The 144,179-nt window shown below is 44.8% G+C and overlaps 1 protein-coding gene across 1 annotated transcript; it reads right to left on the minus strand.

Moving 5' to 3' along the window:
* Positions 1 to 26,999: 26,999 nt before the first annotated feature.
* On the minus strand, positions 27,000 to 88,556 carry MCHR2 (melanin concentrating hormone receptor 2). The gene is made up of 6 exons (XM_090031412.1): positions 88,154 to 88,556; positions 65,753 to 65,960; positions 51,610 to 51,819; positions 33,501 to 33,695; positions 30,118 to 30,237; positions 27,000 to 27,866 (listed from the first exon to the last, which is right to left on the minus strand). The coding sequence occupies exons 2-6, from the start codon at positions 65,932 to 65,934 to the stop codon at positions 27,542 to 27,544; spliced, it is 1,032 nt and encodes a 343-aa protein (XP_089887538.1). The 5' UTR covers positions 65,935 to 65,960; positions 88,154 to 88,556; the 3' UTR covers positions 27,000 to 27,541.
* Positions 88,557 to 144,179: the final 55,623 nt, after the last annotated feature.

Genomic DNA, 144,179 nt, shown 5'->3' on the forward strand with positions numbered 1-144,179 from the left:
TTAAAAATCAGCGCTATACAAAGAATGCAATTATCCACCTGTACCAACCATGATATAAACAACTACAGGCATACCTCGGAGATATTGATGGTTCGGTTCCAGACCACCGCAATAAAGCGAATATCGCAATAAAGCGAGTCACACGAATTTTTTGGTTTCCCAGTGCATATAAAAGTTATGTTTACACTATACTGTAGTCTATTAAGTGTGCAATAGCATTATGTCTAAAAAAACAATGTACATACCTTAATTAAAAAATACTTTATTGCTAAAAAATGCGAAGTGAGCAAATGCTGTTGGAAAAATGGCACCGATACACTTGCTTGAGGCAGGGTTGCCACAAGCCTTCAATTCGTAAAAAAACCGCGATATCTGCGAAGCGCAATAAAGCGAAGCACAATAAAATGAGGTATGCCTGTACTATGAATTCAAAACCAGTAACTATACATATATTCAATAACAGAACCAAGCAATAGCAAGCTCTGTAACACAGTGGGAGCTGAGGAGCTGTGTCTCACACAAAGTAACCAACTGGTTGCCTGGCAACTCCAGTACTTGCTTACTGATTCAGACTCTCAAGCACAGACTCACACAAACACTCTCTTCTCCAAAACCTTTTCACTACCACAATTAGCACAATCAATAGGAACAAAAACACCAATACCAATATCACTAACCCCCACACTCCCAAACTAAATGTTACACATACATATATAGTAGAGCTGTGTGAAACTTTGGTAGCCCATTCAATTTGGATGAGATTCGGCCTGAATCGGGGATGAATCGCCGAATCTGAATCAAACCGGAAGACCAATTAAAAGCTCTGAATTGATTTGGAAAAAGATTCAGAAAAGATTCGGAGATTTGGCTATACATTAAACAGGCAGCTGTCAGCTGCCTCCAGCTGGTAAGTCTGTTGGGGTTGGACAAGGGGGGAGGGAGGGATTGGGGCTAGGACTGGGACAAGCTGCCCAGCTGGGGTGGGGTGGGGCAAGGACTTGGGGAGGGGGGCAGTGTGGCATGGGATGCAGGCACAGCAGTGCTCAGTTTGGGGGCAGTGCCCTGCTGCTGCTTGCCCAGCCAGGGTGGAGGGGGTGGCTTGCTCAGGGTGGAAGGGGGAAAGTGGCAGCAGGGCATAGCCCCTGTTCCCAACACTACCGTGCCCGCATCCCATGTTCCCCCACGCTGGCTGGGCAAGCGGCAGCAGTGTGCACCCTACCATGCTGGCTGGCAAGCAGCAGCAGTGCAGAGTCGCCGCTCCCAGCACTGATGGTACTGGCACTGATGCAGGTGGGCAGCACTGGGAGTGGGGGCTCTGCCCTGCTGCTGCTTGCCAGTTGGTGTGGAGGAGCGCAGGATGTGGGCACGGCAGCGCTGGCAGTGGAGACTCTGCCCTGCTGCCACTTGCTCCCCTTTGCCCAGAGTAAGCCATGCCTGCATCCTGCCCTCCCCACCTCTGCTGGGCAAACAGCAGGGCAGAGCTCCCACTCTGAACGCTGCCACTGCCACACCCGCATCCCACTCCCCTTCAACCCCCCTCCCCATGTAATGTGCTCCCCTGAACTGGTTGGGCAGCTTGTCCCAGCCCCAATTCTTCCCTTGCTAGGGCACTCAGATCCAGATCCAGCTCCAGCTCTTCCTGTCACACTGGAAGGCTCAGGATGGGAAGTGAAATGGTGGTGGAGAAGACTGTCATGCTGGTGCTGGTGCTGCTGCTTGTTGTCATGGTGGTGGTGGTGGGTTATGGCTCGTGCTCTTGGAGGGGATGCAGACTCAGGCACAGGCAGTGGCACTGGCACTGCTCCCCTCTCTTTGCTGCTTGTAGAACTGGAAGCCTTATCCTTGCTAGTTGTAGGAAAGAGGCCGTATCTCAGTTTTGGGAAGGGGGAACTTACACCTCTCCTTCTACTCCCTCTTCTGCACTCTCTGAAGGCTTGTCAGCTGCTTTTCCACCATGTTTCATGGTGTATTTCATAGTGTCTTGCCTTTATAAAAATATGTACATGTATATGTGCTTTCCTATATAAATTCTATATTACAATATGTTGCAAGATATAAATGTATAATATATATAAATGTATGTGCCTTCCTATATAAATTCTATGTTATAATATGCTGCAAAATATAAATGTATAAAAATAAAAATATATAAATGTATCTGCCTTCCTATATAAATTCTATAGTATAATATCCAATATAATTATGAAACTGAAAAGAATAACTGAATGAATATAATAATAAAATAAAAGGGTCTGGAAAGAAACCAAAAGGTATTGTGGAATCCCATTTGCTAGGCTAGGAAGTAGGAAATCAAATCAATGGTAGTAGTAGCCTTTGTTTTCTAATGCTCCTAAGCTGCTGGAAGATAGCTCAGTAACTGTCAGACCCCAAGGCAGAAAGCAGGCCAGTTCAAACAATGCTGCCTTCTATGCTGTTCTTCTATCTCTCCCCCAGAGCACTGGGATTGGAAGGGACCTCAGGAAAGGATCACAGTCACTTTCCAGCTACACAGTTAGTATGAGAGCAGTCCTTCCTGCCTCTCCCGGCCCCCCCCCCTTACTTTCTGTTTTCCTGCAGGCAAGCCCAGCTTCAGCTTTGAAACTCAGAATGTTTTGAAAGTTTTGAAATGTTTTGACTGCCCTCGTTTCGTTTTGAGGCTGTTTCCAAGCCCTTCATTTTGTTTTGATTTTGCTGTTTTGAGCTCGAAACAAGTCTAAATAGTGTCAAAATGAAACACCCAGTGAAATTTTGTACAGCCCTATAATCCATCTCCTTAAAGCTACCTTTTAATTCCAGAATTGTGCACCAGTAACAGCGAATTCTTTTGCACATTATTGATTTTTATAAAGTCTCATAGAGGTAAATGGTGCTGCCTCAGTCATGGAAGTCACTTGTGCACCCTGGTTGGAAGAACACGGAATTGAAATACAGAAGTTTTCAAGAAGAAGGGTACTGAATTCTTTATCAGGAAATATTTTTTTTTCTCCTTTTTATTTTTTGAACAAAAATGAAATTTGGTTTTTCATAAGAGTTTTTCTTTGAAATGTTTTGGCTCTTCACTGAAAACCAGCCAATCAACCCCCTCCCCCAAAAAATATTTTTCATATTTTGCCATGAAAAATATGTTTCTCATATTTTGATTTCTTAATGAAAATTTGAATGTTTTCCAAAAAACTGGGTGTGTTATGTGAAGATTCTCATTCTATTGAAGATTTTTCTTTGCAAAATACAAAACTACTTTCAACTGAGTATAGTTGTCAAAGACAGGCCCTTTGGAATTTTCTCACACAGTTAGGATGGGGTGAATGGTGTTTAATTATTTTTTTCCAGAGAGATGGTAGACTGACATTTTCTGTCATTTAGCTTGCTGACCAAGTCACAAAAAGCCACGGCATGTATGATCCTTTTATTGGGAAGAAATATTGTTTCCATGGTATCTTCACTTTGTACATTGGCCAGATGCTATGGGGAAGGATGTTTACCAAGGGTATTACATAATTATGATATCTTATTTAAAAAAAAATATTTTTCCTCTCATATTAACCTATAATGGAAGACTTTTGGGATGGAAAGCCTTATAAGGATCTTGTCAACATAGCTTCTCTCCATGTAAGTAGAACAAGGAAGCCAAGTAGAACTCTACTGAAGAGATAGCTCTCTTTGAAGACTTAAGTGGAGTTTGACCACCTCTAAACCCAGCGAGGTTGTGGAATCTCCATCTTTGGAGCTTTTTAATACCCAGCTAGACAAAGGCTTGGCTAGGATGATATATTTTGACTTGGTCCTGCTTTGAGCAGAGAGTTGGACTTTCCAACCCTGATTTGCTATGGTTCTATGATTGTTTGACTCTTTTGGGCCCATTTGAATTGCCCAATAGCTGTGGTGGAGTTTTTAGTGCCTGTTCCAGGTTGCTTCTTAACTGGTGCACAAGCTTAACTATCTCTGCTTAGCAGTTCTAAATTGAACTGTATTTATGTACATGGTGAATTTTTAGGATGCTGGGGCCAGAGCAATTATAGGAATTACATGTCCAGCTTTCCCTATGCCCCAGCTAAATGCCTATTGAAAGCATTTGAATCTAGTCCTATTATGTTATTAATGTTTTAAGTAAAGATAGGTGAACCATTCAGAAATCCTTTTCAATTCTCCACATAAAACCTTTTCTAGAGAGAATGAAAATTAATCAAAGAAACGGAGACAGGCACACATCCTTTTTTGTAAAACATTTGTTCAGCATAATTTTCTTCCAAAACAGAAAGAAAACATATTATGAAACCTTTTAAAGTTGCTGCAACCTAGTTGTCATCCTCAGAAAAGCTCTGTATTTTCCTTTAAAATGATGTAATTTAACATATGGGTCTGATAACATTTTAAAAGTACAGATAACATTTAAATGCATAAATGAATCACAGACAAACAAAATTTAATATGAAGCCAGAATGAAAACCGTGCGTCTTTTTTCACACTAATGAATGAGTCTATATTCCCCACTACTGTTTCTCTTTCCATGACCTTGATACAGTACCTGCCCTTCTAGTAGGGTTTCTATTGCATCAAATTGTTCTAATTTATTCCCTAACCCCAAAAGCAACCTTTTCCTCACAAAGTAGCCCTTTCTACTTAACAGTCATCCCCCTTCTGTTCACATGCTGTCTCATTTAATTATTTTGTCTTCAGTTGCTTTGTCTTCTCTCATTATCCTCCTGGTTTTTGAACATTGAAATCAAATAAGCTTGTAGAAAAAACATATCTCAAAAAACGAGTGTAGCTACTGACTTAGTTTCTATTTAGTGTGAAATAATTCAAGTTCCTTAAGCTAAACAAGGAACACAAGGAACAAGGAAGGCTAACACAAGCCTTGTTTGAGTGGTTTTCTCTCTCTGACTCTTTTCCTATGTCCTCTAATATTTTAGGTCAGTTCATTTGCCTGAAATCAAATATTTTTTTCAGCTGACAGATATTTAAGTCTTTGGAACTACACTAGTTTACGTCAGGAATGTAGTTTGGCCAAGGCATTGTTTAAATTTCTATGGGGTGCAACTTTTAAGGGATCTGAATACATAAATCCCACTGAAGTTTCTCTGGATTTGGGTGTCCAGTTTCCCTTTGTTTCTGTCATGGAAATTTTTTGAGTATGTGCTGCCAGTACAGAAGAGGTTAAACTGACATGCGCAGTTTGAAGCTGTGAGTGGAAATTTCCAAGGTTCACCCAGTCCTTGTCCCCTGGGTGACCTGCGGAGCTGTCAATCATTGTTGACCTACTTTCCCCACAGACGCATGCTCAGCTTGTGTCAGCTCCTGACTGAGAGCATGCTCAGTCAGAACCTGACATGAGGTAATCAGACTAGAAATTTCTCTGCGGAGAGCACGTTGATTGGCTACCAAATTGATATAAAAGTTCTGTGAGCCCCTCCCTCGGGGGGGAGATCGCGCGGACCAGAGACAGAGGCTGCTGCTGCAGGGACTGTTCTCTGAGTCAGGCTTCAAGGCCTATTGATCTCCTCCTTTGGCTCCGTGGCTTAGTTCTTCGTATTACTCATTGCATTACGGTTTTTGACTACGTTCATCTGGCTCCTGACTTACCTTTTGAACTGATTAACGGCTTACAATTTCGGATCACCCTCTGGACTTTGTTTAACCCGGTTCTGGATCATCGACCTTGGCTTCCTTCACCAACTACGACTCTGCTCATCCCTCCAACTGACGTCTCCACTGCTTCATCTTCTGGCTCCTGACCTCGGCTTTCGTATTCGACCACCCGATTGTCCATTGCTGTGGACTGGCGTCACGCGGTTCATCATCACCATGTTACAGTTCATTTTGTTGTTTGTGATCCCCATTTATGAGCTGTTGACCAGCCCTGGGACTAGGTCTTCGGACTGAACCTTGTGGGCCAACAGACCCCTTTGTTGTTAATTGTTTGTTTGTGTTCCAAACTGTAACTGAAGACCTTTCTGCCTACGCCTGAAGCGTAAGTCAAATAAATTCACCTGTTCTTTCTCAATCCGCTCCGAGTCCCTAACTCCAGACTCTACGCCGCTAATCCCACCTGTCCGTATCTAATTGCCACCCTGGCCCACCGTGACCTTGGGGCCCGATCCTTCGGTTTTCCCCGACAGTTTCTTTGAAAATCATAGCTGTAAAATTAGGTTTCTCTGGTCACTATTTATACTTTTTGGGTTATAGCATGAGGAAGCACCATTCAACACTAGTAACTCACCTGTATTTGTAATAGAAATGTAAATTCCCTTATGCTTTCACTTATAACCCAAATATTTTTTTTCTCATTACCAATGGCCATGAGAGAGATATGTAAGCAGCCTTTTTCCAGAGTCCTAGAAATGCTAACAAACTCACAGTTGTAGTGAGTATTGTGTCCATCTAATGGCTGATCGTAATGCATATGCAGTTCACTGCTGCATTAGGAGGAGGAGGGAGGGAGAAAGAGAAAGAGTACTGGTGGCTCAGGTCATGAAAATCTGTGCTTCTGATGTTGCAAGTCCTAGTTTTGGCCCTCACTGCAGGCCATACCATTACTTGGCCTATGCCCCAGTCATACTTGGTTCCCCACAGAGGCCAGGTAAATGTACGAGAGGAAAAATGCAGCTCCACTGTCCTAAGTGTGCATAATAGCTCTCCCTTACAGCTTTTGATGACTGGAGTATGAACTTTGTCATAAGTAAGAGAGCCTATGAACTCAAATGATGGAGATTTTGGTTTCTGGTGGTAAAGATCTTTCTCTACCCACAGTTCTAGTGTCATAGACAAGTTGAATCAGAGACTAGTCTGTCACACTACCCACTCTGCTCAGGAGTGTTGCTATAAATGAACACCGCCTACCCATTCCCACTCTGTGCACACTGGATTCTAAAACCATGTAAGATGTCTAATTTGACACACACAAGCAGTATCACTCCAGGGTCTCACTCTTGGGGGTGCTTATTAGCAGGTGTGTAGCACTGCTTTCCTGGTATTACATTTTTGAGGGGATTCCATACACATGGAAAGGGAGATGGGTGGGTTGTGTTTTCACAGAAGTGCTCTGTAGTACAGCTGGGAAGGGAGTGGATATACCTGTTATGTAACATGGACATTACATGGTTCTAGTTTCATTTCCAGCTTTATATCCACTAGCTTGCAATGACATGTCAGTAAATGTCCCCAGAATATGTTTAAAAACCATAGGCCATATTCTGGCATACATTATATTTGAACAAATCTGGAATGGCTTCACAAAAAAAATGAGTAGTTTTTGACCCCATAATTTCAGTTTTTAGAAATTTTCCTTTTTCATGATGTTACACTGACAAGTAGGTGTTCTTACTGCTAGCTTTTCCTCTTCCCTGCTTTCATGATGACTGATGAAAGCATATAACTGCATTTATCTCTAGAAGAGTGAACTTGCTATCCACTCCATATCCTCTGGGAGAAATGGCTCATTTATTTTTTGAAAACTCTTTCATTTTTTAAACATCTATTTCCATATCTGAGAGTGTATCGCTGTTACTGTTAATGCTTCTGGCACTGGGAATGGAACTATGAAATCAGCGCATTGCTTTGTTGCTGATGGTGTCTAATGCAGTCATTCTGGGTTAATTACTCATTATAGCACATGGCCAGAATAGTCAGGCCATGTGATGGTGAGATAAATAAGGAAAGGAATATTCTGTTCCCCCAGGAAATAACTCAGCAACCAGGGGAGCAATCTCTTCAAGGCTTGAACACTTACCTTGCCCAGCATAGGTGACTGGTCATGGTTTTTAATTTTGATTTGAAAATGTACTTTAAAAATGATAAAAAACTGTATTTTGTAGGGAAAAAACTATTGACATGTTTTCACCCAATCCTATACTGGGGGCTCCCTCTAGCTCAGAGTCCATGTTTAACTCCTCACGGCTTGTTTGCTAAATCTATACCACTGTGTAGATTTATACCACTGTGTAGATTACCTTTAGATCCTTTTTCTCCTCTTGGAGTTTTTAGAAATGTAGTCTCATCTCCTCTTTTAAAGTTAGTTACAGCTAATTAATTGTTATCAGGAACTGTTCAGATCTTTTCGTTTCCTCCCTTGATGCAGTAATGCTTGGTGACATCTGAGATGTTGCACTGCCATACAGAAAGTATGACAAAGGTCCCTGTTTGACCACAAGGATGAGCCTGGGAAGGAAGTGTTAGGTTTTCCTGCATACTAATCTCAGTTTATTTGATGGTTCTGGAAACATTTTAACAGGCAATTATGACTAAATGAATAGTCATTAATTAGTAACATACCCCAAAACAAAGGCTCCTTTCTTAACATTGGAAGATCGTGCTCTAGGGATGCTTGTGGCCAGGCTGCCTTCAGACTGAGGGAAGCTGGTTGCATCCATGACATTATTCTTCTACCAGTGTGGAGAGTTGTCCTGATAAATCATTAAATAATATAATTAACACCGAACAATATGGTTTTATGAGGAGTACCTCTGATCAATCCTGTTTGCTTTGATTTTTTTTCTGATATAGAGGTAATAAAACTGTAATTATTTTTTGTAAGGCATTTAACTTAGTACCACACAGCATTCAGATTAAAAAATGAGTGTGTGGTTTGTGGTGCCACAAACTGCATGTGCACACTCATCAGGATGTGCCCAAAAAGTTTACTGAAGTTTCATGGAAGGAACATAGAATCAGGACCTTAAATGGGGACCCTTATTTGATGTACATCCCCCTAGAAATGTATGGGTTTTTGTTTTATCTTGTTAAAGAGATGGGTGTGGAATAACTGTTCACATATCTAAACACTAAGGCCCATATCCTATTTCCCAGCTTAGTTTCCACTCATTGCAAATTGATGTGACTCGCCACAGATGGGTGATCCTATTTTGCTTTAGAGACTAATAGATCTCTTATTCTTTTAAAAGAATAGCCTTAGAATTATATAAAAGTAGGGAAGTAAGGCTGGAAGGAACCTCAGGAAGTCATTGGGTGCCTATACATGCTCATGTGTATTAAGTGTCCTGTGTTTCAAAATGGCTGTGGTTGCACTTTAACTAAACCTTGTCAAATACAAGGTTGTCACTGTCCAGGAGCCACTGTAATTAGAAAGCCCTAATTAGAATACCCCACTGTCCTCCCACTCTGGAGCACACATGTAGATTTAGTCCAATCCTCTGTTCTAGGCAGGATTGTCCCTGTCCACACCATCTCATCAAAGTATTTGTCTAACCTGCTTTTAAACTTCTACCTATGCAGACACCATTACCTTTGTAAGTAATTGGTTCCATTGTTAATCAACCGAATTGTCAGAATTTTCCTTGCTGCAGTTTAAGACCATTGCTACAGTGGTCACGGGGGATTGTAGATTGTCTAGCACCATCCTTTTTATAATCAGCCTTCAGGTATTTAAGACTGTTATCAAATTCCTCCCTTTTCCACTTTTTCCTTTTCCACACTAAATATTCCCAGTTTTTCCAGTCTTTCCTCGTAAATCATGTTTCCTATACCTCAAATCTTTCAGTTGCTCTCCACTAGACTCTTTTCAATTTGTCCACATCTTTATTGAAGAGCAGTGCCCTAAACTGGACATGGTATGCCCAGTGAGGCCTCAGCTGTGATGAACAGAAAAGAATAATTTCCCTTGATTTGCAAGCAGTGCTCCTGTTAACACAGCCTAGTATGTCACTGGCTTTTTTTTATTGCAACAAGAGCATGCTGTTGGTTCATATTCGGCTTGTAATCCACTGCAGTATTAAACTTCTGCAGTATTGCTGCCTAGCTAGTCATTCACCAGTCTGTATTTGTCCATGAGATTTTTATGTCCCAAGAGTAGGGCTTTGCACTTGTCCTTACTGAATTTTATTGATAGATTTCATAGATTTCATAGACACTTCAAGAGGGATGTTGACAGCATGGAGAGGGTCCAGAGGAGGGCCACTCGTATGATATGGGGACAACAGGGCAGGCCCTATGAGGAGAGGCTACGGGACCTGAACCTGTTCAGCCTCCAAAAGAGAAGGCTGAGGGGGGATCTAGTGGCCTGTTATAAACTAGTCAGGGGGGATCAGCAGGCATTGGGGGAGTCACTGTTCCCCCGAGCACCGCCAGGAATGACCAGGAATAATGGTCACAAGCTGGCAGAGGGTAGGTTTAGGTTAGATATCAGGAGACGCTACTTCACGGTCAGGGTGGCTAGGGTCTGGAAACAACTTCCAAGAGAAGTGGTGCAGGCTCCTACCCTGGGGGTTTTTAAGAGGAGGTTAGATGAACATCTTGCTGGGGTCGTTTGACCCCAGTATTCTTTCCTGCCATGGCAGGGGGTCGGACTAGATGATCTGCTCAGGTCCCTTCCAACCCTAGAAACTATGAAATTATGAAACATTAGGGCTGGAAGGGACCTTGGAAGATCACCGAGTCCAGCCCCCCGCCCAAAGGACAGGAAGTCAGCTGGGATCATAGGATCCCAGCAAGATAAGCATCCAGTTTGCTTTTGAAGGTGTTCAACGTAGGTGCTTGAACAACCTCCAATGGCAGGCTGTTCCATTGGAGACCTTGGGGGCTCGGACAGTAAAGAAATTCTTCCTTATGTCCTGCCTGAAATGGTCTTGCAGGAGTTTATGACCGTTAGACCTCATCATCCCTTGGGCGCTCTGGTGAACAAACATTCCCCCAGAAACTGGTGGTCATCCCTGATAAACTTATAGGTGGCCATCAGATCACCCCTGAGCCTATGCTTTTCCAGGCTAAAGAGCCCAATGGCTCTCAGCCTGTCGTTGTAAGGTCTGTTTTCCTGACCCCTGATCATGCGCGTGGCTCTTCTCTGGACTCTCAAGCTTCTCCACATCCTTTTTGAATTGTGGGGCCCAAAACTGGATGCAGTACTCAAGCTGCGGCCTCACCAAGGCCGAGTACAAGGGGAGAATGACGTCCCAGGATTTGCTTGAGAAGCATCTATGGATGCAAGCCAGGGTTTGGGTTGCTTTACTAGCTGCAGCATCACATTGCAGGCTCATGTTCATCTTGTGGTCAGTGATGACCCCCAAGTCTCTTTCTTTCATAGTGCTAGTCAGCGTAGCACTGCCGAGCCTATAAGAATGCTGCAAGGTGGAGAACCTTGCATTTTTCAGTGTTAAACACCATCAGGTTCTCATCCGCCCACTTGCTGAGCCTGTCCAGGTCAGCCTGAATTGCCCTTTTGTCTCCTGTTGTTGATGCTTTGCCCCAAAGTTTGGTATCATTGGCGAACTTGGCCAGTCCGCTCCTGACTCCAGTGTCCACATCATAATGAAGATGTTGAACAATATGGGTCCAAGGACAGAGCCTTGGGGGACCCCACTGGTCACAGGACACCATGATGATTGACTGCCATCAATTACTACCCTCTGGGTCCGACCACAGAGCCAATTTCCCAGCCAGCAGATCGTGGTGGACCCAAGGCCGCAATTGGCCAGCTTCATCAAGAGGTGATCATGGGATACGAGACCAAAGGCTTTTTTGAAGTCAAGATATATGACATCAATCTCTTAATATATTTATGACAAGGTTTATGGCTATCCAGGTCATTCTGAATTTTAGTTCCATTCTCTTTAGTGTTTGTAACTCTACTCAACTGGGTGCCAATTATAAATTTGCTCAGTGTGCATTCAATTGTGTCTTCCAAATCTTTGACATCATTAAGATGTTAAACAGTACTGGACCCAGGACAGAACCTCAGGGAACCCCACTTTATACCTCTTCCCTATCAGACATTGATTCATTGATGACTACTCTTGGAGCATGATCATCCAACAAGTTATGTATTATGTTACAGTGCTTTTAGACTCTTTTCTTAGCTTACTAATGAAAGTGTCATGTTCAAAGCCTGGCTAAAGTTAAGATATAAAAAAAAAATCCTGCTTCTCTCCATTTCCCATCTCTCTCTTTTACACATAAGCCATCTCCTTTCATGGAAGGCATCAGGTTGACCAGGGATGACTTGCTTTTGATGAATTAATATTGGCTGTTCCTGATCATTTTGATTCTATCTAGGAGTTTAAGAATAGATTTCTTGATGACATACTTCATAATCCATTCAAATTGACTAGCCTGTAATTCCTAGGAATTGCAACTCCTTCTTGCCTTTCTTAAAGATGTGCACTACTCCCCTTTTCCAGTTGTACAAGACCTCTTTCGACCTCCAAGAGTTTTCAGAGAGATTAGCCAAAATTATCTTCGCCAGTTTCTTGAGTACACTAGCATACATGTTGTCTAGTCCTGTTGACTTAGAAATTATTTAGAGAAGCTATTTTCAACATGTTCTTTCTCTATGCTAAGATGCTTATCTCTTCCCCTATCACTGGTGCCAAATGTGCTCATCATCTGATAGCTGACCTCATTTGTGAAGACTGAAGTAAAGAAACCAGTAAATGCTTTAGGTTTGTCTTCATCGTCCATTATCCTTGAATGCCTCTGGAGATGGATTCCGTTATGCCCATGGAGTTGCACCATTTTACCATTGTCTTCAATGGGTACCTCCAGGAACTGATTATATTTCATCAATGGATCTCCAGTCTCTTCATGAGGAGCCTTTTCTGCTCATGGACACCTCCATCCTCTTGTGATTCTGCTTGATTTTCATGGAATAAGATGCCCTAAGTGAGGAGAGATTTACCTAATAAGTGGAAAACATTGACTTCAACATAAAGTAAGCTTTCCTATTCCTCCATAGATATTCTAGTAGCTGGAGGACATGCTGGATACCTGCGTTTTAGACTCCCCTCAGCCTCAAGAGCATTTAACATACTTCTTCTAGGTCACCACAGAGTGCCCTAAAGAAAAAGTCATGGTCAAGGCTGAGAACATACTCTACCCTGTTGCACAACTTGTTGCACAGAAAATGGGATGCTTAGTGCTTAGACTGACATGACAATTCCATTGATAGTTAACAGAAAGGCGTTACTAATTAAATAATGAGTTCTTACAGGAAAATGAAAGGTAGGCTTATTGCAATCTACAAACAAAACAATCTATAATCAAGTCCAGTACTTATTAGCCATAATAGTGGTTTTCTCCCCAACATGGGCAAGGAAGCAGTTCTGGTCTTTGCAGTTTCTCATCAGGCATGGATCCGTTTCCAAGGGTGGTCAGCTGGCTGCAGTTATGGTGGGTCAATGTGTTTTTTCCCTTCTGGGATGAGCATGCTGTTTGCTGGTAGCTTCCTTCTTCTCTTATACACCTTCTTCAAAGCATATTTCTCGAAATGGGTTGATGATCAGGGTCCAGACCAAGCTGGTAGGGTGGAGGGGTATTGTTCTTTGGTTGTGATGTGAATATTAGCCTTTTAGATCCATCTCTGTTTGTTGTGGGTGAAACTGTCATGCATAAAACTCTTGATTGCTTTGGAGGTTTATCATTTGCTTGCCTAGAGTATGGTTTGATTGCTTTAGCCCAACACCCTAAACCAGAGGCATACTACCTGATTGAATTTCAGTAGGACTGGTTTCCTGAATTGAGCATCTTAGACCCTAAAGTGTAAGACCCAGTATAGGTTATTCGGATAGCAGGATGGAATCCCAAACATTTTCCAACTAGCAGAAACGCCTAGACTGGTGAGGAATGTGATAGCAAGGGAGATGTAATCACTCTGAAAGGGGAGCTTGTTTATAACCAAATCGGAGTAGTTGGTCATGGGTTTTACTTAATATTGCAGTTAATCTCATCTCTGACTCTATTGTTATGATTTAGGTGGTCCCAGTTATGGGTTTATATTCTTGTGCAAAAAGGCACTGATATTATAATTTAGTTATTTAAATTTCACATGTAGGTCTGGACAAGCTCTGTGTCCAGCAACCCTCTCTCAATTAAACTGGTCCATTGGGCAGCCAAGAGCGAGAGATTCTCGGAGACAGAGAGTGGCAAAATGGTGAGTCTAACTCTGTAGAATTCTTGCTCTTGCTTTCAATGTTTTATGGATTTTATCCAAAGTCTATTGAATGCATAATGCATAAACAATGTTCAGAGAAAAGGCTTCTTCCTGTTCCCCTGCCATCCCCCCTTAAGTATTCACCAAAAGACCCCAGGATTATGCTTCCTCCTTTGCTTGCTCTCCTTCTGGCCTTACAGTTCTTTCATTCTTGGCTATACAGTGGATTAAATCTCACAGGCAAGGTGGCAGGTAACCTGCCTTGCCTGTGGCTTTGTGGTTCAGCCACTGTCCTAATTTATGGGAAGTTTGAGTTTATGCTGTTTTTGGGTGGTAAGTACCTAGAATCTAAGTCTCCCGAGACTTGGGCAAATACCTTAACTCTAAATACATTGAGTAGAAGGTGGGCACGTCCACCACAATGTGAATGGTGCCAAACAGCAAATAGCTCCTACATCTCCTTTTACTACATTTTTGATGACTCAGATTTAGGTTCTAGGCCTATATAGTAATAATCATTGTAGTTATTATTATACTATCACATCCCTTTATCTTCCTATTTTGTTTACGAATGCTAGATCAGGCTTTTGAATCAGCACTTATTCTGACAACCTTCCTAAAAGCTGACACTACATATAGCTTGGGTAGCTGAAGGTCTGAATTGGTATTAAGATGTTGTTATCTTTCAGCTGCTTCCACTTTTCCACTGTTCTCATATATCAACAAAGTTTCCATGTTTAAATTCTCTTTCTTCAGGGAATTTGTGTTACATCATAAATCTTTAATACCAGAGCACACTTCCCCCATGTGCAAGCTACATAATTTCCTTAACAGAAAGTTACTCTGCCTGAGCAATATCATGATAAAAAGTTTACTTCAACTGACCTTGCTGAAGCATGTTGATTAACTCAATTCTTAGGTCAGCTCGCAGAGGCAGTGCGGGCTAAGGATGTGGTCATCATGGGGGACCTGAACTTCCCAGACATCTGCTGGGAAGAGCAGTCAGCCAAGTCTGATCGCTCACGTCGGTTCTTAGCCAGAGTGCAGGACCTCCATCTAACCCAGGAGGTGCACAGCCCCACCAGGGGAGACGCCTTGTTGGAGCTGGTGCTGGCCACGGGTGATGACCTGGTGAGGGGGCTGCGGGTGATGGGCCACCTGGGAGACAGTGATCATCGCTTGCTGGAATTCACCATCCAGCGTAAGGTGGCAAAGGGCTGCAGCAAGGCAACAGCCCTAGACTTCAGGAGGGCTGACTTCAACAAGCTAAGGAGGATCGTTGGGGAAGCGCTGAGGACCCAGAGGGGAAGGGAACCAGATGTCGAAGGTGAGTGGTTGCTCCTTAAGGAGACGATCCTCCATGCCCAAAGGGAGGTAATCCCAACAAGGGTCAAAGGGAGCAGGAGGGCACATAAACCCCCATGGCTCACTAGGAGCATCCGGGAATGTCTCCTTGCTAAAAGGGAGGCATACACCCAATGGAGGGATGGGGTCATCACCAAGAAGGACTATGTTATAGTTGCCCGAGGATGTAGGGGGGCAGTCAGGAAGACCAAGGCAGAGATGGAGATAGGACTAGCTTCCCGGATTAAGGACAATAAGAAGTCCTTCTTCAAATACATAGGGGGTAAAAAGAGGGTCCCGGGTAATGTGGGGCCCCTGCAGGACACGATGGGCAACTTAGTCGTCACGCCAGATGACAAAGCTAACATATTTAACGATTTCTTTGCCTCTGTCTTCCTAAGTAGGGACCAGTTCAGCCACCTCCCTGCTGGGCCCCCCTCGGGCCCCGGGAGAGACACGCCTGGGCCAGGGGTTAGCGAGGAGTTAGTTAGGGTACTTCTGGAGAGGCTGGACGTGTTCAAGTCTGCTGGTCCGGACGATCTTCACCCTAGGGTTCTACAGGAACTGGCCGAGGTCATTGCGGGACCCCTGGCGCGGCTCTATGAGCACTCGTGGTGCTCTGGTGAGGTGCCGCAGGACTGGAAGAGGGCTAATGTGGTCCCTATCTTCAAAAAGGGAAAAAAAGAGGACCCGGGAAATTACAGGCCAGTTAGTCTTACCTCAATCCCGGGTAAGCTCTTTGAAAAAATTATCCTGGCACACATCCAGGAGGGCCTTGCGGGGGAATGCATGCTCAGGGGCAACCAACATGGGTTCATCAGTGGCAGGTCTTGTCAGACCAACCTGGTGGCCTTTTACGATCAGGTCACCAAATCATTAGACGCAGGGGTTGCTGTGGATGTAGTCTTTCTGGACTTCCGGAAGGCTTTCGACACTGTCTCTCACCCTGGGAGACTGTGGTGTCGATGCCCACACGGTCAAATGGGTTGCCAACTGGTTGGAGGGCCACACCCAGAGGGTGGTAGTGGATGGGTTCTTCTCGACCTGGAAGGACGTGGGCAGTGGGGTTCCGCAGGGCTCGGTCCTCGGGCCCGCACTGTTCAACATCTTCATCAGTGACTTGGATGACGGGGTAGAAAGCACCCTGTTCAAGTTTGCTGGTGACACTAAGATGTGGGGGGATGTGGGTGCACTAGAAGGGTGCAATAGGCTACAAGCTGACCTTGACAGGTTGCAACGGTGGGCGGATGAGAATAGGATGGGGTTTAACACTGATAAGTGCAAGGTGTTGCACATGGGGAGGAAGAACCGGCACCACACTTACAGGTTGGGGAACTCCCCTCTTGCCAGCACGGAGACGGAAAAGGATCTTGGAGTCGTCATTGACTCCACGATGAACATGGGCCGGCAGTGTGGGGAGGCAGTCAAGAAGGCCAACCGTACCCTGTCATGCATCCACAGATGCATCTCGAGCAGGTCCAGGGAGGTGATCCTCCCCCTCTATGCGGCACTGGTCAGGCCGCAGCTGGAGTACTGCGTCCAGTTCTGGGCGCCACACTTCAAGAGGGACGTGGACGATATGGAAAGAGTTCAGAGGAGGGCCACTCGTATGATCAGGGGTCAGCAGGGCAGGCCTTATGAGGAGAGGCTACGGGACCTGAACCTGTTTAGCCTCCACAAGAGAAGGTTAAGGGGGGACCTTGTGGCCTGCTACAAACTGGTCAGGGGGGATCAGCAGGTATTGGGGGAGTCCCTGTTCTCCCATGCGCTCCCAGGAGTGACCAGGAATAACGGTCACAAGCTGGCGGAGGGTGAGTTTAGATTAGATATTAGGAGGCGCTACTTCACAGTCAGGGCGGCTAGGGGCTGGAACCGGCTTCCAAGGGAAGTGGTGCAGGCTCCTAGCCTGGGGATTTTTAAAAGGAAGTTAGATGAGCACCTTGCCGGGGTCATCTGACCCCGGTGCTCTTTCCTGCCAAGGCAGGGGGTCGGACTAGATGATCTACCTAGGTCCCTTCCGACTCTAGCTACTATGAAACTATGAAACTATGAAACTCCTTTGAAGTCATAAAGGGACAGATCCAGGGGGTGCAGTGGTGCAGTTGCACCCCCTCGTGGTTCCTACTTCACCAGAAGTTTAGAACCAACTGCCTGGCGGTGGCAGCAGCATTTTTATTTAGGCAGCCCTGAATGAATCGGCTAACTTCATGGTTCATTATATAATGTACCTTACTTCTTTTAAACCCTTTATTCCGCAAGTGTTAATAACCATCTCCTTTTTGATGGTTTTCTGTAGTTCTGTTAATCAAGATATGCCTCCTTTTGCAATTATGCTTTCTTTTAGCTGTTCCTGGAGATGTAGCTCCTGTATCACAGCCCTGCACACTGTTTTTAAGTCTAGCTAGAAAGAACTTAGGTGTGGAAATAGTGCATTCAATGCTTCATTGAATGCTGTCAAGATGCTCAAGAAGGCTAGATATTGCTTTATGAAAGAGATGTACAAATATTTCTAATGACTACAGAAATAAGGAAACAGCATCTTTTGATTATTTTAACTTGTGTTTTTATATATAATATTGCAAATTAATATGCCTTCCAATAAAATTTCCTTTTCTGCTTTAATCCTAAACTCCATTAAATAGACCTAGGCCCCTAGCATATCAGTAAAGCTTTTAGTTATTTTTTCTTTAGCTGGAGAAAAATGAGTGTTGTACTATATATGATAATACATCACACCATCTGCACCCCCATTTTCAAAATCCTAGATCCAGCCATGAAGGCATATATAACTTTCTTTATAATTTTTATTATTAAAACACAAATTCCAAGAAACTACTGGACTATCCTAGGGTATTCTTGTCTATTGTGGTTCTCAATAAAGTTAAGAACATCATTGGTATCTAAATGCCTCCCAACAAATGGCATTTTTCAGATGTTGTTGACTTTTCTCCAGGAGTAAATATGTTTTGACTTAATTGGTAATGGATTTCTGACAAAACATGTTTTCTCTTCTATTGCAGCCTTTTGCCCTCTTAACATTATTGTATATTAACTTCATGCCTTTTAGAATATTATTTAAATGACTTCACTTAAAATATATGCTTTATCTTTGCACCTGTCTTCTTGAAAAGTGGCAGATTGTGGCTTCAGCAGAAGTTACCATCCCTACAGTTTTCACTCCCCCCGGTGGCTTAACACACACGCGTGATGGGAGTTTTGCTTTCAGAACTTTTGAGGTGCAGTTTCCCAGACCTTTGCACCTATCACCTTGAAGCTTGATGCATGTCATGCATTCAGCAGTGGCTTCCATACCTCAAGTTTCATATGAATAAGGCAAAAGACAACAAAGTTATAGATATTTCAAAACTTCAACATTTCAGACTTTAAAAACTCCAAATCAAGTAAGAACCCTGCCCTTGCACCATTTTGCCTTTGTGCAGTGGCACATCCTCTCTTCTCCCTCCCCATTCTCCCCCAACCCTGACTACTACTGCCACTGCTGCTGCTGTGATGTATTGTGCATTAACCATTATATATGGATTAAATGGTTTCTGCAGGTCCTGTCCAGCTTTACTTCTCTGTGATTCTTTAAATGTGGTTATGCTGTGTGCCTCCTTAGATACCACATGTGGCAGGCCAGTAGGGGGTGCTCCTGTGCTGAGGCACACACCTCACTACACCTGAACACCTGCCAAGCTCCGAGTGCCTCCCTGGGGTACCTTGCATCTGGCTGACCCTTCCCCCCCCGTTCCTGGAGCACACCCCAAAGCCTGGGAGTAATGCTGCCACCACTGATAAGTCTTGGTCTGTTAGTGGCTCTACCTCATGAGGTACACAGGCTATATAGACCCAAAGGGGGTACTCAACCCACTGCAAAAACTTGGGGTACTTCTCTTAGTCTGAAGCACAAATAGTGGCCTCCCTAAGTCAGTCAGACCAAGCGGACCCTAAGGCATAATCTAGACCCTCTCTCAATACGTCTCCCACACTAGGTACAGAGAAAAACTTTATTGATCACAAGGAGTAGGTTTGGAATAGTGTACAGGGTAAAGCAATATCAAATAACCCTTAGACCAAACAGTGGCATGGTAGCTTTTGATCATGCATCTGAATCACTGCAAGCTATATATCTAGTTAGATCTCAAGCAGCTTGCTCACAAATATCATCCAGAGGCTGGTGGAGATTCCCTCTGGAGGCAAGCAGTTCATTGACCATGAGTTTCAAGAGAGAGGGAGCAAGTTTCAGATGGTCCAGGTTCTCTGAGAGTCCTCATCATGCCTACTGGGTAGACTGGCAGGGTCTCTAGCCCCCTCCCAGTCCTGATGTCATTGCCTAGAATGATGGGGAGTTTAAGCCCCCACCCAGGTGTGTGAGGCCAGTCACGTAGGCAAAGGGAGCAGCTGCCCCGCTTCCTCTGGAATGTATCCATCTCAGGTTACAACTTGGGGTTACCTGAAGCAGATGTGGAGGACAGAGGTGTCTGCCTTTGCAGTGACCATGGTAATGAAATTGTCAGATAGGTAATAAGCCTGATAGCAGAGCTTGAGGAGAGACTGAGATGGCATTCTGTTACACCATGTTTGCTTTCAGTTTGGGTTTGTGTTGGAACAAAGTCATCAGTCATGTAAGCTGTGTGGTACTCTCTCCTGGGCTTGTCTAATCTTTCCACCCCTGTGAAGCTACAAGAGGTGCCTCCAACTGCCCTGGGGTCAGAGTGAGATCCACAGCAGATCCTGCCCTGCTCCAGGAGGATAGCATGGGGAGCTGGGCTTCACTAGGGACAGCAACCGTGGTGGTGGTGATGGGTAGATGGCCGTATCCTGAATCTGACTCTGGGTAGGTGAGAAACACCCAGAAGGATCAGGCATAAAGGCAGAAACTGCTTCCTGCTGCTGCTGTCCCAGGCTGAGCCCAGCTCCCTGCAGTGTGCCTGGAGTAGGACAGGTGGGTGCTGGAGTGCAGCTCACCCTGAATCAGCTGGAGATTGTGGGGACAGTAGCAGTAGAAGGTGAGGCAGAGTGAAGGGGAAGGAGGTGCTGATAAACATATAAGGGAAGGAAGGTTTTTTTTTTCCTGATTTATGAACTTAAAAAATTCTCCTGCTGCTGCTCCTATGGTGTGGTCTGAAAGTCAGGGTAGGGTGCATCCATACCACTGCATTCATTCTGGATCTACCTTTGGCTCTAATTAGAGGCACTAATAGATGTTGTAGCCTATTCATTAAGCCCCACAAATAGAGAAAAACAACTCAAGTCTATCTGATTCAGGGCAGACACTTGAACACTGCTGTATCAACCAGCTGTTGGGTGGGACACAACTCCCTCGAAATAAATTTAATTAAAACAGATGTGAGGAAAGAAGACTCACTAGCAGTCACATGTTCAGAAAGTGGTAGTCCTTGCTTTAATTGTGAAGGTTCCTGAAGCTATCTTTTTGAGCAGCCAACATATTCTCACTGTCCTTAGTAGTGAATTTGTTGGCTGGGGAAGAGGGAGCAATCTCTACTCTTATGGACTTGTGACAAAAAAGAGGAATTCACCATTGCTACTGAAAAGTCAGGTTGTTAAAAGCATATTTGAAGGTAGGTGGACGTAGCTTGTCAAGATTAAAAGGAAGGTCCTGGAAACACATTGTGGGGGTAGGGGTGAAAGCTCCAGGATTGTCCTAAAGCATTAATAGATTCACTCTGCCACATTCTTTTGGACCCTTGTAGTTCCAAAAATTCTCTCCCAAACCTACATTTCATTAGCTAGCACACATTTGTGGAATATTAGTAAAATGATTACAATTCAAATACATTGTCAGTGTGCCAGTACACTGCACAGTACTTGACTACATTATGGAATATTCAGCCCAAAGTGCATTTCTGGCTATACATAGTAGAGTAGAGAACTCCAGGGAAGTTCTCTAACTGTGCAGAGAACTCCCCTGGAAATATTCAGACTTTCAACTTTGTATGCATATTTATAAAGCTTAACTTTTTCAAAAGGGAAATGACTGGGTCTGTTTTATTTAGATTGCTGTTGGTTTTGATTATTCTGTTTCAGTCTAAAACGTCTCCCAGGCCTGTGCTTTTTTTTTCTCTTTCTTTTAGAGATCCTGATGTGTAAAATGACTGACAGAAGAGGAGAACAAAGATGCTTATGCCAAAAAGCACAAACAGTGGATATTTAAACTTAATATGTACTAATCCATCAGTGTAACAAGATAACTTCGAAGGAAGACAGCTGTGTACCGATAAGGCATGTGCTGGGGGCCATGGTCCCCAGGTGCTGGCCTGGGGGTACATCAGTCGGAGAGCGTCCCTGTTTGCTGTGTGGCTCAGCAGTCCGCCCAATGGGTTGTGGGTTTGTTCTGTGATTCCAGCTGGAAATTCTGGCCAGTGCCCCTCTCCCCGCAGCTGGTGTTGCACTGGTAATTCCTCCATAGATGCTCCATGGGGCGGGAGGCAGGGCCCTGCACAAGCTGGGTTTTTTTTTTTCTTGGGCCCACCCCCTGCTTGGATCATCCTGGGGGGAGGTGCAAATGGAAGCGTTGTCCTCTGGGTGCCAGGGACCCCTGGTGCTCCAATTAAGGAAGAACTTCTTAAAGGTGAGAAAACATCATTCCTCTCTGGTCTCCCTGCTGAGATCAGCAGAAAGACTGAAGGCTACAGTTATGATTGTTTTATGAACATTTGTTCACTGGAAATTGGATAGAGAGCTCCACATGCCTAATAGTGATGTGTGTGTGCTTATGTGGTTTTGCTAGATCATGCCTGAACAGGGGAAGTTATTCCTTATCTTACCCCATTACTAACTCCCAAGGTACCTTGTTTTCCCACAATCACATGCTGAATGACAACCTGTGTATATAAGAGGCTGTGTGTTTATAAAGAGCTAGAGTTTTGCTGTTAATTTTGATGGGAACAGGATCAAACCTGTAAGGTCTCTAAGTACATATTGCATAAAAATACAATGAAGGCATGACTCCTTGGTAGATGAATGCCTTGGAATATTTCAGGTAGAACATTCTAATTTACGTATCGTCACTCTTTTCAAAACCTGTTAATGAAGTCAGGATAAAATAACCTAATTGAAATGCAGATCCATACAGTAACCACAGTACAACTTAATAGCTCATATTCAAAGGTTTGGTATTTTACATTGGTGTTTTATACGCGTTTCAAATACAACCTGTTTCTGAAAACTGAATAATTTAGACAACTGAAGACTGCAAAAAATTACTAAATGGTAAATCAGTGTTTTTATGTATGTTGCAATTATGCAGTCATGTTCTAGCAATTACACTAACGTTATTAGTGATGGTGGAAAAGTGTTGCAGTGTGATACCAGTAATAAGGTCCTTTATAATGCATGTTACAATTTCTTGCTCTAGACCTGGATAGATTATTTTTTGCAGATCTAGATTTTTCTTTTTCTCTTCAAATTATTTCAGCCAAAATGATAGCACATATCCTAGTCTTCATTTTGCAGGTGAATTTAACATTCAATAAGTTTTGTAAAGAGATTTTCCTTCTATAAAAAGGGTATTTTCACTTTGCTACCAATACCATATTATACCAGAATGGAAAATAGCTTAAGTCAATCCAAAAGCTCTGGACATTTTACAGGAAATCATATTTTGTTTTAATTTTCAGTAACTGAATATCAAATTGAGATATATGCATACTAAATATTAAGGCCTTTATTTACCAACGTTTAACAAGATTTGAACTGTGATAAAAGACAATGTGGAAGGTGGTGGGAAAGAAGGATGGGAAATATAAAACCCTATATTATTAGCCTATTGACCAAGCATGACTTAATTCTCAGTACTATGAAACTAAAAATTAAATACACATGAGCTGTATAACTTCAGTTCCATTACCCAGCTCTGACAGATGTGATACTTCAGAAACACTGAGGCTTTCAAGGACTATTGTACTGACATGTGATAAACTCTATGGACACACAGGTTCTTCAGGAAGACTTCTGAATCAATACTGTAAGTGTTATGTAGCATGGTTCTCCTGGTTTATTGTGAGGTGACTGATGCAAATTACTGGGCAGGTGAAAAAACCTGAGGAAAGCTTTACCCTATAATAAATATTACATATAGTGCTTTGTTCTGGTTCAAGAACATATTTAGTTAGTCTCTGAGGTGCAAATCTATCCTACCTTCTGCATGGTTCAAGAAAGCAGACAGACAAAGGTGGTGAAGGATATTAAGTAGCAGCTCTGTGTGGCAGCCCAGTAGGGGGCGTTACTATATAGAGCCACCCACCCACTCAGGAATTTTTACAGTCCAGTTGCCTAGGTGACCAGGTTGAAACCTAACAGCACACAGTTTGAAAGAGGAAGGGTGAGTAGGATGCCCCAAGGCAGGGCAGAGAGAGGGAGAGGGATTTCCTCACACCCAAACCTAGGATAGAGGGGCACATATAGAGCTACAGACTGAATTGATGAACAGACTAAACTATATTTGTACCTGTTAATGCCTTGTGTTTGATTAACATCTGGTAAGCTAGCATGTGTGTAGATTGCTTATCATTTGAGGATGCATTTTTTTTCTTGTCATGCTGTTGTCCTAAAATAAATGGTACTGTGTGATTGTGAAATGTGATTGGTCTCTGTGTCCCTCTTTCACTGTTCATGAGAGTTGGCGGGACTTCAGGTGCTGAACTAAGGCCAGACCTGCTATGAGTCCATGCAAGAAAGATGACAACTGACCCGAGTGTCTTGAACAATATGGGCACATCCACACATGCAAGCATGTGCACTTCCAGCAGCTCAAATAGAAGTGGTGCAAATTTGAGCTGGGGCTTTTTGCCTTGGCGCACGTGCTTGGACATGTACTTTGTTGTAGAGCAAATTGTGCCACTTGGGGCAAAATAACCCTGCCTGGCTCCTCTGAGATCTTCAGCCAGGGGGAGCTAGAGCCTGGGGCCAGCACCTGTGCTGTACCCAGCAGTATAAAAAGCTGCCCTGTCCTGGCCCCATACATACAAAAAGCTGCCCTGGCAAGCAGCTCAGGGATATTTGCTCTCTGGAGCTTCTGGGGCTCAGCAAATTGATACCTGGGGCCACTACCCCTTGTGCCAGCTGGACTGCTGCAGCAGCATCCCAAATCCATTTTAAAAAATCCCCCAAAATACATGTTCTTCAATATTTAAAACAAAAAACCACTCTAGACACCGAGAGAGAGAGAGAGAGACAATGATAAGTTGGGTAATGCTTTATTGGTATATTTACAATGTTAAAGCAATTTGGAAGCCTACCACTGTCTCTCATCATGAAAAAATAAATTTTAAATACCTATATGTGTTCATAGATTTCATAGACATTAGGGCTGGAAGGGACCTCGGAAAATCATCAAGTCCAGTCCCCCGCCCAAAGGGCAGGAAGTCAGCTGGGGTCATAGGATCCCAGCAAGATAAGCATCCAATTTGCTCTTGAAGGTGTTCAATGTAGGTGCTTGAACCACCTCCAATGGTAGGCTGTTCCAGACCTTGGGGGCTCAGACAATAAAGAAATTCTTCCTTATGTCCAGCCTGAAATGGTCTCATGGTAGTTTATGACCATTTGACCTCATCATCCCTTGGGGTGCTCTGGTGAACAAACGTTCCCCCAGATACTGGTGGTCACCCCGATAAACTTATAGGTGGCCATCAGATCACCCCTGAGCCTGTGCTTTTCCAGGCTAAAGAGCCCAATGGCTCTCAGCCTGTCGTTGTAAGGTCTGTTTTCCTGACCTCTGATCATGCGCATGGCTCTTCTCTGGACTCTCAAGCTTCTCCACATCCTTTTTGAATTGTGGAGCCCAAAACTGGATGCAGTACTCCAGCTGTGGCCTCACCAAGGCCGAGTACAAGGGGAGAAAGATGTCCCAGGATTTGCTTGAGAAGCATATATGGATGCAAGCCAGTGTTTTGTTTGCTTTACTAGCTGCAGCATCGCATTGCAGGCTCATGTTCATCTTGTGGTCAATGATGACCCCCAAGTCTCTTTCTTCCGTAGTGCTAGCCAGCATAGTACTGCTGAGCCTATAAGGATGCTGCAGGTTTTTCCTCCTAAATACCAACCTTGCATGTTGATATGTGCTTTTGGTTTTCTTCATCTATGATGGGTGTGTGATGGGGGGATGTGGTGTTTGTAAACGGGGTGAGAAGGAGTGTGGGGGAAGGTGGGTGGGTGGCTGTGGAGGGGTGTGGGTTGGTCTGTGGGTAGGAGTGGGGCAATTGCTGGGAGCACTGTGATTGTGGGGGAACTTGTGTGGGGGCTGCTCAGGAGGGGTGAGTCCCCCAGCCCCCACAGGGTGCAGACCCCCCAGCATGTAGAATGCCCCCCTTCCTGCCAGGGTCCCAGCTCAACCCTGGAGGGCCCCATCTCCTACCCCCCACAGGATCCCAGACACCTTGGATGGCTTGTACTTGGGGACTGTGTGGAGCCAGGCTGCCTCCTGCTGGCCCCAGGTGGCTCATTTTCCCCGGCCTGGCCTAGCGCATGGGGACCATGTGGAGCCAAGCTGGGTTCTGCTGGCCTTGGGGCTGCTCATGCCACCAGGCAGCCAGGCCGGGCCGGGTCCTGCTGCTCTAGGAAGGGCCGGGCCAGGTGGCAGGACCTGGCGTGGTACGCAGGATCCACGTGCTACACCGGGTCCTGTCACCATGGGCCAGGCCCCAGGGCTGGCGCCTGTCTGTGTCCCCTGTGCCTGTTTGAAGGGGTGAGGACCTGGCCCAGCCCCATGTGGCTCGCTAGTCCAGCTTTGCACCAGAGTGGGTCACAGGGCTTCGGAAGGCACGGCTCCTGTGTGCGCCTCCCAGAGCCATGCAACCCGCTCGGTGCAAAGCTGGACTCATGAGTCTCAGGGATCTGGGCCAGGTCCTCACCCCCTCACTGCCCCCAGGGACATCCCCCCCTGCCACTCTCCAACTCCCCCCACATCCCCCTACCACTCCTCACCCACCCACACCCATGGAACCTCCCCGCAATTCACCTTGGATAGCGCCAGGGGCAGCAGGAACACCAAAGAGATGCTCTAGCCAAAACCAGAGCATCTCTTTTGGAGGATTGACTCTCTGGGTACTGTCTTGAACCATGCCTTGCTCCGCTCTATTGCGGAGCAGTTTTTTTAGACCCCTGGATATCCAGAGGTCTATTTTTCTCCCCATCCTGCAAACTTGCAGCGCAGGGAATATTTTTTCATTCCTGCATGTTCCTGTTGCTCTGCCTCAACGGGGTTTGAGGCAGGACAAGCGGCATGTGTGCACTTGTCTGGACACGCCCTACCAGACCAAAAGGTGGGGGTGAAAGATACAATTAATTCTAATACTTTGGCAACTGCTTATTTAGATAAACTTCTCAATTTCAATGATTTCAGTAGAAATTTTGCCTAAGTAAGCTGCTTTAGATTTGGCTTCACATTGTAGCTTCATTATATTCTGGTGATTTCAGTGGGAACCATAGAAATGAAATGCTGGCAACCCTTGCAAATGTGTGCCCTGTCTCCATTGAAGTGGATGAGTGTCATGCCATTGATCTATTAAGCTAGGTATTCATCTAGTTGGAGCAGGACTATGCTTTAGAAAGTGAGGAATCTTTTTAGCGCTTTCTTGTAAGTAGTAATTTTGGAAAGAAAAAACAATGCTTAATCCTTGGAACACATAGCTCTTTGTCATAACAAAGTTTTAATATTTTCCAATGAAACAAACTGTACATTAACTATAAATATTAGTCCATTCAGTCTATCATTTGCAAGCACATGTACAAAGGCATATTTTTATAAGCATCTTCCCCCTCCAAAAAGTTCCTTTCCTTCTTTGCCTTTTCCATCTTGTAGACTGTTATAACAGTGAGAGTGAGCACCAAAGCAGACTGCTATATGTATGCTGCATGTATTGATGGCTGCTAAAATCAACTTCTGGCTCACAGGTAGTTGATTTTTTTTGCTTGTTTTTTTTTTCACTGACTCCTTGTTTCCATTACCTTGCATACAATGATGGGTATTGAATGCATATCTGAACATATCAGGCAGAGACCTTCTATCCTGTGAACTGCATATTTTTAACAATCCATTTTGGCCTTTTGGTCCATGTTTTATTCATAATTAGAAGACAACTATACAATGACAAAAATGCTTTTGAACAAAGTCTTTCGGCATGTTCTCTAATCATCCAAATGATAAATCTGATTTCCCTCTTGCACTAGCTTCACACTGGTGCAGCTGATGTAACATACTGAATGACATCAATGTAAATGAGAAGGGAATCAGGCCAACTCTAGTTTAACCACTGGAACAAACATATAGGTAAGACATTATTCTCCAAGAAATATAATCTTCTAAAAGCTTGACTTCATTGTGTTTTCAATATTATTTACTTCCCGTTCTGTCATCTTGACTTTGATGCTTGTGGACTGAGACAGACGTTTCTGGAAGTTCCCACTAAGCAGTATGTAAAGGAAAGGGTTAATACTGCTGCTGGCATAGCTAAGGCAGATTGCAGAGTAATAGCTCATATAGAATGCCAGTGTTGGCTGAGAGATGCGCAGATTCACAAGCTGTATCACATGGTATGGGGCAGCACTTACAACGAACATGCCCACCAGCACAAGCACCATCCTGGTTAGTCTCATGACCCTTTGTCTTGGGATACCGGTGTTGTAACTGCAACACAAACATGAACTGCGCTAACTGTAAAATATCAAGTGTTGAAAATAATGGAAAGGGAAATGCAGATCAGTGAAAAGCAAGTACCATAGGTTAAATACATTTGGGATATAAGCAGGGACAAAGAACAGTACAAGTTTCCCTTGATTTATGCAAGTTCTATTTATGCAAATTCACTCGTATACGATGACCCTCTATATGCCCGAAATTTGTTATATGTGAGGTAAATTCTCTCTTATGTGATCAGCATAAGCATGCTGCCCCTCCCCGAAGCAGGTAAATCTGTGAGTTTGTGATGGGAGGGGGCAGGGCCACGAGTGGAGGGATTGGTGAGGGGAAGGGAAAGGAGTAAGGTGAGTGGAAAGGGCCATTGGGCCAGGGCTCCACTTACCCCAGCCCATGCTCCAGTAGCCCCGGGAGTAGACGAAGCCAGCTACCTGTAGCTGCTGGGCTGCACCATGCCCTGAACCCCCCGGGGCTCTGCTTCCCCCAGGGCACCGGGCACCGAACCCACCAGCGCAGCACAGCCCAGCAGCTGCAAGCAGGCGGCATCTGCTGTTCCTGGGGCTGGAGAAGGGGTGGGTGGCAGCTTGCAGCAGGATGAGAGCAGGCTGGGGCCAGTGGCCACTGCAGACTGGGGCCGGCAGTGGCACTGGGTTCTGCCCAGTGTTCAGGTTGGGTCACGGCAATGGGACTGGGGCTGCTGCCACCCCAAAATTCACTGTAGCCCACCCCCCCAGCACTGCCACTGAGCACTGGGAAGAGCCCCAGCCTGCAGCAGCTGCTGGCCTCAGCCTGTTCTTGTCCTGCTGTAGGCTGCCACCTGCCCCTGCTGCAGTCCCAGGAGTGGTGGACGCAATCGGCTTGCAGCCTCTGGGCTGCGCTGTGCCGGGGGAATTTGGGGCATGATGCCCAGGGGAATCGGAGCCCCAGGAGGTTTGGAACATGGTGCAACTCACTGGCTGCAGGCAGCTGGCGTCAGCCACTCTTGGGGCTGCTGCAGCAGGGGCTGCGGGGAGTGAGGAGAAGTGGAGCTGTGGGGTGAGTGGGGAGAAGTGGGGTGAGTGGGGCTGCCACCTGCCCTGACTGCCAGGAAGAGCACAGTGCTGCCCCTGCTGCAGTCCCGGGAGTGCCAGACGCTGCCTGCTTGCAGCCGCTGAGCTGCCCTGCGCACCTCACCCCGCCCCTTCCCTAGTCCCAGCCTCACTCCCTCCCTCCCTCACCACCATGGGAATGCATCCCTCTCTGTTCCACTGTAAACTGGGTTTGCTTTATGTGAATTCAATTTATGCGCTGTCCTCTGGGAACACATCTACCGCATAAATCGAGGGAAACCTGTAACTTAATTTTTATTTCAGTGGGCATTAATTGTCAGGGTTACATTTGATCCTAAAGATTCTTTGATCCTAATGGTGCAGAGAAATTGTGGAGTTTTCTATACACTAATGTGATGACAATTTGTTTGGGTCAGATTATAGTAGGCAGCTGCAGATCCTCTGTATCATGGTATACGTGTAAGAGGTCTAGTCTGGTGCCTGATAAATCTGCCTGTAAAGAGTCCTGTGACTATCACACCAAGACCTTTGACACATATGCCTAGGCAAGAGTATGGAGGAGTAGAGGCTGCCCAAGACCTACCATTACCCTTTTAGATTGATACAGAATCCAAAGGCCAGACTGAGTCGGGATATTCAGTGCCTCAATGGTTGTAGCTTCTTCCAGAGACCAACAGATAAGAACTGCCAGTACGCACAAGGCTGTGGGAGCTAGGGTTCTGAGGTGCCTTACATTTGCCTTATTTGTAAGGTTGCAACATTGTGGCATTTTATAGGAGTTACCCCGCTACAAGTAGCCTCACCACATTGCCACCAGGCCATCCAGTCGGATGGATTTTACAGTCAGAATGTGGTGAGCCAAATAATAGAACAATTCTTATGTTGCAAATCACTTAGAAAGACCACAACAGATCAGGATGCTTTTAGTGCTATGGATTCCCTTTTGAAATCTCTGGGTTTATTTTGTGAATTCTGTTTGCACACTTAAGAGTGCTAACATTGCATGGCAATCTGAGGCACCCTTGAAAGGATCCCCCTAGACCCCCCAGAGTCCCCTAGGGTGCTGTGGCTCAGTGGAGTTTGGCTTTACAGTGCCTCTGCCCTTGTGTGAATCTAAGCTTTGACCCATTGACCCAGTCTTTCTATCACTGATCATGAAGCTGAATTATGAAATACTTTGAATGATACTTTACCATCCTGCTTTCTTGTTTTGCTGATACATTTCCCATGTGTAACACAAAATTAGAATGTAGCAAACGAATATCAGTGGTAAAGGAAAAAAGAAAGTTGTTATAGTGAAATAAAGTGTGTACCTATAAAACAGACAGAAGAGACAGTGTGGTTACACATATATCTTATATGTTATGATTATCTTATGAATATGAATAAATATGTTTATTCCCATTAGGAATTACATACCCAGAGCTATAAATGAAATCAATGGGAGCTGACAGTGTTCAGCATTTTTCAAAATAAACTCAAAAGTTGCTTCAGCTAGGCTCTCAAAAGTAGGCATGCAAATTTAGAGGCTTCTGAAAAGTTTGATCAGAACATATTTATAAAATAAAACACAAAATGTATATTTACAGGTCATATACTTTGCGCATAATTCTGAATGAACTGAGAACAGATAGTTATAAACTGAGTAAAATAAAGAGAATTTTTTTTCAAAAGTATTTACTATTGATTTAACAGTCTGGTGATTGGCAATGATAAAATTCCCACCAAGTTCTATTATTACTACTACTTCTACCATTATTATTACCACAAAAGCTATCACCTTAAACTGAGAGGCAGGTCTGAAAATCCTGATCTTTAATAATATATTCCATAGACAATTCATAAGATCAATAGGACGGTAGGGCTGGAAGGGACCTCAAGAGATAATCAGGTTCAATCCCACTTTGAGGCATGATTAAGCAGACATTATTGATAGATATTTGTGTAACATTCTTAAAAACCTCCAATGAAAGGAATTCCACAGCCCTCTTAGGCAGCCTATTTCCCTTGCATTTCAATCCTTATAGTTAAGAGGTCTTTCCGAATACTGAACCAAAATCTCTGTCTGCAAAGTAAGCCAATTACTTCTTGCTCTGCATCAAGGGCCACTAATTGCTACCCTCTTAAAGCCTATTAAATGTTTGGAGACTGTTGTCATGCCTCCCTTCCCTCCAAGTCGTTTCTTTTCTAGTGAAAATAAAATTAAGCCCCTTCAGAGGCCTCATATTTTAAACATTTGATAGTATTTGCTTTTTTTCTTTTGGATTCTTTCATTTGCTTACAACTTCCTTAGAGTTTGGGACCCAAACTATGGCCCACAGGCTGGATCTGGCCGTTGGAGCCATTTTATCTAGTAGGGGTAGGGGGTTGGTGGTATTTCTGCAGTGGGGGGACTTGGCACATGAAGCAACTGAGCCATGGGTAGAAGCAGTGACATTAACACCGTGGGGAGGAAAATAACGATTGTGGCTGTGGCCGCAGAATAGAGGCAGCAGCATGGGCTGGGTTGGCAGAGGCCTGTGCTCGGAGATAAACTGTGTTATAGTGGCACCCTGCTGCAAAAAGCTGCTGACCCCTTCTGTATGAGGACTAAGCGGTCCTAAATAGAATGAAATAATTACCTTCTTTCTAATATGCTCCATATTTTCTGGAAATGGCAGTATGCTGTTGATCATGTTCATTTTGTGGTCCACTGTAACTAACAGATTGTTTTTGTTTTTTTTTTGACATTCCCTTGCCTACCTACTTATTTGTTATTATCAAGGTATAATTGCATTTTTTTCTATTTCAGTTTTGTTTTATTGATTTCAGACCATTTATCCAACTTAGCAAGATTATTTTAAATTTTAATTCTATCCTTTAAAATTCTGGTAACCACTCCCACCTTGGATTCATCAGCAACTTTGATAAGTATACTCTCCATCATCCAGTAATAAGGAAAATGATTCCTGAACAGAACCCTGCTGGACCTTGCTTGATATGATCTCTCAGAATGACCAAGTTTGGTTATGTGGGACTGAAGTCAAGATAGATCACATCTCCTGATTCATCCTTATCCAATGGATCAGCTAACCAGTCAAAGAAGGACGTTAGATTCTTTTAACACGATTTGTTCTTGAAAAATTTAGGATGGCTATATCACATTATTATCTTCTAAGGGTAAGCCTATACTGTGGCTGTGATGTATCCCAGAGAGGACAGCCCAACCATACCCTACGTATCTGCTAATACACACGCACTCCAAACTAAAAAAATACATCAGTGAAGATGCTCTGGGGTCGTCTTCTGCAGCTGCTGTCAAGCTATCAATATCTGCCGTACTTGAGTGCTGCTACTGGGATGATTCTGGAAAGTCCTCAGTGGTGTATTTCTGAGTTTGGAATAATGGGCAGGAGCTTTAAATGAGGCATACTTGAGGCTACTCCAACTGGGATATGCCACTACTGTGGTGTAAACACACCCACGCTGCTTACAAATGTGATTGTTCAATCTACTTAATATCTGTCCGGCTGTTTAAGTTAGGTTGGTGGGTCTGTAATTCAGTAGTTTCTCCTTTCCCCCCTCCTTAAAAATAGGTACCATTTCTGTCCATCTCCATTCCTCTGGGACCTTACCTTTTTGAGTTCACATAGATAATCACTAACAAGTCCTTGGTTAGTTCCCTGAATAATTTAAAGTGAATTCTATCAGGTCCTAGCAACCTGAATACATCGAAGTTACTGAAGTATTCTTTAGCTGCATTTTATCTATTCTGATTTGTGCTTCAAACCTCTTGCTTATTAATATAATTAATTGCTCACAATTAACAACCCCCAATTTTTGGTTTTTTTTGTGAAGACTGAAGCAATGAATATTTGTCTTCCTGGTTTGATCAGTTCTCTTTCTTTCTCTGTTAAGAAATAGCGTTTCTTATTTTTATGTTCCTGCCTAGTTGTAATTCATCTAGCGTGTTCCAGTTCCACAAATGAGACAGGAACCTATAGACTGGGCTCCCAAACCTGGGAGGATCAGGTATGTATTTTGAAGAGTACAGGCTATTATTTTTTCATCACCTATATTCTCAAACTAGCAGAGTGTGGTTAGTGATCATGGGGCACGTCTGTAGAAAAAAACAGTTGCCTAGTTCCAACCAGAGGATAAGTACATGAGGTCAAGCCTTCAGCTCATGTTCAGCTCCACTGAATTCCATAGTGCTGAAGACATATATAGTAATTATAAAATCCAAGTGTGCTTTAGAAGTCATGGTGTCCTGAAAAGCTAAGTAAAAGACCAAAGTTTACCTCATGCTTTCACTCTTGTCAGGGGATAGTAATGCTGCAGACAAACTGGGCCAGACCTTCAAAGGATATAAATCAGAACTGAAATCAACAGTGGGCACATCTATATGTGCCCCTGATTGTGCAGTACCCACGCAGTTTTCGACCCTACTCCACAGCAGCTGTGGCATCACAGCTAGTGCCTGCTGATGCTATATCGCTGTAGCAACAAGCTACATTGCCATAGCATCTGGTGTAGATGTGCCCAGTATCACCCTAACTTACACGAGGGGACTATCTGGAGCATTTTAAAATCTTACCAAAGTACGTGGTCAGGTGATGTTAAATCAAAAGCACAACTTTCCAAACCATCTTTGAATTTGATTACTTTTGTGTAGACCCACGCAGGAAATACCAGAATAAGAGAAGCTATCCAAAGGCATAAATTGACTTGAATGGTCTTAGATATTGTTCTCAGGTGGGTGAGGCGAAATGGTTGGACAAGAGCCAAGTATCTATAAAAACAGATAAAAGAACAAAATTATGGAGAATCCTCATGTTGTGGTTCCTAAAATCATGAATAAATAAAATAACCAACCAAAGCTGCATTTCAAAAGTTGTCAGTTGTTACACACAGGAGGAAAACATTCTCTGAGTCTTTTATTCAAGTAGTGCTTTTACGAACCCACAAGGGCAGTTATGATTTAGGCTTTTCCCCCAAAGTCCTTTAATAGCTCTTACAAAGCTTTTTCATAAGCTGTGGATCTGAAGGAAGTAGATTTCAGAAGTCATCTGTATAAGGAGTTAGCAAAGACAAAAACCTTGATTGGGTTCTTGGAAGGCATTGGAAATTTCTTGGAAGGCATTGGAAATTTCATCACTGACCCATTATTTTGCAACAAAATTAAAAGATGCCGTGGCATATCTGAATGATAGATTTGTTAAGCTAGTTGTTTATAGAATGTTAAGGCATCTACTATCAATATGGCCAATGAAATAGGATCAGAACATTTCAGGGTTTACAGACCAAAAAGTAACCTTCAGTTATCTATAGTTTTATCAAATTCAAATGCAATTTCATGACCTGTGTATGCTGTAAAATGTTAAAGGTAACTTTTCTATATCAGCTCAAAGTAGATTAAAGTTGGTAATCCATTAACTGAAAAGCTTCAAATTAAATACAACAATTCATATAGCCACAAATCTGACTTTAAATTCTTTTTTTCTAGGAATATCACCAGGGGTATCTGTGTGATGGGCATTAAAGTGTATTGAATTTGACATCCTTTTTTAATTCCAGTTATGTACAGTCTATTAATAGCATGGCAGCTTGGTTCACATATAAATGTTTTGTTTTGTGGAGAATGCATTGTAATGTGCAGGGAAATTCCATTTTGTTGGTGAAAAATGTAAGGTTAAGGACAAGAAATGCAAAATCTGCCAACACATCTCTACCACACCCACAATAACTACACCCCACAACAAAACCACCACCATTCCTGGATCTTGCACTTGCACCTCCAGAAATGTTTTATATCTCATTCAGTGCACCAAATGCCTTGACAAGAAAATATGTAGGAGAAACCAAACAACAACTGCACACCAGAATGAACACATACTGAAAATCTATTAAAGACAAGAATACCCAGCTATCTGTGGGAGCACACTTCTCACAAGACTATCATTCTTTCCAATCTCTCAGTTCTAATCCTCAAAGGGAATTTACAGAACACCTTTTGTAGATGAGCCCATGAACTTCACTTCATGAATCTACTGCATACAAATAATCATGGACTCAATATAGACATTGGATTTATGACACATTACAACCTGCCTGACATCTGATTCGCCAGGTACCTGCCAGACCTGACCTCTTACACTTTCTCCCCTGTCCCTTTTTTACCTCCCTTCCATATCTTCCCTTTGGCTTCCTAATTTCCAGCTATTTCTTTTTTTTTTTATAGACAGTCTCTTTACTGTAGAGTCTCCCTTATTCACCTTTGGCTTTTTACACCCCACCCTGCCTTCCCTGCTCCAACTTTTATTTTCCTAATTTATACCTATTTACATTTTCACTGACATCCTGTCACACTTTTAGCTTCTCTCATTCCTTGGCACCTCAGAACAACAAAGACTTCATATGTCTGAAGAAGGATAATTGCACCTGAAAGCTTGCTAAGAACTTTCTTCCAACTACTAAGTTGGTCTAATAAAAGACATCACATCTACTCAAAGAACCCTGCCTGCCTAAGGCTAAGTTCTACATTTCTGTGGGTGCATCTACGCAAGACACAAAGTAGCATAGTTTGCTGTGCAGTAAGCATATGTGTCTACACATGCACATACTTACTGCTCAGTGAACCTTGCTAATAGTGAGTAAATTTGGTACCTGCAAATGCAAGAAGCAAATTTACTCATGAGTAGCTACTGTGCAGTAATGCTTGTGTAGATGCCAGACCAGGAGCAAATCTGCTTCCAGTCAGCCAGCCACCAGGAGGCGGGAGATTGCTTCCTGCCCCCAGGACCTGCCTGCTGCTGGGGCAGGCTCCACCACCAGAGCCCAGGCAGGGACTACATCCTCCTGCCCCAGCAGCTGGCAGTTCCAAGCCTCACACTCTTTGAGATTGCTATCAGATCCTTATCTCCCAGCACCAGCTCCATGTTTGCAGTGTTTAGGTTGAGAGATAAGGATCTCCCAGCCTGGGCCTTTCAGTTGTGAAGCTGGAAGCTTGTTCCCCATCCAGTTCTATGCATGCAGAGCTGAGCAGGGAATAGGTTCCCCATCTTGTTCCCCACCCAGCTCTATGCTTGTGGAGCTGAGTGGGGAACAGGCTCTTCAGGCCCCACCCTGTGATCATGGAGTGAAAGGTAGGAACTATCTAGGTTATGGGCAGATCTTATCCCCCTGCCCCATCTGCCAGTGGAGCAGCTAGTAGTGAACTACTACAGGAGGGGCCTGAACAGATCATCTAGCCTGAACCCCTGCCACAGGCAGGAATGAATGCTGGGTTCACAAGACCCCAGACAGGTGATTATCCAACCTCCTCTTGAATTTGCCCAAGGTAGGGGCGAGGACGACTTCCCTGGGAAGTTGGTTCCAGATTTTGGCCACCCTAACTGTAAAATATTGACTTCTGATTCTCTAACCTAAACCTGTTCTCCATCAGCTTATTACCAGTGTTCCTTGTCACCCTAGATGGTGCTGGGGAGAAAAGGGTTCTACCTCTTATTTTCTGTTGATCTCCCCTGATGAGTTTGTAGGCAGCCACCAGGTCCCCCCTCAGCCTCCTCTTGCTGAGGCTGAACAGGTTCAGGTCCCTCAGTCTCTCCTCATAGGGCCTGTCCTGTTGCCCTCTCACCAAAGGGATGGCCCTCCTCTGAACCCTCTCCAGGCTGGCCACATCCTTTTTAAAGTGCGGCGCCCAGTACCTTATCTCAACACCTGCCTGACCAAAGTCTCATAGAGGGGGAGTATGACCTCTCTGGACCAACTTGAGATGCATCTTTGGATGCATGACAAGATATGGCTGACCTTGATGGCTGTGGTCTGGCATTGGCAGCTCATGTTCATCTTGGAGTCAATAATGACTCCAAAATCCTGTTCTGCCTCTGTGCTTTCAAGAGGGGAACTCCCCAGCCTGTATATATGCTGTGGATTCCTCCTCTGTTATAATATTAATAGATTAACATATCTATTTTAACCCACCATCTTCTTAACCTCCAGCCACAAGAAAAGCAGAGAAGAGGAGGGAGATCTGAAAAGAAGATTTTTTGCATTAAATGTTGTTCAGGGACTCAAGTAGGGTGGAACAGAATTTCATTTAGGTGCCTAGTTGACTATGTACCTAATAGGTAGAAAAGAATCTGGCCCTAAGAGTCTAGTGACAGAATTAGGCAGCAGTAAAAGACAGGTTAAACCTAAGCAATTAGGTTTATCAAAATTAAAGTGGGCATCAGAAAGCATATAATTCAGAAGTATACGATGATAAAGAGATAAAGGAAACAGTAATCAGGGCAGTATGCTCAGGACTAAATTCAGGTGCAATTTGGTGGAGGGGAAGGGGTGGGGGGGAGGTGATCTGAGCTTCCCAAAACTAAAAAGCATATTAACATCTTATTATCAGGGGGAAAAATAAACATGGTACCAAACTCCATCGGTACCTTGGAAATTGAGAAAAATTGCTTGAAATCCACTCTGCTGATTTGCTTCCATAGGAGAAAAGTGTTCCAGATCCTATCTTCAGACTAACAGGTTGAAAAAATGGGACTAGGTAAAATCTCAGGTTGTGGATTTTACTTTTAAGTAAAAGGGGAAAAAACACTATTTTCTCTCCCTGCCATCTATCCCTATTAGGCCTGAGGTGTCCACATAAAATATGACATTAGAAGATTTAATTTCTTATAACCGACATATCAAATCAGCCAAAGGAAGAGAAACAAGCAGAAGCCATAAGCTATAAAGAGATTTTTATCTCAAAATGAAAGAATAGACAGATATTCTATTAAGACCACTAAAGACTCTTCTATTACTATTGATTTTCCTTGGAATGTTTTCAGATATTATGGTGATGGGTGAAAGAATAAAATTCCAAAATAGATATATTAAAAATTAAAATATCAGGATAACATAAGACTAAGGCATAGTTGCACAGAGTTTAGTTTCATAACAATAATACTCTTTTGCTGATAAAAAGCAAGTCATAGGATTTCTGTATGTTAACTTGAAGAAAGTCAATTCTCACAAAAGTGGGACTGGAAAAATCCTGGTTAGAGCTGCTAGGTTTAAATGATATAATAAAGTGTCAGTAGCTTAAATGTCGTAATTGGGGAAAATGTGATGATAAAAATTTGCTCCTGGGCACATCTACAAGTGCAGTTAATGTGCAGCAATATACTCTGGCACATATTGCATCAGAGTTTATTGGTCATAGGCACTGTGTTTGAAAGTGGCAAGTTGGGCTGGGTCAGAGCAGCAGGGATCCAGGGGGTCAGCTTGTCAGCCCAGGGCTGCTCCAACCCAGCTCACTATGTTGTGGAGAGGCTGGCTGGGGCAATAGTGTTGCAAGGTGTTCCAGTGTGGGGCTAGCTGGCAGGCAGCCCCAGCACTGAAGCATCCTTCTGCCCCAGCCAGCCTCATCAGCATGTATATGTACATTGCTGCAAAATAAAAAACACGGCTGCAGGATAAACACTTTTATTTATAACTACTAACCTGCAGCAGAGTTAGTTTATTCTGTCCTAATAGCACTGCACATATAGACATCGAGCTGTTTACTGCAGAGCTAATTAGGCAAGCTCATGGCTGGTCAACGTAGTGGTCTGTCCACCTGTCTAGGGCAGTCTGCACTCATTCACCTGCCCCATCTTGCTGTTTACAAATACTGATTGAGTACTACAGGAGGCTGCCCATTTAATCCCCCATTGCATAGGGTGATATACATGGCTCCAGCCTTCCCTATACTGTGTTCCATGCCTTTCAGATGGCATCCAAATTTCTATTACTCTGTCTCAAACCCAGTTTCAAAATGTCTAAGGGCTTACTGGGGTCTCAACTCCTCTGCCTCCCTCACTGAGGCTCACACTCATGCCCCCCTTCACTGGAGCTCACTCAGCTAACTACCTGTGGGGCTGTCCTATATGCAGTCCTTCAGGTCTCCCTTGTGGCCCTACTCTGCATGCCCCGTTCAGCCCTTCAAGTCACCCCTGCAACCCTACTATGCACCAAATTGTGCAGCCCTTCAGATCACCCTGATAGCCTACTCTGTGCAGCCTAACTTCACTTGACTCCTTTGCCCCCTTGCTTGGGTCACTCTTTGGACCCCCTGCACTGAGGTCCCAGGGGCTTACACCCCATGGCCTCAGGTGTCCAGAGACATGCCTGGCCCCACTCTTCCTGTCCCTACTCTGGGTCACCCATCAGGTTGTGGGGGCTGGGGCTATAAGGCACAACTTACCTTTCACTGGGGAGGGAACTGGCATGGCATTTTATGGGGACCACCCCACCATGGGTGAACCCACTACACCATCTACTCCAGCAAGGTGTAGTTTTTGGTCATGCTCCAGGACCAGGACCCCCCTCTATCCCCACAGCTCCTTCTCTGTACTTCCAAGATGTCACAAGCAGCCACTCTGGCTGGGTGGTGTTCTTCTGGCTCCTTGCAGCACACCACTAGCTCAGCCCTGAGGGCCTGAGTTAAAATGAAGGCTGTTCAGCCCCCTCCTCCTATCACAAGGCCCTCCTGCAGTCATGTGACCACCTCATCAGTGCTGGTCTGCACCTGCTGGCTGCCCTGACTGTTCCAGCCCTTGAAGTGGCAGGCACCAAAGGAGCCAGAGATCAGTGGGAAATTCTGGCTCAAACTATGTGCATCCATGGCTGCATATAAAGAAATGAATCCTACATACTCATTCAAGGGTCACTCTGTTTCTGGTATAGGGCAACCATCCATCCCTAATTGGGTGTGACAGTCCTGAAACTTCAATATCAAGCCCTAGTCCAGGGATGAATGACTCCAGGACAGTTTCTATCCTGGATTCCCTTTGGCGCACTCATCAATGGTCCCAGTATTATGTGCAGGGATCCATTTTCCATTCACCATGGAAAAATGTGGATTTTCTCCTTGCTGCTGTGTGCATAGAGAGAACATAAAAAGAGAACAGAAAATGTAGATGTGCAAAGAACTCAGATGTGCACAGAACTTATGGTCATAAGAATTTAACACAAGACCTAAGACTTTGCTAATAAAATCAAATTAATATCAGGAGGTTTCTCAAAAATGATGTACATGACCTGCAGGCAGAAGCAACTATAAAATGTCTGGACACCTGTAGAATGTTATGATGGATTGAAGAGGTGACCAGCAAACTGCCTGCCATTGACTGGGACTTATTAGACTTGTTAGCTGCAGTGTGTGTGTTGAGTTGCAGCAAAACCTTAAGAAGTGAAAAATATAGCTCCAGAAGGAAATCAAATGGTTACAGATCATAGCTGCCTCAATACAGAAGAGGACCAGTTGGAGGAACTCATTAAGACCTGCTATGTACAACAGTATTTTCCCCAGTTTGCAACTCAGAGGAGGGCAGATGAGCTGTTTAAGGTCAGATAACATGAGGAAATTCCCCTGGAAAGGTTATTTGGTTTAGTTCAATGCAGTTCAAATGAATAAGAGGATGGACAGAATATGAAGTTGCTGCGAGCCAGCTTCGGCAGCCAAGCTCTGATGGTGCTGCAGAATTTACCCCAGAGAAAAGACTGAGTTATCCAGACCTTGTATAAATCCTTGACAGCCATCCCCCTGCACTGGCTGTGCATCTGAGCCAACTGTCCATCTGAGCTATCCATCTGAGCTGGTTATGGCACAGTTAAGAGTTAGAAGGAGATAGAGAAAAAGAAACCTCATCTGAACTGGCAAAAGACCTGAGAGGACCTGTGTTGCCGGCATACATAAACAGAATCATACTACTGGAAAGAACATCCAGAGAGGACTTCCAGGGTAATTTGGTAATGGACCAATTTATAGGATGCTTAGCTGACCTTTAAATCACAAAGCAAGATCAGTGAAAGGAGGTCAGAGACAATCCACATTAATTACCACATTAGTTCAGTTTCCTATTGTAAGAATATACCAAAAGGGGAATCAGCTGCTAATTAAGAAGCCAGATATTAGTAGTCCACTTGGTACAGCTCTGTGTCTAATAATCATGACGGGAAAGGAAATTATAACTTGATCTGTGAGTTTATTAAATGATTTATTACATAAACTTACACACATAAATACACATATGTAATTTTCCTTGTTTTCAGGAAATACATACTTTTTCTGAAAACAAGGAAAATTGCCAGTAATGTAAAAAATATGGGCAGCAGTTCAGTTAATGGCTAGTATAGCATTTATATGCTAGAGACAGAAATTATACATAAGCCAGTATAAGCACTCAGATAAACCAGTTCAAATCTGTAACACAACAGAAGTTCAGTGCACATAAATTGCTTTCAAAATGGCCAAAACCAGTTTAAGATAAACCTGGAAGGATGTAGTATCAGACTTAACTGATTTAGGTTAAATAAGTTTATTTAACTTTTGGTCCAGATCTCCTCCAGATTCAAGTTAACTCACAGTCCCCCAGTATCCCAGGATGCTTTGTACCTCTCTTGCAACCTCTCCCCCCGCCCCCCCCAGAGGATGGGCTGGTTAGCCTTGGACTAAGCTGTCTGCTGCAGCCAAGCAGGGAGGCATTCTATAGTGTTTTCCAACTTCTGGCTTTGGCCACTGCAGGCATGTGGCTGCATTTCTGGAATCAAAAGTGAATGGCTGTTTGCTTGCTAATTGGTTCAATCTATACAACTTATACTAATCCATGAAGATTGAATCAATTCAGCCTCACGCTTTTTGACTTTATGTACTTAGTCATAAGAAAATATCAGGGCTATATTTACCTGCTCCTGTCCCTTTAAGGATTGAAAGTCTGCTGAAGAAGTCATGAAAATACACTTGAAGTGTGGGAGGGTGCTTCTGTACAGTTAGGCACTGAAAGGACTGCAGTAATGGAGCTTGTGCAAGGAGTTCCTTTCCTTCTTTCATTCTTCTTTTGATATTAAGTTTAATATCATCTGAGAGCTTATCATTTGAGCAGCCAGAAAACAGTGAATTGCAGTGATCTGACTTTCCTTAGCTACATCTATGCCCTGGGGGTTTATGCTTTTTTATCTATGGTGGCAGCCGTAAGAAGGTCAGCTGCCCAGTGTATGACAGCTTTGCTGGCAAAAGGGTGTCTTTTGCTGCCAAAGGGAAGCTGGCTTCCCTGGACATCCAAGGCCCTGTTGGCTGGCAGATTTGAGTTCTGCTTTCAGGGGTACATCAGCTATGGGGTGAGAGATTTTCACACCTGAAATATCTCTGCTGATATAACTTTATAATGTGGACAACAGCTCAAAGATAAGCATTCAGAAGAGAGATCTGTGGACTGCTCCAGGAAAAGCTGCCAATGAAGATCTGTTTACAAGCACTCTGGCTGAGAGAAACACAGAGGACTTTCATGTATGTAGATGTATGGATTTTTATATCAGGGGAAGAACTGAGCAATTTACAAAATCTGTGATTCTCTGGGACCAACTGGAGTCAGAACTGAAGAATAAATAATATGTTGTTTGAATAAAACATAAAAATAAAATTAATCAAAAATCACTTGCAGCAAAAAGGTGGAAAAAATGGAAGATCAGAGACTGTGACATAGCTAAAATTAAATGATATGACTATATACAAATGAGAGACAGCAGGCTTAAAAATTAAAATGGTGTGGAACATGTTTTTTAGGAAACCAGGAAATAAATTAAAAACCAAACCCCTGTGAAAAATCTGTTATCTGCAACCCAGCAAGGAGAACTAATTTTAAAGGGCTTTAAAACAACAGGACTCTCCAAAGCAGTTCAACTTATTAAATTGAGATTCTGCCGTGACATGCAAAAGGAGAGAGGCAGTAATAAGTCTGCCCAAGACTGAGCCTTGGGAGCTAGGTGGGGAGAGAACCTACTCCATCTCTAAAACTGGGGCAGGTCTATTTTATGGACAAAGGCTGAAAACTGAAGTTTATTTGCCAGTATCCAAAAGAGCACAAAAGTCAGAAGAATCACCAGAAGATTTTCTGGGCTGAGTACTTGACTAGAAACCAGATGTACCATTTCCATCACAAGAAGCTGAATCTAACTCTGCCCTTATACAAAATATGTTCTTTTATTCAATTCTGACAGAGGCCTTTGACAGATGTTAAGTTTAAAGTGCAATGGGATCTAAGGTGTGATGCCAAAAATCACACCTTCTATCATGCCACATGTGCTTGGTAAAACATGTGATTTTGGGATCATGGCTTAGATCTCTATTGTGCCTTACTTGTCAGTGCAGTGGGAATCTGGGATTATGCTCCTGGGTTCCTCAACACCAGCAAATTTAAACCTAGGTGCTGACAAGCTCACCATATGCTGTGACCTATGAAACCATGTATGCTGTCTTGCTGGATGGCATATGTGATTTTTACAGGACCTGGCTCATGGGGACCTCAGGATCATTTTGCTGGGACAGGACCCTGGACTCTGGGGCTCCCCATGTGGGATCCTAACACTCTGCTGAGTATCGAGATATGCCATGGGCCACCCCTGACTGGCCACATATTCAACTTGAGGTGTGATACAACATTGTCTTATATTATATGTGGAATACCTTTGTGGCTCATTTACTGAATTATCACACCTTAAATTGACTTGTACCCATGGCCAGGTTACTATTTAAGGTACAATTAACCTGTTCATTGTTTCTTAAATATAATGTGTGTCAGGAGGCAGGGTGGCAAAATTATAACCTTCAAATACTGATGTGGCCTCATTTAAATTAGATACAGGTTGCAAATGAGATCTGATTTGAAAGGCTGTAGAGTACTGCTGTACACTACTGCTGTACACTATTGTAAGTGTAAAGGCAGAGAAACAGAGATATGGGGGATAGAGTAAGATAGTATCATGCTGTTCCATACTATTGCTATACAGAGAACACAGATCAGGGAGAAACAGTACCTTCTCCCTGAGAAAAAGAAGCCTCAATGAGCAGCTCATTGATGAAAGAGAGAAGGGAACTAAAATGTCACTGCTGATGAAATCAAAAGTAGCAAACCTGAAATAAAATCAAGATGTCCAGGTGCTTTATCAATGATGAAAGCACTACTGATGGTAACCAGGCACATGCAGAGAGGCAGGCATCGAGAAGATGTGATACCTGCGGGCAGTCCAGAAGGTAGGATGTGAGACTGTTGTTTCCAATGTGGAAGTAAGGAATACAACCTGTCAGGATGCTGTACAGCAAAGCTGTCAAATTAATTTGGCCCATGGGACTGGTCCACAGGCCAGATGAATCCTGTGGGGCTGGCCACACAGCCTGGATCGGGCCCACAGACTCTCCCCCAACCTGAGTATGCTTGTGGAACTTGCTCCTGCTGGTTCAGGACTGTACCTCATGTGGCACCTGCTCTGGCTGAAATGGGACATAAGCAGCAGGAGCTGCTGCTCTAGCTGGTCCAGGGCATATGTCATGTGCAGCACCAGTCCTTAGACTGACTGAAGCAGGGCAGCACTGCCATGTGCAGTACAGTGCTGAAACAAGCCCTGGATCCCCGGCATGCAGGGGAACCATGGAACTGCCCTTCTCCTGCATGCTGGTTCCAATACCTGCTCTGGATTGCCTGGGACTGTACAGCATGTGATGCCCACTCTGGGACTTGCACTGCACATGGTGCTCTGGCCTAATACTGGCTAGAGCAGGTACCACATGTGGCTTGAGTCCCACTCTGGCCAGAGTGGGCACTGCATGCTGTGTCATCTTTGACTGGCTGGAATAGGTGCCGTAAGCATTGGATCCAGCTCATGGGGGGTAGAGGAGAGGAGGGTGCTAGATTGGGAGCCAAATGGTGTAACTCCCATCAATGATGTAGCTCCCTATAGTTACAGCCTTATTCTGGTCCCAGACAATGCTACTGCCTCCCCTGAAAATTAAGCAACTTCCATGCCCACCCTATCCTGGTATATTCAAAGCAGAAGAATAGTGCTGGAAAGCCGATGATGCACAGCATGACTCCTCTTAGGCAGCAAGGTGTGGAGAACCTCTGTCTAGATCAGGTCACGGGTTCAGAACCGCAGCATTGTTTTAATAGTTGTGGCGATTACAAACTTGTCTGAAGGTGTCAGCTTATCATAGCACAGCCACAGGTAGCACACAAGCTGGACTCTCACATTGAACAGCAGCCCTGGCTTCCCCTATGTGGCTTCAAAACAGATGGCTCCCCTCCAGCTGTCGAACAACTCCTGGGCAATCAAGTCCTGCAGTAGGAGCAGGGCATATTGGCTGGTGTTCCCCAGAGATCTGTCTTCCACAGAGAGCCCCTAGTCCCGTTGGCTGGGGGTTGCAGGAGAGGATGCTGGCCAGCCCCCAGTGGGATGTCATGCCCCATTCCAGGGAGTCTCCCCTGGGGTGACAGAAATGAGAATCCCATGGGAGGGACCCTGGGATGCCAGGCAGTGGGGAAAGGTCCCCACTACACCTTGACTGGGAGCTAGAGGAGTGGGAGAGGGACCTAGGACAGAAGTGGCATGAGGGAGCCAGTGACCCATAGCCCAGGGAAGCAGAAAGGCCCCTGATGGGGCCTGCTTTGGTGGGCAGTGGTGGGTGAGGGGAACAGGACTGGAGTTTCTGGGGCCCAAGGCTAGGGCCATTCATGACACTGCCCTCCTCCCTAAGCTGATCCATGCCCCCTGGCAGTCACTCCATTACATAGGCCCCCCCACACAGGTCCAGGAGAGTCCCAGCAGCCAGCAGGAGTGCTCAGAGATGGAGGAGGGACAGGTTGTCTCTGGGACAGTGGTTGGCATTGGAGCCTGCCTGCCCCAGCTTGTCCACTTACCAGTGGGAAGTCCATAGGGGAAATTTTCCACTCCCTGTGACCCCTCTCCTGACCTGGGTCCTGTAGTGGGGGAGTGCCCAGCTGCAGTGGGGATGGGCAGCTCCCAGGCTTGGTTTTGCTGTGTGACATGGGCCCCAGGCATGAATGAGGGTTGTGGAGTTAGGGTCCCCACAGAGGGAAAATGGGTCCTGGGGGCAGGGGGCTGGGGGCAAGGGGCTGGAGGTCCTGTGAGGGAGGGTCAGGAGTCCACAGCCCCTGCTATGGTGATGTCTTCTGCCTCAGAGACTCTTCTCACCCTGCCCTGCACCTGTATCCTGCCTCTGCCTCACAGTCCTCTCAGGAGGACAGTGGGTTTGGGATCACCCGCCTGTCTAGCTCCTATGAAGAGAAGTCCCTGGTCTTCACTCCCAAGTCTGGGAATTAGCTTGCTAGGTCTACAGTCCCCTTCCCCATGCCTCCCCTCCAACAAGTTTCTGTGTTGAGTTCAGCCCTTGTGGTATCCCCCCTGACCCAAACCACCTCCTTGTTCCCCATCTTGACTGCTTCCTTCCCCCGCCCACACACTGCCTGGTTATTCTTCCCTGTTCACAAATCTCCTCCACCCCTGCCCCTGCTCCTTTCCCCATCTCCCTCTAAAGGTTGCTAGTTTGGGTCAATGGGAAGAGGGACTAAGTTGTGACATAGGGAGTGTTCAACAAGTTTTATTTATTGAAAACAAGAAAAGTTTGGCATTTGGGACATTGTAAGCATGTCTCTTTCTCACTCTACATTGTCCCACACCCCTGGGAATGGTCTCCAAGGAATGGTCTCCAGGTAGCCAGGCTTGTCAGCTGTGCTGCCTGGGATGCAGTCAGAGGAGCCCATGGGAGGAGATCCACTGCCCAGTGCCAGGGCATGGGCACTTAGGGACATGAAACCTTCTGGTTCTACAGGAGCTGTATGGATTCCCAATGGCCAGGGCTTCAAGGATCCAGACTCCCTGCTGCCCTACAGGGCCTTTGCTCCCCATGTCAGTAGGGGCTCTCTCTCTGCAAGCTCTGTGCCATGCCTGGTCTGTATGCTGTGCTGCCTCTGCCCAGGCTTCACAGAAGATGTCTTCCTGGTCTCAGAGATGTTGTGGAGGGTGCATGAAGATGAGCTGCAGCAGGTTTTCCTCCTCCACCACAAGGTGAGTGCTGAGAGCCCACCAGTGCACCATGAGGCAGCTAAAGGCACACTCAACAGTCATGTGGTGTCTGCTCAGGCAGTAGTTGAAGTGGCTGTTGATGGCAGAGGCCCAGAACAGGAACTTGATGATCTGGATGTGGTGCCACAGGACTCTGGCGTCCATGGCATCCTGGGTGGGCTTGTCCTCATTGACTACTTGGAAGTCAATGGCCCAGTCCAGGACAATTGGTGGGTGCAGGATATGATAGGTGGCTCTGCGTGGATGCCTAGCTGCTTTCTTAGGGTCAGAAAGCCATATCCCATGGTAACTAGCTGCCACATCATGTCCAGATAGCTCTGCATGATGTTCCTACCTCCTTCAAGAGTCACATAGGGTGATAAGCAGGACACGCCACAAATCATCAGTGCTGAAAGAGGAGATGCACAAAGACCATCATCTGACAAAGACCATTTGTGAAGCTTATGGACTTATGTTGGAAAGACAGGGATGGACTGCATGTTCTAATCTGTTGAGAGAGATGTTAAGATGACCTTGTGTGAAAGCTCTGTTGCACACCTAAGAGAATGAAAGGTTTATATTAACTATAGACCTGAACTATATGACGCAAGACTGTTTCTAAGAGTGTTATAAACTGATAGCCTGATTTCAATCTGACTTATTCTGACATAAATCTTGAGTAAATCTGTTGAAGTTAGTAGTGTTTCACTAAGGTAAGATGATGAAAGTGAGAGTAGAATATGGACTAGTACTCACTGAAACATTTTGGCATCTATTTAAGTATGCTTGTAGTTTTAGGAACACCGTTAGTTTACTAACAAATAATACTGAATCCTAAAAATATAAAACAAGAAGGGTGTTTTGCATAAATAGAGGTACAAGTAGCAGTTATATGTTTATCTATCTGTACATTTCTTTCTGACATTGAAGACATTTTAGAAATATTACACTACGTTTTGATTTCTAAATTCAGTGTTAGGAATTTACATGGTCTGCCAGACCTATTCTTTCTGGTGTGTTAAATAAAACATTTTCAAATAGGGCTTTTGAGAAAGAAAAAATTACCCAATTAAAATTAATTTACTTACCCTGAAATAGATCCACTGAGATGAGTGAAAGTGAAAGAATTAATTTTGCCACTGACCTTTGATGATCTGAAGAATATCAGACCTAGCTCTCATCTGAAGTTTCAAGATGCTGTTCTGTTAACACTAGTAAAATGTTATTGATTCTGTTATTTTCGTTTAGCACTCAATGTGCATAGTTTATTATTTGATATATAGAGATTTTTATTGCATAGATCTCATCCTGCTCACATTCTAGTAAAAGGAAGATTTGCCAGTTTGCCAGTTACCTTGCTTGGAACAGAGTTAGGTCAAGGAATGAAAATCTGAGGCGACATAAATATTAATGTAGATTACATTTTTTAAATTAGTGTAAATACAATTCACATGACAAGGAAGAGGAGGGATGTGCTTCTAAAAGGGAAAACAGAGTATGAAGAGAGAGAAAATAAACAACCTTCTTATAGGATGAGGAGGGGAACTGGAAAGAGGAAGGGAGGTTTCTGGAGGGATGTGTACCAAGCACTCAGGAAGTCAAACCAGAAGGCAGCTACCCCTCACACAACAGAGCATGCTGGAATTTTAGCATGTTTAACAAAGATTTTTTCCTACAACTCTGCCCACTTGTAGTATCCCTTATTTCTAATGAGACAGCTCCTTGGGAAAGCATGATTTCTCTCCTCTACTTATCCTTGTTTGTCTCCATTACTGTACCTCCTGCTCCTCTCTTGCTTCTGCCATAGTGTATGTCCTTTGAGGAAGATTGAACATCCTGCAGTGTTTTCTCAGCCCTGGGCATTTTGCTGTAGGTTGCTTTGATGGTTCAAAGATGACTTAAAAATGATCTGAGTGCTCATCTGAGGATTACCCTTACTTTAGGGTTTGAATAAAGAAAAATGGGCATGGCTCCCATCTCCATCTCCAGTAAGCCCCAGCAGCCAGCACAATGTACAAGATGGACATCGTTCTAAAATGTCATGTCAGACTGGATGGCCATCAAGTATCCTAAAGGCCAGAAAACTACAAAGTTCCCCCTTGATTGCTGAAGTGTGGTGGGTGCCAAACAGCTGACCCTGAAGTTCTGGTTCGCTCATGTCAGGGTGCTGGTAATCTCTTAGCTAGTGTCCCAACCCAGAATTTTTCTCAGAAGGACATGTCAGTCCTGGAATAAATAATTGTAGAAAGGAAACTGGCTGACCTAATACTGTTGCTATATCAGCCCTTGCTTGCAGTTCCATACAGCAGCACTTATCATGAAGTATATAAGCTACTTTGCCTTTTGGGTAGAACTGTGAGATTATTGGTCAAGCAAAAATAGGAGAAACCAATAGGAGCAGGAATTACATTTGCTGTTTTCAAAAATACAGTTAGCAAATTCCTTGGGGAAAAAAATCAGTTTCTCTGAAGATCCAAGGCAAGTCTATTTGGGTTACCCTAAGTATTTAAGTTACTCAAGTTACCCTACATAGCAGCTCCAGTACATGGGTGAGGCTTCCCTTCAGTCAAACTTCCTACTTTTCCCGCATCCTGTTCATTGTGGACTGATGCTTGGTGTCCCTAAGTTGCAGAGTAGAATGGAGAGTATTTTGGTATTTTCCATACTTCTGAGCATTATTGGCTGCCACACAGGGTCAGGAAGGAATTTTTCCCCCTCCTCTTCCTATAGGTTCTTTTCCACCTTCCTCAGAAGCACTGGATGTCAGCTGTAGAAAATGCTTGGGGTTTTCATAGATTTCATAGACATTAGGGCTGGAAGGGACCTCAGAAGATCATCAAGTCCAGCCCCCAGCCCAAAGGGCAGGAAGTCAGCTGTGGTCATAGGATCCCAGCAAAATAAGCATCCAATTTGCTCTTGAAAGTGTTCAATGTAGGTACTTGAACCACCTCCGATGGCAGACTGCTCCAGACCTTGGGGGCTCGGACAGTAAAGACATTCTTTCTTGTGTCCAGCCTGAAACGGTCTTGCAGGAGTTTGTGACCGTTCGACCTCATCATCCCTTGGGGTGCTCTGGTGAACAAACATTCCCCTAGATCCTGGTGGTCACCCCTCATAAACTTATAGGTGGCCGTCAGATCACCTGAGCCTGTGCTTTTCCAGGCTAAAGAGCCCCATGGCTCTCAGCCTGTTGTCGTAAGGTCTGTTTTCCTGACCTCTGATCATGCATGTGGCTCTTCTCTGGACTCTCTCAGAGTTTTGACTGGAGTGTACCAATGTTCCTGGCTAGAGTGCCTTGCTGGCTAGAGGGCCCTGCTCTTCCACTCAGGGTCAGACTGGTCAAGAAGAAATTTTACCCTATGGTCAGGTATGTACAGACTGGGGAAGCAGACCAAGGGTCTTAACACATCTTTACGTGTGCTCTAGGGGTGGTGGGGCAGTGATTTAATTAGAGTGACTCTTGGGTCTAATCCTCTGCCTGAAGCAGGATAATTCTATAGTGGGAGCACGGCCCTCTTCCTTGGATCTCTTGAGAATACTTTAACAACTATAGCAACAGGATACTGTTCCCTGTTGTCCCGCTGCTTTAGCTCTGGCAGGCTTAAGTGCTATACTTTATAGTTGTGTGACAGGGTTGCTTGTGCAGTTTTAGTAATAGGTTAGACAAGAATTTGTATAGGACTGGTTAGATAGGAGTCTTTAAAATGGGACTTCCATGACAGTTGCCATTTTTCCACACATTGTTTATCCAATTCCTTGCCATTTAATCATTTCTTCTGATATCATTCTATACTTTTTACTAAAAATATAGATTTTTTAATCTATGTTTGGACTTTATTTTTCTATTTGTATTCTCTATTGAGAAGTGTCAAGCTTCTCACCTTAGTCCTGTTCTCCTCCTTATCCTCTGGAGATTCCAGTCAACTCACAAGGGTTGAGATGCTACTTTTTATGCTGACAGCTCATAAATCCACTCTTCTACCCATCACATTTTGTTTTTTACTTCTAATACGTATCTCCTAGCCTTTCACTTTAAGATTCTATAAATACAGGGATATAAAACTCGCCCAGCTTCCCAGGCCAGATCTAGACCATGTGGGCATATTATAGCCCACATCTGGACCCACACTCACCAGTGGGATTAACAACAGTTGTGATGCAGCAGTTGTCATTTGCCCAGCTTCCCCAAATTCCCATCTTCTCCAGGAGCTCCATAAGCCATATGAAACATTTCCATGAGTTGGATCCAGATTGCGGACCCTATTGTCGACATCTCTGCCTGAATACATTCCTAATGCCTCCCTCCTATGAATGTATCTGTGAAGTTTTGTTTTGTTCACACTTTCCCCTGCACTTGGTAAAGTCTCCTGGGAACTGTTCAGAATTCTCTTTAACATAGTGAATACAGACAACCTGCTTTTGGAAGCCATTGATATGGTAGAAATTAAGACCCTTATTATGCTGTCAAAACTATTACTGAATTCCAACACGGCAAACAGATACTAGAAATAATATAAACAGATATTAGACTATCTATGCTTTGTTATAAAATAAGGTTAGAGTAAATATACTGAGTTTCAGTGAAAATGAGTATTATTATGAATATTATTACAATTGCACCTTAAGTCCGCAAGGAATGTAAGCATGAAGTTGGTTGGATTATTTCTCAAAATTAAGTATGTGTTTAAGAATGGAGCAAATGACAGTCTCTTATTCTTGAATTATTAAAGTTTCGATACTGGGACACTCTTTGTAAATGTGAAATTCCAACAGTACTATATCTGCTGTGCTGCATTTAAAGATATTCATAGGAAACCACCTACCTGTCCAAACTCATTACCGTCATAATAGCGCTGCATGCAAATTGGTTGCATGTATCCAATGATGTAATGATGGTACACAGAGGGCTGCCAAACACCCACTCTCCTCCACGAGCCCATTGATGAATAAGAAAGGGCATACCAATGATATGAACCAAATCTGCTATAGCCAGATTGCAGATATAGATATCTGGAATCGATTTCTTTTTAGTTCTGAAATAAATAACATAGTATCAGAAAGGTAGTTAGATGTGTTCATCTGAAGTTAGGCAGAAGGCAGGGTAGATTGGCACCTTATAGAGTAACTAATTCAAAGATACAAAAGCTTTTGTGAGTCTAAGCTCGCTTCATCAGATGCTGAGAGTTAGTATAAGTGGTTCCTGACATATCCAGCTTTGAGCATAGCATTGAATTAGATGACATTCTGCAGTCTCTTCCAGCCCTACTTTTTTATGATTCTATGACAGTGGCTCTTAAACTTTTTAGATTCAAGGAACGTCTCTATAACTTTTGTGAATTGAGCAATATTGTGTTTCAAAAATGAATTTATTATATTGTTTACCTCCTTACCGAAGGCCCAGGCAGTGGGGGTGGACAAAATGACCAGGCAGAGATGAGCCTGAGCTTATTTTGTACCATATGACACCCTTCAAAGGCACTTCATGACCCTAGAACCCTGGTTGAGAATTATTGTTCTATGATATTTTTGTATACAAAAAGTAGTGTTGGCTAAAAAGCAGGATTTCTTCATCACAGAAACATTTTGTGCATCTGAAATTTGGTTTCAGTCTGAATCAGAAATTTGAAACTCACAGGGTTCTCAGGATACACCTATCAAACACACAGCTTGCAGCCTCCCCAGATGTGGGGCATACCCCCTGGGAATGGAATCCAGGTACATTTCCATTAGAATATTCTCAACAAAACATTTTGGACTCAACAAAATGAACTTTTTAAACAAACTTTATTTGGCTGGAGAATTTCCAACTATCTCTAATAATACTGTTAAGTTATTCATATTCAAGACAGTGATCTTCCATTTCCATTTGAAAACTACATAATTTAAAGAGCTTTTAGGCCTATTTTACTCACAATACCTGTATGGTAAGTAATGGAAATTCTTGGGTGTAAAGTAAATTCAAGCAAGAGGAGTGGGAATCTGGTGTTAAAGGAGAGAATGTGACCAAGGGATAGGGTGATGCAATGCATAAATGGGCAGATTTTGGAGGGTACTCGGTCATTAAAAATGCAGATAGTGGCCCAGTGGGATTTTCAAAACTGCCTAAGGTTAAATGAGTTCCAGTGAATGAGACACAGGTCCTCTAGGTGATCAATACTTAAAAAATATACAATGTATACACACATGTAGTGGATTAAGACTGTATAGGAAACCATAATTCTGGTGTTTCCTTACTTTTGATGGCTTGATGCTACAACCTTAACTTACAACTAGAAGCATGTGAAGCAGATTCAGATTTGGACTGATTTGGGGGACAGTGATTCGATTCACTGATTGGATCACTGTCTGGGTTCGATTCAACCACATCTGAATCTGAAGATTCAATGCTGATTCCGAGAATCAGTGATTCGGCCATAGACACAGCTTTATATTGGGCCAAATCTTGATATTGGGCAACCTGAACAACCTTAACCTTAACTCTTTTATAATAGCTTTTATTTATAATATATCTATAAACAGTAGAGACTAGTGGGAGAGTCTTCAGTAGAGCCATCTGATCTCCATCAGATGTGGTGCTCTAAAAAAATTGTCAGTAAAGTCTTCAGTTTGAGCTCGGAGGAATAGTTTCATAGTTTCATAGTTTCTAGGGTCGGAAGGGACCTGAGCAGATCATCTAGTTGACCCCCTGCCATGGCAGGAAAGATTACTGGGGTCAAATGACCCCAGCAAGATGTTCATCTAACCTCCTCTTAAAGACCCCCAGGGTAGGGGCCAGCACCACTTCTCTTGGAAGTTGGTCCCAGACCCTAGCCGCCCTGACAGTGAAGTAGCGCCTCCTGATATCTAGCCTAAATCTACCCTCTACCAGCTTGTGACCATTATTCCTGGTCACTCCTGGCAGTGCCTGGGCGAACAGGGACTTCCCCAGTGCCTGCTGATCCCCCCTTACTAGATACCCCCTCAGCCATCTCTTGTGGAGGCTGAACAGGTTCAGGTCCCGTAGCCTGTCCTTATAAGGCCTGCCCTGCTGGCCCCTGGTAATACGACTGGCCCACCTCTGGACCCTCTCCATGTTGTTCACATCCCTCTTGAAGTGCAGTGCTCAGAACTGGACGCAGTACTCCAGCTGTAGCCTGACCAGTGCCTCATAGAGGGGGAGGATCACCTCCTTGGACCTGCTCGAGATGCATCTGTGGATGCATGACAAGGTACGGTTGGCCTTCCTGACTGCTTCCCCACACTGCGGACCCATGTTCATCTTGGAGTCAATGATGACTCCAAGATCCTTTTCCACCTCTGTACTGACAAGAAGGGAGTTCCCCAGCCTGTAGGTATGGTGCCGGTTGTTCCTCCCCAGGTGCATCACTTTGCACTTGTCAGTGTTGAATCCCATCCTATTCTCATCCGCCCACCCCTGTAACCTGTCTAGGTCCAATTGTAGCCTATTCCTTCCTTCTAGCATGCCCACATTGCCCCACATCTTAGTGTCATCAGCAAATTTGAACAGGGTGCTTTTTACCCCCTCGTCCAAGTCACTGATGAAGATGTTGAACAGTGCGGGCCTGAGGACAGAGCCCTGCAGAACCCCACTGCCCACATCCCTCCAGGCTGAAAATGACCCATCCACCACCACTCTCTGGGTGTGGCCCTCCAGCCAGTTGGCAACCCAATTGACTGTGTGGGTGTTGTCACCACAGTCCCCCAGTTTCTTAATGAGAACAGGGTGATAGACAGTGTCGAAGGCCTTCCAAAAGTCCAGGAAGACTATGTCTACTGCTACCCCTGCATCTAATGATTTGGTTATTTCATCATAGAAGGCCACCAGGTTGGTCTGACAGGACCTGCCACTGATGAACCCATGTTGGATGCTCCTAAGCATGAAATCCCCTGCTGGCCCCTCATGGATGTGTGCCAGCATAATTTTCTCAAACAGCTTGCCTAGGATTGAAGTAAGACTAATTGGCCTATAGTTTCCCAGGTCCTCCTTCTTCCCCTTTTTGAAGATGGGAACCACATTGGCCCTCTTCCAGTCCCCTGGCACCACACCAGAGCACCATGAGTGCTCATAAAGCCATGCCAGGGGTCCTGCAATGACCTCAGCCAATTTCTTTAGTACTCTAGGGTGGAGATCATCTGGACCGGCTGACTTGAATACGTCCAGTCCCTCCAGAAGCTCCCTAACTAGAAGCTCCCTCACAAACCTTGGCCTAGGTGTGGCTCCCCTGGGGTCTGAGAGGGCCCCAGTGGGGGGGTGGCTGTTCTGGTCCCTGCTTAGGAAGATGGAGGCAAAGAAATCATTAAATATGTTGGCTTTATCATCTGGTGTGATGACCAAATTTCCTAATGTGTCTTGCAGGGGCCTCACATCACCCAGAACCTTCTTATTACCCCCTATGTATTTAAAGAAGGACTTCTTATTGTCCTTAATCTGGGAACCTAGTCCCAGTTCCATCTCTGCCTTGGCCTTCCTGACTGCCCCCCTACATCCCCGAGCAACTGCAGTATAGTATCCCTAGTGATGTCCCCTCTTTTCCACTGGGTGTACGCCTCCCTTTTAGCTAGGAATATGTGCAAATGAGCTGTATTTCATAGTTTCATAGTTTAATAGTTAGTAGGGTCAGAAGGGACCTGAGCAGATCATTAAATCTGACCCCCTGCCATGGCAGAAAAGAGTACTGGGGTCAAACGACCCCAGCAAGGTGATTGTCACACCTTGTCTTAAAGACCCCCAGGATAGGAGCCAGCACCACTTCTCTTGGAAGTTGGTTCCAGATCCTAGCTTCCCTGGCAGTGAAGTAGCACCTCCTGATGTCTAATCTGAATTTACCCTCTGCCAGCTTGTGACCGTTATTTCTAGTCACTCCTGGTAGTGCTCGGGGGAACAGGGACTCCCCAAATGCCTGCTGGTCCCCACTGAGTCATTTGTAACAGGCCACTAGATCCCCCCCTCAGCCATCTCTTGTGGAGGCTGAAAAGGTTTAGGTCCTGTAGCCTCTCCTCATAAGGCCTTTCCTGCTGCCCCCAATCATGCGACTGGCCCTTCTCTGGACCCTCTCCATGTTGTCCACATCCCTCTTGAAGTGCGGTGCCCAGAACTGGATGCAGTACTCCAGCTGAGGCCTGACCAGTGCCACATAGAGGGGGAGGATCACCTCCTTGGACCTGCTCAAGATGCACCTGTGGATGCATGACAAGGTACAGTTGGCCTTCCTGACTGCCTCCCCACACTGCCAGCGCATGTTCATCTTAGCATCAATGATGATTCCAAGATCCTTTTCTGCCTCTGCACTGACGAGAAGGGAGTTCCCCCAGCCTGTAGGTATGGTGCTGGTTCTTCCTACTCAGGTGTATCACCTTGCACTTGTCAGTGTTGAATCCCATCCTCTTCTTGTCCACCCACCCCTGTAACCTGTCTAGGTCCAATTGTAGCCTATTCCTTCCTTCTAATGTGCCCACATCATCCTCCATCTTAGTGTCATCATGAAATTTGAACAGGGTGCTTTTTACCCCCTCATCCAAGTCACTGATGAAGATGTTGAACAGTGCGGGCCCGAGGACCGAGCCCTGCAGAATCCCACTGCCCACATCCCTCCAGGCTGAAAATGACCCATCCACTACCACTCTGTGGGTGCGGCCCTTCAGCCAGTTGGTGACCCATTTGACTGTGTAGGTGTTGACACCACAGTCCCCCAGTTTTCTAATGAGAACAGGGTGATAGACAATGTCGAAGGCCTTCCAAAAGTCCAGGAAGACTATGTCCACTGCTACCCCTGCATTTAAGGATTTTGTGACCTGGTCATATAAGACCACCAGGTTGGTATGACAGGACCTGCCTCTAATGAATCCATGTTGGTTGCCCCTAAGTATAATCTCCCCCACTGGCCCTTTGTGGACATGTGCCAGAATAATTCTCGCAAAAAGCTTACCCCGGATGGAGGTAAGACTAACTGGCCTATAGTTTCCCGGGTCCTCCTTCCTCCCCTTCTTGAAGATGGAAACCACATTGACCCTCTTCCAGTCCTCTGGCACCACACCAGAGCACCATGAGTGCTCATAAAGCCATGCCAGGGGTCCTGCAATGACCTCAACTAATTGCCTCTGCACTCTGGGGTTGAGATCATCTGGATCAGCTGATTTAAATACATCCAGTCCCTCCAGAAGTTCCCTGACTAGATCCTCCCTGACCCTTGGCCTAGGTGCGCCTCCCCTGGGGCCTGAGGGGGGCTCAATGGGGGGACTGATCTGGTCCCTGCTCAGGAAAATGGAGGCAACGAAGTCGTTAAGTAGGTTAGCTTTGTCATCTGGTGTGACAACCAAATTTCCTCGTGTGTCTTGCAGGGGCCCCACATTACCTGGTACCTTCTTTTTGCCCCCCTATGTATTTAAAACAGGACTTCTTGTTTTCCTTGATCTGGGAATCTAGTCCCAGTTTCATTTCCACCTTGGCCTTTCTGACCATCCCCCTGCATCCCCGAGCAACCACAGTATAATCCTCCCTGGTAATGGCCCCTCCCTTCCATTGGCCCCTCTCTTTTAGCTCGAAGACATTCCCGGATGCTTTTGGTGAGCCATGGGGGCTTTTGCGCCCTCCTGCTCCCTTTGATCCATGTTGGGATTACCTCCCTTTGGGCTTGGAGGATCATCTTCTTAAGGAGCAACCACTCTTCTTGTACACGTGGCTCCCCTCCCCTCCCGGACCTCAGTGCCTCCCCGACTATTCTTCTTAGCTCATTGAAGTCCACCCTCCTGAAATCTAGGGCTGCTGCCTTGCTGCAGGCCTTTACCACCTTGTGCTGGATGGTGAATTCCAGTAGGCGATGATCGCTGTCAGCCAGGTGGTCGAGCGCCCGCAGCTCCCGCACTAGGTCATCACCTGTGGCCAGCATCAGGTCCACCAAGGCATCTCCCCTGGTGGGGCTGTGCACCTCCTGGGTTAGATGGAGGTCCTGCATTTGGGCTATGAACCTACATGAGTGGTCAGACTTGGCTGACTGGTCTTCCCAGCAGATGTCTGGAAAGTTCCGGTCACCCATGATGACCACGTCCTTTGACCTAACTACCTCCGTGAGCTGACTTAAGAATTCCTGGTTTAGCTCTTCCCCTTGGCTGGGTGGTCTGTAGTAGTTAAGTCTCTTTCCCCTCAACTGCCTTGTATTCTAACCCAGAGCACTTCTGTGTGCCCCTCCTTTACTCTGTGCTACCTGATGAGGATGTGTATTTCTCCTTAATGTAGAGCACCACACCCCCGCCTTTTCTCTGTGTTCGGTCCCTCCTGTACAGCCTATAGATCTTGATATTCACCGCCTAGTCATGCATTGGGTCCCACCATGTTTCAGTGGGACTTTTGTCACTGGCTGTATTTCTGGACAGATTGGTGCATAAAAACATAAGTAACAAAGCACAGAGTCAGAAATATGATGAAAAGGAATACATTTATGAGATATATGTTAATTTCAAAAACCTCCTTGGGGTTTTATTACATTGCATTGCCTCATCACCTGTTAACTTCCAATTTACTAAAGAACAAAAGTATGCTTAACTTAAAGCATGTGCACAGACCCTTGACTACAGTGAACACAAATCATCACATTGAGTTACTCATCTGCTTAAAAGTAAGCATGTGCTGAAATGCTTTATAGAATTCGATCCATACTTCAATACACATTTCATGTGCTAGCAAAGAATGCAATTATATACATGATCTAAAGGATTTCTGAAAGCAGTAGGTGCGTGTATGCCTATAATATTCCTTTTAAATTTATTCTCCAGCAGTTGGAATAAACTTCTTTGTAAATGTTGCTCCAATATACAAAAGGTAACAGAGCAGATCTACAGTCAGGAAAATTCCAATCAGCTCACATAATGGTACAATTCAGCAAACCGCCTTTGCCACTGACATTTTGCAAATAATCAGTTCCACTCAGACAGCATCTCATATTTCATATTATTTGCACTAATGCAACAATATCCTAAGAGCTACCAGTTGAGAATGTTGTAGTTGTTGTATAACTCTTCAGTTTTGTTACATTACAGTTACATGGCTATATTTGAAATTACTTATTTCATATACTGTATTGCTTCACATTATTGTAACACCAATTTATTTATTTACAGTTTACCAATATTTGTATTAATACTGTGTTGTCTATAACCTGCCAACCTCCATTATTTCTCAACTCTACCAAGAAAGCAACAACTAGCAGCCTTAATTGCAAATGCTCATACATTCTTTTAGTTTATTTAATAATTTTTCACTAATTACTAAGATATCACCTCGGCCATCCATATTTGGCAGGTGGGCGGGGGGGAGGGGGAGAGGAATAAGTTATATTCAAAGCATGAGAATATTTATGGAAAGTTGCTATTCCATACAAGTGTTTCAAAGAATATGAAAATAATCACTACTTCAGTCCTAAATATTAAATGTCTAATTTCTGTGGCTGGTCCCACACACTAACTAATTCTCTTCCTACAAGTCAAACTGACTAGGAAGGAATTGGAAAAACTGATCCCAATTTGTTAATAATAATGTGCTAAGCAGAGCTGATTGCGATCATTCAGACACTGCCTAGATTCTAGTAACAATTTTGAGGAGCATGACAAGTGCATTTATGTGCTGTTACAAATCATCATTCCTCCTCTCCAGGCTTCAGACCCTACATTAACTGGGACTTTGAGAGCTCAGCAAATGTTCAGAATATCAAAAAATTCCCTCATAATCCATGTAGGAAGAGGATATTTAGGTCAAAGATCATGTATTTTGTACCATCACACACCCATGCATAATAGACAATAATATTTTTTCAGGGATACAATTTGATGGCTTTATAGATGCCCAGCTTCTGGCCATTCCTGGTAATACCCATTGAGTTCCCTTAAGTGTTTCTCAGTGTTGTTCTTCCACAAACATCAACACAGTAGAAATAGCCTTCCAAGAGATGATTAGTTGGCCTGTCTTCCAGGATCCTTACTATACATGTGGTCTACTAAAGTCCTTGGAATTTTACATTTAATACACTTGGGTTCTCATGCAATAATCCTCTTTACACTTGTCTATACTTTATTCTCCTAAACCACACTCAATAATTAATTTTGTAAAGATGCTTGGGTGTCCTTCATCCTTCTTAATAACTAACTAGGACTTACAACATATATAAGTTCTGAAGAAATGAGTAACAGCCCCACCCCTACTTTGTATTCATGCCTTAATTTGTTCTCTCATCAAATTGTTATGAGTCTGTAATGTTTTAAAGCAAGGGTGTCTTCTAGACTGTAGGGATACTCAGGGGCTAGATCTGGATATGGCATCAGAGGCAGGACAAGCCACGGTGGCTCAGGGGTTAATGCTGTGGGTGCTCATCCACACATTCCCAGCAGGCCCCCAATCTCCCTGCCCCCAAATTCCTGGCCCTTCTAGGAGCCCTGAGGGCCTGATGACAAGCCTCTACAAGCCAGATCCAGCCCTTGGGATTTGACACCCCGGGCACTTATATAACTTATATTTTTTATGCAATTAGGCCTGAAAGCCCTCTATAATCATGTCATGACATACATGCATGGCTGCAGAGCACTTTTAAAGCAGCCTATCATGAAAAATGAACCCTCCTCAAATGAAGTATTAGATGAAGATGCCCTGCTTTAGAGCACCTTAGGGAACTTGTGTTCCCTAAGTTTAATTTTTCATGCACTGAGGGCTGGGCTGATGCAGCCCACCATGCCCCCAGGACTGTCAGTGGGGGGGAGGGGGAAGGAGGAAGCTAGTAGAACTCAGCTTCCAGCTGGGCTTTGCTTAGCCTCAGCTGAAGGGGAGGAGTTGAGTCAGAGGCCTCCCACCTCATGGTCCCCCTGGTACCCTGGCTGTCTCCAATCCATGCCCCCTTCAGCTTAGGCTGGGGAAATCCCAGCCAGCAGCTTGCTGCTGCTCACTTTGTGCTCCCCTTTCCTTCCCTGCTGACAGTCTCAGATCTGATGGGTGGAGGTGGGGCTGGGGAGAGTGGCAGTGCATCAGTCTCCTTGGAAGCCTGCTGGCCAGAAAGGCCAGCGCAGGCAGGTTCAATCCCACCCAAACCAACAGGCAAACATCTGTTTGGTCCGAGGGGTGAGGGCAGGATGATAACTCATGGCACTTTTTGTAAAGCACCGTATGTTAGAGAATGGGCCTGAATGTCTGTGTCCCCTTGCTCTGAAATATTTAAACTGCCTAACTTGTTGGTATGTCTGTTCATTGATAGCTGGATAATTTTGCCCAAGACGTTCTTGTTCAGACAACTCGCTACCAGGAGTGACTTTAACTCATAGGCCAATTAGAAAACCTTTACCCATATGCATTACATATTATATTGATGCAATGCATGAAAAATATTGTGATTATAACATTATCATTTTTTCTATTTTTGAAAATAATCATAAATAAAGGCAAGAGAAACAGACATCCCATACTAGCTCTCTCTTGATGCAGAGGAATTGCCCATCTCTTCCATCTCATTGAAAAGCAAAGAGCCGGCAATTCAGCTCAGACAGCCTACATGCCAATTATATAATTCCACCCTTTTTCTTCATCATAAAAACATAGGACTGTAAGGGATGCTTGGAACGTCAACTGTAGACCTTGCTGTTGCAGGCCTCTACTTCATGCAATAGTTTTTATAGATTGATCAAGCTCCATCAGCATCTCACCATTGCTGTCACTTTTTTGCCATCACACCTTCATTGTTCAGATGGTTCTTTTTATTTCCACCCTAAATAAACATTTAGTTTATACCTATTTTGTTTTTTTTATCCTATTTACCTCCTTTCCTCTATCCTGTCCCTCAGAATTTATTGTAAAGCTTTGCATACCCTTGAAGTTAGGCTAGCAGGCCAGATTTCTTTTATCCCTTTTTTAAAGATATCGATTACCTTTGTTACTTTCCATTCACATTGCAGCAGAGCCCCCAATAGATTTATTAAAAACTCTTTGTTTTTATACCTGTGATTTTATGTGCCAATTCTTTCAGAATCCTAGGACACAGATTGGCCAGTTGCCCTGTTGAGCTCTTTGAACTTCCCACCTGTGCTCAGAAAGTTCTTTATCTCTTTTTCTTTTTTTTTTAACTGTGGTACAATAAATCTCAACTCTCCATTATTTTGGGATGAAAGTTACCCAGTGCATTTCTGGATGCTTTCAATGTGGAAGCACAGCTACTGTCTCTAAGGGAAGTCCTGCTCAATCAACTACCCTTACAGGTTCTGTAATATTAATCTGCAGTATGAAATCCAGGATTCTTTCTAGGTCACACATGTCCATGTGAACAACCCTTGAAATAGTACCTAAGCAGGGACAGAATTTAGCTTGCTCTCTCTTTGAAGAATAGACTTTCATGTTAACCAAAAAAAAAGTAAAACTCTATTGAATAAAGAAAGCACATATGACCCTGGGCACATAATTTTTGCTGATCTCAGTCAATGCCAAAAATTACCACATTCAGTTTTCAAATGCACTGTTTTCAGACCCTGCATGTAAACATTCATTGTCATGAATCGTAATATTTAATTTTTTTAGTGTGAACCTTGGTTTTTTTTTCTTCTTAAAACTAGTCTTTCCTTATTCCTATTTGTCTTTATGATTTTTTACTTCATGCCAAGGGCATGACAAAGGCTGTTCATGGGAGGGAGATAATTTTGTTCCTTTTCATTTCTTTTCCTAAGATTGCATAACTAATTTTAGCTGCTCAAAGAAATGTATTGCCCTGTATGTCCATTCATTCATTTAAAAAGTCTTATTCACTTCATATCCACACTAGACAAATTCTATTTCCATAATTATTCTTCTTAGTAGAACTGTAAGCTGCTTTTGGTGTCAGCTTTTGTGCAATATTCACTGGATTATAAGCAATTAAGGGATTTTTTTCAAAGGCACAAAGATCAGTTAGGTGCCTAATCCCCATTGTGCCTTCTACCCATCCATTGTACCTATTTATTAAATCTTGCTCATGGTGAAGTGTATTAGCCATAAGCCATAACATTTATGATCAATTCACACTACCATTGCACAGTTAAAAATCAGCTTCTAGGGAATATGTCTGTTAACCCAAGTGCTTGTGGTAAAACCAGATAGTTTGAGACCTCCAACAAAAAAAACCTGCTGATAAAAATCAGAAAACTAGAAAATGTTTTTTGATGCACAGAAGTCAATTCTGTGGTTCAGTAAGGCAGCTATGCAATGTTAGTAGCTAGAACACAGAAAAGTTGTCCTAAACTGGCAGCTGTCTAGGTCAGGGGTGTCAAACTGATAGCCCACAGAGCTGTGTTGTCTGGTCCATGGGGCTCGTAGAGGGGTTAAGAATTTAAGGCTAGGGCAAGCAGGGTGGACACAATGGTGAAGAGCAAGTGGCAGCTGTTACTACTGCTCACCACACCATGGCTGCTACTGCTCATCCTGCTGCAGCGGCAGCATCTAGATCCAATCCATGAAGAGCCTGATGGTCCAGATACAACTTTGTGAGGTGGGGTGGGTTTAAAACCTTCGATCTAGGCTGCTTAGCTAGCCTGTACTGGCCTGTGAGCATCCCCAAGTGCTGCCTAAGCTCTTGTCTCCACATTAGGGTCATACTGAAGAAAAAATGGGAATCCTAGGAGACCTTTGTAAATCAACATTGTCTAGATATTGGCATGATATAAAACATAATCTTAGACCAATGGACAATATTCAAGAGACAAAAGCATAATGTTTCAACTGATTATTTTTAAATATTTAAAAATATTATTTCATTAAAACAAATCTCAAAATAAGGCTTTTGGTTCCCTGAGTCTATTTCTGTTCAAGAAAACATGTTCCACATGCAAATGGAATTTGCAGTTATGCTTTTCGCTTAAACATTACAGGGCACATCTACACATGCAAATGCTCCAGGGTGGGTTTACACTACAGTAAATTTACTCTAGCGTAAACCCATCCCAGGCAGGCATCTACATCTATGGGAAAATGGAAGCAGATTTGCTGCTCATGGCAGCAGTCTGCTCCCACCCCTGCATCAGCCCCTGCACTAGCCCAACCTGACAGGGAGCCCTGGGACCAGAGACAGCTGTCTCCTGGCAGGGGCTGGGACACTGCCCCAGCAGTAGGGAGCTCCCAGCCCTCTCTACACAATTGTGATCACAATTGTGAAGCAGGGACTGGTAGCTCCCTGCCCAGGCTCTGATGGCGGAGCCCACCCTGGCATCAGACAGCTTCTGGGGGCAGGGAGCAATCTCCTGCCCCCTGCTGCCTGGCTGACCAGGAGCACATTTGCTCCCAGTCTGCCATCTACATGTGCTCTATTGTGCAGTAAGTAATCAGTAGTAAATTTGCTACTTGTATTTCCAGGTAGCAAATTTACTTGTGATTATAGGCAATTACTCTGTAGTAAGCATCTGAATGTGTAGTTGGTGATGCTTACTGTGCAGTAATGTGCTTTAATCTTGAGTAAAGTGTCTTGTGTAGACACATCAACAAAGTAGTGAGCTCTTGCCCAGATTTTCTGCTGGGTGAGGAGACTGGTTGCTGATCCAAATTGCATTGTTTTTAAACAGAGTGGAACTGGTAGAAATATTGACTAAAAGAGTAGATCAATGGTTCCCAAACTGTGGGTTGCAACCCCAAATGGGTCACAACATCAGCAGATGGAGTCATGGGGGTGAGGGGCTAGGGTTGGGAGTGAGGGGCCATGCTGAGGATATGGAGGCATAAATGGAGTCATGCTGCAGAAAAGTCTGAGAAGCACTGCAGGAGATAAAGCTTAAGGCCATATATAAATTGCATCAAAACCAATGGACTTTTGTTATTTACTTCAGTGGGAGCAAGACAGAGTTTTAATAAAGCCCCCCAACCCTTCAGGAAATGGTCTTTGACATGTGCCTCTGAACTGAATAAACATAGGGGGAAGTGAATCAGGCACTTACATTGTTTCCTAAGAAGGGATGGACCAAAGCATATATTGACATTCTTTTTTTCTGAAATTTTGAAAAATAAATACAGATTCATTTTGTGTAAGTAGCGCCTTGACTTTGGCATGCATTCACTTAACTTTTGATCACCTGCCCCAGGGCAGTGATTCAAAATGGCCTAGAGAGGCACCTGAGATACTCAGGAAGGCAATGGAGAGATTTTGGAGACATATATTGACATTCTTTTTTCTGAAATTTGCTTTGACAGAAGTAAATCTTAAAATGACTTAGGAAACATTCATGTACCAAATAAATCATGAAGTAAACATGAATACAATAAATAATGAAATAAATAAATAGATAATAATTAAATAAATGTATTCTATTTTATGTACCATCCCAGTGCAGTTCCCTTCTGAGTGGAAGCTGTGAACACACCATAGGTTGGAAGCCCAGGGGCTGGGAGAATCAGCAGTGGCACAAATGTAGCTCCTGCCCAGAACAGAGCTGCATCTGGGCCAGGGAGCTAGAAGCTGCTTCCACACTGTTGCCACTTCTCTTCCACCCCAGTGCTCTCCCACCATCTCTGGTCCCAGTGAAGCTTAGGTTGGCCATCGTAGAGGACAATGTGTTTGCCCTCTGTCCTCTGTTGATACAAAACCTGATGCCTTTATGCCCTCTATTTTTTCTTCAAGAGAAAAAATAGAGGGCATAAAGGCATCAGGTTTTGTATCAATTAGCTTTAGGGTGGAACCTCCCCTCTGGCTGGAAGCTGAACTCACAGCACAGTTTGGGAGGGAGAAAGGGGAGGGGGACAGGGAAAAGTGGCAGTGGTATGGGCACAACTTTTAGCTGCTTGATCCTAGCACAGCTCCTTTGTGCTCAGCCCCAGTGTGGGCATGAGCACAGGCAAAGGCCTGCAGCTCTTAGGGCCAGATCTAGTGGCTCTCAGTGGATCCAGATCTAACCCACTAAGTGTATGTTCCTGAACCCCGCCTTAAATTATTTATATATTTTTGCAATAGTTAGCCACTGTTGCATAATGTATGCTATATTCCATACCTTATTATAGTGATCACAATGAGGATATTTCCAATTAAACCAGTAGAACAGATAATCCCAATTAGAGAAGGAAGGATAATTGTTTCTGCTGCACTGATCATCTGATAGTAATGACCTCCACTCCAAGATTTGTTAAACAAGTCAGGTGTATTATTCCAACAGGCCGCCTGAATTTCATTCATTCTTCAGAGACTTTAGGTCTTTAAGTCTGCAACAGCAACAGAGAATAAATTATTCATTGAATCTTAAAATTTGAATATGATTAGTCAAGCACATTATCTTGGCATACATTATTTTTAATAATAATCTGAATCTTCCAAATGTAATCTTCTAACTGATTGTGTATTTTCCTTAATGGACCCATAAGAGTTGGATCATATTATTTTGAAAAATAAATAGAGATTCATTTTGTGTAAGTAGCGCCTTGAGTTTGGCATGCCTTCACTTAACTTTTGATCACCTGCCCTAGGGCAGTGATTCAAAATGGCCTAGAGAGGCACCTGAGATACTCAGGAAGGCAATGGAAAGATTTTAAAGACATGCATGGCTGGAAACAGATGCTGTCTTTGTGCTTTGTGCAAATTTTTATGGCAGCACATATGCCTAGCAAATAGATATCTATGCCTTTTGTCACAGCACAGAAGCCCAAAATTGTGGCTGCAACAAAAGGTAGCATACATTTGTTCTGTTTTATTGTGGCAGATGTCTGTTTGCTTTATGGAAGAATAGTGGGAGTTCTGAGCTACTCCCACTTTCAAACCACCACAGGCAGGTGTGGGGCTTTGGGGGCCTGATTCTGCATGCCCCAAGAATTCCCATTTCATCAATAAAATTATTGAATAGTACTAACCCAAGACATATTCCCATGCTTGGGGAACACAGGATTGGACCCTGGAAGCCAGGGTAGTGCCTCTCTGGGTTCTCTGTTTGCAGATGTGTGCTTCTGAAATCCACCAGAAGGAGATTTCCCAGGTGTAAGTATTGCCCAGATATACCCCAGCTTGGGGCACACTTCTGCATATGGGGGAGCCTGTTTGCAATACACATGCCTAGGGAATCCCCTACCAGGTAATCTCTGGGAGTGGCAGAGGCCCAGCCCTGCAGGCAACTTATGCATTATCCATGAAGCAGATCAGCTGTGCCAGAACACATCCCAGCACAGCTGATCTACTGCATTTGGCAATGTCTGTTTATAGCCTATAAGACACTGGGGTTTCAGTGCCTCCATGTTACATACGGAGAACAGGGAGTGTAAAGTACCTATAAAGCACAATTCAGAAGCTTGGAGGAACATGGAAATAGCTAGCCAGGACTGCTAATGTACAGGAGTATGTCTGAATTCCCACCCTCTCAGGAGCTTAGATACCTGACTTGTGCTATCTGCATTTCCATTTACTTGCAATTCACGATGCATCAATCCACTTTTTGCACTTCTTGGTAAGTTTCTGAAGCTAGGCAATTCATCCTTATGTAGCCTGGTAGTTCAAATGCCAGATCTACCAGAATGAGTTAACCAAGGGCACACACTACTGTTCAAGTTGAAGCTGAGCCAGTGGGAAGCCAAAATGTAAGAGGTATGGTCAGAAAAAGGAAAAGAAGCCTGCTTATTAGGGTAGGCCCTTGGAAAGGAGTCCTCCATTCAAGCTGCCAGGCTTAGTTACATTTTTTAACCAATGACTGTCCAATATAAAATGTATAAACAGTACAGTAAGCAAGAGGAAATCTGTTAGCTTGGGCAAATCTCAGGGAGGGAGAAAGGACCTTGGTCCTGGCCCCTGCTCGACAGGCACAATGAAACTATCTACAGAAAGGGTAACACTTCTCTGTGTTGGAGACAGAGCATGTTTGATGTCTGGACTGATGCTAGAATGAAGTCCTCCAGCATGAATGACTTGTGCCCCTGGTGGCTGGGGGGGCACAGCGGTGGCGGGAGTGCGGTGGTGGTGGCGGGAGCAGTGGGAGCACAGTGGTGGTAAGCAGAGGAGCTCCCACCACCAGTGCTGTCAGTGACAGAGTGGGGGTGGTGAGCACAGACCAAGAGCCGGTGACCACCCGCAGCCGCTGCCGGCAGTGCTGGTGGCACCTTTTTGTAGGGGGTGCACTGCCACGCTCAGGGGGTGCATGTGCACGTGCAACTGCGTGCACCCCCCTATGCATTGCCTCTGTCCTCCAGGAACTAAAGACTATTACAAAAATTACCATATTTCTGTGTGCTTGATACATTTCTTTGAACTCATCTTGTAAACTAATAGTAACCTATGTACAAGACATAGATTTATGTTCTGAAAAATAATAATGCCTCAAAATAAAACTATTCTCCATACATGCTTCTTCCTCTAGGAAGAAGAAAAGAGAAAAAACACAGAGTTGTTAGTTATACTTCTTTAGGGTCTACTGGCTTAGTTCCAAAAATGGACTTACATGAATACTACTGATTGTACTTGCATCCAATCAGAACCTGTGTTCAGCTGCTACATAACTGATGAGGCACCTAAAAGTCTGCACTTGTATGTTAACATTAAAATTCCCCAAACATTTAAAGGTTTCCTTTGCTTTCAGCTTTAACTGTACAGAGCAGCCTTTTCATGCCCTGTCAGTATGCATACACTAGGGATTTCTCTGTTTATGGGGATTGGCCCAGTATTGTTCTCAGATAAAGCCTAACAGACTGACTTCTGCTCAAAGCAAAATACAGAAGTGGGGATAACCTCTGTTTTCCTGTACACAGATCCACCACCCTGGGTAAAGCAAACTTGGGCTCAATTCCATCTTGAGCTGGTAGGGACTGAACACATACCTCCTAGAAATGTTTATTTAACTAGGAGTCTGTAGGGTAGTCTGAAGCAAAGAGCCCATACTTTATCCTGTAGAAGCTGTCCTGCTTTGTTCAGAATAATTAAATGTTCAGAGTTTGGGATTTTGAGTGTGCGCATACAATTCTAACCTAGAAATTAGGACAGCTACCTGAGAAGGGAAGGAAACTCTCTATTTTATGCTGTTATTTAATAGCATGAGGCAGGGTAAGACAACCACTACTATGACCCATGCATTGTGAAAATTAAATTGTACAGGTGCCTAACTCCAGGAGACAAGGGTGTAGGTTGTAGCTGTGTTGGTCTAAGGATATAGGCAGACAAGATTCTTTGGGTGAATCTGATATCTTTTATTAGACCAACTTAAACAGTTGGAAAACAATTATCAGGTAAGCTTTTGGGTTCAAAAACCCTGCGTCAGGCTAAGGAAGTCTCAGCAGTTGGTGTGTGCTCTTCCTGGATGGAATGAAAAGTAAAGAAGCCAGAGGCTGGGCTGGTCTGCATACAAGACAGGTAGTCAGTGAAAGTGTAGATTGAGGAGTCAATGGGTGAGATAGGCTGGGGGGGGGGAAGAGAGAGAGAGAGAGAGAGAGAGAGAGAGAGAGAGAGAGAAGGGGGATGAATAGTGGAGAGATACCTGGGGAGTCAGATGTCAACCTCCAAATCATACTGACAACACTGCATGCAGCACATCCAGGCATTGTGTCTGCCCACAAGTGTTGCCTCTTGTGGGGAAATTGTGTCGTAATTCCAGAAGCAGGACACCAAATCATACTGACAACACTGCATGCAGCACATCCAGGCATTGTGAGGATGAAAGGGCTGGCTAGAAGTTATGTATGGTGGCCAGGTATGGACAATGACATATAAAGGGTTGTGAGGAAGTGCAGCATTTGTCAAGCAACCTGTCATAATCCACCGAAGGTACCAGTATTCCCTTGGGAGATGACAAAGAAACCTTGGTCACACATCCACATTGATTTTGCTGGCCCTTTTCAAGGTAAAAACTTCTTAATTGTTGTTGACTAGTACTCAAAATGGCTTGAAATTATTACTGTCTCAACTCTTACATCAACTGCCACTATAACAGCTCTCTGTCAGCTGTTCACAACCCATGGGGTGTCCAACACTATCATTTCTGATAATGGCAGTGCATTCACCTTATCAGGGTTCCAAGATTTTGTCCGCCACAACCTTATTCGAACTGTTACTATTGCACCTCGCAGGCCGCAGGCCAATGGGGAAGCTGAGCAAATGGTGCAGACAACAAAAGATGCACTGAAAAGGATCACTGTAGGAGGCTGGCCTACCAGATTGGCCAGATCTTTGTTTGCTCAACATGTAATTCCTTGCCCTACAACAGGGTCCAGCCCATCAGAGCTTTTTATGGGCCGTCGTCTCAAGACATGCCTTTACCATGTTAACCCAGACCTTGTGAGAGACATGCAGTTTCAGAAAGAAAAGGAGTTGGACTCCACATTGGCATCTGGTACCTTATGTTTTTTCATTCCACAAGAGACTGTGTTTGCTTGGAACTATGGGACAGGTCCACAGTGGTTTCAATCTAAAATTGTAAGCGCCACAGGACACGTATCATATACAGTCCAGACTGATGATGGACAAATTTGGAGACGTTATGTGGACCGTCTATGTGGGCATTCTCCTACTGATAACCCTTCACATGAGCAACCCCCAAGCACCAATCCACCACCGACAGACATGGATTCACTGGGGAAATGCCTACCTGTTTCCACCAATGCAAACCCTTTGCCATCACCACCAGAAGGAAGAATCACTGTTGAGTCTCCAAATGGGGGTCATCATCTGCTGAACCCCTCACTGAGTCTGGTTCTATGGGAAGACCATAGCGGAAGCAGAGTACTCTCAAATGGTTGGCCGACTATTCTTTCTAGGGGGAAGGGAAGTTGTATCTTATTGTGTTTTCCTTGTACTGTCCCTTTAAGGTCAAATCCCTCATGTTTGGCACTGCAGGGTTCAGTTGCTCTGTGGCAGTTTTGCAGCACTGGGACTCCATGTTCTTTGCCATGAGGAGCCAGAGGCAATCTTGGTTCCTCTGCCTCCACAGGACTGGACTGGGTCAAGTCAGAGGCAAAGCAGGTATAAGATCAGCATACATCCACTGATACAACTGTTAAGATCCACCCTGGATATGATTCTAGAGAGTTATAATAATAAATGCTTGTTAGTTCAACACAGGAGTGTCCAGAATGTTGTTGCTGAACTTGCAACATATCAACTGTGTAGTGACCGAAGTTCATTGTAATGAGTTGGTTGGTTGAGCAAAGAATGTTGACTGTGTGTGATTAATAGATGGCTTGTAGTGTCTATTGTGATCTGCAGCCTGATGCTGACAGCTGGTGCCAAAAAATGATGCATTGCAAAATTCACCTTAATGCATCATCATACTCTTGGTTTTTCTCTTTTTGTCACTTTGCCCACATGACACAAGTGACTTACTTTGCCCTGTGCATTGTTTAGGTGTCACACCAGGTTAGGGGTTAATCTGGGTCTAGGGGTAAACTAAGTCAGGAAGCCAAAGAATCAGGCAGAACATGGAGTCTGGGGACAAGCCAAGTCAAGAAGCTGGGAGGTCCAGAAAAGGACAGGCAAAGGCAAAAGTCACCAGGAACAGCAAGACAGTCTGGCTAGGGGATGGGTTGAGCCCTATTGCCCAGAAATTATGTTTTCTAGGACGGGGGTTTTATGGGAGGGAGTGAAGGTCAACTGACCCTGGCCAGCCACTCCAATGGCATGGAGTGGGCAGATGGCTAGACCTGGATGGAGGTTTCTGGCCAGCTTTGCTCAGCCTGAATAGTTAGTTCAAGAGGTGGCAGACTCGGTGAGTCCTAATACAGGCAGACTTTGGCCATGGCCTGACCCCAGGGCTTGTAAAGAATCCTGACTGATTTTCCATTTTTGTAACAAAATTTACATTTCAGGGACACTTGGACGTACTCACAAATTTTTGAGTTGTCCTGGAAACGTCAGAATTTCAGCTTTAGCACAGGGGCCAGAATGCAATAGATAATCTGGCTTTGAATGTATTAGAAAAAGAAATCATAACAAATGTGGGGCACCTGTGGGGGGGGGTGGGAGTGAGGGGGGGGTCAGGGGGCTCATGCAGAGTCCCTCATACAGTGGGGGGGGGGCAGTGGGGGTCGCCCCCCCACCTGGCAGCACCCAGTGAGCACTGGGGCTTTTTTTAAGGTACTGGGAGCTGGGGCAGCAGGCAGGGTTTGCGGGGGCTGGGGGAGCAGGGATGGTCAGAGGGGCTGTTAGGGGTCCCCCCATGGTCCTCTACCCCCTCCCCCAGCACCCCCTCCACTGCCTCTAGTACTTACCAGCTCGGAATCAGCTGCAGCTCCCTCCTGCAGCCACCAGGGAGTGCCTGAATCATCAAAGCTTTCTGAATCTGTACCGAAGATTCGGAGAGCTTTGAATCAATTTGTACCTTTTAATTGGTCTCCTCATTTGATTCAGATACAGAGAATTGGGCCGAATCTCCTCTGAATCGCATCATCACTTGAAGCTTTGCACAGCCCTACCCCTTAGGTATTTGATTTTCCTATCAATTTCCCCTCAATTTTCTCTTCTCCAGACTAAATAACCCTATTTCTTTCAGTCTTTCCTCATAAGGCATGCTTTCCAGGCCTCTAATTGTTTTCGTTGCTCTCAGCTGGACTCTTTCCAACCCGTCCATATCTTTCTTGAAGTGTTGGACCCAAACCTGGATACAGTACTCCAAGTGAGGCCTCACCAGTGATGAATAGAAGAGAAAAATAATTTCCCTTGATTTGCTAGTGACTCTCCTGTTAATACAATCCTCTGGCCTTTTTCAAAAGAGCACACTATTAGGTCATAATCAGCATATTCTCTAATGCAGGGTTTCTCAAACCCCTAACCTGTGTTGCTGTGTTATCTGGCCTGTGGGGCTCCACATTGGTCTGGAAATTTGGTGATGAGACAGTAGTTCCACTGGTCCCCTGATGGCAAATTTCCAGACCTAAGGAGAGCCCCAGGCTCTGTGTACTGTATTACTCACCCAATCTCAAGTTGCAGGGCTGTGCAGGGGCAGTACTGGAGGGCCATGAAGGAACAGAGTCCAGTGATTCTGGACCAGAACCAGCCTCTGGGGGCAAGAGGGGTGGCACTAAGCCTCATGGGTCAGGCCGGTACTAGCTCCCAATCCCATGGCATGGGGGTGGGAGGAGATGGTGCCAAGACCCTCAAATCCAATTCCAGTGTAAGGGACAGGAAGGGGGTGATGCTTGGTCCCAGAACCTGATCCTGGCATGCAGGTCTCCATTTGCATGGAGACTATCCCTTCTCCATTAACCTGGTCTGCAGGGCCAAAAGGTTGAGCTTCTGGTAGACTGAAGGTCTATTGTAACCCCCAGGTACTTGTCTTTGGTACTGCATCCTAGCCAGTCATTCCCCAGTCTGTATTTGTGCATGCAATATTGCATTCCAAGTGTAGAACTTTGTACATGTCTTTGTTGAATTTCATCTGGTTAATTGTGAATCATTTTCCCAATCTATCCAAGTGTACTGGGGCCCCTACCCCAACACTGAAGGAGAGAGGGAGCCTGGAGGGACTAACCGTAGCAGAAAGTCCTCTAATAAAATGGCTGCCCACCCCAGGTCTGGGGCAGAAATAGTTGGTCAGGTGAGTCAGAGAGAGGTATAAAGGCTGTATAAAATAGGACTGTGACTGAGGCTAGGAGAGAGGGGAGCTTGATTTGCCAAGAAGGAAAGATTCCAGATTGTGGGGATCTTTAAGAAAGCCTCTGCATCACCAAATAATTTATCCAAGTATATTCATTTTATGCTGTAGCTCTTTACCATGGTGTGATGTTGACCCAGAGTTGGTAGTGGTGGAACTTTATGTTTGGAAGTAGAGGCTCGTGTTATTTTTTGTGTTGAAGTTTGTATTGCAGAACTGCTTTGTGGCTGCAGTGAGAGGAGGTGGCCACTGAGAAGGATTCCTGGGGCACCCAGGGTCCTACACCCTTCAAAGGCAGGGCAAACAACATGAGTGAGCTAAGGCCAAGAGGGCAAAGGCCCAGTTATAAGCCCTGAGATGCTTGGAGGCCACAATCAGCTCCTGGGGGGAGCGCTGCTATCAGCTGAAGGATGGTAGCATGTAGTAGAAAAGATTAAGGGCATGAGCCCACCAAGGGAGAAACTGGGGCTCAGAGCCCACTAATGGGGAGACCAGGGTGTAGAGCCTGCCAAGGGTGAGACCAGGGCCTGTGGCCCAGGAACCTAGGGTCCTGGGACAGTGGACTTCAGGTGGGGGGAATAAGATAGAGTAAAGTTGTCCAAAGGCCAGGGGGACCTCAACCAAGACAAGGATCTAGGACCTGAAGCACAGCCCCCTGACCTCTAGGGGTAGCCTCCCTGTCCAGTTATAGCATCAAGGCATGGCAGAAAAGACAACAGGGTGGGACCCTGAAAGGCCAGAGTGGGTGAGCAAGGTAGGATCCAAGCGACCTCTAGAGGGTGATTCATCTCCCCCAGGGCATAGCCCATTACACCAGGTTATTCTGGATCCTAACCCTGCCCTCTGGATTGTTTGTAAGTTCATCCAACTTGGTGTCATCTGAAGACTTTTAAATTGTGCACTCAATTTCATCCTCCAAATCATTAATAAAGATATACCAAGGACAGATACTTGGGGAACCCCACTTGATATCTCCTCCGAACTGGACATTGAGCCAGCCATTGATGACTACATGTTGTTGTTGCATGATGATGCAACATTATGTATCCACCTTACAATACTTTCATCTAGTCTGTATTTCCTTAGCATGTTAATGAGAATCTGGTGGGAATCAGCGTCAAAAGTCTTGCTAAAGTCAAGTTATATCACATTCACTATGCGCCCTCATCCACAGATTCTGTCTCTTTATCACAGAAGGAAATCGGATTGGTCAGGCATGACTTCCTCTTGGTGAATCTACGCTGGGGCTAGAGTAACGTTCCAATCACCTTGTTCTCCTCTCTTCATAATAGATTCCTGCACCGTGACATTTTCAGGTATCCAGAGGTCAGGCTGATTGGTTTGTAAATCCCCTGGTCTTCCTTCTTCCCTTTCATCAAGATGGACACTATTTTTGCCTTTTTCCAGTTATCCAGGACCTCATTCCTACCTCCAGAAGTTCTCAAAAGGATGGCTAATGGCTCAGAAATTACCTCATCTAGTTCCTTCAGTGTGCTGGGGTGCAACCCATCCAGCCTTGTTGACTAAAGCATCTAGAATTCTCTAAGTATTCCCTAACCTGTTGCACCATTTATTTAGGGTGTTTGACTCCTTCACTATCCTTGCTTCTAACTGAGGTCATCATCTATCAGTTGACCCTATTTGGAAAACTGAAATAAAAAAGGCATTAAATACTTCATCCTTCTCTGCATCATCCATAACTAGATTCTATACAGTTCCTTTGGTCTTCCTCTTCCTCCTGGCATACTTGTAGAAACCCTTTTCATTGCCTTTCATGTCTGTTGCCAGCTCCATCTCAAATTATGTCTTGGCCTTCATAATTTGTCCAAGATTACAAATCAAGTCATTGATACTATTGTCAATATAATCCAGTGAGTCTTCCACTCATAAGAATTTACTCTAACAAAAGGTACATTACTAAAATGTTTATAAAATATATTAGAAGCATGACTGCTGCCAATGTTAGTGAAGTTACAGTTTATATGATATTCAGGAAAAAGTATGTAGGAGGGTGGCTGTATCCTTTCCAGTTCCCCTCAGAGCCTGCCTGCCACAACTTTGATTGAAAGAAAAAGATGTTCAGTGTTTATCCCTAAGGGTGAGAACACACTGCAGACCACCCAGCTGGATAACTTCCCAGTGCTAACTTTATTGGTATCAGTGTTACATTGTTGCCTCCCTGCTAATTGCCTCATTAGCAGAGGGACCAATGTGGTCATTCTAATTAACACCTAAGCCAGTGAGTCTCCCGGCTGCTTTAGTCAATTTTGGCTTGCACAGCATTCTCACCATCAGTTACTGAATGGATGGGGGCATGCATCGGCTGTCTTAATCAGCTCTCTGGTGGCGAGGAATTTCTGCCATAATCCCTCCAGTCCCACTACATGCCCTGCCTGCCTGGTGGAGTGAATGGCTTTGCAAGGCTCTCCTCTCCATGCACTGCTCCGGGGTCCTCTGCCTCAGTGTTTCTCTTCCCGCTTGGCTCTGCAGGGTCCCCTAGCCAAATCAGATTGGTGAGTGATATAACAAGAGGGAAATTATACTTCTGTTTGTTTGGAAATAGCTTGGATGTACTACAATTACACTTAACACTGATGATTATAAGCTCTTATAGGAGGTGGTAGAAAAATTGTTTGCATCTTCGATAGCATTAAAACCTTTATAAGTATCAACAGAAGCATGTAAAAAACAAATATTTTCAGTAAGGATCTTTTTTCAAAATTTGGGACATACTGATTAAAAGGTGTTGCTTTAGAAATTAGATTTTTCCTTTATAAAACAAGGTGATTCCGTCAAAATCAAACTAATTACTCATAGCATAGCTATAAATGACTAAACACAGATTCACAGAAGTTTAGGGTTGGAAGGGATCTCATGAGATCATCAGGTCCAGCCCCCTGCTCTATGCAGGAAAGAATGCTGGGGTCAAATAACCCCAGTAAGGCGTGCATCCAGTCTCCTTTTGAAGAACTCCAGGGTAGGTGCCTGCACCATCCCCTCTGGGGGTCTATTCCAGAGTCTGGTTACACAAACCATTAAGAAGTTTTTCCTTATATCCAGTCTGAAACCTCCTTCTAGGAGTTTATGGCTACTGTTCCAGGTTTTCCCCTGGGTTGCTTTGGTGAATAGCTGTTTGCCTAGACCCTGATGCTCTCTCCTGATCTATCTGTAAGCTGCCACCAAATCCCACCAAAGTCTTCTCTTTTCTAGGCTGAACAGTCCCATATCTGTCAGCCTGTCCTTTGTATGGCTTGCTCCTCAGGCCTTTAATCATATGAGTGGCTCTTCTTTGGACTCTCTTAAGCTTCTCCACATCCTTCTTGAAGTGCAGAGCTGAGAACTGGATGCAGTATTCCAGCTGCAGCCTCACCAATACCAAGTAGAGCAGGAGAATAACTTCCTTAGTTTTGCTAGAGATGCATCAGTTGATGCATGCCAGCGTATTGTTTGCTTTGCTAACTGTAGCATCACAGTGGTGGCTCATACCCTTTTTATTGTCAATTATGACCCCCAGGTCCCTTTTGGACATGGTGCTAGCTAGCATACCACCACCAAATCTGTGAGTTTGTTGTGGATTTTTCCTCCCTGGATGGAGCACTTTACACTTCTCAGTTTTGAATAGCATCTGGTTCTGGTCCTCCCATTTAACTAATCTGTCTAGGTCTGCCTGGATTGTCAGCCTATCCTGAGGTGTGCCACAGTTTCCCAAAGCTTAGTGTCATCGGCAAACTTTGGCAGTGTGCTTTTCACCCACATGTCCAAATCATTGATGTAGATGTTGAAAAGCACCTGTTCAAACCCACTGCCTACTTTCTGCCAGGTAAACACAGATCCATCTGTTAGTACTCTCTGGGTCCAACCCCGCAGCCAAGTTTCCCACCCATCTGACCATTGAATTGTTTAGCCCACAGTCCCCTAGTTTTACCTTGAAAGCCTTGTGGGACACCAAGTCAAAGGCCTTCCTAAAGTCCAAGTAAATGACATCAACCTCATCTCCCTTATCCAGGTGGTGAGTAACCTGGTTGTAGAAGGAGATGAGGTTAGTCAGACATGTCCTACCCATGACAAAACTATGCTGGCTGTCATTCAGAATTTTGCCTTCTACTAACTTATTGCATACGGAGTCCTTGAGAATTTTTTTGAGGTTTTTTCCTGGGATTGGGGTCAGGCTGATCAGCCTGTAGTTGCCTGGGTTCTCTCTCCTCCCCTTCTTGAAGATGGGCACAACACTGGTCCTCTTTCAGTCTTCAGTCTCTCTTGAGCACCACAAATTCTCAGAGAGGTTTGCCAGCGGTCCTGTCATGTCTTCAGCTAATATCCAGCCTCTCTAGCTGTTCTTTCACCAGCTCTACATTGAAATCTCAAAACTCTTAAGTGGGCTTCTACAGGGGTCTGTCTTGGGTCAGTATTAAATAATATTTTCAGTAATAGAATGGACAATGGAATTGAGAAAACAATTATTATGTGTGCAGATGGTACCACATGGATGGGAGGGTTTGCAAGCACAGGACAGATTTGGAATTCAAAATTATCTTGACAAACTGGAAAAAAATAGATTGAAATTCTGTATGGACAAGTAGACAATACTAAGTACTAAGTACTAACACCAAATGAGGAATGACCGGCTAGGCAACAGCTCTGCAGAATAGGATCAGAAAATAAACCTAAGTCAGCATTTTATCTTAGCTTACTTTACAACTGCAAGTAGTCCACATTTTTGTTGAGCGGTAGTGTCCAAAATTGAATGCACTAGTCCAGACATAGGGACTATCTCAACTGAGATAGGTGAGCAAGAGTATCATATAAAAAGTATATGAAATAATCTTTCCATCCTTCTCAGCATTTCTACGTCTGAACTAGTGCATTCAATTTTGGACACTACCGCTCAACAAAAATGTGGACTACTTGCAGGGAATCAAGAGGAGGCCAGCAAAAATTATTAGAAGTCTAGAATGCATGACCTATGAGGAAAGACTGAAAGTCTGGGATTTGTTCAGTATAAAGAGTTGATGGAGGGGATATATGATAACAGTCTTCAACTATATGAAAGAGGAAAACAATATGAAAGAGGAAGACGCAATAAAAGAGTCAGTGGAGTCAATAGGAAGCCAGTAGGAGATAGCAAAACCCTCAGCCCCTTCCCTAAACCAGGGATTGCCTCTTTGGGGAAGAGGCAGGGAGCAGCAGAGCCAGACTTGTAGAGGAGTGTACAGGGGTTCACACTTGCAAAAGAAACTCTCTGACAAGGGAGATCTTCCAGGTTGAGATGGAAGAACTTCTCTTGGAAGAGGCAGTGTATACTTCTCATTTTTACCAGAACAGTAATTTTCCCAATAGAAATGTAAAGCTTGGATCTTACTGCCTGAAACGAGGTTTGAAGAAGACTGCCATATGAAACATCCCTACTGTTGATGTTATATTACTTTTCCCAGGCTAGAACTGCAGCTGCAGCTTTTAGAAGCTCTGTGCTTAGCCATCTGTTACTTGAAGATGACTGAAAGCTTGAAGCATACTGTTTCAGATGGCTTGCAAATGTCAAGGTAAAGCGTGCTCTAGCAGAGAGAGAATTTTTGGTGACTATATGAAGGAACAAGAAATTCACAGAATCTATTTTATAGCTCATTAAATACTATTTTAAAAGACTTTTTGCACCAAAATAAAGTTTGTGTGGAATAGAGAGATGTGACAAAAAATGTTCGGGAAAACTAAGTAGAAGCTTTGTAGTGAACTGGTGGAAACAGAATATCTTAGGGAATGCTAGCTTGTTATAAATAATAAGGTTCCTTGTTTAGCATTAGAGGAGACTTTTGTGTGATCCTTAATCCAATTGGTGTATACGGTATTTTTGGTTCTGTCATAACCTCCTTAAGAAACGCAACTTTATCCAACTCATTCTTTTTCAGAAAGTTCTTACTTTATTCTAAGCATGAGTAATACAGAATTGAAGAAGCTATTTTCTAGAAAGATGGTGTCTGTCTCATTTCTGTACCCTTTTTTTATTTGTTGCGCATTCCTTTAGTACACATTGCTTTATTGAAAAAAACTAAAGCAGTAAACTTGTTTTCTGTAATTTCTTCTTTCCCTGACTTATTTAGCAGAACAAAATTGCAATAGAGCTAACATTTCTTTGAAAGCCGACATTTCATCTCTACTGTTATTTAATGTATTATTTTAAAGGAATTCTACTCACATTTTAGTTATTCTTAAAATGTTCTTTCTTCTTTTCTCTCCAAATTGTTTGTATTTCCTAGATTTCTGACATTTTTCATCCCATTTCCTAGTATACATTATATTTCTTAAGTACTCACATACATAACTTGTAATCAAATTATCATTTTTTCATGAATGTGATCTTGATGACTAAGAAGCCTTTTAATAGAGACTACAAGTAGTTTGCTGGACCTAATTTAAAATGCTTAAGATATATGTGATTAAATAGAACTGGATTGTAAAGCAGAGGTGGTGGGGTGAGGAGAAGAGAATAGAATTGCCTAGGAAACTAGAAATAACATTCCATTTTTTAGCATATTGACAAATATTAGATAAGGTCAACTGGGGCTACAGACTTCACGGTCTGTATATGTGAATTCAGCACAGAAAGGATTAAAAGGGGTGAGTCTTAGGCTTTGAAGGAAGCTGGTGTCACTGATTGATTAAATCCTTCATAACATCACAGGGAGCTCATCTACATGTCTGATTAAATGCATGAATATACTCCGGAGCATTTTGCTCCGGAGTATATTCATGCACATGGAGCCTGGTCAGAGTAATCCAGGCTAGCAGGGGACTAGGGGGTCAGCCTGCTAACCCAGGACTGATTGGACTAGGCTCCCTATTCTGTGGAGGAGCTGGTTGAAGCACAAGGGTGCTTCGGCACTGAGGCTGCTTGCTGGCTAGCCCCACACTGAAGCACCCTGTGCCCCAGCCAGCCAGGGCAGCATCTACACATGCACTGCTGCACATGAAAAAACTCAGCAGCAGGGCAGTACTTGTCTTTTATAAGCACTACCCTGCTGTGGAGTTTATTAGTTTCATGTGCCCTAATAGGGGTGCATGTGTAGACACCCAAGGCTGGGTGCAGACATTCAAAAAGCCCAGGCCTGAATTGATTCAATCTTTGCAGGTTAGTCTAACCTTCATAGACTGAACCTGTTTGCAAGTAAAAAGACGTTCACTTTTGATTCTGGAAATGCAGGCACATGGCTGAAGTGGCTTAGGCCAGAAGCTGGGGGGTGCTAGAGCTAGCTTTTGGCTGAAAGGAAACTGAGCTGCGGGGGGATGGGGGCTTGGCCCAGGGGAGGGGGAATGTGACCTTGCTGCAGGTGCAGAAGTGGGGTAGGTGCGAGCTGGGGTTAATCATGGAGCGCAACTCACTGCTGTCTCCTGCTGTGGCAATGCAGCCCAGACTGGAGCAGCCCTAGGAGGTGGGGGTCAGTGCCCGCTGCCTCCTGCCTCCAGCCTTGTGCAGGGGCCACAGTTTGCAGGTGGATTGCAGCTGGAGCATGACTCCCTGCTACCCTCCCTTCTGGTGATGGAGCAAACCATCATGGCAGGTGGCGGTGAGGTACCTGCCCCCCACCCCCACTTGTGGCAGTGCCAGACACTCGAGATGGACTGCCACAGACCAATCTCTACCCATGCCCCTGGGCCACAGGGCCAGGCTGCACCACACTGCGGTGGTCTGTTGCCTGTGTCAATCCTCCCCAAGTGCCTGGCACCGCGATGAGCAGGAGCAGCTGGAGGTGAGGGAAGCAGAACAGTCCCGCCAGCTCTAGCTAGGGCATAGCTTCCTCTTGCTTCCAGTGGCTCCTCTGCATCCCACTCCGCATCCCACTCTGGTCCTGCCCCTGCCCCTGCTTCAGCTAGAAAGCAGAGAGGTGGAGCCAGCCCTGCTTTCTGGAGCAGAGAGCATAGCCCAGCCCAGGGCTGCAAAGCATGCTGGGGGACTGCAGTTCAACTTAAACTGGGAAGGGGTCTGGGACACAAGTTCTATAAACTGGTTTGACCCAAATCAGTTAAGTCTGATATTTAACCAGGTTTATCTTAAACCATTTTGGCCATTTTGAAACTGGTTTATATGCACTGAACTTATGCTGTGTTATAGGTTTAAACCAGCTTCTGATCACTTAAACTGGTTTATGTCCCTAACTAGTGACTTCTGTCCCTAGCCCAAGACATTAATTAGTCAACTGTGCTGTAAATGTCTCATGTAGATGGGCACAAGGGGGAACTTCTTTTAGACTTTAGGGCCAACTCACAAATCAAAACAGTAAATGGTTTGCTTAGATTCTCTGTTGAGCCCCTTAAAGGACGTCTTTAAATCTGGACAGAGACACGTTAAAAAAACTATTAAACAATCTACACTACAGTGAAACGTTTATTTTGACTTCTAATGCTGTGTCTAATTTCTTGCTAATAAATAGCCCCCCAAGTGAACTGTTATCCCATTGGCTTTCAATACCAGTTTTTAATTAGCACATAGGTCCAGGAGCAAGAGCACATTAATATGTAGTTTAAAAATCTGCTTGTCCTGGCAAGTGAGTACTCATAGCTCTAAATTATTATTACAGGAGAGACCTTAGCTTAATTCTGATTTGCTTTCCATGGCACACCACATTTTTACAAATAGAAAGAGGAATCAGAGAGATTAGCTTCTTTATTCTGTAATTTATACAAACTAAATGAGAAATTTTTTGAAAGTTAATGAAATAAAAATAATTTGCTTATTAAACTCCTGGGTATGGCCTGATTCCATAATGAAGGAGCCAGAGGTGACATTTGCTTTGATCCAAATCTGACATCATTTTATAACTCTTGATTTTTTTGCTTCCTTTGCCATTATCAAATTCTTGTTTGAAAGACAAGCTCACATCTTGGTTTTCATGGTTTGGTAGCTCAGTGATTTGTTCAATCTTTTGGAATGTTGTGAAATAAAAAAATTGCCATGCTAAGCACAGGAATTTTTTTTCTGGGATCATTTTTTAATTATTCATGTAGTCTCTGCTTTACATAATGAAATGACAGGTCCAGGAGTCAGAAGATATGAATTCTGTTCTTGCTTCTGCCACTGACTCACTACCTGACCTTGGCTGGCTTTCTTATGATGTTTGTTAACCCTCAAATTTCCATATCTTAGTAAAATGATCTTGGATCTACAAAGAAAAATATTGTTTGTTAGCACCCAGACACCTTTGCCAAACTACATCTTACTAAGAAGTAGGGGTGCACCGGTAGAGATTTTGGGGGTCAATACAGATAGCTGATTTTTAAGGAGGCATATTGGTCAATACCAACCCAATTTCTGATACAGCTGCATGCAGCTGGTAAGTCTGTTGTGGTAGACAGGAAGGTGGGGGAGGCAAGGGGCATGGAGGGGCAGATCAAGGCTCCTGTGGTGAGCCAGGGGCTGGAGCTCATTAGTATCCTGCTGGATTAGTTAATTCACATAAGATTGGTAACTATGCGAATAATGGTTGCAATGGTTATGCCAAAAATTCATATTTTTATTTTGACTTATATTCCTTGCAGTCTCCTGGCTCCCACCTGGCCCCTGCACCTCCTCCCCTCCTCAGATCTCTGCCTGGAACAACAGCTGGAGTCTCTGGGTTCCCCCTCTCTCCTCCAGCTGACATTTCCTGCTTCCACCCCAGGGAGTGCAGCAGTATGGTACATACCACAGGCAGGTAGAGGGTGAGTCCCAGGTCATATGCAGCAGAGGGAGGAGGATGGGATCATACGTTCTCCATGTGGGAGTGGGTGGGGTGGGGGGTGGGCAGCAATGGAGAGGGATGTCTGCATGGGGGTATGGTGCAGCAGGGGGCCATCCCCATGGCATGCAGCCAGCTTTGTCTGGTGCAGCTCATGAGGCATGTGGTACACACTTGCCCCATGGGGCACACATTTATACAGTATACATTTTAGTCTGCTGAGTGAGTCAAAAATCAATATAGCTAGCTTTAGATTTGTAGTGATACAGTGTCTGGATTTCAGATACTGCAAGGGAATTACTGCTCGTTTTGCAAAAGCTTTATTTTTTTTTTACAGTATGTAAATACTGAGCCAAACTAAATGCATATGGACCCCAATTTATTCTTCAAAAAACTTTCTCTGCAATTCATCTTACTACACGTTACATTTGTGCCATGTCTCCAAGTAAAGGTAAGGTTGTAACTGTATCCTAAGCAACTGCAAAAGGAGTGGGGGAAATGTCATAAGGGTCCCTTGTATAACAATCAAGGAATGGGATGATTCACCTCTGTGGACACTAACAAAATTCTTGTAAAATGGTGTGGGGGGAGAAGCTGGTTAGCAAAACTGAGCCAATGTAGAAATTGAAGCAGGGGTGTAGCAAGCTCATTCAGCACCAGGGATAGAGGGGGTGGGTATGATGACCTCTGTAGGGGTTGAGGGAATGGGAAATCTTATCTACCTGGGCTCTCTGCACACTAAAGGCAGCTGTTACTGTTGGTACTGCTGCTGTTTTAGTAGCATCGGCTGTGGAAGCAGCAGCCCCATGACACAGGTTTCCAATAAATCATTAGGCACATGGCTGTGCCTGCTGTGGCAAAGATTCTTTGGGAAGAATGGATTTTGATGTCCCCTCATAGCTGGCACCTGAGGCAGGTATGAAGGGAAGGGAGCAGAGATTGTGGGATTGGGGTTGTAGGTGGCAGGTGGTGGGGACAGGAAGGCTGCAGGGAGTAGAAACGGGGGACAGAGGGCAAGGGAGCCACCTGACTCCTTTAGCTACCTGACCCCCAGCCACTGCTTTCCCTGCTGTACCAGTTTTGGGGAGAGATGAATTCAAGACAACCCTCCAATAATTAGATTCTGTACCTGGAAAATTATATATATTAAATCCATATATAGAATCTAATTATTGGGTGGGGGGTAGTCTTAAATTCAGAGTCATCTTGGATTCTAGTAAATATGGTATGTATGGGCTTATATGGCTAGGGTCTTATTCTGAATTGCAATGTATGGATTTTAAAGGCTAATATTTTCAGGGCTGAGAAAAAGCCATGTTTAATATTTTAAAATTACCATTGCTTAGTAGTTCACTCCTGTCAGTTATTTAAATATCCTGGAAAGATAAAGTTCCCATGTTCCAGTGATTTTGCCAACATGTGTTGGATGCTTCATGTAACGGGATAGCAAGTCATATTCATTACATTTTAGTAAACATATTGGAATAAATTAATTTTATTTTTGAAGGGCATCATAAAAGCTTTAGGGTATTCATATGTGAAATTATTTATTTTCTAAAAATTGCTACTTCAGATGTTGAAGTGTCCTGCATTCCCCAATCAATAAAGTAATACATTCTTCAAGCAACTATTACATTATTATCTATTTTAAATGTCATGGAAAATAATCAAATTTTAAAATGTTCTATCTTCCTTAGAAAAATTCTTACCCTTGACAAAGGTTTTCAGCACTTTTACAATAAAGAACAAAACAAAAAGAATGCAGGTTAACTTCAGTCCATATAGCACAGATGTCCTGAATATAAATTTCATGGTAGCTTGCCTATAGAGATTCCAGTAAAAAGTGAGAAATTCAGGAATCTACTGAAATAAAGACTATGTGTAAGGATTAAGCGGAAACAATGAGTACTACAGTCTGGATAGCACTTTACTGCAGTAGATTTCAATTTACTAGACTTTTACAAAGGTGAGGCACATAAGTTAGGGAAAAATTAAGCAGTAGCATACTCATTGTCACAAAGGAAATCAGAGGTGAACCAGAGGAAAAACCCATCAGCTGGCTTTCTGTCCCCTGCCATTTTCTTTTAAATGTACTATCTCACCTCCAGTCTGCAAATGATGCTGCTTTTACTCCCCCTTGGGTTTTCACACAAACACCTTTATTGCTTTCCCCCATGCTGTCCCCTCATGCTTAAGATGAGCTCATTATCAAATCCTCCTAAAACAGTCCTTTACCTACAAAAAGCTTACACCAGAGAGGCAGCTGGTGTGTTGCAGCCAGTGTCAATATGTCCCACTGTTTCATTGTGTCTGTCTTTCTGTAATAACCTGTTACCTCTTGTCTTAAGGTTAGACTGATGAGGTCTTTGCAATACAGGCTGTCATTCTACATTATGTTTGTAGAACACCTAGCATAATGGGGTTTTGGTCTGTGGTTGGACCTTCTAGGCAATACCACAATAAAAATAACAAAGAATAACAACATATTGCTAATGATAGGGAAGAGTTACAAGCTTTGGGCAGTAACCTGTCTCCTGAGATCTTTCAGTTTTTTTGAGATGATCAGCATTACATGGCAGGAATTTATTCATTAAGTGGCCAACCTTCTCCTTCTTCTCCTCCCCCGCTTCCCCCCTCCAAGTAATAATGAAAATGAGGAAACAAGCTAAGCTAAATATGAAAATGGCATAGCAGTGATGTTTTCCCTGTGTACCATCCTCTATATGTAAAAGATGTGCATGTATTTCACACTTACAGTTTTTTTGTTCTTCTGTAGAATAAAATAGTAATATTCATATGCAGAAATGACTTCTACTCTGGGGCACTGTTGTGCTCACACATGTGTGTTTTATAACAAAACCCAAAACCAAAACGGTAGAGAAAAAAAGAAAGGTCCTAGAACAGCTACCTCAAAGTGTATTAACTCATTCTGGATCTATAATTAACACAGATTATTTCTCTTCCATCCTATATGAACACTTGCGCTGCAGCAAGAAGATGAATGATGGCACTGAAAGACAGGTATCGCTGTTTAGAAATATACATCGCCAATCATTACAATGGGAAAATTATGGCTGAAATTTTGTGTACATTTATGAAATCACCACAATATCATCACCATTATCCTTATTATTAATTACTATTAAAATCAAAATTAATTAATCATAAGTTATACACTGTTATAAAAGTGTATAGATTCATAGATTGTAAGGCTGGAAGGGACCTCAGAAGACCATCAGGTCCAGCCCCCTGCACCAAGCAGGAAAAATAATTGGGGGTCTGGTGACCCCAGAAGGGATCCTTTTGAAGATTTCCAGGGTAGGTGATTGCACCACCTCTGGAGGGAGCTTATTCTATAGTCTGGACACCCTTGACTGTGAAGAAATTTTTCCTAATGTTGACCTGGAATTGGTCTTCCAGGAGTTTGTAGCCATTACTCTTGGTTTTCCCCTTGGGTGCCCTGGTGAACATATATATATAATGTTATTATAAATAGAAGCAATGATAATAATAATAATGGGTACTGACAATCAGATATCTTTTGCTGCTCATACACTGAACAGTCAGAAGGAGAAAAAGGGGCTGGACACTTGGTAAAGTGTGTAGGAGGAAGCAGTCACTTTTAAATATGTATAAAATCTATTCTCTACAACTTACTTAACCTAATAGAGGCAGGAGATTCTCTGTAGCACTGATTTTCAGGCCCTGCTTGTTTCACCCACTACGTATCTCCCATCTCCCCTGTATTTTGCCCAGACAGTAAAAATACATTCTGTGTCTGAAGGACCTAGATTCAGTATCAGGTAATGGGTTCACATTATTCAATTTTGCACATTTAAAAAGAATCCTGCCAGCCCTCCAAAATGTATCATAACTAGGTATTTTGGCTTCTCAGGATCAGGTGTAACCATACACATTGCATCTGTGTGCTGCACTACAAATCAGTCCAGGGCCATGGGAGGTTTTCAGCTGTCCTTGCTCGAACAGCTTAATTCTCACGTTAATATGATACTCTAGAGTAATTAACAACCTTTTTTTGCATATAAGTAATTCACAAGTATGCATCTAGATACAAAAATAATTACCAAAGCTTTAGGAACTGAAAGCCATTATTACTTCTTTCATGCCATTCATAAGAATTATGAAATATGAATATTAAGGTTTGTAAAATATGAACTGTGGGCAAACAAGACAATATGTTGCATATAACTTTCTTTTTGAACAGATCAATTTTATAATACATTTATCTTTTATGTTAGGTAGTACCTTTACATTGGATGTATCACAGATATATATATTTAAATGTAGAAGGTCCTAGTAATAGCTGACAGGTTTGTTAACAATACAACACAGATACATGTTTTCATAAATAATGGTGGCAAAAGTACACTGAAACAGACTATTTGGTAAGTATTTTTCCTGGTTTATTTTTGTACTGAAATGCAGTGTAATAAGTGAACAAAATATAAACCAGACAGTAGATGATTACTTCTTACACTGTTCAACATGATATTAAAGGCTGTAGAATATAAGGGCATTTTAAAAAAATATTTAATTTTTTCACTATACTGGTTGCACTAATTTATACCATTTTTGTTTCTCAAAGGCACTTATTTCTATTTTTTAAAAGACATGAAACATTTTTACTATAAGTGATTTATATAGAAAAGGACATTCCAACCCATTCCAGAAAATTAATAGAAAATTATTTGTCTTGCTTTTGAAAAAATGAGTTCTCCAGAGCTCCAGATTGAGCTCTGATCTCCCACAAAGTCTTCCCTTTCTTAATTCATTGAACATCATCCTTTCCTCAGACATCCTTACATTCTAAGAGCTGTTATCTCTTGGCATGCCGATTGCAAACGAACCTCCAGTTTAAGATGGTTTATGTAACTTTCCTTCAGTAGTAGCTGTTAATCAAGAAAGTGAAGAAGGAATTCCATAATATCACTCCAGTCTGGATTCTTAAATGCACCACACTGAGATAAAAGTTTAGAAAACTACTATAAGCTTTAGGGAAGCTTTGCACCTTTCTAAGTGTCAAAAACTTGAAAGAAGAAAAGGATCAAAGTTAATCATTCATCCATTCCCTCACTCAGAAAGAACACATGGAAAATACCTACACTGTAACACTTACCTTATTCAAACAAATTGGTCCAGGATACTGTGTTGAGAGCTGCCATGATCCAGGAAGGCACAAATCACTGCACTTGAATCAGAGGAAAAAGAGCAACATCCTGTAGATTCAGATGACATAGGCATCAGTGTTGCCAGGTGGGGTTTCCAGAAAGTCAAACTTCCCCATTTCTATGTTATGCTGCTATCCCAACTGGTTGTTTTTGTTTTCATTGCCTGCCATTACCCCCCACAACATAAATAAGAAAAAGATCCTATAGACCATTCATTTTCCAGCAGATGAAACTCGTGTTTCTCTCCTTGAGGCTCCTTTATGCTTTTTGACAGTCTAGAGCCAGGTGCCTAGTGCCATCACATACTGAAGTAGGGCAAAGCTAAGGCTCCACATCTACAGTGCTGCCTCAGTCAGGAGTGAAGCTCACAGTTGCTGATGCTGCTGCAGAAGCAGTATCTGATCATTCATTCCTGTTTACTGACTCCTCCCCATTCTTCTGCCTGTTTCAGGCTGGTGATGATCCCCCTTCCTTCCCCCTCCCTCCCTCTTGCTGCCCTTCTTTTCATTGGCTCCAAAACATGTGGGTTGAACTCCTCCCTTCTGCAACTGTGCTGTGCAAGTCCTTTTGTGTAGCTGTATCACTTCGGTAAAGTTAAGGGCAAAATGGCTTACCCCAGTACTAGTCCACCAATGCACATGCTCCTCTAAGGGAGCTGGAAGCCAGTATCTATGAACATTGTTGCCTGGTGAAGGCAAAGGAGACTTTCTGTAGGTCACAGTGGGTTACTAGTATGACTGCATATTATAGGAGACATTGTAGAATATTCCTAGTAAAAGCAAAAGGACCTGCTAACACAACTATAAGTTGTCCTAATGACACGTGTGACTACTGGCCTGACTAAAGTGACTTGCATACATGCTTGGAAAAGCTGGTACATTTTTATTTGGCACTTATCCACTGGGGGATTAAGCACATAGATAATTAGACAGAGAACATCTTCCCCTCCCTAGCCTCAAACCACAGTTCTGCAGAGAATTTAAACACACACTTCTGTCTCACAGCTCTGTCTCAATGCACCTGAAAAAAGTTAGTTAAATTCATGCTTGGTCAGTCAGAAACAAAATTTAGCCCATGGACTTTTTTAACATACAGATTACATTAATGGAAACACTTTATGCCCTTCCATTAAAAACAAGTCAAAGATCAGTTTCATGTTATTGTGAAATTTCCTTTACAAGGATGAAACAATGACAATGTTTTATTGTATTATTTATTATATTCAATATATAATATACGCCCATCACAATAGTTCTAAACACATGAACAATACACATGTTAAAATGAATAAAGATAATCTTTTATTTGGAAATATTTTATCTACTGATATGACTCTGACAAGTCAAAGATTGCTAGAAATCACAAATATTACCAAAGATTATTGTATCTATAAGAGGTTAGGAAAACAAAATGTACTGTGCTTTATTTTGTGCATTTGAAAGCACTTTGTGTTTAGAGAGTTTCAGTTTCCCTTGATCCTGTGGATCTTTCACAAAGTAATTGGAAGGAACAAGAATTGGAAATAGGATTAAGCTATTGTAACACCAAATAATTAGCAGGAGCCCCAGTGACAGTGGATAAAAGAAACTTTCACTACAGCTGAGCATACAATGGAAATCTGAGATTTGTAAAATTGTTTTTCTTCTAATTTGGAATGAAACTGGAACATGTAAAATTTAAAACTTTTCTGAAAAAAGAGAAATGTGCTAGACTGATGAATATGTGTAGCAGTAATGGTCCAGGAAATGTGAGAGAAGTAAGAATCTTTGTGGGTGAAATCCTTTATTGAACCAACTGCATGGTTGTCTTTCCTCTTGCATATTTCTTGGACCATCATTGGCTACAATATCACCTCAAGAATGCCAAAACATGGAGGATATAGAAGCTTGCCTCTTACAATGGATTATCTTAACCATGCAGTTGGCCCAGTAAAAGATATCACTCACATACATTCTTGCTTCTTGGATTGATGAAGACATTTTGTTTCGATGTTGACATTATATTAAAATATTACATGTAATATAACACGATGTACAAAAATTGAAATGATGTAATTAAAAATGGAACACACAAATATTTTATTTAAAAATGTCAACATGAAACTTTTCAAAATTATCAGAACTTTTTTTTTCACATTTGCTTTTCTCCAACCTGAAATTCTGACAAAAACACAGCTTCGTAACATATTTCATTTTCAAGGAAGCTGCGTTTTGCAACAGAAAACTGTTTAGTGGAAGCTTTTTTCACCAGCCCTACTTATAATGCCTATTAATTTCAAGCACAACAAGGGAGGCAGCCTCAGTAATGCCTGTTTCTGTAGGGTCATCCTTGGCAATACCACACACAGATTATCTGGTGTCTCAGGGAATTGTACCCCAAATCATTTAGGCATTTAAATATTGGAGCCAACACCTTAAACTGAACTTAAGTTTGTGAACTGCACAGGATACCAATATAAAGTGTTCTCCGTATGAACTCAGGGGTGTTGGCTATAGCTGCAGTACCATGGGAAGGGGGCATGGGAAAGTGGGGCGACTGCCCTGGGTGTCAAAGCAAAGTGGCACCAACAGGCACTGCCCAGCCAGGGTGGCATGCGGGACAGAGCTGCGAGTGGCTCATTTGGGAGAGGTGAAGGGAAGGGGGAAGGGCAGCTCCCACCACTGTGTGCAGTCCCGGGCAAGCATGAGGAGGCGTGTGCCTCCCAGATCTATGCACAAGGCGAAGGTGGGCTGCCACTGTGGGCTTTGCCCATGGCACCAAACTTTGTTGCTACAGCACTATATAGCCATGTTGGTCTAAGGACATTGGTAGACAACGTTTCTTGGGTAAATGTGATATCTTTTATTAAACTATTTAGTTGGTCAACTATTTAGTTGATCTAATAAAAGATACATTTACCCAAAGGGCCTTGTCTGCCTATGTATGAAGTGTATTTTAATAAATGGACAGGCTCAGTCTTCAAAAACTTCAGTTTTTGGACGATCTCCCAGTCTAGCCTGGTATCAGCATGTGATGTTAATCAAAGCTCAAGCCAACAGAAATCTGAATAATTGTTGTGCAGTCTTCATCAGAAAAAGCTTTATGTTCTTCTCAACAGGCACAGATGGGAAAAAGAATGCAGTCACGGCTGCTAACTAATTATAGAAATATTTAGGATAACATGGTCAAGTACACCTAGAAAAAAGAATGTAGGTTACCCTTAATAGGATGGAAATCTGTGTTTTGGGAAGCAGTGACTTAGAAAAGGGTAGATGGGTCCTGGTAGATAGTCAGCTGAACATAAGCTTCCAGTGCAACACTCTGACCAAAAGGGCTAACAAGGAAGCAAACGAGGTTTTAGCAGCAGGAGTAGGGATATTATGGGTGCTTCTACATGTCACCCTACAGTAACCTATTATGACATAGCAATGACACAGGTCGGCACATGATCACCAGCTACATCACCATAGCAGTGCACACCCCTAGTATAGTCCATATTGCACCCATCAGGGCCCATACTGCGCTATGATTTAGTACTTCCAAAAGGAAATTAATACACAACAATAAACTCCAGCACATATCACACCAGAGCTTATTGCTCCTGGGCACCAAATTTACACGTGAGCCTGGGACTACAGCATGTTGAGCTGGGTCACAGCAGCCTCAGCATGACCCCATGGAGTCAGCCAGCCAGCCTGGGGTTGCTGTGACCTGGTTCAATGTGCTATAGAGGGGCTGGAAAAGGCACAAGAGGGCTTCAGGGTGGGGATAGCCAGCAGGCAACCTCCTCACACTATGGCTACTCCAGCCCCTGACCTTGGCAGTGATCACCAGCACCCTGGGCTCCTGCTGGTTGCAACAATCACCCTACTGGCCCACTGTACTGACTGCCTCCTGGCCCATGGCTATCTTGCCATGTCCAGCTCCCCCACAACCAGTGACCACTGGCCCGGCTGCAGTGTGCTATCCCAGGGCTGAGGCTGCCATGCAGCTGCTACTACCAGGGAGACTGACAAGGGGTTCCACAATGCCACCACCAGGGCCACTGTCACCCTCCTGGGTCCCCAGCCCTGCTTCCTCTGGACCCACTGAACCAGCCAGGACTTGCGATGGCATGTCATCCGGCACACCTGGGACAACAAGCAGTGGCTGGACAGCTTCCACATGACCTGAGCCATCTTTAGGGACCTGTTTTAACAGCCCCACCTGGAGTGACAGGACATCAGGATGCACCCAGCCCTTCCTGCAGACACCCAGCTGACCCTCTGTGGCAATGACTTGGTCATGTCTCTTGACAGCAAAATAGTGTCTGCTTAAAAAAATGCTTGCTGAGGCATCCTGTGACAGCTAAACTGGCATTCAGAGGGTTAAACCTGCTTTTCTGCTGCCTATCTATGTATTGCGGAATGCTTATAGCTAGAAGAAAGAGTGTAAAAGGAAGCCGTTGTGGTTAAGCATTTCCTGTATTTTGTTAATGCATTTTGCCATAGCTTAAAGCCAGCCTCATTAGCAATGGCACAGCTAAAAGTAATCATATAAGGAAAACACAAAGGCTTGTACTGCTATTGGTTAGTTATATAAGGAAAGTTGGTAGTATAGAACTATAATTGCTTGCAAGCCAACAGCTAGCTCAAAAAAAATCTATAAATTTGTTGGCGCATCCTTCAAATTGGCTGAAGGAAAGTGGCATGGTAAAGGAAGCTATCATTGTGAAAGCGAAGCCGCAGACCTGGAATTCAGTGTGGTGATGGATCCTAAGAAGCCCGAAGACTGAATACCAGGGTCCTTCCTGGTACCCCTTTGGACAGTGTAGATTAGGGATGCCTCACTTCGCTGGATTTCGAGAGGCTTGTCATATATAAGGCATAAAAGGGGACTGCCAATAGGTTGCTGACTTGGAGATTTGCTGTCTGTCTTTGTTGTGTTGTTAAGCTTTGCGTAATTACATGTTTGTTAGATCAATAAACCTTTCTTACCTTTTCACCCAGACCACTCTCTCAATCCTGAACCGACCCACTGCAGGCAGCTGGGACAGCGCTCACTGTGATCAAGCTGGCCATGTGTGCCAGTCTGCAGCATGTCAGCCACCTGTTTGGTGTGGGCAAGGCCACTGCCAGAGAGACCATTCTGAAGGTGTGTGGGACCCTCCAGGACACGCTGGGGGGACACTGTGCTCTGTGTCCATGATCTCCTGGTAGTGGTGGTGAGGTTCCATGCACTCAGATTCCCTCAGTGTACTGGGGCCCTGAATGGGACCCACATCCCTGTCACCTGTCCACCCCACAGAGACTGCCCCAATTACAGGTGCAGGTGATTTCACTCTGTGTTTCTGCAAGCTGTCGTGGACCACTATGGCATATTCACTCATGGGAGCACCGGCTGGGCAGACAGCACACATGATGTCCATATGTTTCACAACTCTGGCCTGGTAGGACTGGTGGAGAGTGGGCACTTCGTGCAAAGGGTGCTGGACCTGCAGCTGGGCACTGTCATGGTCCCACCCCTGCTTATCGGGGACTCTGTGTTCCCCACTTCCACCCTGGCTCATGTGGTCCTACACCAGGTAGCTGGACCCTGCCATGCCCAATTTAACTGCTGCCTGGGCTGGACCTGCGCTCTGGTGGAGCACACCTTTAGCCACCTCAGGAGCTGCTGTCACCAAGGACAACTTCCCCCAGGTCATTGTTGCAGCCTGCATGCTCCATAACATCTGTGAGGACCAGGGGGAGCTGTTTTGTGAGGCCTGGGTGGAGGAGGCACAGCACATGGAGGACACCTGGCAGTCGGACCACCATCTGTGGTGGCACCAACAGTGCTGGGCACCCCCACTGGCCCCAGGAGAGACACGCACCTGCCAGCAGGCCCCAGGGCACTGGGTGCATGAGGCTGTATCTGACTACCTCCTCCTGCACTCCCTGTTCTAGCTTGCCTGCCCTGCTGCCCATGGAGCATCCACCCAGTGCTATGCTCATTACAGACATGTGTCAGAAGAAGTCTTTATTCCCCTCACATCACACAGGACCCCATTTCTCCCTCCCCCAACACACATATCCCCTCTCCCTGCTCTCTTCCCAGCAAACAAAGCCCCCATGCCCTCTCCCTCCACACCAAACAGAGCCCCTCAACCACCCACCCCATCCACCAACAATAAAAAACCCTCTTCCATGTGCAAACTATTTAAAACATGATTTTGTGGTGTCCCAGAGTGGGGAGCCATAGGGTGAGGGTGCCTAAGGGGCAGAGCCCAGGGGCAGGTGGCCAGCAACCTGGCCCCTAGCCATTCCCCCACAGGTCCAGTTACTGTGGCAAGTGCAGCAGGCAGGGGGGCTTTCCTAGGGGTGATGGTGGCCAGTGCTCCTTCAGAGCAGCTGCCTCCCCCTCTGGGAGGTGGAGTCCAGGCCCAGCAGGGCTAGAGTACAGTTCTAGTGCTGGTTCAGGCAGCTCTGGCTCCATGCCTGCATGAAGCTGGGAAGAGCAGTGGGGCTTGGCCCAGGTGGAGGAATGGATGATAGTGGAGCTGGAGTGGGGGCTGGGTCAGAGGCTCCTGACGGCTGGAGGTGGAAGAGGACTTTATCTGAAGTCCAGGTGGGGGCCTGCTGCAAAGCAGTCGGCAGCTGTCGGGGGTGTGCAGGGCTAGGGATGAGGGCCAGGCAGTAGTGGGCACAAATGAGACTGCCAGGCCCAGAACAGTGTCCAGCATCCAGTGGTCATCATCTGTGGCCTGCCCTGCCAGGCCCAGGATGACATTTTGCTCCTGCAGCACCTGGAGCCACTCACATTCCAGGGTCTGGACGTTGGTCCAGAATACCCCATCTACCTGGTCCCACACCTCCTCACACTGGTCCCTTACCTCCTTATGGGGTATGTCCTCTTCCTGCCACCTGTCTTGGTAGGCTATATCCTTTGCCCACCAGGCCCATGTGTTCTTCTCCCACTTCTCCATGATCACCACCAACCACTGGAGGAAGAGGCATGTATGGTTCATGCCTGGAGAGGGTCCAGAGGAGGGCCACTTGCATGATCAGGGGGCAGCAGGGCAGGCCCTACGAGGAGAGGCTGAGGGACCTGAACTTGTTCAGCCTCCACAAGAGAAGGCTGAGGGGGGATCTAGTGCCCATTCACAAACTAGTCAGGGGGGACCAGCAGGCACTGGGGAAGTCCCTGTTCCCCCCCAAGCACTACCAGGGCTGACTAGAAATAATGGTCACAAGCTGGCAGAGGGTAGATTCAGACTAGACATCAGGAGGAGCTACTTCACTGTCAGGGTGGCTAGGATCTGGAACCAACTTCCAAGAGAAGTGGTGCAGGCTCCTACCCTGGGGGTCTTTAAGAGAAGGCTAGATGAACACCTTGCTGGGGTCATTGGACCCCAGTACTCTTTCCTGTCATGGCAGGGGGTTGGACTTGATGATCCACTCAGGTCCTTTCCAACTCTACCAACTATGAAACTATGAAGTTGAAAATATTTTTCTTTTGGAAGCTTTTGGGTATAAATACCCTTGTTAGGCTGAGGGAGCATCTGCAGCTGGTGTGTGCTCTTCCTGGATGGAATGAATAGTAATGAAACCAGAGGCCGGTATGTATGCAAGAAAGCCACTCAGTGAATATGTAAACTGAGGAGTCAGTGGATGAGAGACAGGCTGGAGGTTTGTGTGTGCATGTGTGTGCATTATATACATTCCCCTCCCCCACCCCAGCCTGGGATATTGCCTGGGGCTTCAGATGCTTCCAAATCCTTTGGTGGGCATTCTATGTGCAGGCCCAAGCCTGGAGATTTCGGACTTAGATGTTCTGGAGTTTTGCTTGCCCTCAGCCATTTCCATAAAATTGGTGTAAAGCCAGGATCTTCCCATTGGAGGTGAAAGTGGAAGACTAACTATGCCTTAACTCGGTCAAAGTACTACGCCCTGCCAAGAAAATGTTTTTTCCCTGCCAGTAGGGAAGCCACCTTAGTTGTCATGGTGTTTCCCTTGCCAGGGCGCAGGTTACAGTGTTGCAGTGCTCTCTCTCTCTCCCGGAGTACAAATTTTGCCAGCAACTCAGTTTCGGTTTTATACTCTTCAATTGTATAGTTTCAAAACATTCCTCCTTGATAATTGGTTGAGTAAAGTCCAGACAAAGCAGGTAGGGAGGGACCTTCATATTACAATTGCTAACTGTTCAGATCTTGTTTTGGGCTTTCCACTTGTGAAACTTGTTTTTGCAAGCTTTTGATCAGCCTGGAAGTTACACTTCAATCAAATGGGGTGAGCATTGATTGACTGGATGGGATTCTTTGGGGCATTGATACTGTTTTGGGGTAGTTCTTTTAACAGTGTTTGGGGAAGAACCCAAAATATTCTGTACCAGTGATGGTCTATGGCCATTTCAAAACCCTAAACAGACATTGAATTCCTGTTCTGAGAAATATGCCTTAATCAAGGGAGGATGTGTCAACAAGCAGGATACAGTCATGCACAGGGATGCAATTATTTATGAATTGTTTAGCATAATAAAACATTGGGTACATTTTCAACGAGCACAGGAGATAAAATCAATTGGGATTGCTTCATTTTGCACTGTCTCAGTTACGATTTTGCATTCTTGTGCAAGATGCACTATTATTTTAATTTAGTAATTTAAATTTCGTGTGTAGATCTGGCCAAGCTTTCACAGTCATCAAATACTATTGGAAGACTTGTTGATAGTATTGATTTTTTTTTCTCATCTGTGATGAAAACTTTGCTGAGTAGTCTATTTCTTCAAGCCAATTTCTTAAATTTTCTCCCTATTCCACTGTTGTTTTGTTTAAACAACTCCTCTTTAAATTTAATTTAGTTCCTAAAGAAAGAGGATTGTGTTTACATATGGTTGTTTATGCCATTCATCTGATCTCATTAGTTCATAGAGCAAATATAATTCACAGTGTTAGGTACTAGCAAGTTACTTTTATCTCTTATAGGAGCTTCAATCCCAAAGAAAAACTCTGAATGCCTCTCCTGAATAATGAGAACGAAGGAAGTACTTAAGTGTGAAAATAAAATCATTAGTAAAATTCAGTACTTGCCATTGTTAGGAATTGCTAAAGATGGAATGAAATCATAATTGCATCCCAGACTCAATTTGAGGTTATATCACTAAGTTTTTACAGTTAATAAACTTTTAGATTGTTGTCTACAAGAAATGATTATGCGATTCTTGTGAGATTAATGGAGTTCTCTAAATACAGTGTCAGAATTTTCTTTAAGAGTAAATTAACAATTTCTGTCTAGCCATGTAAACTTTGAGTATTATTACATGTAACTTTGCTGATTTTTACTAACGCTCATGATGAAAATTGCAGATTTTATATACTATATTTCCTTGCATACTGCTCATCCTCAAATGAGACATACATCTTGTTTTTAGGAAGATAGATTGAAGAAGAAAAATGTTTTTCTGTGAGTCATGGCAGCATAAAGCAGGGACAAAGCTGTCCAACTCATTCATCCTCCTTTCCTGCTTAACCAAATGCAGAAAACCTAACTGCTGCTGAAGACTTGTCTCCATGGGGAGATCTTGCAACAAGCTAAAAGGTCTGCAAGGCTATGAAATAAGAGAAGAAATACTCAGAGAAGCTGGTAGACAGCAAACTTGCCAGAAGAAAGGTTAACCTAATTAGTAGAATCTCAGTACCATTAAAAAGAAAAGGTGATTTTTAACATCTGTAGAGTGAAGAACAATGAGCCATTAAGTCAATTAACTCCCTCAGCTACTTGAATAGAAATTTCACTGCTGCTGCCAGGAAATCAGTTTTGAATAAATAATTAAAGCAGGGTGCTTCTATACCAGGCAGAAAAATCAGCTTTCTCTCTTAAGACACACACCTTAATTTCAGGGTACTGATTTCTAGGAAAAACTTGCATGTGGTATGAGAGAAAAATGGTAAGTTTGGTAACGACGATTGTGACAAAAAAGCAGCAAACTCCCAAAGCCAGGTCTCAGTACCAGTCTGCTCCCTTTGTCTATGGGCAAACCATCCACCTCATTCCCCTGCCATGCCTTGCTGTTAATTAATCTGGATGTTAATTAGGTGTGAAGCTGCCCTTGGAGTGCCCTGATGCACCAGGGCAATAACCTTCCCTTAATGTGTCCCATGCCTCACAGATAACATACTCAGTTTAGTAATAATCTGGCTTGAGGCCAGGCCAGACTCACTACAGAGTTAGGTCTTTGTCATACCACCCAATTCTTGCCACACCTACACCACCCTTCTCTCACCAGGCCTCTTTCACTCTATCTGCTCTCACCAGGCTCTTCCACACTGCCCATTCTGCACTCCTTACTCCCTTGAGTGACCCCAAAGCAATGGCTTGACTCTGTTCTCCTCAGCCAGCCCTGGAGCAGGCTTTTGGGCCTCTCCTGTGACCCTCATCTAAGTGCTGGCTGGGAGATTAGCCAAACTCTGGGCCAACTTCACCCTTAGCCCCTCACTGGGCCACTTTACCCCTTTCTCAGGCCAGTACTTCACCCCTATACTGGGACCTGGGATCTTATACCCCTGCAGACTCAGGTGCTCCTCTGAGAGCATGCCTGGCCTCAACCCACCCTCTTCAACAGGGCCCAGGGTCTTACACACCTGGAGGCTCAGGTGCTCCTTCTATGAGCGTGTCTGGCCCCAACTTCTGGGTCTTACACTTGTACAGTCTCAAGTGCATCTTAGTATGCATGCCTGACCCCTCTACTCCCATTGATAACCCACCAAATGGTAGCGGCTGGGGTTAAGGAACCCCTACCTGCCCTTCAGTGGGGAGGTAACTGGCCTGGCATTTCTTGGGGACTCCCTTGCCACAAGAAGTCCCACCAGGCCACCCTTCCCCAGTAGGGTGCAGTTTCCAGTCATGCCCAGGATCATGGGACCTTCTCCTTCCCCATTGCCCCACCCTTACCTCCAAGATGTTCAAGAGTAGTAGCTCAGTAGGGTGACATTACTCCCTCGGTGGCAGGCAGAAAACTGCCTCTTCAGCCCTGAGAACCAGGCTCGAAAATGCCCACCCAAATCACCAACCTGCCGGCTGCCCATTTCAGCCCTTAAGTGATGGAGTACTGAAGCTGCTCCATCACAATGATTCATATTCGTTCTGGGAGGAAGTAATTTATTTCAGTTCTGCAGAAACATTTTCACTGGGGCTTTTAAAAATGTAATACCTTGAAATCATATTTTGGAGGGATAAGATACCTTCTAATTGAAATGAGAATCATTGACAGGTTTACAATATCCCTAGGAAGTTTAAAGTGTTCACTTATCTCAGAGACAATTATCCAGAGGTAGTGTAACCCATCTCCCAACCCCACCTTGTATGGAGCAGAGAACTTTTCAAAATACATCCATCTTGGGAAGGTCAGTGCACCCCCTTAACATGCTCAGAGGGTAAATGAAGGTGGCTAGTAGCCATGTGGAGGGGACCTGAGAAGCTTTAAGGTGAGCATTCAGAAGTAACTCTTTTTGAAGCGGAGTAGGGTCTTGTGGATTAAAATGAACTGTCCTATTGAGAACAGTGACTGATCAAGGTGGTTGCATGAGCTCTAACTCCTGCTGCTAAAGAGAGACACGTGTCCTGCTCTGAGCACTAGCAAGGAGGAAGAAGTGACACAAGTGTGTTACATCCATCCAGAGGCTTCAGAGAAGGTGAAGTCAATCTCCTGCTCACCAGACTTGGATTACAATGAGCCTCAATGATGGTGAAGCTGATTAACAACGTATTTGCTACCAAGGAGTGATTATATATGTATGTATGTATGTGTGTGTGTATGTATGTATATATATATATATACACATATATACATATGTACATATACATATATATATATGTTTGTGTGTGTGTGTGTGTGCATGTGTATATGTATATGTATATATATAGTTTCATAGTTTGTAGGGTCAGAAGGGACCTGAGCAGATCATCAAGTCTGACTCCCTGCCATGGCAGGAAAGAGTACTGGGGTCAAACAACCCCAGCAAGATGTTCATCTAACCTCCTCTTAAACACCCCCGGGGTAGGAGCCAGCACCACTTCTCTTGGAAGTTGGTTCCAGACCCTAGCCGCCCTGACCGTGAAGTAGCGCCTCCCGATGTCCCCTCTGCCAGCTTGTGACAGTTATTTCTAGTCACTCCTGGTAGTGCTCAGGGGAACAGGGACTCCCCCAATGCCTGCTGGTCCCCTCTGACTAGTTTGTAACAGGCCACTAGATACCCCTCAGCCTTCTCTTATGGAGGCTGAACAGGTTCAGGTCCCGTAGTCTGTCCTCGTAGGGCCTGCCCTGCTCCCCCCTGATCATGCAAATGGCCCTCCTCTGGACCCTCTCCATGTTGTCCATATCCCTCTTGAAGTGCGGCACCCAGAACTGGACATAGTACACCACCTGCAGTGCTGCATAGAGGGGGAGTATCACCTCCTTGGATCTGCTTGAGATGCATCTGTGCATGCATGATAAGGTATGGTTGGCCTTCCTGACTGCATCCCCACACTGCCGGCCCATGTTCATCTTTTCTGCCCAAGATCCTTTTCTGCCTCTGCACTGATGAGAAGGGAGTTCCCCAGCCTGTAGGTATGCTGCTGGTTCTTCCTCCCCACTTGCATCACCTTGCACTTGTCAGTGTTGAATCCCATCCTAGTCTCAGCCGCCCACCCCGTAACCTGTCTAGGTCTGATTGCAGCCTATTCCTCCCTTCTAGCATGCCCACATCCCCCCACATATTAGTGTCATCAGCAAATTTGAACAGGCTGATTTTTATCCCCTCTTCCAAGTCACTGATGAAGATGTTGAACAGTGCGGGCCCGAGGACCGAGCCCTGAAGAACCCCACTGCCCACATCCCTCCAGGTCAAAAATGACCCATCCACCACCACTCTCTGGGTGCTGCCCTCCAGCCAGTTGGCGACCCATTTGACTGTGTAGGTGTCGACACCACAGTCCCCCAGTTTTTTAATAAGAATGGGGTGAGAGACGGTGTTGAAGGCCTTCCTAAAGTCCAGAAAGACTACATCCACTGCTACCCCTGCATCTAAGGATTTGGTGACCTGGTCATAGAAGGCCACCAGGTTGGTCTGACAGGACCTGCCTCTAATGAACCCATGTTGGTTGCCCCTAAGCATAACCTCTCGTACTAGCCCCTTGTGGACATGTGCCAGGGTAATTCTCTCCAAAAGCTTACCCAGGATCGAGGTAAGACTAACTAGCCTATAGTTTCCTGGGTCCTCCTTCCTCCTTTTTTTGAAGATGGGAAACATGTTTGCCCTCTTCCAGTCCTCTGGCACCATACTAGAGCACCATGACTGCTCGTAAAGCTATGCCAGGGGTCCTGCAATGACCTCAGCTAATTCCCTCAGCACTCTGAGTTGGAGATCATCCAGACCAGCTGATTTAAATACATCCAGTCCCTCCAGAAGTTCCCTGACTAGATCCTCCCTGACCCTTGGCCTAGGTGCGCCTCCCCTGGGGCCTGAGGGGGTCCCGGTCCCTGCTCAGGAAAATGGAGGCAAAGGGGTGCCCTGCTCTTTGGAGCAGACAGCACAGCCCAGACCAGGGCTGCAAAGCATGCTGGGATGCTGGGGGACTCTGACTTAACTTGAACCAGGAAGTGGTCTGGGACAGAAATTTCATAAACCAGTTTGACCTAAATCAGCTAAGTCTGATACTACATTCAACCAGGTTTAAGTTAAAACAGTTTTTACCATTTTGAAATTGATTTATGTGCACTGAGCTTCTGTTCTGTTACAGGTTTAAACCAGTTTGTGATCACTTATATTGGTTTGCATGTAACTTCTGTCCCTAGCCTTAATGTTTTTCTTTAATGGTTATATTTTTTGGTATTGTACAAGGTTTGTTGTTTGTTGTTAATTTGTCATTGTGTTTGTTTTTGTAGTAAAAAAAGAAGATAAATTTGGATTTTTTAATTAGTATTATTCATTGAGGAAAATTTGGTGCCAGGTATCCCACACTATATGCTACTAGTTTCCATCTGTGCAGTGCACCCAGAAGGGTTGTGCCTTTGACACTGCATTGCTGTCTTACTAGCAAATAAGGAATGAAAGCACTTTAGGAGGAGGTGCCGTTCAAGATAGCTATTTCACATAGTCCCAATTGAACTGAGCCTCTGAAGACAAAAGGGACAGATGTGTGAAAAGAAGAAGTAGTCATAGACGAAGAGGCAGATCCAAGGACTTGCACACTGTAATTAATTATTGTTGGAGGTGAGGATGAGTTATCCCTATGAAGATTAGTCACTGGTTTGCAGGAAACTGACCACATCCCAAACACAGCTGTCAAAACAACATGGCTGTCTGTACTGAACTGTGTGCACAACAGGTCTCCTAACAACATTTTCCTATTGCTAATCATACTACTTTGTTTTGAACCTTGTCCCTATTTCTGTGGTTCTCATATCTAAATCTGGCTTCTGACTTTTGTTCCTGACTATGACTCTTAGCTTCTGATCCATGGATAGTTCTTGTCTCTGGATTTCTAGCCTGTCTTTTACCTTTCAGCCCTGGTTCCTGGTCCAGGATTGAAAGCCCTCACTTCTAAAACTGACTGCCACTTCCTGGTTGTTGTGGGTTGATAGGCCTCATTTTTAGGTGCTTGATCTTCTGAGTGGAATTGAAAACCCAGAATTAGACACTGAGGATCCCTATACAGAGAAGAGAGAAAATGCTTTTATGGCCTCTTGAGATTACTTACGTGAAGCATTGCCTTTGCTATCCATTCCTCTTCATCCCTGGACCTATGAATAAGGTGGTCAAGCCACCCTGAAAGCATCTTCTGCCACTACTCTCAAGCCCACTGGAGACAGAATTTGCTATGGTGGTGAAAAACACCTCTGGAATAGTTTTACCTTTTCATTCCTAGGTTTGGTATGTACAGATTGAAAGCAGGTAGACAGGGCCATGATTCTCAGTGGTGCTGTCAAAGTACCATGGAAGTGGTACAACCTTACTCTAAGGTACCTGACAATGGCTATACAAAAATAAAATTACACACTGAACAAAGAACCAAAGATATATATTATCTATATCTATATATTACAGATATATAGATATTTATATCTATATCTGTATCTATATATATCTATGAATCTAGATCGATAGACACACACGCACATATATGGAAATATAATAATTATATAAGGAAATAGTAATTAATTCTTTCTCTTTAAACAATAATTAATTATTTCTCTTTAAACTTTCTTGAGTAACAGAGGTCAGCTGCTCCTTTGGCTATGAACCCAAGCCACTAAACGAGGACCTGATAGTGACTTCAAGACTTATTTAAGTATATGTGAAGAACTGGCTGGTGTGTTGGGATGGGGCAAGGGGAATGTATGGAAGTTGAAGATGTGGAGAAAAATCTACCCATTAGTAACGTCATACAAAAACATGCACATCTGGTTGAGGCACAGAAGTGTCTGAGGACCCAGATGAGATTAAACTGAATTTTAAAGAAATATTAGATTTTTCAATTTTGTTACTACAGCATACTATTTTGGGGGGCATTTCTGTTTAGAATAAATCATTTATGAAGAACAGACCTAAAAATGGACATAAATCCTATATGTACTAAAAATTTCACTTAGTTTGAACTATATAAAATTATATATGAGGCAGAGTTATGATCGAGCAGCCTACATATCAATACTAATTATTAAAATATGTCAATTATTAAAATATATTTAAAGGCCTTACTTGTTGATCCTCCAATGAGTATTTCAATTATACTTATCTATAATAACCTTCATAAAGAATAAAAATGTTCTGTGTATTACAAAGCTTATTAAATATTACATAAGTTCCCAATCCTGCAAAAACTTAATTTATAACTAGTCCCAACTGCATACATAAAGTAAAGCATGAGTATTTTTTTAAAAAGGGTTATGCTTCCTAATACTGTCCCTAATAAAATAGACTCAGTATTAAATTTTCTAATGCTGCAACACTATTTGCTGAAACTGTGTAGAAAGTTAAGTAAAATGTTATGATACTTCAATTTTTTCCAAGTTATACTTGATGGTATTGAATTTAATGGCTAATTAGGTAAAGCATTTAGCTTGCCCATGATTAATTCTAATTGTGTTCCACAGCTGATAATATGGTGCATTAAAATGCACATGCCTGAGAATAGAACAAAACGGGACAATCATGGAAACAAATCATCACTATGTAGTTCCGTTATGCATATTTAACTGAGAAGAGCGTGTTACAAATGCTGAAAAGCCTGTTGAAGGTGAAATGAGAATAAATTTCATAAAATTTAAATCTTTACTGAAAAATGAATTAACCACCCAATGACTTTTGACACTGTCTCTCACCCTGTTCTCATTAAGAAACTGGGGGGCTGTGGTGTAGACACCCACACAGTCAAATGGGTCGCCAACTGGCTGGAGGGCCGCACCCAGAGGGTGGTAGTAGATGGGTCCTTCTCAACCTGAAAGGACGTGGGCAGTGGGGTTCAGCAGGGCTCGGTCCTCGGGCCCGCACTGTTCAACATCTTCATCAGTGATTTGGATGAGGGGGTAAAAAGCACCCTGTTCAAATTTGCTGATGACACTAAGATGTGGGGGGACGTGGGTACATTGGAAGGATGCAACAGGCTGCAATCAGACCTCGATAGGTTACAAGGGTGGGTGGATGAGAATAGGATGGGTTTCAACACAGACAAATGCAAGGTGATGCACCTCGGGAGGAACAACCGGCACCATACCTACAGGTTGGGGAACTCCCCTCTTGTCAGCACGGAGGCGGAAAGGGATCTGGGGGTCATCATTGACTCCAAGATGAACTTGGGCTGGCAGAGTGGAGAGGCAGTCAGGAAGGCCAACCGCACCTTGGCATGCATCCACAGATGCATCTCGAGCAGGTCCAAAGAGGTGATCCTCCCCCTCTATGTGGCACTGGTCAGGCCGCAGCTGGAGTATTGCGTCCAATTCTGGGTCCCGCACTTCAAGAGGGATGTTGACAGCATGGAGAGGGTCCAGAGGAGGGCCACTCGTATGATCAGGGGACAACAGGGCAGGCCCTATGAGGACAGGCTGCGGGACCTGAACCTGTTCAGCCTCCAAAAGAGAAGGCTGAGGGGGTATCTTGTGGCCTGTTATAAACTAGTCAGGGGGGATCAGCAGGCACTGGGGAAGTCCCTGTTTCCTCGAGCACCGCCAGGAGTGACCAGGAATAACGGTCACAAGCTGGCAGAGGGTAGATTTAGGTTAGATATCAGGAGGCGCTACTTCACAGCCAGGGCGGCTAGGGTCTGAAACCATCTTCCAAGAGAAGTGATGCAGACTCCTACCCTGCGGGTGTTTAAGAGGAGGTTAGATGAACATCTTGCTGGGGTCATTTGACCCCAGTATTCTTTCCTGCCATGGCAGGGGGTCAGACTAGATGATCTGCTCAGGTCCCTTCCGACCCTGCAAACTATGAAACTATGAAACTTTATTCCTCACCTTATACACTCTCAGAGTAATAACCAACCTGTTAGGGAGAGGACGATTGCTCAGAAACAAATTAATTGCACCCTAAGAACATGCAGTGATCCATATATTCCGTATACCAAATGGAAACCATTTGTTTGGTGGATTTTATGTTTGGGCCTCAATGTGTATGAATACTCACCTTTTTAGATGCTTGAGTAGTGTTAATATTGATTGCTTTCTAATGATTTGACTATGCACTTCCTGTTGCAGTGGTTACAATAGAGTCAGGAATGACAGTAGTTTTTATTAAAAGGTTAGAATATGGATTTATACAGGTTGGTTTGGATAGGGATGATCCTGTCTCTGGCAGGGGGTTGGACATTATGACCTCCGAAGGTCACTTCCTGCCCTACTTCTCTATGATTCTATGGACCACATTCATGACCCAGTTCCAATGCTGAATTCAAGCATGAAAAATTTAGCTTGAATTTTAAGGGAAAAATATTTCCTGATTGTGAGATTTACTGTCCTAAGGGAAGTGGAAGAAACCCAGACTGTCAGCATTGCTACCATTAGACTTTACAAAATACCAGTGACTGTACAATCAGGAATAACCCCATGGGGATAGACTACCAGAACAAAAAACCTACTATCTCTTTTTCATTTCTAGATTTAATCCATGATTCCATGAAGTCCACTTATTTTACCATGAGTTATTATTATATATTTTTATGAGCATTTCTGACATTCTTCATCTACCATAATCAAATACTGGGCTTTTATTTTAAAAAAAATATTTATCCACATTTTCCTTATTTAATTTAGACATACCATATTTTCCTCAAAAATGTGTTGAAATTGTGGAGAATACTTAGAGATAAATGTGATAAAGGTGATTTGGAACAGGGGATAAAGATTTTTTTAGCTTATGTATAATTTTCCAGAGTCAGCTCTCTATCACTGTGAAAGTCCACTTACTCCAGTAAATCTGAAGACGACTAATGAGAATCTGTTTTTTTTTCAGTATTCCAGGATACAAAAGACACAGAAACTTAGGCAGAGGAATGCCTTCTGATTGGGCTTAGCATTTGATCAGAGCTGTCAAATTTGAAGATCTTCTGGGCATATGCACACCGAACTTTCAGGGGTCTAGAGAATGTCAAAGTCTGAAAGGAGTTTTCACAGATAAAAAGGGATTTTCAGGGTCACAACTCTTCAGAATCTCTTTAATCATAGGTATTTAAGAACAGGGTAAACAAACATCTGAGAGGGAAGACCTAAGCATACTAGCTTTTGCCTCAGCACAGGGGATTGGAGTAGATAGCTTTTTGAGATCCCTTCCAGGCCTACATTTCTATGTTTCAAGCTCCTAAACGTGGAATAAATCCTACTTTAGGTGCCAAAATCCCGTTTTTTCCAATCTGACCCCAGAGTGAAGGTTTAAATATGTATGTGTAATGTTAAAAGTTATAATTTAGAGATACTGCTACACAATAACAGTTGTTGTTTTGTTCTTATCATTCATGTCTAAATGTCTTTATTGAACCCGGTGATTGAAACATCTGCATTTATTTATTTATTTATTGAAAAGGGATGGACTGCTGATTACCTGAGGTCCTGGCAAGAAGTCCCTTGCTTCCCCAGCATATGGCACTGTAACATTGGATCTATTCATTATGAACCAAAGAAAGGTACCATACTTTCTTACATGGAACACATACAATTGTCCCAAAAAGTTTCTGGAAATTGGAGTATGTATTTTGCAAGAAATTCAGTAAAAGCAGGTTCTGGTGCTTAGCAGTAGAACTGAAAGTAAAATCAGCAGTCAACCACAGGAGGCAAAACAATGAGCAGTCTGGGCTCCAACACTGCTACATGTCCTATTAATGTGTGATAAGTTTACTGCACAGTAAACTTTCCCCAGTATACACATGGTCCCATCAGAAACAAATTTGTTCTTGACACAAGTAATACAATTTACTTGCAAATACTTAGGACCTTTGTATACGTCATGTTTTTTGCCCTTTTTTGCACTGCAACAGTGACTATTTGCAGGACCAGGTTTTCCAGACACCTTAAAAGTCTTTCTGGCACATTAAAGTAAAACTCCTTAGATGTAGTTTAGTTTGGCTCTTCACGAATTAAAGTACTGCGGCCATGGAGTCATTACATGCACACACAAAGGCACACAAAGATGTGTAATGAGCCTCTTTGCCAGTAGACGGCACTGCAACTTTTTTGTAGTTCACCCCTTTGAATTGCTTCTGCTTTTGAATTGCTTCCACTTTTTTTTTCTTGTGCCATTTGCCAGCTCCCTGCTCCCACAGTTGTGTGGCAGGGCATGGGCTGGCTGGAGGGGGAGGGAGGGGGCAGCACCGGACTATCCCGCTCTCCTGCGGTGCCAGCTGGGGACTGGACTTCATTTGTTCAAAAACCAAGTGTGTGCAAACACTGATGTGATGCCCCAAAGCTTAATTAATTAAAAAACCTAGTGCATGCAAACACTGATGCAACCATCCAAAATAAAAAAGTTTACATTTTATAAACCTATTTAATTTAATAAGGATTAAACCCTGTGGTTTTTATAGGTGCCCATACTGCACAGGAACTTTCATGTAGATGCCACCTGGGAGCAGATTTGCTCTTGGTAAGCCCTGACACTAGAAGGACAGTCTGAGCTCAGCCCCAGGGTCCCAGGGCTAGGAGCCTCTCCTGCCCCAGGGCTGGTCCACTCCTGTGGCAGCCCCAGCCACAGGCCCTTTAAAAGTCTGGAGGCATTTTGAGCCCTTAGGCCAGCGGTTCCCAACCCTAGGTCATGACTCAAATGAGGGTCACGGGAGCAATCCCAGTGGGTCACACAGAAAAGACAAGCTGCCACACTCCACTTCCAGCACTGGGGTGCAGAAAAAAAAGGTTGGGAACTAGTCCCTTAGGCGTAACAGCAGGGAGCTGGAGGAAAAGGGGTGGGGGGCTCTTGGCCTCTGCTTCCCCTGCACAGGCCAATAGCTACCTGTACCAGCCTGTCTGCACCCCATTAGTGGGTGGCATTGGGGAAAGGAGGAGAGGCACCTGTTTGTTGTGAGGGCAATAAAGTGTTTTTCTGAGAACTGTATGTGGTAAGCGTGGTGGTGCTGGAGGTGGGTGGTGGGGTGGGTGTCCATGGGCAGCTGTCAAGGTGGACTACAGCAGGGAGTGCAGGAGGTGATTGGCCAGCCCCTCTCACACCTGGTGTGCTGGCCCCTGGTGGTGGGTGTGCAGCTCACCTGGGTCCTCGGTAAGGGGGGTCTGCCACTGTTGCTACTGCTGCAGGTAGTATTCCTGCTGCCATGTGTCCTCTTTGCATTGTACCTCCTCTGCCCAGGCATTGCAAAAGATCTCTCCCAGGGCCTCACAGATGTTATTCAGCATGCAGACTGTGATGATGACCTGGGGGATGTTTCCTTGGTGAACTCAAGGCTGGCGGTGAGGGTGCTCCAATGTCCCTTGAGATGGCTGAAGATGTGCTCTGCTAGGGCACAGTCTAGCTGAGGCACTGGTTGAAGTAGGCCTGGTGGGAGTCCAGCTGGCTGGTGTAGATTTCATAGATTTCATAGATATTAGGGCTGGAAGGGACCTTGCTAAATCACTGGGTCCAGCCTCCTGCCCAAAGGGCAGCCAGTCAGCAGAGGTCAAATGACCCCATCAAGATAGGCATCAAACTTTTTCATAGATTCATAGAATTTATAGATTTTTAGGGTCAGAAGGGACCTCAGGACATCACTGGGTCTGACCCCCTGCCCTGGGCAGGAAAGAGTGCTGTGGTCAGATGACCCCAGCAAGGTGCTTGTCTAGTCTCCTCTTAAAGACCTCCAAGAGCACCACCTCCCTTGGAAGCCCATTCCAGATTTTGGCAACCCTCACTGTAAAGAAATTTTTCCTAATGTCTACTTTAAATCTGCTTTCCATCAGTTTATGACCGTTGTTCCTAGTAACTCCAAGGGGTGCCCTGGTAAACAGGGGATCCCTTATTGCTTGCTGCCCCCCTGATGAATATGTAAATGACCACAAGATCGCTTCTCAGCCTTCTTTTGCAGAGGCTGAAGAGATTCACGTCCCTCTATCACTCCTTGTAGGATCTTAGCTGCAGGCCCTTAACCATATGAGTAGCCTTCCTCTGGACCCTCTCAAGGTTATTCATATCCTTCTTGAAGTGCAGTGCCCAGAACTTGGACACAGTACTCCAGCAGCAGTCCATAGACCTGTTCATGATGCACCTTCTAATGCATGAAAGAGTGCAGTTGGCTTTACTTATCACTTTGTCACATTGACGACTCATGTTCATTTTGGAGTCAACTATGACTCCGAGATCCATTTCTGCTGCTGTGCTGCTTAGAAAGTCACCTCTGAGGCTGTAGGTGTATGGTGACTCTTTCTCCCTAGATGCAGCACTTTGCACTTATCTTCATTAAACTGCATTCTATTCTGTTCTGCTCACACTCCCAACCTGTCCAAATTCACCTGAATCTGATCCCTGCCCTCCAGTATGTTTACTTTGCCCCATAATTTGGTGTCATCTGTGAATTTCCACACCCTCATCCAAGTTATTGATGAAGATATTGAACAGTACTGATACAATGACCAAACCTTGGGGAACTCCACTGCCCACATATTTCCAGGTCGAGAATGATCCATCCATCACCACCCTCTGAGTGTGCCCCATAAGCCAATTCTCCTTCTCACCTGCTCATGTAATAATCCATATCACAACCACTTAATTTATTTATAAGAATGAGATGTGACACCGTATCAAAGGCCTTTTTTAAAATCCAAGTAGATAACATCTACCAGAACTCCTTCATCTCAGCATTTTGTGACCTATTCATAAAAAGAAACAAGGTTAGTTAGCCAGGATCTTAAAGGAATCCAGAGTAGGTGCCTGCAGCACCTCTAGGGGGAGTCTATTCCAGGCTCTGGGGACTCAGACAGTAAAGAAGTTTTTCCTTATGTCCAGCCTAAAATGATCTTCCAAGAGTTTGAAATCCTTGGACCTAGCCTTCCCATGGGGTGTCCTGGTGAAGAGATGTTCTCCTAATTCCTGGTGCACACCCCTTATATATTTATACGGCTGCCACCAAGTCACCCCTGAGCCTATGCATTTCCAAGCTGAAGAGTCCTATGTCTCTCAGCCTTTCCTCATAAGGCCTGCTCTTTTGGCTTCTAATCATTCTCATGGCTCTCCTCTGGATTTTCTTGAGCTTCTCCACATCCTTTCTGAATTGTGGAGCCCAGAACTGGACACAGTATTCCAGCTGTGGTCTTCACCAAGGCCGAGTAAAGTGGAAGGATGACTTCCTGGATCCTGTTTGAGATGCATTGGAAGATCAATCATGATCCCCAAGTCCCTTTCAGACATGGTGCTAGCTAATGTAGTACAGCTGAGCCTAAAAGTGTGGCGTGGGCTCCTTCTTCCATGGTGGAACACCTTGCATTTCTTGGCATTGAATGCCTTCAAGTTTTTATCTGCCCACCTTGTAAACCTGTTGAGTTGTCCTGGATTGCCAGCCTATCCTCTAGGGTGATTGCACTTCCCCATATTTGGGTGTCATCAGCAAGCTTAGCCAGTCCACTTAAAACACCTGAGTCCAGATCATTTATAAACACATTGAAGAGTACAGGTCTGAGAACAGAGCCCTGGGGGATGCCACTGGTTATAGTGTGCCAAGTTGATTCGGTTCCATCAACTAGCACTCTCTGGGTCCATCCATGGAGCCAGTTCTCCAGCCATTGGGCTGTGACATTGTCTATGCCACAATTCCCCATATTTTCCATGAGGACATCATGGGACACCAAGTCAAAGGCTTTCTTGAAGCCAAAAATATGATAGCCACCTATTCTCCTTTGTCCAGGTGATGCATCACTTGGTCATAAAAGGAAATCAGGTTGGTCAGATGAGATCTACCCACCACAGAGCTGTGTTGGCTATTTCTCAGACTATTACCTTCTGTTAGGTTGTTTGTAATAGTTTTCTTGATGATTTTTCCAAGATCTTTTCAGGGATTGAGGTGAAGCTAATTAGCCTATAGTTCCCTGGATCTTCCCTTATCCCTTTCTTGAAGATAGGCACCATAATGGTTGTATGAGCCAGGGGAGGATTGGGTAGGCAGCCTCCCCAGTGAGGAGGGGTGGGACCACAATGGAGCCCAGCTGCAGGTCTGGCACCCCTGGCTAAAGTGCCTGCTCTGCATCAGTGCTGGCAGGAAGGAGTTCCAAAACACATGAGTGTCATGGACACTGCCTACCTCACTGGCACTCATCTTGGTGAAGGCATCACAATGGTTGATGTCCCAGGAACAGCGAGAACAGGGATTGGGAAGCCCCGCCCACAGGGCACAGAGCGGGGGAAAACACAAAACCAGAAAAGGAAACCCAATGCCTGCTGTTCCCTCTCACTAGTTTGTAACAGGCCACTAGATTCCCCCCTCAGCCTTCTCTTGTGGAGGCTGAATAGGTTCAGGTCCCATAGCCTCTCCTCATAGGGCCTGCCCTGCTGACCCCTGATAATGCGAGTGGCCTTCCTCTGGACCCTCTCCATGCTGTCCACATCCCTCCTGAAGTGCGATGCCCAGAACTGGATGCAGTACTCCAGCTGCGGCCTGACCAGTGCTGCATAGAGGGGGAGTATCACCTCCTTGGACCTGCTCGAGATGCATCTGTGGATGCATGACAAGGTCCGGTTGGCCTTCCTGACTGCATCCCCACACTGCCAGCCCATGTTCATCTTTTCTGCCCAAGATCCTTTTCTGCCTCTGCACTGATGAGAAGGGAGTTCCCCAGCCTGTAGGTATGCTGCTGGTTCTTCCTCCCCACTTGCATCACCTTGCACTTGTCAGTGTTGAATCCCATCCTAGTCTCATCTGTAACCTGTCTGGGTCTGATTGTAGCCTATTCCTTCCTTCTAATGTGCCCATATCCCTCCACATCTTAGTGTCATCAGCAAATTTGAACAGGGTGCTTTTTACCCCCTCATCCAAGTCACTGATGAAGATGTTGAACAGTGCGGGCCCAAGGATTGAGCCCTGCAGAATGCCACTGCCCACATCCCTCCAGGTTGAAAATGACCCATCCACCACCACTCTCTGGGTGCAGCACTCCAGCCATTTAGTGACCCATTTGACTGTGTAGGTGTCATCATCACAGTCCCCCAGTTTCTTAATGAGAACAGGGTGACAGTAAGTGTCGAAGGCCTTCTGAAAGTCCAGAAAGACTATGTCCACTGCTACCCCTGCATCTAAGGATTTGGTAACCTGGTCTTAGAAGGCCACCAGGTTGGTCTGACAGGACCTGCCTCTAATGAGAGACCAACTGGCGGCTTCGGCAGTGGTGTCTCGGGGCAGGCTTCGGCTTCCTGGACAATGACCCACACATTACAACGAGGGACATGCTCAGCTGGGATGGGCTTCACCTGTCCCCCAAAGGTAAGCGTGTGTTTTCTTCCAGGTTGGCGGATCTCCTCCGGCGGGCTTTAAACTAGGCTCATCGGGGGGAGGGGAAGATGAGGGTGGGGGAGGCTGTGGACCACCAAACCAGGTGGCACCCACAAGGACAGCCCAGCCTGAAGAAAGAGAGCTTTGGGAACGTGAAAGGCAGGGGGTGGACAGCAATACGGCACAGGTAAGGAACGGGAAGGTTAGAGACAAAAAGCCCTTTAGGACTTGGAGCGAGGGGGTAGCAAAAGCACCAGTCACAGGGCTCAAGTGCCTATATACTAATGCTAGGAGCATGGGGAACAAGCAGGATGAACTAGCGCTCCTGGTTGCACTAAACGACTACGACTTAGTGGGGCTGACGGAAACCTGGTGGGATCCATCCCACGACTGGGCGGTACATATTGAGGGCTATAGATTGTACAGAAAGGACAGAGTGGGGAAAAGGGGGGGATGGGTTGCGCTCTATGTTAAGGAGCAATATACATCAAACCCTCATCAAGACAGAATCAAAGGATGAGGAAGTAGAAGGACTGTGGGTTAGGCTACATGGGGGGCAAGGAGAAAAGGATTTGGTGGTAGGGGTCTGCTACAGACCCCCACATGAAGGGGAAGAAATAGATTTGGGGCTCCTGAGGCAACTCTCAGAAACCATAAAAGCTAAAGAGGCGGTGGTCATGGGGGACCTAAACTACCCGGACATCTGCTGGGAGACACAGACAGCAAAGTCCCACCGCTCACGCAGGTTTCTAACCTGTGTACAGGACCTCCACCTGACGCAGGAGGTACATGGTCCCACTAGGGGGAATGCCTTACTGGATCTGGTATTGGCAACGGGGGATGACATAGTAGGGGACCTACAGATCGGTAGCCATCTGGGGGACAGTGATCACCTAAAAGTACAATTCAACATAAGGCGTCGAGTGGGTAAGGTAACCAGTAGGGTGAATGTGCTGGACTTTAGGAAAGCTGATTTCAGCAAACTCAGGCGATTAGTGAAGGATGCACTGCAGAGTAGTAGTTTTGAAACGATGGGAGCCCAAGAAGGGTGGCTGTGCCTTAAGGAAGCTATCCTTCGAGCACAAAGCGAGACGATCCCCGTGCGAGGTAAAAGAGGGAAAGGGGCCAGGAGGCTTCCCTGGCTGACCAGAGAAATCCTGGGCAGACTAAGGGCCAAAAGGGGAGCACATAAAAAGTGGAAACAGGGAGAGATCACCAAAGAGGAATATACCTCTTCTGCTCGTGCTTGTAGGGAGGCAGTTAGACAGGCCAAAGCTACCATGGAGCTGAGGATGGCAACCCAAGTAAAAGACAATAAGAAATTGTTTTTTAGATATATAGGGAGTAAAAGGAAGGCCCAGGGAGGAATGGGACCCCTGCTAAATGGGCAGAAACAATTGGTGACGGACAGAGGGGACAAGGCTGAACTCCTCAACGAGTTCTTCGCCTCAGTGTTCCTAAGTGAGAGGCATGACAAGTCTCTCACTGGGAGTGTAGGGAGGCAGCAGCAAGGCACCAGACTTCCATGCGTGGACCCTGAGGTGGTGCAGGGTCACTTGGAGGAACTGGATGCCTTTAAGTCAGGCAGGCCCGGATGAGCTCCATCCGAGGGTACTGAAGGCACTGGCCGACATCATTGCAGAGCCACTGGCGGGAATATTTGAACGCTCGTGGCGCACGGGTCAAGTCCCGGAGGACTGGAAAAGGGCCAATGTGGTTCCCATTTTCAAGAAGGGGAGGAAGGAGGACCCGGGTAACTATAGGCCAGTCAGTCTCACCTCCATCCTTGGCAAAATCTTTGAGAAAATTATCAAGGCTCACATTTGTGAGAGCCCGGCAGGACAAATTATGCTGAGGGGAAACCAGCACGGGTTCGTGGCAGGTAGATCGTGCCTGACCAATCTAGTCTCTTTTTATGACCAGGTCACAAAACGCCTCGACGCAGGAGGAGGGGTGGATGTCGTATACTTGGACTTCAGGAAGGCCTTTGACACGGTATCCCACCCCATACTGGTGAACAAGTTAAGGGGCTGTGACTTGGATGACTGCACAGTCCGGTGGGTGGAGAATTGGCTGGAGGGTCGCACCCAGAGAGTTGTGGTGGATGGGTCGGTTTCGACCTGGAAGAGTGTGGGCAGTGGGGTCCCGCAGGGCTCGGTGCTTGGACCGATACTCTTTAATGTCTTCATCAGCGACTTGGACGAGGGGGTGAAATGTACTCTGTCCAAGTTTGCAGATGACACTAAGCTATGGGGCAAAGTGGACACGCCGGAGGGCAGGGAACAGCTGCAAGCAGACCTGGACAGGTTAGACAAGTGGGCAGAAAACAACAGAATGCAGTTCAACAAGGAGAAATGCAAAGTGCTGCATCTAGGGAGGAAAAATGTCCAGCACACCTACAGCCTAGGAAATGACCTGCTGGGTGGCACGGAAGTGGAAAGGGATCTTGGAGTCCTAGTAGACTCCAAGATGAACATGAGTCGGCAGTGTGACGAAACCATCAGAAAAGCCAATGGCACTTTATCGTGCATCAGCAGATGCATGACAAATAGGTCCAAGGAGGTGATGCTTCCCCTCTATCGGGCGCTGGTCAGACCGCAGCTGGAGTACTGCGTGCAGTTCTGGGCGCCGCACTTCAAGAAAGATGCGGATAACCTGGAGAGGGTCCAGAGAAGGGCCACTCGTATGGTTAAGGGCCTGAAGGCCAAGCCCTATGAGGAGAGATTAGAGGAACTGGACCTTTTCAGCCTCCGCAAGAGAAGGTTGAGAGGCGACCTGGTGGCTGCCTATAAGTTCGTCAGGGGGGCACAGAAGGGAATTGGTGAGTATTTATTCACCAAGGCGCCCCTGGGGGTTACAAGAAATAATGGCCACAAGCTGGAGGAGAGCAGATTTAGATTAGATATTAGGAGGAACTTCTTCACAGTTCGAGTGGCCAAGGTCTGGAACGGGCTCCCAAGGGAGGTGGTGCTCTCCCCTACCCTGGGGGTATTCAAGAGAAGGTTGGATGTGTATCTAGCTGGGGTAATGTAGGCCCAGCACTCTTTCCTGCTTATGCAGGGGGTCGGACTCGATGATCTATTGAGGTCCCTTCCGACCCTAGCATCTATGAATCTATGAATCTATGAACCCATGTTGGTTGCTCCTCAGCATAATCTCCTCTGCTGGCCCCTCATGGACATGTGCCAGAATAATTCTTTAAAAAAGCTTACCCAGGATTGAAGTATAGTTTCCTGGGTCCTCCTTTCTCCCCTTTTCGAAGATGGGAACCACTTTGGCCCTTGTCCAGTCCTCTGGCAGCACACCAGAGCACCACGAGTGCTCGTAAAGCCATGACAGGGGTCCCACAATAACCTCAGGTAATTCCCTCAGTACTCCGGGTTGGAGATCATCCAGACCAGCTGATTTGAATACATCCAGTCCCTCCAAAAGTTCCTTGACTAGAACCTCCTTGACCCTTGGCCTAGGTGCACCTCGCCTGGGTTCTAATGGGGGCCCAGAGGGGGGTGGCTGTTCTGGTCCCTGCTCAAGAAAATGGAGGCAAAGAAGTCATTAAATAAGTAAGCTTTGTCATCTGGTGTGACAACCAAATTTCCTAGCATGTCTTGCAGGTGCCCCATGTTACCTGGAACCTTCTTTTTTTCCCCCTATGTATTTAAAAATGAACTTCGTGTTGTCCTTGATCTGGGAAGCTAGTCCCAGTTCCATCTCCTCCTTGACCTTCCTGAGTGCCCCCCTGCATCCCTGAGCAACCGCAGTATAGTCCTCCCTGGTGAGGGCCCCTCCCTTCTATTGGGTGTGCATCTCCCTTTTAGCTAGGAGAAAATCCTGAATGCTTTTGGTGAGCCATGGGGGCTTTTGCATCCTCCTGCCCGCTTTGATCCATGTTGAGATTACTTCCCTTTGGGCTTGGAGGATCGTCTCCTTAAGGACAGATCACTCTTCTTGTACACGTGGCTCCCCTCCCCTCCGGGAACTCAGTGCTTCCCCGACTATTTTCCTTAGCTCATTGAAGTCCGCCCTCCTGAAATCTAGGGCTGCTGCCTTGCTTCAGGCCTTTGCCACCTTGTGCTAGATGGTGAATTCCAGCAGGCAATGATCACTGTCGCCCAGGTGGTCAAGCACCCACTGCCCCCTCACCAGGTTGTAGCCAGTGGCCAGCACCAGGTCCAACAAGGCATCTCCCCTGGCGGGGCTATGCACCTCCTGAGTTAGATGGAGGTCCTGCATTCTGGCTAGGAACCTGCATGAGCTGTCAGATCTGGCTGACTGCTCCTCCCAGCAGACATCTGGAAAGTTCAGGTCACCCATGATGACCACGTCCTTCGACCTAACTACCTCCGTGAGCTGGCTTAAGAATTCCTGGTCTAGCTCTTCCCCTTGGTTGTGTGGTTTGTAGTAGACCCCCACTGTTAAGTCTCTTTCCCCTCGACTGCCTTGTATTCTAACCCAGAACACTTCCATGTGCCCCTCCTCTAACTCTGTGCTACCTGATGAGGTTGTGTATTCCTCCTTAATGTAGAGTGCCACACTCCCACCTTTCCTCCCTGTCCTATCCCTCCTGTACAGCCTACAGCCCTTGATATTCACCACCCAGTCATGCGTTGGATCCCACTATGTTTCAGTGAGCCCCACTATGTCTGGGCTGGTGTCAGCTAGCAGGAGGGTCAGTTCCTCTTGCTTGTTTCCCATACTATGAGCATTTGTGTAGAGGCATTTGAGGCCTCCTGAGGATGTGTTCACTGGCCCCCTACTCTCAGCATTGCCATGGCCCCTCTTGCTTACCTGTGTATATGTTCCGCTCATTGATCTAGGCTAGGGTGTATTTGTGGGTGTTGCTTGGTTTAGCAGTCCAAGGCTTCCTCCGCCCTCATCTTCCCCTTCCCCCAAAGAGCCTAGTTTAAAGCCGGCTGGAGGAGATCTGCCAACCTAGAAGAACTTTACGTCAGGGTGTTGCAGATGGTTTGCTGTACCCTGCAAATAAAACATTTACGTACCTCAGTATACCACCCACAGATGAATGGATTTGTAGAATGACTAAATGGGATGATCAAGAGAATGCTACATTGCTGCATAAAGGGAGACCCTTGGAAATGGGACCTACTCCTCCCTTTGGTCCTGTTCATCCTGAGGGATACCCCACAGGACTCATTGAAATACTTTCCCTTTGAGCTGGTGCTAGGTCACTGCCCTTGTAGCCTATTGGAAGCACTGAGGGAGTATTGGGAACTTGGTACTGGGGAAGCAAAAGTTCTGACATTGTACCACCAGGAGTTCCAAAGGCAAATACAACTGGCCTGCGATATACCTCAGAGTAACTTGTAGGAGGCACAGCTGCACCAAAGGGAGTGGTACAATGTATGCACCAAGGAGTGGGAATTTAGACCTGGGTAGAAAGTATTGATGCTATTACCCACATCTTCTAGTAAACTGTTGACCCAATGGCAGGGCCCCTTCAAAGTGATCTGCCGAGTAGGTCTGGTAGACTACAAGGTACACCGCCCTGGCCACCTTCGAGAAAGACAAATATGTCACATTAATCTCCTATGTGAGTGGCAGAGACCTGAGTGGTGAGCTGCCTTCTCAGAAGCCGAGATAGAAGATTTGGGCCTGCAGGGCACAACACAGGGAAAGGCCATGGTGGAGCTGGAAAGCCAAGTCCAGATAGGGGAGGAACTACCTGGGATACAGGAATACAAGGTGAAAGCTCTAGTAGAAGAGTTCCGAGATATGTTCAAGGAGGAACCAGGATGGGCCTGAGGCGCCTATCATTCTATACAAACACCCCCGGGGGCTATAGTATGGAAAAAGTGGCAGCCGGTGCCCCATCATCTTTCTGGCAAAATACGGGATGAAATCAGAAAAGTGGTCGAACAGGAAGTCATATGCCCATCCCACAGCCCATGGTGTGGTCCCCTGGTCCTGGTACCAAAACCCGATGGCTCCTTGTAGTTATCCATCGATTACCGGTGGCTAAATACCTTGGCAGTCTTTGATGCATTTGCCATGCCCCATGTCACGGAGCTGGTGGAACTCATCGGGAATGTCTGGTATATTTCAACTTTAGACCTGGCAAAAGGGTACTGGCAAATCCTGGTAGCACACAGGGAGGGACATAAAACCACTTTTGGGATACCCTGGGAACTATATAAATTTGTCCGTATGCCATTTGGGCTCCATGGGGCCGAATTAGCGGCACCCTTCTCAGAAGCCTTAAAGGGACCATGAGCGGGAAGGATAAGGTGGACAGATGAAATGAGGTGGAACTTTAAGCTATTAAAAAAAGGCCTTATGTGAAGAAGTGGTGATACATGCCCCTGACTTCCATAAGCCTTTTATATTACAGACCAACACATCAGAAATAGTAGTGGGGGCCATGTTAACCCAAGAAGATGCCGGAATAGAAGGCTAGTTGCCTACACCAGTAGAAAGCTACTGCCTGCAGTGATATGGTATGCCACCATAGGATGGGAATGTCTGGCGATCTGTTGGGCAGTAGAGCTCTCCAGGTATTACCTGATAGGGAGAGTGCTCACATTAATAACAGATCATGCCCCCTTGAAGTGGCTGAGCTCAACCAAAACAGATAACACCCACATTACGAGGTGGGCCCTGGCACTCCAACCCTTCAAATTTCATATATTACACCATCCAGGCAAAAATAACATAGTGGATTTTTTATCTAGATGCAGAAATGACTCCAAATATGATGATGGCCAGCAACAGACTAAAAGGACAACCATCGACACATGTAGGAACCTAACACAATAGATTAAAATGCCCCAAGGCAGCTTAAGGTGGGGGTTGTGTCCTGGGAACAGCGAGAAGAGGAACTGGGAAGCCCTGCCTGTGGGGCGCAGAGCGGGGAAAAACACAAAAATAGAAAAGGAAACACAAAACGTCTACTTACCTGCAGGCGGAGTGAAACCGGACGGGTGAGGAGAAGAGCCTGCACATTTTACAAGTCATGACTTTATACAATTAACACTGGCAGGTGACGTCATGAGGACGCACTGGCCTGCGGGGATAAAAGCGGCTGAAAATAATAATAGGCAGTAATAAATCTTATCACATTGACACATCAAATAACAAAAAGTGACATTTTATCAGTTAAAAGTATATTTATTTCAGTGTTTTATGAATCTCCAGGCAATTTTAAAGCAAAGGAAAAAAAATCAATGATATATTTTAAATATGCCATTTGGCATAATACAACTTGATGGAGCTTTTAATTAATGTTATATTTTATTTTCATTTTAAAAGCTTAGAGTAGCTATGGTATCAATAAAACAAGCCTTTAATTGCAGCCAGCATGCTCGAATTGCTTCAGAAGATGTGCTTGTTCTCTTTTTTTAGGAAATTCAGTTGGACTGATAAACTACCATGGATAATTACTGAAAACAGTCATGGCAATTCTTTCATTATCTTTAAAAAATCACAAATGCAAAGATCCAGCTCCATCACTGCAGGAAGAACAAGCAACATGATGCATACAATTTATAGAGAAAATGTGTAGCTTCAAATGTGAAATTTTGGGATGATCTATGGTATGGTGTTTCAATATATGGAATAACCTGCAGGATAACTGTAGGACATGATTCATGAAAAGTTCAAATGTAGACATAGATAATTCACTTACCAAGGCAACATGAGTCTAACAAGCTGACATGCAAGATTCATAGATTATAAAGCCAGAAGGGCTAATGTGATCGTCTGCTCCAACATCCTGCATAACACAGGGCATAACATCATAAAATGAAGACAGAAAAGCAGTTGTGTTATACATGATAAACTTTTTAAATACTCTGATCTTTTATAAATCAATGAATTCAAAGAAGGTAAGAACTGCAGAATAAGAAGGAATAGGCTTGAAAGTGTGGTTATTCAAGAGGCCAGTTCAAAGCTCACAGAAGATTATGGGCATATTTTCATTGATTTACTAGGAATCAGGCCACTAAAACAAAAGAGAAAGAGAAAGGAAATTTGGAGTAAATGTTTGCTTAGCTGAATATAATACTGAGTAGTGTTGGGTACAGATGAGTTCCTGTTGTTATTTATTAGACTGGTGAAAGAAGGGATTGTGCCAAATATCCTTTTGAAGTCAGTATCAAACGGCCAGTATGATGAAAGACCAGAGCATAAATACTACTTAGCTAATTAGGAGCTGAAAAATCTGAATATGTGGCAAATGTGGGGAGGGTTTGCATAGAGTGAATTCTATCATATTCTCTTCCTCTGGTTTCTTTTGTACCAAAATAAAACAAATTACAACCCCCTTGCCATACCTCCTCTTCACTGAGAAAATACCCTATAGATGTTTAAAGAATCTGTATTTTTTACTGTAAAAGATCTGAAATATAAATTATCATAACTGCAGACCCCAGTGTCACAGGAGCACTGAGGTGCCCTGTTCCGATAAGTGGAGAAGTGGAGCTGCCAATCTCCAGGGGCAGCTCAGGTGCCAGTTGCTGTGGCAACCGGGCGGGCCATGTGACCGGAAGGGGGCAGGGCCGGGCCTTTATAAACAGCCCAGGCCGGAGCCCAGGGGACAGTTTCCTTCTGGCGGCCGCAGGAGCAGGAGCTCTGCGGGAGAACTGAGCAGACGCAGTTAATGGTTGCAGCCTGAGCACCCTGACCGGCTGCATGAGGATACGGGGTAGAGAGAACCCTAAAGGAGGTATTGAGGAGAGCCAGCGTGGAACGGAGCTTATACTATAAGCCAGGAGGCTTCTTGTTGTTATGTTGCAGCCGTTTGGCTTATGGTTTAGTTATTGTTATACCGGAGAACCAGGTGAGGCTGTAGGGGCGTGAGGAGGCCTCACGGGATCTCCCCAGCTGCGTGGGGGTTCCCAGTGCCCCGTGTGGGCAACAGAGTGGTGCCTGGGGCAGCACAGCTATTCAGTGCTGGGGTGGCACAGCGGGTAGCCCTGGGTGAATGATAGTGAGAGGCCTGAGCAGGGCAGAGGACCCTGCTCAAGAGGCCGAGCACCAGAGTGAAGCCTGTAGGGACTCATGTTGGGCTCCAGGTGTGGGAGCCGCATGAGTGGAAGCCTAGAGTGGGTGCTGCAAAGACGATTAGCCTGGTGAGGGCCACCCAGGGGCTATTTAGGGCCCAGAGAAAGTGCCGAGAAGCCATGGGAGCGGGCACGTGTTGAAGAGAGGCCCCAGGCGGGGCACGTACAGTATAAAGCCAACCCAAGGGGGGGCATGTATTATGGACAGTCACCCCAAGACGGGTGCAGTCTAAAAGGTGTTCCAGAGGGCTTCCGCAGCAAGAGGAATCCCAAGGAACCAGAGGGGCCAGGTAAGGCTCCGGCCGCCTGAGCCTAACTGGACTCACATGATTGACGGGACCCAGTGGGCCTAGAGGGGCCAGGTAAAGCTTAGGTCACCTGAGCCTAATTTGGCAATTGATACAGATAATGAATACAAATAACTAATACAGATTGCGGAGAGGCGCCAGAGAAGGGCTGGTTGCGGGCCAAGCCCAGGGGCGCCAGGTAGGGCGCAGAAGGTTAAGGACTGGATAACGTCCAGGAAGAGCTGCGAGGCTTGGGGCGTGCTAAAGGGGAGGTAGGAGGCACGCATTGCCCATAAGGCAGGGGTGCATTGAGGCACCCCACTCGGGACAGGGAAGAGTATTAGCGCGGTGTCCAGGGTGATAAGAGGCAGCCTCCCATATTGAACCTTATAATATCTAAGATGTGGCGGGCGAGTAGAGGGTGCTGGATTGCCTGATTGTCACGGCAGGGGGGGCGCTAGTGAGATCATGGCCGCTCCTAGGCCCGACCCATGACACCCAGAAAATGCATTCAAAATGTTGTGATAGCAAGATGTCAGTGGGAAGTTTGCTGTTTTGCTTTATGGTTCTGAGCACTTAGATTGCCAGGCAGAGAGCTTTGTTTGGTAATGTGGGCCTATCTACACAAGCTTCCAACCATCTAGTTTATAAATTATCACCTGGAACAATTTTGTAGTCTAGGAAGCCCATGAAAACCTATCATCCTGGAGCAGGGCTGTCCATCTTCTGAGTGGTCATGCCACACTGTGCAGTGGTCAGCCCCTACTAGTGCAGTGTGCCAGTGAACCCACACCCTTTATGCCATGCCGGGTGCATCTACGTGTGTATTTTATCTGACAGCAATTTGCTTATGAGTAAACTACTTGCAAGTAAACACTCCTCAACAGACATTTACCCATTCAGGGAAGCAGAAACAGATTTGTTGGTCCTCTGCTTCTCGCTTGTGGCTCTCTAGTCACCTGGAGCTAACCACAGTCTTGCAGCCCAACAGTTTGACCCCTGGCACCAGTTACTGAGACCACTGATGCTTCTCATCTGCCACACTTTGATAGAACTTTAATCTTGGGGGAAGTTGCTAACCCTGTCTCAGTGATATCTTGTTGGATCTGATAATTAGCGCATGGTCCTTGGCGCTCCACCTCCCCTACACCGTGCCTAGTGCCAACCTGTTGTAACTCTGATGTTGCACGGATGCACTTTCTACCAGTTGTCTCTCTCATCTTGTCCTACAGATCCGCTGCTGCCTCGGCTCCACTGTCCATGGCCGGACTTCCACTTCACTCCTCTAGGTAAGTAGCCTGACTACTCTGCATCAGATGATAGGGGCAGCTCCTCGTTTGGGGTCTGCCACCCTTCATCCCTCATGGGACCTTGATCTACTCTGTAGCCTTCTCCTGGCAGTTAGGAACTTCCTTCCTGTCCCCTTACTGGACCGGTGTGTGTGGCTTTTAGCTCTGTCCTGCCTTCTCTGCTGGTGAATTGGTGTCGGCACACACTTATAAAGTGCATCCACACTGGCGCCGGCTTCTTGTCCTTTTCTGGAATCCTTACTCCTGTTGGCTGTGTCTTGGTATACTGTAGCACTGCCAGTAAGCCTTACAATATGGCGAGCCTGCTGCCACCACCATGCTCCCGTGGCTCAGTGTACAGCAGTGCCATCGGCAGGGCTTGCAGTGCTGCGATTGCTCCATTGCTGCCCCATTCCTGAGACTCAGCATGCTGCGGGGCTGCTGGTAGAGTCTGTGGTGTGGTGGTCCCACTGTTGCCACCATGTTCCTGTGGTTCAGCCTGCCATAGGGCCTCTGGTAGGGTCTGTGGCATGGTGGTCCTGCTATTGCTGCCACGTTCCCATGGTTCAGCCTACTGTGGGGCCGCCGGTAGGGTCCATGGCAAAGTGATCTTTCCATCGCCACCATGCTCCTGCAGATCAGCATGCTGCGGTGCTGTCAGCTGTGGCAGGTGCACCATTGCTGCCAGGCTCCTACAGCTTGGCAATTTTACCACCCTACCACACTGCCATATGGCCCACAGTAGTCTGGGGCCTGCTGGCTCTCCTATGTGTAGCAACTGCCTGGCTGGCCTCACTGCACCATCCCAGGCTCCTCACCACCACGTAGCTACTGCCCAGACCCCATCCTGCTGGCTCTCCCACCACATGGAGCCTGTCCTGCTGGCTCCTCCACCATGCAGTTTCTGCCTGGACCCCAGTAGGGGTACTGATGACATACTCCTGGATGTCACTGCAGGGGCTATCCATGCCCTCTTGGACCTCAAGCCCTGTCACCTCTGGAGCCACCTTGCCAGCCAGGACTGGTGGCTGAACATTGTCCAGGCCATCTGGGATGATGTGCAGTGGCTGGAGACATTTTGGATGACCCAGGGAACCTTCCTGGACCTTCTGGAGAAGCTCTGCCTAATATTGGAGTGGCAGGACACCACCATACGGCATCCTCTGCCCACAGACATCTAACTAACTATCACTCTACTGAAGCTGGTCATGCCCATCAGCCTCTGCTGCATGGACCACCTCTTTGGTGTGGCCAAAGCCATTGTTGGAGAAGTTGTTCTGGAGGTGTGCGCCACCCTCCAGGATGTGCTGGGGCACATGGTGTTCCATGTGCAAAACCCCCTGGCTGAGGTGACAAGGTTCCATGCCCTGGGCTTCTCTTACTGCATCGAGGCCCAGGATGGGATGCAGATAACCATCCCCTGCCCACTCCATGGTGACTGCCCCTACTAAAGCCAGTGTGGCTTCCACTCCATCATGCTCCAAGCCAACTACTGCGGTGTCTTCATAACTGTGAGTGCTGTGGCAGGCCAATACGGGCCTGCCACAGCGCTCTAGCACTGAGCCACCCGCCTTACTGTGCCCAACCAAAAATCAAGCTTTGAGTGCCTCCCCTGGGATGTCTACATCCAGCCAACCCCCTTCTTGAAGCATACCCACAAGCCTAAGGTAACCATTGCCACAACCCAGGGTCCAGCCTTTTGTTATGGCTCTGTGCCGCCTGGGGTACACAGACCCTCTAGACCGTGAGGGTGTTTAACCTACCTTGGGATTATGGGGTGCATCTTTTGGAGTGTTTCCAGCCCCTAGCCCTGGCCTAGCACTCTGAGGCAAGGAGTGGGGAGGCTGCAGTACATGCATCTGTTGATGATACAGAGCTTTTCAATCTCTGTCCCTGCTTCATCATACTGTCTGCAGCAAACTGGCAAGTAAGCAAGCCAGGCTGGGGGTTCATAACAGTATTTATCACCTGATTAGCAAAACAATAGCCTCTCTCCATTATTTCAGACTTCTTAAACAGCTCATCAACTGACCTGTTGATTAGCTCCAAAAGCCCTAAGTGGTCACTGTTCTGTCTGTCTATCCCAGTGAAATTGGAGAGAGACATAGATACCTCTCAGCATTAGCTAGCATACCACATGCCTAGGTTCCATGGGGATGGGGTCCCTGCTGTGGGAGATGGGAGGGAGTGGGGGGGATTTCCTGATTGAGCAGTGAGGTGGGGCCAGTAGGTAGATCAGGATGAAGCCAGGCAGACCCTTCTGTGTTTGCAGTCTCTGCCAGAGCCTTATGCAGCATTAACTGGCATACCATATTCTGGCTATGGTCCAAGCTGTGGGATAGAGGAGGAGACAATCTCTGTTTAAGCAGTGAGTGATGAGAGGGGGCAGAGAGGGGGGCACAGGGAAGCCAGCAGACCCTGCTGTGCCTGCAAGTCTGTGCCAAGCTCCACCTAGGGAGCAGAGGGGAAGGGCCAGCCCTGCTGAGGAGCAAAGAGTCCCTCCCAACCCAGAGAGCATGCCAGGATGCTGGGGGACTCTGATTTAACTTAAACCAGCAAGGAGTCTGGTAAAGACATTGCATAAACTGGTTTGACCCAAATCAATTAAGTCTGATACTACATTCAACCAGGTTTATCTCAAGCCAGTTTCAGACATTTTCAAACTGGTTTATGTGCACTGAACATCTGTTCTGTTACAGGTTTAAACCAGTTTCTGATCACTTAAACCAGTTTATGTGTAATGTCTGTGCTGGACACAGAGCTTGTCTGGACCTAAATGTGAAATTTAAATAACTGAATTACAATATCAATACCTTTTTGCACAAAAATATAAACTCATGACTGGGACCACCTAAAGCATAACAATACAGTTAATCTCATCTCTGGCTCTAGTATGAAGTACAACCCATGACCAACTACTTGAATTTGGTTATGAACTGTAACTATCTTATAGTTTTTAGCAAAGACTTTATATTATTTTCCCTTTTCTGTATAACTGCCGTGCGGCACTCTCACATTTATGTAACCTTGAGGCCTGTGCTGTTATCTAAAGCAAGTGCCTGGTACCGCTTTTTATTGCCTTGCAGTTTTACTGTTAGTCTAAACAAGTGCCTGGTACTATGTTCTGCTAGCAGTAGACCCCACACCTATACTCTATAAATTTTACCTCTTATCTAAAAAGTGTCAGTATTACAGAAACAAAACTTGTGTAGAAAATCTGCCTAGTAACTATTATGCAAAAGAAAATCATCCTATCTGTGTATTATAGTTAGTGTCATAGAGGCAGTCCAACGAAGATCTATAAAAGAGGCAAAAAAGCAGAAAGCAGCAGAGACAACAACTGGAAAACTCTGTGGGCCTGATCACCCCGCAGACTGGTTCTCAGCCTCCCCGCCTGGGCGTACCCCAGCGAAAACAAAGGCCTCAGAAATCCGACAACTGACAACGATTCACCGTGTTACAGTATTGCTTTGTATTTCCCATTCATGAGCCGTTGACCAGTTCTGGGACTTAAGGAGCCGGCAGCCGCACCTAGCTTTGGACTAGCTCCACTGTTGGAACGCAAGGGCTGGCTCTGGAACCTCGTGAACCAACGGACACCCTATAGAATATCCCATTCATGAGCTGTTGACCAGTTCTGGGACTACAGAGCCGGCAGCTGCTGGCTCTGGAACCCCGTGAACCAACAGACCCCTTTAGTATCCAGCATACTGTAACTGAAGAAACATTGGAGACTCCACTTCTCGACTGCCTCTCATCGTAGCTTAGACAGCATACCTACGCTCGCTATACTTGTATTTACTGCAACTTCATTCCAACCGGCCTCCCCTCTTACTTGTAAGAGGGTGAGGCCAGGTGAGTGAATAAAATCTTTTAATTTTACTCTATATCTACTCTGTAATAACTTTTATTACTAACATTCCATATCAATGAGCCGTTGACCAGTTCTGGGACTTAAGGAGTCGGCAGCCACACCTAGCTTTGGACTAGCTCCACTGTTGGAACGCAAGGGCTGGCTCTGGAACCTCGTGAACCAACGGACACCCTATAGATTAAGAGACACTAACAACTTACTTTAAGTCGTCTACTTGTGCCAACTCCGGAGCCGCTAGCCCGGCATTTCGCCACATGAACAAGCTCCCCTTTCGGAGAGATTACCTCTCCCTTGCTATCACATTCCTTGACAATCTAGGTGTCTCTGCCAGTTGGAAAATATTTTGGGTTCTGCCCTGCTATCACAATAACCTATACAGTATCTTACAATTTAGGGTCTAAGGTGCTCAATTCAAGAAACCAAGTTCTACTGAAATTAAATCAAGTAGTGTGCCTCCGGTTTAAGGTGTTGGGCTCAAGCAATCAAACCATACTATTGTTAAGCAAATGATAAACCTCCGGAACAATCAAGAGTTTTATGCATGTCAGTTTCACCCACAACAACCTGAGATGGATCCAAAAGGCTGACATTCACATCACAACCAATAATCCTCCACCCTACCAGCTGGACCCTGATCAACTCATTAAGAGAAATATGCCTTGAAGAAAGTGTATAGGAGAAAAAGGAAGCTACCAGCAAGGAGCACTTATCCCAGAAGGGAAATACCACACTGACCCACCATAACAGCACCCAGCTGGCCACCCTCAGTGATGGATCCATGCCTGGTGAGAAGCTGCAAAGACCAGAACTGCTTCCTTGCTTGTGTCAGTGAGAAAACCACTGTCATGGATAATAAGTACTGGACTTGATGATAGCTTCTTGTGTTTGTCTTCATAATTGCAATAAACCAACCTGTCATTTTTCTGTAAGAACTCCTTATTTAATTAGTAAAGCCTTTCTGTTAACTATTGATGGAATTGTCATGTCAGTCTTTCTAAGCACTAAGCATTCCATTTTCTGTGCAGCAAATTGTGCAACAGTCTGACCCTAACCTAGCAGTTTGTAAACACTCTTCTGATGCAATCATAATATAGAAATAATTATGGGAAGGGCAGACTATTTGGATAGATACTTTTTAAAAATACATAATACTGGTACTGATACAGAATAAGGCAGAGATGTGAAATAAGTAGGATACTCATGGTATCCTATGGAAAAAGAAAATTTCAGATTTGGTAGCTGATCAAACAAAACTTTTGGCAATGCTGTTCATTACATGTACTGTGCTCTACCACGTATACAGATAAATATAAATTTTTAACCAATGTTGACATCTACCACCTGACTTCAAGGTTAATTGGCTACTTCTAGCTTTTCATTTTTCTAAATTTAATCCAATTTCCAATTCAGTTACAAATTCAATTGAACAAAGCTCAGCAACCATGTCCACAAAAATCCATGGGTCACATGACTTCAGTCAGGCGAACCTCATGGCCCATAGGCCTGGGAGTTCAGGTGCTCCCCATATCCAGGTAGACCTCCTACATACAAGTCCCAAGTCCAGAGTCCTTGGATTTGAACTGTCCCGGTCATGCTTGATTGAAACTGACAAGAGGCCTGATAAGAAGAGGAACTACACATGATCTTAACTCATTAGGCAAGAAGGTCACCTTCATTAGCTCGTGTCAAAAAGCTACCATGGAAATTGTTATTTTTATTGTTATTTTTCTTGTACTAATCATCAGATTATTCCTTTTCTTAAATTTTATTCCAAATGGTTCATGATAATTCTGTGCCTGTTGGTCTCTCATTTGTTTGTCATTTGCTTTGTTTCCAAACTAAAAAATGTGCATTGGCCAGTCACCCACATCAACATAACCTAGGACTTGAGCTACAGGCCTTAAAAGTGCTGTTTTACCCATACAATAGTTTCCTGTGATCTATTAAGTATTAAACTACTGAAAGCAAACAAGAATAACCCTGCATCTAAACCCAGTAATGAGCATATTTCTTTGGAAGGTAGGCAGTTTGGATTGTGGGCTGTACTCAGGGACTGCTTATATATTTCACATCAGGGGTGTCAAACATAGAGTCAACAGGCTGAATCTAGCCTGTGGGGCCCTATAATATAGCCTATGGGTCTCAGACCAATCAACATACCACATACAGGTATGTGAAACTGGTCTCGTGCATGGGCTGAACCTAGCACCACAGGTGCTGCACACAGCAGGGGGACTTTGTCCAGAACACACTCTGCATGTAGTGTTCATGTCAGATGGTACTAGCTCAGGGTTTGGTCTGGATCAGGTTGTTCTGGAGACAGTGCACAGGTCCAGTCCAATGGGGAACTTCATGTAGTGCATACCCTGTTCTGGCCATGGTGCTGTGTGCAGAGTGGACCTGGAAGATCCAGACTTCATCCCTTCAAAAGGAATGTGCTCATTACTGAGTGCAGATGAAAGCCATTATGATCTGCCTTCTGTCTAACGCAGCTAGCCACCTCTCTTTAGACACCTAAGTTAGGATACTTAGGCATTAAATGGTCTTTGGCAGCCAAGCATATTAGATGGGAGTTGTGAAAGTCCCTACATTCCTTTGTGCTTCTTACCTTAAGGGTGCATCTATATGAGACACTTTACTGCAGAGCTGACTAATTAGCTCTACACTAAAGCACCACCTTCTACACGTGCATTGCTATTAGGTCATGGTAAACTCATTAACTCAGCTGTAGGATAGTACTGCCTGACATAAGTACTGTCCTAAGCAGAGTAGGTACATGTCGCAAAACACACATATAGGCCAAATACAGATGAAATGAGGGGCACATGTGTGCACAACACTTTAAAGCAGGCTAAATACTTTTGCACCACTTTAATGGTGTTGATATTTGCATGTGTTGGTGGCGTATTGTGCATTAAATACAGCCGTTGCAGGAAATTTGGTTGCGTAATGTGCCTTAAATGACTTGGGACACATTACTCCTCTGAGGAATTTTAGTTTGCTACACCTACAACTGTGGAGTGAAGGACTGGGCTCTGTGCAGCTCAGGGGCTCTGCAGGAAGCCCTGCAGGCAGCCTGGTAGCAGCCTGGGAAGGCAGGCTCCACCCAAGAAAAGTAGCAAGCCTGATCTTTTTATTTCCCCCCTGGAGCCTGCCTGTCTGCCTGAGCTGTGTGGGGCCCCGGTACTTCCCTCCATGGCTGCGGTGCCCCCCGGGACTGCTTGAGCTGGGTGCCTGCAGGTGGGTGATTAGGCTGGCTGGAGCATGAGGGTATTCCAGTGTGGGGGCTGTGTGCTGGCTAACCACACACTGTAATACCCTCCTGCCCCAGTCAACCTCTCCACAACATATTGAGCTGGGGGTTGGCATGATGGCCCCCCAAGCCCTTTGCCAGCTGGGACTGTACCACCCTGGCTCAACATGTAGCAGTCCCAGGAACATGTGTAAACACTGTAACTGGGAGCAATAAACTCTGGCCCAAACTGTGCTAGAGTTTATTGAATCACATTAACATCACACATAGATGCATCTTAAGAGATTCTTTGTATATTTAGCTCTTTGCTGACTTCAGTCCATTTTTGTAAGAGATTTATTACCACAGCAATTTTTAAATGCAATTTGTATTTTTATCGTGTGTTCTAGATAGCATAGTGTTCCATTCTTCTATTCTCTTCTACCCTGTGGGCCAGATTCAGGTGAACTAAATTAGGTTGGGTGGCCATTTTTAATGTGATCCAACCTCCCTCTAATCCCGCCGAATGTCTGTATTTAGACTTATAGTACATAATAATGACTCCTAGTTGTCTCAGCACTTTTTTAACAAAAGCTGTATCTAAGTCTGTAGATATCATTGATTCCTCCTGCTTGCTTATTATTATGAAACAAAATATTACTAATAAGGAATCTTTGATAGCAAATAGCAAACTAGTAAATAAATTGTGTCAGTTTGCCATTACTTTAAAGGCTCTGAAACATGGAATCAGAGGTCTGCTTGGATTTTAGAGTTGCTTAATTTAATCTGATTCAAACTTGAAGCGGTAGCACAGACATATAGAATCTAGTTTTGGCAGTGAGGAAATTTGAAAAGAAAAATCAATGCTGTCAATAGCTTTCCAGTCTTATTTCTCATGGAGTGTAAAAGGGAACCTTAGGGAACATTTTATTTTTTTTCACAATAGGAAGATTACAAAATTGCAGATGGGACAGAAAAGAAAGATTCTAAATAAAGACAACTTCCACACTTGAATTTAGAAGGAAAAAAATACATACATACATATTTATTTGTATCTCACAATGTGTCATGTGGAAAAGCACAGTATTACCTGGAGCCTTAATATACCAATAAAAGAATGCATCAAGAGACCAAACAGTCAGAACCCAAAGAACAGTACATCACAACACTGACAGTTTGAATTTGGGGATTACACATAATATTATTTAACTCTAAAATGATGAAACGCCAAAAATAAACTTGCCAGAACTAAAATATCAGGAGAACCTTAGCTACATTTGGTCTGGACAATAGATACATGGAAAAGCAAAATGAAATTGCAGAAACACAATAGAGAACAATAAATTAAGGCTATTCAGAGGCAGAAACATTAAACTATGGGGAGTAATATTACTCAGAAAGACCAAACAAGCATTAGGATGTAATTGAAACTTGCTGAAGTCTCCTTTACTTCCATGGTCTTTGTATGTGCCCCTAAAGATATCTCAGGGAGCAAAACATAGGAACAAGTCTCTGCTGTTATTATAGTAGCAAGTATGCTAGGGATACAGGAAGACAGAATGTCTGCAAATGGCCTGCAGCACTCTGATCACAGAGTGCAGAATCTGGCAGTACATATAGAAGCCCCAAGAATTATGTGCCACAAGAAAGACATAATTCATCTGTTACACCCAAAAGATGATGAACCCTCAGCCACAGTTATCATAAACTTGGATCACTTTCTTCGAATTCCAGATGAGTGTATTTCCAGATGAGTATAAATAATCCCTAGTCACCTAAAAAAATAGATTACAGTTTTTCTCTTTTATCATTTTACTGTTTGGCAGTAAAAGCGACTTCACCACACTGGCCACAGAAAAAAAGCACCAAATTGATTCACCACCATCAACATATTACATCATATTCTGCAATAAACAGCTTGATACCAATCTAAACCAGCTTTTGTATATCGCATACCAGAAACACTTTTGCAGAACCATCTGTGACTGTCAGATCTAATGAGCTGGAGGCATGTAATGTAAAAATGAGCAAGAGCCATTGCATGTGAACGTATGGGAAACTGTGCAGGGGAATGCCAATGTGAATAAATCTAAGTGATGTTTTTAAGGTGGCATGTGACTTTATTCAACTCATTGCTCATAACGTCATCTTTTTCTGCAGTGTTCCTTGGACATAGGCTAACCTTAGTTCATTATAACCAAATGAAAGCTAAAGCAAAATCCAACTCATTAATATCCATGACTGTGGGCTTCAGAATTTAGAGAATTGCACAATTAAAGAAACATATGTGGTTTAAAACAGTATCTTGTGTTACATTCAAATTTTATGTTAATTAAAGTTGTTCTGCTTACATCACTGTAGCCCTACTTCTCGGAATTTAACAAAATCATAATTTTTTTAAAGAGATACTTTTTTTTTAGATGCTTTTTTCAGACACAGGGTTATTTATGCATTTTACATTAAATAGTTATTATTTTGAAAAAGAAATACTGATGGCAGAAGGAACAGGAACCCAGGATTCCCCATCCCCACTAGGACTGTGCAAAGCTTAGGGTGGTGATTCAATTTGGAGGAGATATGGCCTGATTTGGTGGACAAATCTCTGAATCTGAATTGAATCAGGGGACCAATTAAAAGGTCCAAGTTGATTCAAAGCTCACTGAATAATGGGGGGGAACCCCTGCTACTGCATTTTAAAAAAAGCCCTGGTGCTCATCAGGTGCTGCCGGGCAGGGGGGGGGCGATCCCTGTTGCCCCCCACTGCCCCATGCTGAATGGGGGGCTCTGCATGAGCCCCCCAACCCCCCTATGGGTGCCCCACCCAGGCTAGCCCCAGCCCTTTAAGAAAAAAAAAACAGAGAAAAACCCTGGGACACCACTCCTGCAGTGGCCTCGGGGCTTTAGGGGGCTTGTGCAGAGCCCCCCACATGGTGTGGGACAGCAGGAGGCAGCAGGGATCACCCCCCCCTCCCCCGCCCCGCTGGCAGGAGCAATGAGTCTGGGGTTTTCTTGTTTTGTTTTTTTTCTTAAATGACTGGAGCCATGGCAGGCAGGGCAACCATGGCGGGGCTGGGACAGGGGGAGTCAGGGGGTCATGGCAGAGCCCCCCATGCAGCATGGGGCAGTGGGGGGCAACAGGGGTCACCCCCCCATCCTGGCAGCACCTGCTGAGTTGGGGCTTTTTTTTAATAAGTGCCAGGACCTGGAGCAGGCAGGGCAGCCATTGCTGGACTGGGAGAGTGAGCAGGGGATGGGCCTGGCTGATTCAGAGATTAGGTAGCAACTGAATCTGAATCAGATTCAGCCAGATCAATTCAGGACAATGATTCGAATCACTGAATCAAATCACTGTCCCCCAAATCGGCCAAATCTGAAGCAAATACTAGTCACTTCACACAGGCCTAATCCCCACCACTGAGAATGGTCCCCTTCTGTTCATTCTGCTTTAGTCCTTTTCTGGCCCTATAACTGTTTTGGTTTTGGTTGTACAGTGTCCTCGTTTCCTTTGCAGAAGGGATGGAAAGTGCTCTCAGACAGCCTATCTTATGTCCTGATAGAACACTTGTCTGGGGGATGTGGGTTTGACCTCTGTCAGGCTGAGACATAAACCTAAGCCTTCTTGGGTGAGTACTCTAACCACCAGGCTATTAGGTAAGAGGCAGGCCTTATTGCATCAATCATGTTTCCCAGTAAGAATGGCCATTGGTGGCATGGGTGGATCCAGGATTTGGAAAAAGGTGGTGAGGTAGATGCCACTGGCACTTACCTTCACACCAGAGGGAGGGTGGGAGATGGTACAGATGGAGGTCCTGCACTGGTGAGGGGATCCTAGGGGGAGGGGAGGCCAGGCAGGGAGCAGGGGCAGGAAAGGAGGGACCTGCCCACTGACATTGTTGCTGCTGCTGTTACAGCTAAGTCCAACACCTCCATAAACACTTCTATCAGCTGTGGCTGGAGTAGGGCAGAGTGGCTCTGGGACTCCCTTGTGCCCAGGTCAGCAAGGTATAGTGGTGGGCAGGTCCCTCCTTTCTGTACCTGGACTCTTCCCAACCCTTCAGTGGCCTATACTGGCCTGGGGCTCCAACTATGGAAAGTGGTTGCACAGGGTGCCAGGCTTGGGAGGGATCAGTGGCAGTGGCCAGGAGGTTCCAGCTTCCTGGCCCTGACACCTGCCAGCCCCCCAACCCCCGGCACCCCCTGGTGGCCATGAGAAGGAAGAGGGAGTCAGGAGCAAGGTTAGAAAAAGGTAGTCTGTCTGCTGCCACTGTTATTCTAACAGCAGCACTCTTGCCCCCTCATAGTGCATAGAGGGCCCTACAGCTCCCCTCTGCCCCTGGGTCAGCCAGGGACAATGGCAGCAGCAGGCGGATTCACCTTTCCTGTGCTGGCTCCCTGCCCAGCTCTCCCAGGTGTTGCCTGGCAGCATGGGAGCTCCAGCAATGCCTCAAAGGTCTGACTTCAGCAGTGGCATTGTTACCACGCTCCAGTTCTTGCTGTGACACAGGTAAGCATTTGGGCTCTGATGCTGGTTGCAAAACCACCATGAGCCTCCAATCTGGTTCCCCCTTCAGCTCCCAGAATTCATGTCCTACTCATACCCTCCCTCAATATGCTAGCATCCCCCAGCAGGAGCCTGTGTCCATGTCCATGCCACAGTAGGAGCATCAGAGAATCTCATCTGTGTCAGGTAATGTTACCACTGAAGTTCTCATGTGCTCTGTACAAGACTCTACCTCTAACCCCACCCCTGTAGCTTGCTATATTCAGTCCTGAGTCAGAGATGGCCTTGGGAAGTTGTGCTATCTCTCTCAAAACCACCACCCAATTCTCCAATGAACAGCCACCACCCTCCTCCATACACCAGCAGCAAGAATCAAAGATGGATGTGACCACACAATTCCCCTTCCCATCCCCCAGATCTACCCCTGGTGGGTGCTATGCTTTGTATTAAACTCAGTACCTTGGGATCCATCAGGAATGAGATGTGTTTTCTAAAGGCTATACAGATTTAGCAGACTTTAGGCATCCCTCAGCTTTGATCTGCATTTGAAAATCTACTGGAAGAAATATAAAGTGTAGGCACTCAGGCACTTGATATGGATCATTTCTGAACATATTTAGAGGCTTGATTCTACCTGCCTAGGAAATAGTTCCAGTTAAAAAGGAAGCATCTAATGATCTTTGGTGTCTAAGTAGTTTTATGATTGCTGGAACAGCTTCTTTTGGGAATGTAGATGCCTAAATTCCACCTAAGTTTCACTTAGGCAGCTGTGAGAACACTTTGGATCTAGTTCTTATAGTTGTTTAAACTTTAAATCACATGTGCAAGCTAAACCAATAAGAATGCCCAACAACCGTGAAGTAGGATTTGTTTGGAGATAATTTTTGTTAGACCAGTGGAAGTCAACCTTTTTGGCAGGTATGTTATATTATATATTAAGAGAATTTCATGTTTTCCAGAGACTCAAAAGTCAGAAAATACATGTGGAACAACTTTAACTCTGCTGCTCCCTTGTGTACATGCAGCACAACCCAGAATTTAATTACACAACCATATATTACATTCTCTTGTGGGGTTCTGGCATTCGACATAGAGGAAATTCTGATCACTAACCTCTGAGCATGCTACATTTTAGGAGGATATTAGCTAGTAAAGTGCTTGAATAAAATGTTGTCAGTCAAATGACCATGTGTGAAAAACTGTGAGCCTTATGGGATTTAAAATTCAAGGGGAAGCTGACTGCAAACCTGGGCTGTAGAAGGTCAACTCTAGCCATTAATGGCTGAAAATTATATTGGTGCCTTTTCTGTTGCCTTGAGATAAGCCTGCATCAAAGATGTAATTGTTCACTTTAATTAAATTCTTTCTGAATATATTATGGGGAGCTTAGCAGGGAATCAGAAGTATTGTTAACACTGGAGACAAGGATTTCTTTGGGATGATATCTTTTGTCGGCTATGATAAAGTTAGACAAGCATTGGAATACAAGGCATTCTTCCTTAGGAAAAGGGAAACACATTTTTTTCTGAGGAGAGAAGCATATCTTTATGTCAAAAGTGAAGTTCACACAGGGTCATTAGAAGCCCTCAACACAGAGAAGTATCCATGATCCAGATCCATGATATGGAGGCATATGGGAGCAGAAAGTGAAGGAAATCTTCCCCTTAGTTATCAAAGAAACTGGGCTCTATGATAGTGTTGCCAATTTGCCAATTGCCACAAATTGCCAATTGCTCAAATCATGAGTGAGACTTTATAAAGGGGGATAAGGCAAGGTGCTGCGTTTATTGATTACATGAGTTAGACATAGAGGTTCAGGCACACCGTTCATACAAACACACACAAATCATCATACACATCATTACACACAGGCATACACATATACAAAACAACCATTTCATCCACATATACACCAGATATAGTTACCAGCAATAGTCGCTCAATATCAGTCCAGGGTGGCCAACCCAGGCTTATTGAGTAGATGGTGATGAAGATAGCAGATTTAAAGAGAACAGCGGAAGAGGGGTGAACAGATGCATCTGTGCTCCGATGAAACAGCAGTAGAAAAAGAAACTCACCCAACTTGGCATTTTCAAAGTGTTCTTTTATAGGGATTGGCATCCTTTGTTTCAGTGCTTTGGGGTTTTTCATAGTTTCATCGTTTCTAGGGTCAGAAGGGACCGGAGCAGATCATCGAGTCCGACTCCCTGCCATGGCAGGAAAGAGTACTGGGGTCAAACAACTCCAGCAAGGTGTACATCTAGCCTCCTCTTAAAGACCCCCAGGGTAGAAGCCAGCACCACTTCACTTGGAAGTTGGCTCAAGATCCTAGCCGCCCTGACAGTGAAGTAGCACCTCCTGATATCTAGCCTAAATCTACCCATTGCCAGCTTGTGACCATTATTCCTGGTCACTCATGGTAGTGCTCGGGGGAACAGTGACTCCCCCAGTGCCTGCTGGTCCCCCCTGACTAGTTTGTAACAGGCCACTAGATTCCCCCCCTCAGCCTTCTCTTGTGGAGGGAGAACAGGTTCAGATCCCATAGCCTCTCCTCGTAGGGCCTGCCCTGCTGCCCACTGATCATGCAAGTGGCCGTCCTCTGGACCCTCTTCAAGTTGTCCACATCCCTCTTCAAGTGCGGCGCCCAGAATTGGATGCAGTACTCCAGCTGTGGCCTGACCAGTGCCCAGTGCCTCATAGAGGGGGAGGATCACCTCCTTGGACCTGCTTCAGATGCATCTGTGGATGCCTGACAAGGTCCAGTTGGCCTTCCTGACTGCATCCCCACACTGCCGGCCCATGTTCATCTTGGCATCAATGATGACTCCAGGATCCTTTTCTGCCTCTGTACTGATGAGAAGGGAGTTCCCCAGCCTGTAGGTATGGTGCTGATTGTTCCTCCTCAGGTGCATCACCTTGCACTCATCAGTGTTGAATCCCATCCTATTCTCATCCATCCACCCCTGTAACCTGTCTAGGTCCAATTGTAGCCTATTCCTTCCTTCTAACGTGCCCACATCGTCCCCCATCTTAGTGTCATCATGAAATTTGAACAGGGTGCTTTTTACCCCCTCATCCAAGTCACTGATGAAGATGTTGAACAGTGCGGGCCTGAGGACCAAGCCCTGTGGAACCCCACTGCCAACATTGCTCCAGGCCAAAAATGACCCATCCACCACCACTTTCTGGGTGCAGCCCTCCAGCCAGTTGGCGACCCATTTGACTGTGTGGGTGTTGTCACCACAGTCCCCCAGTTTCTTAATGAGAACAGGGTGAGAGACAGTGTCAAAGGCCTTCTGAAAGTCCAGGAAGACTATGTCCACTGCTACCCCTGCATCTAAGGATTTGGTGACCTGATCGTAGAAGGCCACCAGGTTGGTCTGACAGGACCTGCCGCTAATGAACCCATGTTGGTTGCCCTTAAGCATAATCTCCCCTGCTGGCCTCTCATGGACATGTGCCAGAATAATTCTCTCAAAAAGCTTGCCTAGGATTGAGGTAAGACTAACTGGCCTATAGTTTCCCAGGTCCTCCTTCCTCCCCTTTTTTCAGATGGGAACCACATTGGCCCTCTTCCAGTCTTCTGGCACCACACCAGAGCACCACAAGTGCTCGTAAAGCCATGTCAGGGGTCCCGCAATGACCTCAGCCAATTCCCTCAGTACTCGAGGGTGGAGATCATCCAGACCAGCTGATTTGAATACATCCAGTCCCTCCAGAAGTTTCCTAACTAGTTCCTCACTAACCCTTGGCCTAGGTGTGTCTCCCCAGGTGTCTAAGGGGGGCCAAGAGTGGGGGTGGCTGTTCCTGTCCCTGCTCAGGAAAATATAGGCAAAGAAATTGTTAGACATGTTAGCTTTGTCATCTGGTGTGACGATCAAATTTCCTAGAGTGTCCTGCAGGGGCCCCACGTTATCCGGAATCTTCTTTTTGCCCCCTATGTATTTAAAAAAGGACTTCTTGTTGTCCTTGATCTGGGAAGCTAGTCCCACTTCCATCTCCGCCTTGGCCTTCCTGACTGCCCCCCTGCATCCCTGAGCAACCACAGTATAAACCTCCCTTCCATTGGGTGTGCGCCTCCCTTTTAGCTAGGAGACATTCCCAGATGCTTTTGGTGAGCCATGGGGCTTTTGTGCCCCCCTGCCCCCTTTGATCCATGTTGGGATTACCTTCCTTTGGCCTTGGAGGATCGTCTCCTTAAGGAGCTACCACTCTTCTTGGACACCTGGCTCTCTTCCCCTCTGGGACCTCAGTGCTTCCCTGACTGTTCTCCTTAGCTCATTGAACTCCCAGTTGGTCGAGCACCTGCAGCCCCCTCACCAGGTCATCACCCGTGGCCAGCACCAGGTCCAACCAGGTCATCACCCCAACAGCACCAGGTCCACCCGCAACCCCCTCCCCTGGTGGGGCTGTGCACCTCCGAGTTAGACAGAGGTCCTGCATTTTGGCTAGGAACCTATGTGAGCGGTCAGAGCTGGCTGACTGCTCTTCCCAGCAGATGTCTGGAAAGTTCAGGTCACCCATGATGACCACATCCTTTGACCTAACTACCTCTGTGAGCTGACTTAAGAATTCCTGGTCTAGCTCTTCCCCTTGGTTTGGTGGTCTGTAGTAGACCCCACCATTAAATCTCTTTCCCTTCGACTGCCCTGTATTCTAACCCAGAGCACTTCAGAGTGTCCCTCCTCTGATACTTTGCTAATTGTGTATTCCTCCTTAATACGCCATGCCCCCACCTTTCCTTCCTGTCCTATCTCTCCTGTACAGCCTATAGCCCTTGATATTCACCACCCAATCATGCATTGGGTCCCACCACGTTTCAGTGAGCCCCACGATGTCCGGGTTGGTGTCAGCGAGCAGGACAGTAAGTTCCTCTTGTTTCCCATACTATGAGCATTTGTGTAGAGGCATTTGAGGCCTCCTGTGGATGTGTGCACTGGCCCCCTACTTTCAGCATTACCCTCGCTCCTGTTGCTTACCTGTGTATATCTTCTACTCAGTCTAGGCTGGGCTGTACTTGTGGGTGTTGCTTGGTTTGGCAGGACAAGGCTTCCTCCGCCCTCATCTTCCCCTTCCCCCAATAAGCCTAGTTTAAAGCCCACCAGAAGAGATCCACCAACCTAGAAGAAAATACACACTTACCTTTAGGGGAAAGGTGGAGCCCATCCCATCCGAGCATGTCTCTTGTCATGATGTGTGGGTCATTGTCAAGGAAGCCAAACCCAGCTTCTGTTTTTGCAGTTGTTCTTCTTTTGTTTTCATCTTATCTTAGCCTTGGAGTGTTTTTGTTGCCTGTCTGACAGAATTTCCTCTTCTGTTATCTCCTTTGTGCCTTTGAGCTTCAAAGGGATTCTTCAGCCAATTGTTAGTTAGTTAGTGGTTGGTAACTTACATTTGGCACCTTGTTGCTTACATAAACAGTTGAATCTTCTTCTGTGTCTATGCCATTCTCTCACCATTCACCCTTTTACACACACTCATACATAAAGGCTATGCAAAGTTCATTCAGTTATGTCAAGCAGAAGGATACAAAATGAAGTTTTCAAGTTGCTTACAAGACAAGACTAACATGGTTACATTTCACTATTATTACACTCTATGTTAACATCAGCCACATTAGTTCAGTTCATGCTACAATAGTTCTAAATGGGCCGTGGTGCAGGTGTGAAAGAAGAGGTGAACACAGGCAGTTAAATTGTGATTATGTGGATTCACAGGCCCCAAACTATGAATCTAGGATATACATAGATGTAGGCCCATTCTAACCTACCAGTGACTGAGGAGAGGTTGAGGGACCATCACAGCCTCACCACACTTGAGTGTCCCAGTGACTAAGCTATTGGTTATTGCAGGGTCAGGCTCTGTAGTTTCGATCAGAAAGTTTGTACTAGTAAAAAATGGTATATATATTTCCATGGAAAGCTGTGGATTCAACATATCTGCATTTTTCTGATGAAAATCTATTATGTCAAAAAATTCCTGATCACATCCCTACTGACTTAATATTCATAATTCTTTCTACATAACATCCATCAACCACAGTCTTTCCTGTTCACTTACATTATTAAGGCTCTAATTCAGACTCTCAACTTGTGTCTCAGACTCAGTAACATCCTTTCCTCTGACCTTGACACCTGGGACATGTCCACACAAGTGTGGGCATTTGGTTCTCCAGGGACAAGTAGCGGCGATGCACCTTGTACTGCTGCTTCTTGTCCCCAGGGAATGCCCGTGCCAGGTGTGCTTTGGCACACAGCAAGTTGCCCCAAGTGGCAGAGAGGCTAGAGCCAGGACTGTGCTGGCCCCAGCAGCCTTACCTGGGGTTCTGGGGCCTACTGGAGCTTCAGGCATTGCAATCCTGCCAGGCAAACCCTGGCCAGCAGCCACAGCATGGATTCGAGCAGCCCTGCTCTGCTTTTTAGCAGTGCATACTGCCCAAGTGTGTGCTGCTCTGTTTCCACACACCACCCCACTCTCCCCATTTTTTTTGACCCCTGGATATGCTGGGATAAAAAAAATGCAGAAAAAACCTGAAGGTGCACACACTCAGGCAGCATGCCCTTGCAGTGTAGAGAACACAATTCGGTGCTATATGTGGCTCTGCAAACATTTTTGCAGAGCCACATACAGCATGACTGTGCTTGTCTGGACATGTCCATGGTGTCTTGTACTTTCAATATCCATTCAGAATCAAAGATCGCCAAAGATCCTTAGCTTAATGTTGTCATTCTCATTGTATCCCTCCAGTTTCCTTTGCACATCAAACATAAGCTACTTGTCTACTCTTAGATGGCCCTTCATTACTTCTTCTACTTTTCATTCATTATTTCCTCCACTTTTCAATCATTACTGAGATGTCCGCTCTTGCTTGCAATCATAAAATGATGGTAGTCTCCATCTTCCACATGTCTGAAAATTTGAACAAGCTCATTTCTACTTCCTCCCATGCTTCCCCTCACATTTTGGAGGAGCTATCCATAAACATCCAGTAAGTTTGTGATGTCCCTTCAAATCTAACTCTCTCACTCTCCTTTTTCTTGCTATTTACAGAAACAAAAACCCCAACATAAAACATTTAGGCAACTGGTATGCTGAGACCAATGCCTATTATACCATTTAATATCATCACAGTGTTAACTTGTATTCTCCCATCTGTCTGTATTTGCATTCTTAGAAGCAGGCATTTAAGTGCCTGGAGAACTTTACTGGTGAAAACTGGCATACCTAAGAATTTTTGGCACTCCCAAAAGTTAAGTTAGGTGCCTGCTGACCATTGGTTTTGAGGATCACAGTCTGGGACATAAACATCAAAGAGGGGTATTCATGATTCAGGAACCTAGGATTAAATTTACAAAATGATTTAGGAGGTTCAATTTGCACAGATTCCTTTATAAATCTGATCTCAATTATGTAAGTTCTTAGCAGTGACATTTTTAAATAATAAAAATGTAGCCCTAATATATATTTTTAAATAACATGTCTGTTGGTGAATTTTAAAAAAATGTATAATGTTTTAAAAATTATGCTGGTAATTATCATTGAAACAACAACTTTGAAAAACAAAAGATTGTATTGAGTCACTTTTTAGTGTGTAGCATCTGCATGTGCTAGAGATTACTCATAGATAGAGTAAATACTCAAATTACAGCAATGGACATCATGAATCAATATGCTTTGTGTTACTTATCAGAAAAATGTATTAGAAAACTTTATAGCAAATGTTGTTTTACCAATATTTACAGTCAAAGAAAGTGATATGACTGGACCAACTTCATCATTTGGCAATTACATAAATCTGTTTTTTAATCATTAAGGACATCTGGAAAATTACTTTACTAATGAATAGTCCTGTAGAAATCCATTTAAAAATGTGAGCAGTATACACAGTTATAGAGAATATATCAGTGCAGCATTATGTATTCTCTTGCAAAAGTTTTCAAAATGTAGATCATAACCTTGACATGATCTTCACACTGATCCCATTGCAGAAAGAAGGCTTTAATTCTTAACTCTCACTTTTTTAGCTTAGATAAAGCCAAGCCAAGTGATGAGCCACGTGGTGAGGCGATTTGTTGTTTAAGTTGGTTTGAATTAGGTGAAACCCACCAAATATATATCAGCTGCTTCTAAAGGATTTCCATTTTACGTTCTATTACATTTGGATGCCCCAAAGCTTGGAATGCTAACTACTCCTGCAAATGGAAAGTGAGTATTTTGTGGAGGATATATGTATACAGAAGAGATATAGTTATCATGTTTTGCCATGACTGCTGTTACTTTATTTTAGCTGCTCTTTACTAGACACACACACACACACACATTCACACATAAATATGTATACACGTGTATACATATGTATACATGTGTATACATACATACATACATATACTGCTCTTTACTATATATATATATATATTCATAAAGTTGGCCAAATATAGAACTGATTTATGAAGTCTTATACCAGGTATCAAGCATCTGTTCTGACTGCAAATTGCATAATAGACACCCAAAAAACAGTATCTGTGTTGCACAGAAGAGATCCAGTTATTTTGTTTTTTTCAGTGATTGCTGTCACTTTGTTTTAGCTGCTCTTTACTCTCTCTCTCTTTCTCTCTCCCCCCATCTATATATATATATATAGAGAGAGAGAGAGAGAGAGAAAATGTATATATATATATAGAGAGAGAGAAAGTGTATATATATATAGAGAGAGAGAGTAAAGTAGTGTGTGTGTGTGTGTGTGTACGTGTATATATATATATATATCCTCCTTCAAAGGAGAAAAAAAGCATAAAATGTTGAGTTTCACTTGCAGGCTGGCAGAGGTCCAGCCTAAAAGGAGCTTCTTTGGACCTGAGGGGAGCAGAAGCACCACATACATGCATCAGGCATGGCTGGTGAACTCAAACTCATG

This window comes from Crocodylus siamensis, chromosome 1 (assembly GCF_052110815.1).
Source record: "Crocodylus siamensis isolate JL-2025a chromosome 1, ASM5211081v1, whole genome shotgun sequence".
Classification (NCBI taxonomy): domain Eukaryota; kingdom Metazoa; phylum Chordata; order Crocodylia; family Crocodylidae; genus Crocodylus; species Crocodylus siamensis.

Bases quoted from the DNA above. Each gene is read 5' to 3' on its own strand.
- MCHR2 (XM_090031412.1), bottom strand. From the start codon at position 65,934: ATGAATGAAATTCAGGCGGCCTGTTGGAATAATACACCTGACTTGTTT. The intron at 30,238-33,500 runs GTAAGATTTTAA...TCTGTTTTATAG, and splicing joins TCACCTGACCACGTACTTTG to GTACACACTTTATTTCACTA. The intron at 27,867-30,117 runs GTAAAGTATCAT...TTTGTGTTGCAG, and splicing joins CAAAACAAGAAAGCAGGATG to TTACAACACCGGTATCCCAA.